The sequence below is a fragment of the Oncorhynchus nerka genome, linkage group LG2 (assembly GCF_034236695.1).
Source record: "Oncorhynchus nerka isolate Pitt River linkage group LG2, Oner_Uvic_2.0, whole genome shotgun sequence".
Classification (NCBI taxonomy): domain Eukaryota; kingdom Metazoa; phylum Chordata; class Actinopteri; order Salmoniformes; family Salmonidae; genus Oncorhynchus; species Oncorhynchus nerka.
The window spans coordinates 14,790,221-14,897,240 of record NC_088397.1 but is presented as its reverse complement, the minus strand read 5'-3'; the positions used below and the strand labels follow the sequence as shown (position 1 = coordinate 14,897,240).

Genomic DNA, 107,020 nt, shown 5'->3' with positions numbered 1-107,020 from the left:
TCTCTCCTCTCTCTCTACTCCCTCTCTCCTCCCTCTCTACTCCCTCTCTCCACTCTCTCTACTCCCTCTCTCCTCTCTCTCTACTCCCTCTCTCCTATCTCTCTACTCCCTCTCTCCTATCTATCTACTCCCTCTCTCCTATCTCTTCTCTCCTATCTCTCTACTCCCTTTCTCCTATCTCTCTACTCTCTCTCTACTCCCTCTCTCCTCCCTCTCTCCTTACTCCCTCTTTCCTCCTTGTCTCCTCTCGCTCTACTCTTTCTCTCCTCTCTCCTTACTCCCTCTCTCAATCCTCCCTCTCTCCTCCCTCTCTCCTATCTTTCTACTCCCTCTTTCCTCTCTCTCTACTCCCTCTCTCCTCTCTCCTTACTCCCTCTTTCCTCCTTGTCTCCTCTCCCTCTACTCTTTCTCTCCTCTCTCCTTACTCCCTCTCTCAATCCTCCCTCCTCCTCCCTCTCTCCTATCTTTCTACTCCCTCTTTCCTCTCTCTACTCCCTCTCTCCTCTCTCTCTACTCCCTCTCTCCTCTCTCTCTACTCCCTCTCTCTCTACTCCCTCTCTCCTCTCTCTCTACTCCCTCTCTCCTCTCTCTCTACTCCCTCTCTCCTCTCTCTCTACTCCCTCTCTCCTCTCTCTCTACTCCCTCTCTCCTCTCTCTCTACTCCCTCTCTCCTCTCTCTCTACTCCCTCTCTCAATCCTCCCTCTCTCCTCCCTCTCTCCTATCTTTCTACTCCCTCTCTCCTCTCTCTCTACTCCCTCTCTCCTCTCTCTACTCCCTCTCTCCTCTCTCTCTACTCCCTCTCTCCTCCCTCTCTACTCCCTCTCTCCTCTCTCTCTACTCCCTCTCTCCTCTCTCTCTACTCCCTCTCTCCTCTCTCTCTACTCCCTCTCTCCTCTCTCTCTACTCCCTCTCTCCTATCTCTCTACTCCCTCTCTCCTATCTCTCTACTCCCTCTCTCCTATCTATCTACTCCCTCTCTCCTATCTCTTCTCTCCTATCTCTCTACTCCCTCTCTCCTATCTCTCTACTCCCTCTCTCCTATCTATCTACTCCCTCTCTCCTATCTCTTCTCTCCTATCTCTCTACTCCCTCTCTCCTATCTCTCTACTCCCTCTCTCCTATCTTTCTACTCTTTCTCTCCTCTCTCCTTACTCCCTCTCTCAATCCTCCCTCTCTCCTCCCTCTCTCCTATCTTTCTACTCCCTCTCTCCTCTCTCTCTACTCCCTCTCTCCTATCTCTCTACTCCCTCTTTCCTCTCTCTCTACTCCCTCTCTCCTATCTCTCTACTCCCTCTTTCCTCTCTCTCTACTCCCTCTCTCCTCCCTCTCTACTCCCTCTCTCCCCCCCTCTCCTATCTTTCTACTCCCTCTCTCTTCTCTCCTTACTCCCTCTCTCCCCTCTCTCTACTCCCTCTCTCCTCTCTCACTCCCTCTCTCACTCCAGAACATCTTCCTGATGTGAGAGAATTTCATCCATTCTGACAGCTGCTACAGGGCAGCGAGGGGAGGAGAAAGAGAGAGAGTGGAGAGAGTGGAGGAGACTGGGAGAGAGAGAGGGGAGAAAGAGAGAGAGCAGGAGACTGGGAGAGGGGCAGGAAGAGAGAGAGAGAGACGAGTACTTTCTGTACAGAAACAAACCAGGGTTGAACATAGATTTAATTATTATGGCAGTCTATTTTTAGAGGACTTCCACTATCCCAAAACAGCACCACAGGCCCTACATGGCCAATAGAATCTGGTCATCTATATTACAAGTGATCCAACATATGACCTCTTGGTTTGTAACTCTGATCTCTGTGTCCCTGAGCAAGTCCCTGCTGTTGCCTTTGGGAAGTGTGTGTGACCTTCGACAGCAAAGACTACATCCTTCTCAAGCATTACGAGGGCGGGCACCATCTTAAAGAGAGAGATGGAAAGAGTGAAGGCAACACATCAGGCATTTTATGAGGAAGCGAGAGTGAAAGAGGGGAGGAGAGAGTGAGAAAGAGGGGAGGAGAGAGTTTACTCCCTAATGAATCAGAATGCATTAGATCTATCCCCTACTTGCTTTCATCTGTAACCGAACCAATTTTTTTTTTTATTTACTTTTCTGCTCTTTTGCACACCAATATCTCTACCTGTACATGACCATCTGATCTTTTATCACCCCAGTGTTAATCTGCAAAATTGTATTATTCGCCTACCTCCTCATGCCTTTTGCACACATTGTATATAGACTGCCCATTTTATTTCTACTGTGTTATTGACTTGTTAATTGCTTACTCCATGTGTAACTCTGTGTTGTCTGTTCACACTGCTATGCTTTATCTTGGCCAGGTCGCAGTTGCAAATGAGAACTTGTTCTCAACTAGCCTACCTGGTTAAATAAAGGTGAAATAAAAATAAATAAAAAATGTCAGCCTCAGGTGTGAAGATTCTCCACAGGTGAGAGAGTGAGATGATGAACAGGAAGCCTAGTGGCCTGCACACTACAGGATGTGTTCGCTATAGTCATAGTGCGTTCCGAGCACAGGAGGCTGGCGAGGGAAGGGCGGCTCATAATAAAGTCTGGAATGGAATTAATGGAAAGGGGATTAGAACAGATAGAGACCATGTGATTGATACCATTCCATTAATTCCGTTGTAGACATTACTATAAGCCTGTCCTCCTCAATTAAGGTGCCACCAGCCACCTGTGTTTCCAAGTACTTGTAAACCAGTCCAATCATTGTTGGACTATATTTTAATCTTTCCCTAATTACATTCTCCGGTGTCATGTATCATATGAGTGTCTGTTCTGGACACATTGCGTAATAAGAGACTTGCATAGAAAAGCAGCCAAAGCCATTCTGAAAATTTAAACTGTTTTGCAAGCACATACATGTAAGCTGGTGTCTGCTCCTCCCAATGTCAATGGAGAAAGTTGCATAATTGTACCAGACACATTAGTCATTGTACACGTTCCGTTGCTCATCATGTCTAAAACACAGCGTTCATTTGTTTCTCCATCTAAGCTTCTATTTTGGGGTATACTCTAGGCTGTGCTCTGTATCCCCACACCTTTGTTTACAGACGCTCTATTCCCCACGTATCCCCGTCCAGCAGTAAGCACTAGCCACTGTGTAACCTTAGCGACTCCGTGTTGGGCACTTTAAGTAATCACTCTAAATCCCTGCGTTGATTAAATTCCTTGTTGGAGCAATTGGAGAGAGAATTTGCTACCTGTTTTTGTATTTTTTGTATTTTTTTTTTTTGAGGGACGATCAGCTTAATATTGCGGAAAGAATGTTGCTTCCAATGTAATTGTCTGCATCATTTCCAATCCCCCATATTTTTGGGGTAAATATTTATATCCATACACACATGCATACATATACACATATATACGTGCACATACCTATATAGACATACATACTTTTTAAAGAATATACCTTTATTATTATTGCCCAAACCCTACCACCGATCCCTCAATTGGAGTAAACTAATAAACATTTCTGCTTTTACTTTCAATTTATACATCTTATACACATTTTACAGACACAGTCTACTTTACAATAGTTCTCTCGTTTGTTTTTAGTCCTTCCTCTATTTCTGATGTCCATTCAGTTTGATTTTTATTTGTAACTGTGCTATTTCACAGAAGTTCCGAACCTATATACATTTTACAGACCCCATATGTTTTACATTGTTTATCTTGTTATTAGTCCCACCCTTCAGCTCCATTCAACCCCTCCCATCTGTCTCTCAACATCATCCATTTTGGATTTCTATTTGCCATATATTTTTCAACTGTGCTGTGATGCTTCACAAAATAATTGAACATTCCTATTCTCATAGATTCTACAGATTGTAAATAAAAAATAAACAGTTTTGCTAAAATAATTATTATATTATTGATTGATTGACTATGGCTTTTCAAATCACCCAGTATTTTTTTGTATGATGAGCCCTGTAATGATGTCCATTGAAATGGTGCATGGTGATAGTCCTAAAGCAGCAGCTGCCCTCTGGAGCATCCTGCGGTCAGAAGGCCTCCCCAGGGCAGACAGGGGAGCACCAGTATATACATCTTGTACATCTTATGTTTTCACATTAATGATTTTGATGAGAGAACTCCTATATCTGATTGTTTTTTACATATAAAATACCCACCATATTTTCATGGGAGTAATCTTACAAATAATCAAGTTAAATAAAATCAAAGTTTGTTTGTCACATGAAAGACTACAACAGGAGTACACCATATATTACAATGTTTACCTACTGTATACACAGTGAAAATAAATCCACCTGTTTTTGATGACCATGAAAGAGTACTAATCTCTCAAAGTAATACATATACATTTTTAAAACTCTGCACACTCCCCCACCTCTCACTGCTTTGTTTTGAAAGCCTCTTGTACAACCAGACAGTGCCTTTCACCTACTGGAGGTATAGTATATATCGTTAACAAAGCTGAAATGCTATTCGCAGCTTGAAAAGGGGAAAAAATGATGTTTTTAAACATCATCAGGCCTAGAGGACAGGACAGGACATCCGCTCCCTCATTAGCCGGCCTTGTCTCTCGCTTGGCTGCATCTCCATCCCGCACAGGCCCACCAGAGAGCTGGATGTCTTGGATAGGCCCCATGAATCATTGAGCAAAAAGCTCTATATCTCATTTGAGTCACATGTCTTTAGACGAATGCCTTGCGTCATTGGTTAATTTGAGTCTGCAGGGATCTCATGACTAATGGTGCTGAATGTGTGGGTTTGTATATCTTACCTACAGACCATAATAGCTGCAGTGTGGATAGCTAGCAGAATCACGGATTCACGCATTCGCACACCATAATAATGTAACAATCCTCGCTATCTGAGCCTATTGGGTGGCCTTGCGGTTCGAGCGCTGGGCCATTAACCAAGAGGTTGCTAGTTCAAATCCCCAAGCCAACAAGATGAACAATCTGTCAATGTGCCCTTGAGCAAGGCAGTGAATTGCTTCACGATCACTGTTGATAATGGCAAACCCAGTCTGTGACCTCTCAGGTAGAGTTGGGATATGCAAATACCACATTTCCTATTCATGTATGCATGTAAAGCGCTCTTGTAAATTGGACAAATATAGGCACTCACCAATTTGTTCTGAAATGGTTGTGATGATGATGTTGGGTACTATTGAATATTATATGAATTCTATACTTTTAAATGAACAATTTAGGTGCTATCAATTAGCTATATTTATCAGAGTTAAAATATTCTTTCCACAAAATAATGTTTCAGTTACGCTAATCTTATCTGTTTCTAACTACAGAAACAATTTCAGAAAAATCTGAGATGGTGGGTGTTGAAATCTTTCTTGTGCTTTTTGAGGTGGAACAACAATTTATTATTATATTACAATTCCCACCATCTGGGTTAACCCTATTAGTGCGATACGTAGGATGTTCGCCTTTCATCCCACTCGATCACTTCCCTGTTCCACTGTTTGCTACAACAATACCACATCCTGGACTTAATGTACTCAATCACATGAATACACTCAATTAACCTAAGACAGTTAGCAAATACCTATTTCGACAAACACCCGTGATTATCCTCACTGATACGACTGTTATACCATCTGCTTGTATCGTCTTCCTTTAATTTCCCGCTTTCGTTGAGTGTGGACAGTGCACAGGATCTTTCATCTTTACCCATTGCAGATGATAAAAAAAAGACGAGAAAAGTGGGATGAAAAGAGAGATAGTGGGTCTCGGGAGTCAGGTGCACCAATTCTGGAAGCTAAAAATTAGCTTTAACCTCACCGCACTTGACATGTGTAGATAGAGAGAGCGATAGATTCATTGCTGTACACACAAAAGAAAATTGTGTCCACAGCCTTGTGGTTACATACGATTTAAAAGTCCAGAATCAGAAACACATACAACACAGATATAATGGTTTTAAATAAATCCATCATACAGTACCAGTCAAAGGTTTACACACACCTACTCATTCAAGAGGTTTTCTTTATTTCTACTACTTTCTACATTATAGAATAATAGTGAAGACATCAAAACTATGAAATAACACATATGGAATCATGCAGAATCATCACAGCTTTGCACACTCTTGGCATTCTCTCAACCAGCTTCATGAGGTAGTCACCTGGAATACATTTCAATTAACAGTTGTGCCTTATTAAAAGTTCATTCGTGGAATTTCTTTCCTTCTTAATCCGTTTGAGCCAATCAGTTTTGTGACAAGGTAGGGGTGGTACAGTATACAGAATATTGCCCTATTTGATAAAAGACCAAGTCCATGTTATGGCAAGATCAGCTCAAATAAGCAAAGAGAAATGACAGTCCATCATTACTTTAAGACATGAAGGTCAGTCAATCCGGAAAATGTCAAGAACTTTTAAAGTTTCTTCAAGTGCAGTCGCAAAAACCATCAAGCGCTATGATGAAACTGGCTCTCATGAGGACCGCCACAGGAAAGGAAGACTCAGAGTTACATCTGCTGCAGAAGATAAGTTCATTAGAGTTACCAGCCTCAGAAATTGCAGCCCAAATAAATGCTTCACAGAGTTCAAGTAACAGAGTAACAGACACATCTCATAAATCAACTGTTCAGAGGAGACTTTCAATCAGGCCTTCATGGTTGAATTGCTGCAAAGAAACGACTACTAAAGGGCACTAATAAGAATATGAGACTTGCTTGGGCCCAGAAACATGAGCAATGGACATTAGACCAGTGGAAATCTGTCCTTTGGTCTAATGAGTACAAATTTGAGATTTTTGGTTCCAACCGCCGCGTCTTTGTGAGATGCAGAGTAGGTGAACAGATGATCTCCACATGTGTGGTTCCCACCGTGAAGCATGGAGGAGGAGGTGTGATGGTGTGGGGGTGCTTTGCTGGTGACACTGTCTGTGATTTATTTAGAATTCAAGGCACACTTAACCAGCTTGAGAGAATGCCAAGAGTGTGCAAAGTTGTCATCAAGGCAAAGGGTGGCTACTTTGAAGAAACTAAAATATTAAATATTTGTTTGTTTGTTTAACACTTTTTTGGTTACTGCATGATTCCATAAGTGTTATATCATAGTTTTGATGTCTTCACTTTTATTCTACAATGTAGAAAAGAGTCTAAATATAGAAAAACCCTGGAATGAGTAGGTGTGTACAAACTTTTGACTACTACAGTACTGTACATATTGTATACGTTTGTGCAAAATGTTTGTCCAAAATGTTTCCAACCAGCCTCTATTAAATTATATAAAGTATGTGACATAATGTAACATAATGTGATAATCTCTTCATGTGGGCATCCTGGGCCGTAGACTGGAGGTCTGGAGAGCAGGGCTGGCACCATCCTTCCTGGCAGGATGCTCACCCTAGCCCGGCAGATGCGGGGAGCTGGGATGTAGCGCACCGGGCTAAGAACGCATACTGGAGACACAGTGCGCTCCACCGCACAACACGGTGCCTGACCAGTAAGACGTCCGCCACGGTAAGCACGGGGAGTTGGCTCAGGTCTCCATCCTGACTCTGCCACACTCCCCATGTGTGTGTGTGTGTGTGTGTGTGTGTGTGTCCCTTCCCAGCAGCACTAAACAACACAGGCTTTAGGTTCTAACAGGCAATCAAAATCCCTCTAAAAAACAGAGAACATGTCAACCCATGATTTCCTACTACAGGGAGATAGTGTGGCCATGTCAACCCACAATCCCTACTACAGGGAGATACAGTGGCCATGTCAACCCATGATCCCTACTACAGGGAGATAATGTGGCCATGTCAACCCATGATCCATACTACAGGGAGATACTGTGGCCATGTCAACCCATGATTTCCTACTACAGGGAGATACTGTGGCCATGTCAACCCACAATCCCTACTACAGGGAGATACAGTGGCCATGTCAACCCATGATTTCCTACTACAGGGAGATACTGTGGCCATGTCAACCCACAATCCCTACTACAGGGAGATACAGTGGCCATGTCAACCCATGATTTCCTACTACAGGGAGATACTGTGGCCATGTCAACCCATGATTTCCTACTACAGGGAGATACTGTGGCCATGTCAACCCACAATCCTTACTACAGGGAGATACTGTGGCCATGTACATTTACATTTACATTTAAGTCATTTAGCAGACGCTCTTATCCAGAGCGACTTACAAATTGGTGCGTTCACCTTAAGACATCCAGTGGAACAGCCACTTTACAATAGTGCATCTAAATCTTTTAAGGGGGGGGGTGAGAAGGATTACTTTATCCTATCCTAGGTATTCCTGAAAGAGGTGGGGTTTCAGGTGTCTCCGGAAGGTGGTGATTGACTCCGCTGTCTTGGCGTCATAAGGGAGTTTGTTCCACCATTGGGGGGCCAGAGCAGCGAACAGTTTTGACTGGGCTGCGCGGGAACTGTACTTCCTCAGTGGTAGGGAGGCGAGCAGGCCAGAAGTGGATGAACGCAGTGCCCTTGTTTGGGTGTAGGGCCTGATCAGAGCCTGGAGGTACTGAGGTGCCGTTCCCCTCACAGCTCCGTAGGCAAGCACCATGGTCTTGTAGCGGATGCGAGCTTCAACTGGAAGCCAGTGGAGAGAGCGGAGGAGCGGGGTGACGTGAGAGAACTTGGGAAGGTTGAACACCAGACGGGCTGCAGCGTTCTGGATGAGTTGTAGGGGTTTAATGGCACAGGCAGGGAGCCCAGCCAACAGCGAGTTGCAGTAATCCAGACGGGAGATGACAAGTGCCTGGATTAGGACCTGCGCTGCTTCCTGTGTGAGGCAGGGTCGTACTCTGCGGATGTTGTAGAGCATGAACCTACAAGAACGGGCCACCGCCTTGATGTTAGTTGAGAACGACAGGGTGTTGTCCAGGATCACGCCAAGGTTCTTAGCGCTCTGGGAGGAGGACACAATGGAGTTGTCAACCGTGATGGCGAGATCATGGAATGGGCAGTCCTTCCCGGGAGGAAGAGCAGCTCCGTCTTGCCGAGGTTCAGCTTGAGGTGGTGATCCGTCATCCACACTGATATGTCTGCCAGACATGCAGAGATGCGATTCGCCACCTGGTCATCAGAAGGGGGAAAGGAGAAGATTAATTGTGTGTCGTCTGCATAGCAATGATAGGAGAGACCATGTGAGGTTATGACAGAGCCAAGTGACTTGGTGTATAGCGAGAATAGGAGAGGGCCTGGAACAGAGCCCTGGGGGACGCCAGTGGTGAGAGCGCGTGGTGAGGAGACAGATTCTCGCCACGCCACCTGGTAGGAGCGACCTGTCAGGTAGGACGCAATCCAAGCGTGGGCCGCGCCGGAGATGCCCAACTCGGAGAGGGTGGAGAGGAGGATCTGATGGTTCACAGTATCGAAGGCAGCCGATAGGTCTAGAAGGATGAGAGCAGAGGAGAGAGAGTTAGCTTTAGCAGTGCGGAGGGCCTCCGTGATACAGAGAAGAGCAGTCTCAGTTGAATGACTAGTCTTGAAACCTGACTGATTTGGATCAAGAAGGTCATTCTGAGAGAGATAGCGGGAGAGCTGGCCAAGGACGGCACGTTCAAGAGTTTTGGAGAGAAAAGAAAGAAGGGATACTGGTCTGTAGTTGTTGACATCGGAGGGATCGAGTGTAGGTTTTTTTCAGAAGGGTGCAACTCTCGCTCTCTTGAAGACAGAAGGGACGTAGCCAGCGGTCAGGGATGAGTTGATGAGCGAGGTGAGGTAAGGGAGAAGGTCTCCGGAAATGGTCTGGAGAAGAGAGAAGGGAATAGGGTCAAGCGGGCAGGTTGTTGGGCGGCCGGCCGTCACAAGACGCAAGATTTCATCTGGAGAGAGAGGGGAGAAAGAGGTCAGAGCACAGGGTAGGGCAGTGTGAGCAGAACCAGCGGTGTCGTTTGACTTAGCAAACGAGGATCGGATGTCGTCGACCTTCTTTTCAAAATGGTTGACGAAGTCATCTGCAGAGAGGGAGGAGGGGGAGGGGGAGGAGGATTCAGGAGGGAGGAGAAGGTGGCAAAGAGCTTCCTAGGGTTAGAGGCAGATGCTTGGAATTTAGAGTGGTAGAAAGTGGCTTTAGCAGCAGAGACAGAAGAGGAAAATGTAGAGAGGAGGGAGTGAAAGGATGCCAGGTCCGCAGGGAGGCGAGTTTTCCTCCATTTCCGCTCGGCTGCCCGGAGCCCTGTTCTGTGAGCTCGCAATGAGTCGTCGAGCCACGGAGCAGGAGGGGAGGACCGAGCCGGCCTGGAGGATAGGGGACATAGAGAATCAAGGGATGCAGAAAGGGAGGAGAGGAGGGTTGAGGAGGCAGAATCAGGAGATAGGTTGGAGAAGGTTTGAGCAGAGGGAAGAGATGATAGGATGGAAGAGGAGAGAGTAGCGGGGAGAGAGAGCGAAGATTGGGACGGCGCGATACCATCCGAGTAGGGGCAGTGTGGGAAGTGTTGGATGAGAGCAAGAGGGAAAAGGATACAAGGTAGTGGTCGGAGACTTGGAGGGGAGTTGCAGTGAGGTTAGTGGAAGAACAGCATCTAGTAAAGATGAGGTCAAGCGTATTGCCTGCCTTGTGAGTAGAGGGGGAAGGTGAGAGGGTGAGGTCAAAAGAGGAGAGGAGTGGAAAGAAGGAGGCAGAGAGGAATGAGTCAAAGGTAGACGTGGGGAGGTTAAAGTCGCCCAGAACTGTGAGAGGTGAGCCGTCCTCAGGAAAGGAGCTTATCAAGGCATCAAGCTCATTGATGAACTCTCCGAGAGAACCTGGAGGGCGATAAATGATAAGGATGTTAAGCTTGAAAGGGCTGGTAACTGTGACAGCATGGAATTCAAAGGTGGCGATAGACAGATGGGTAAGGGGAGAAAGAGAGAATGACCACTTGGGATAGATGAGGATCCCGGTGCCACCACCCCGCTGACCAGAAGCTCTCGGGGTGTGCGAGAACACGTGGGCGGACGAAGAGAGAGCAGTAGGAGTAGCAGTGTTATCTGTGGTGATCCATGTTTCCGTCAGTGCCAAGAAGTCGAGGGACTGGAGGGAGGCATAGGCTGAGATGAACTCTGCCTTGTTGGCCGCAGATCGGCAGTTCCAGAGGCTACCGGAGACCTGGAACTCCACGTGGGTCGTGCGCGCTGGGACCACCAGATTAGAGTGGCCACGCGGTGTGGAGCGTTTGTATGGTCTGTGCAGAGAGGAGAGAACAGGGATAGACAGACACATAGTTGACAGGCTACAGAAGAGGCTACGCTAAATGCAAAGGAGATTGGAATGACAAGTGGACTACACGTCTCGAATGTTCAGAAAGTTAAGCTTACGTAGCAGGAATCTTATTGACTAAAATAATTCAAATGATACAGTACTGCTGAAGTAGGCTAGCTGGCAGTGGCTGCGTTGTTGTTGTTCTATCTCTCTATAGTGCTGTTTCTTGTATTATGGTCTCTTGTTTCTTTAGAGGTTTCACTTTGTTGTCCTTTTTCTTTTCCTTTTTCTTCTGTCCTTATTTTGTCTTCCTTTCTTCTGTTAACTAGATATTTTTTGTTGTTATTATTTGTAAGCTAGCTAGCTTCTTCCAGGAGAGTCCCTAGCAACTGCTTAGCAACAAGTAAACAATTCAGCTAGCAATTCAGCTAGCTAAGATAACTGTACAATTTTATGAAAAATAGTTACTTCTTCAAAAGCCTGTCTTTTTGGTTTGTTCCTTGTTTTGTCTTCTATTAAGTCTTGCAGTTTTCTCTTGATTTTTTCGATGTACTCAATATATACAGGAGCTCATTTTTCAGCAGCTGCTCAATTTAGAACACTCCGGAACACTTAAATGTAAAACTATGATCCATACTACAGGGAGATAATGTGGCCATGTAAAACTATGATCCATACTACAGGGAGATAATGTGGCCATGTAAAACTATGATCCATACTACAGGGAGATAATGTGGCCATGTCAACCCATGATCCCTACTACAGGGAGATAATGTGGCCATGTAAAACTATGATCCATACTACAGGGAGATAATGTGGCCATGTAAAACTATGATCATATTACAGGGAGATAAAAAGCCTGTCTTTTTGGTTTGTTCCATGTCAAAGTCTTGCAGTTTTCTCTTGATCCCTACTACAGGGAGATACTTTTTCCATGTCTTTAGAACACCCATGATTTCCTACTTTCCTACTACAGGGAGATAATGTGGCCATGTCAACCCATGATCCCTACTACAGGGAGATACTTTGGCCATGTCTACCCATGATTTCCTACTACAGGGAGATACTGTGGCCATGTCTACCCATGATTTCCTACTACAGGGAGATACTGTGGCCATGTCTACCCATGATTTCCTACTACAGGGGGATACTGTGGCCATGTCAACCCATGATCCCTACTACAGGGAGATAATGTGGCCATGTCAAACCATGACCCCTACTACAGGGAGATAATGTGGCCATGTCAACCCATGATCCCTACTACAGGGAGATACTGTGGCCATGTCAAGTCACACACTACCTATACTACATATGGCCATAAAACAAACAATTTCCTTAAAGATAGACTCAGCAAAATGACGTTGCCACGAGCAGCACCGCATGCAGGACTTCAATCTCACACAGTCACACACGGTGTCTGCGACTGCGCGGGTTCGCTTCACGCTGCTAGAGTGTGGTAGGTATAAGACCAAAACAGCAGAGAAGTTTAGCCTTGTGCTTCAACGCACAGTTTAGCCTTGTGCTTCAAATTTACTAAAACATGATGGAATGTCATGGTTCATCTTTTCAGGGAGTTGACAGGGAAGTGAAACCTAATGAATAGCTGTCTCCCTGGATGTCTCCGCGTTGTCTGGACATGTGTCCACATGTGTAGGCATGAACATACCGCACAGGACATAGGCTACCACAACTGCAACTTCAGGTGTAAAGCGCTTTTCAAACGTATGATACACACAGTGCACCATACCTGAAATACCATGGTGTCATCACTAACACACTCACACACACTCCCTGCAGAGCAGATGAGACTAATTCAATGTGCTGACACATGATTAACCAGAGAAGCACTGCAGTCCTCTGCCATTAGACACCTACTAATTAATGCAGAGCCACACACTGCTTCACAAAGGATCTGCTGAGATAAACATACACCTCCACGACCACACAGCAGCCTGGCAGATCGATATCACACACACACACACTGTGGTGAAGTCCTTTGTATTGGACTTACATGTTGGCAGGCAGGCGAGGACAAGGAGAACCTTATCCAATCAATTTAGATCATGTCAATCTTTATATAACACCTTTTGTAATTAATCAGAATCTCAATTAATGAGAAAATGTTATTGCCATGCAACAAGTAGTTGCAAGGAATTTGTCTCAGTGTTACTGTCCACACATGATAATCCTAACCCTAAACATCAACATCAACATCTATACAACACAATACAGACAGGTTTTGTATTTTGTACAGATCGGTATTGAGATGGTTGATATTGTAATCCTCACCCTTAGTAAGGGACTCTGTGGTCAGCAAAAGGGTTGGATAGAAGTGTTTTGGGTATGGAAATATTGTTCCCTGACCCTTTTTCCCAGGACCATTGCTGTGGCAATCAGTTTGATTCCCACGGTGCTGTTGAAGCAGAGGTCATCTAGTTATCATAGATGTGAAGTATTCATCCCCCATCAGTCCAACCAGTTGAGCTTCTACTGAATGGGTGCTTCAGAGCCCAGGTCTGGTGATAATGGGGAGTTGCAGGTGGATTTCTTCTTGGTCAGACACCCTGAGGCTGAGTGCTCTCTCTCCCACACAAACACCCTGAGGCTGAGTGCTCTCTCTCCCACACAAACACCCTGAGGCTGAGTGCTCTCTCTCCCACACAAACACCCTGAGGCTGAGTGCTCTCTATCCCACACAAACACCCTGAGGCTGAGTGCTCTCTCTCCCACACAAACACCCTGAGGCTGAGTGCTCTCTATCCCACACAAACACCCTGAGGCTGAGTGCTCTCTCTCCCACACAAACACCCTGAGGCTGAGTGCTCTCTCTCCCACACAAACACCCTGAGGCTGAGTGCTCTCTCTCCCACACAAAGTAGCCCAAATCAATGAGGGAATAGTCCTATATTTCAGCGCTGAGTTTAAAGTTTAAAGCTTGGTAGGTTATATATGCTACAGTATAGATACAGTATCTGTCCCCCTGCAGCAGTAGGAACAGAATCGGCCTACCCTAACCTATCATAACCCCACACCGATGGCTTTATCATAACCACATGTGCTTTAACACATGTCTAGATGTAAGTCAGAGCAATGGGAGGCTCATAAGAAGCCTGTATCCCTGGGGAGAGTCTCCTGACTCTGGCTGATTCTCTCTGGTCATGGGTCAGGCTGCTGGCTGGTAGGGAGCGGCCCCCACCCTGCCACCGTCTGCGGGGGACACAATTAGACCCTTGTCTCTGGTTGAAACAGATAAAGCAGATTACACCAGGCAGTTAAATGTAATTAGGAAAACACTTCTCTCTTGTTTCAGCTCCAGTCCCAGCAAGGCCAGCTAGCAGCACACTCCAGTCCCAGCAAGGCCAGCTAGCAGCACACTCCAGTCCCAGCAAGGCCAGCTAGCAGCACACTCCAGTCCCAGCAAGGCCAGCTAGCAGCACACTCCAGTCCACACAGATGCAGTCAGAGGCTCCCACACTGAGAGAGTGAGGATTCAACTCTGAGAAAGGCCACGATTTGTTTATCAAACTGTTCACAGTGTTGGGATTGTGTAGGGATCTGTGTGTGTGTGTGTGTGTGTGTGTGTGTGTGTGTGTGTGTGTGTGTGTGTGTGTGTGTGTGTGTGTGTGTGTGTGTGTGTGTATTTAAGCAATAAGGCCCGAGAAGGTGTGGTATATGGCCAATATACCACGGCTAAGGGCTGCTCTTATGCACAACGCAACGCAGAGTTCCTGGACACAGCCCTTAGTTAGCCGTGGTATATTGGCCGTATATCACAAACCGCCGAGGTGCCATACTGCTATTATAAACTGGTTACCAACTTAATTAGAACTGTACAAATAAAGTTTTTTTTTATACCCGTGGTATAGTTCTGATATATCATGGCTGTCAGTCAATCAGCATTCAGGGCTCAAACCACCCAGTTTATAATATAGTACATAGGAGATGGGACACACACGAACCATCTATACATACCTAACCTAAATACAGGCTAACGTTGACCTGTCATGCTTGCGAGCCATAAAGTATGCTTACAAAAAATTCAATCCATGTAAAATTATTATTAGTCTAAGTTAACTGCCTTCAGTCATATTTTACTGAGTGAGTGTGTGGGGAGCTGTCATATTGCCAAGACCAAGTGTGTCAATTTGCAATCAGCAGCAGACACATTTACTTGACTCCAATTGCACAGATTTGTAATTATGTGTAGACTAATAACTTGGCCGCAGGTCACTCGTAAAAATAAATGGGAGAAAGCCATAACAATGTGTCAAGGTATTGGAAAACACGAGGGGGCCGGGCAATAATCCGTGAGGCGCGCGCCAACCAACCGCCAACCGGTGCGCTGGCTGCAGAGAGAAGCTTCGAACATAGCGAACAACCAACCGTTGACGCGTACAGACACCGATGGTTTGAGGAGTTTGGCGTATGCGTTACATATTTTGGCATGTCACTGTGACTCGTTATTATTTGAAGAATACACATCTTTAGGACTTCACCTTCAAGGCACAATTACATGAGCGTGTGAAGCGGGTGACTAGACATGGTCTTCTGTCTAACTACCCGAAGATTTCCTCGAAGGTTTCTTTGATAATTCCGTGCGCCATCACTGAGCAAAATCCGCGTGAGAAGCACACAGTCGCTCAGAGTTTGGGACCAGGGAGATTCCGAAGGAGAGAGGGAACATTCATGTTATTTCTCAGGTAAATTCCCACATCCGGGTGTCACTTTTAAATCCATTGTATTGGCTACATTTTTGCAATGGATTAATTAGTTATCTGCATTTGTCTAACGCATACAACAGCCTAACACCAAAAGCAGGCTACTACATACAATAGCCTAACACCAATAGTAGCCTAGTCTACTACATTTCATTGCAGGCAGCTTCTAAATGAACAAAGTTGTATGGTAGAATAGCCTATATGTGATGCAGAATGTTGTTTAAAAATGTGAAATATTTGCAATATGTGAATTTGCATGTGAAAACATTTGGAAAGGCATCACGAGCTGGAGCATAGCTATTTAAATGAAGTTAGTATAACATCTGAAAGCTGCCTAATCAAATTCCATCAATATTCATTATGAGATGCAATGCTCTGGTATGAAGCCCTGATGTGAATTGAATGTTTTTGATAGGCTACAATATGTGATTTATTAAGGCAGAGTTCATGTAAATTAATTTGTAATAGATTTTGTGTGGAAATCAAAAGGTTTCTTCTCTTCAAGAAACAAGATTTGGGTCCATCCAAATTGATAAGCAGCAACACCGCTAACCAGGGATGGAAATGAAGCTAGTCCATCGCCAGTGCTTTTCAGACTGGGCTTTTGGACCCTTGGCTACAGAGAATGTCACCTGGGCTAGTAGAAATGTCATTCTACTAACCTGGCTGGCCAGTACCCAAAATCATTAAATTCCCTTCCTGGCGCCAGTATGTGACAATAAAAACATAATAAACTCAAACCACAGCCTACCCAGCTGTATATACCAGCTCCTCAGCTCAGCCAGACTTTAGCACCACATCATAATGTCAAGGAGTTGTACTTGGGTCATGCTAAAACACTTCCTTAACACGGCAGAAAAGTTGCTTTTGCTATGACTTAAATAGCATTTCTTAAAGAAAGGAATCACCTGAACACAATTTAGAGGTGCAATCTGCAACTTCTCTGTCTCGTTTGGCAATAACATGAATAAAAAACACAGCCTGAAATAAATAACATAAAATAACAAACAAACAAACAAAAATGCATAATATGCAGTTAAGTACCTCTTCTCCCATTTTGGAGGACAGAGAGACCCTTTTCAAATCACCTTTAAAACATAGATATTGCTGCAACTTGATATGAAAGAAGGTTACAACAAAAATGTACAATTTCTCAATAATTAGGAGGGAAATAAATGCGCTTGCTTCTTATTTTTGTAATTTTTTTCAGGGATGACTTCTATCTCTTTGTCAAGCATGTATTCACAGTCCCATGAAGCGTATCAGTAACCAGTTCACAATGGGCCAGGTTGACTGGACTGATCATGCGTACGATCGTCAACATATGTCTTATACAAGCTGGAACTATGGAACTCTGGGTCAAACATTCATCTTGTTGACACATTGACTATTGAAACACACTACACCCTCAACGTCATATAAATACTTATCTCCATATCATATCCTGTTAGTAAAACATGTAGCATATGATAAGGGTGTCTGTTTAATCACAAAGGGTGATTGTGATCAAGAAGCCTTACAGCTGTTAATACATAACTGATTCAGTAAAATAAGGAGAAAAATAAGTTATTCCAAGGTTTATGTATTGAGTGAGTAGAGATCATGTTTGTGTGTGCGTGTGTGTGCGTGTGTGTGTGTGTGTGTGTGTGTGTGTGTGTGTGTGTGTGTGTGTGTGTGTGTGTGTGTGTGTGTGTGTGTGTGTGTGTGTGTGTGTGCATCCTTCCGTCCGTGTGTGTGAATATACATATTCAATTGGACAAAAAATATGTGCATCGGAATGCTAGTGTATGTGTGTCAATCTATCTACCCACTTGATAAGGAGGCCTACTCTGTCAGCATCAGTGACCCCAAGTTTCTCTGTTATGCCGATCGAATGCCTCCGTGCCTCTGTCTGCCTGCCTGTGTTAGTACGCTGCCCGGGGGGGCTGTCACCGTGCTATGGGCTGTGGTTTCTCAGAAACCAGGTGGATAGAGAATGGGTCAATCCGGAGCTCCGTGCTAGTACGTAGACACACACACTTGTGTGCTAAACCTCATTCGCTGTGGATCAGCCATGGCAGTCAGGCGAAGGCCAAAGATAGCTGCATGTAATGTTCCTCTCCAGACTTTCTGGTCTGAGCTAACGGCAGCTCAAGCGAAAGAGTCAGCCATGACAGAGTCATTTTGCCGGATCCAAACAGACCAGAAGTGTGTGAAGAATAACTACTGGTCTACTGCAGGACTGATGAGGCTGATGTCCTGACTCGTTCTCTGTCAGTGAGGACCGAGGAGGAAATGATCATTCAACCAATGTGTGTAAGTAAACAGTGGGAAAATGTGTTGTACATCACGCAATCGTCAATTGTAATATTTGGAACTGGCTTCTGATGATGTGCTGCTGTCTCCTTTAGTTACAATCATTTGGGGGTTTTGATTGTTTTTGCATGAGCAAAATGGGAACGTAAACGTGTGAATATGCATGTTTAAACATACTGTACATATATACACATACACAGTATACACATACACATATATATACAGAGGATACACAGTATACTCGTACACACACACATACACACACACACACACTTTTTCTAGTCAGGTCACATGGTCAAAAAAGGAGTCTACATATGAATACTAAAACTAATGCACAGACACTAACATTACATTGTAGTTACAAGGCCACTAACATACTCCTTGTCATGCATGTGTGTGAGCGTGTAAAGCCTTTGAGGGTGTCTTGGGATTACCGTTGGACCATATGTTTAGGTCAGAGACTTATCTGGACTGTGAAACACTTGTTGACCTTCCAAAGGAGCAACTTTCTGTATCAATCAATCAATCAATCAATCAATAGTGTGATTGATTGAAATTCTATTGACAAATCTCTTCAGAGCCACTGTAAATTGAACTTGCCATTTTCCCTTCAAACATTGTTTGAGTCAGTACCACACCTCATAGGTTTGATGGCTGAAAGAAAATCTGTGTGGCTGAAACGGATTCATTGCTACCCAGGTATTCACATGAAAGTGAATGCCTGATGGCATTGGTTCTTAATTGGACTATGTCTGTATGTGGTCGGCCTACTCCGTTCTGTACCATCTGAAGCATTGAAATAGCCAATTGCTGTCCAGATAGGAGCTTATTTGATTGGATTGATTGGGTGCTGATTGATTGGATGTATGTGCATTCTCCAGCCAACATGTGACATTGATTGATCAATTAAGGCTCAAGGAGGAAACAATGATAACTGATCTTATAAATACCGTACCTGTATACACATTATACTATAGTAACAACATTATAATGACATTTGTATTTGTATTTATTCTGCTTAGTATTTACATGGTAATGGAGTCAAGCGTTTATAGCAGTATAGCAGGGATCATCAACTAGATTGAGCCGCGAGATGATTTCTTTCTTGAGCGGATGGTCGGAGAGCCAGAACATAATTATAGATCAATTGTAGACTGGAAATTGACTGCAAGAATCCCAAACAGATATAATATTTGACTGAAACAATCATTTCAAACCTTGCTTACATTTCTATACAATCATGTCTCTTTATTTTGCATGGGAATACTTGGGAACAGATTTCTAAAAATTAAAATCAATTGGAGCTGATTTGCTGGTGTTTTTAAAGTCTTTTATGTCCAACAATGATAATGTAAAAAATTAAAATTAAAATAATAATAATCTTAATTTTGCTCAGAAAACTAGGGGGCCAAATAAAACCGTGCTAGTTGGGGAACCCTGCAGTATAGTAACAAACATTGTAATGCCATTTATATTTGTAATTATTCTGCTTAGTATTTACATGGTAATGGAGTCAAACCTTTTACTCTTTTAGCCTTGAGTTTTTCAGTATGAATTTCATGAATAAGATTTAACAAGGAACTAAACATGGGCTTTTTGGGGATTTGATCAAGACTGACAGCTGAGCTGATTCCTCTCCTTGGTCTTGTGGAAGAATGGTTGTTGCTTCCCGGATTTCTGACATTTACAAATAAAATGTCAATAACCAGAGGAGGGATAACAATCTTGTATTTCTTTATTGTTGTTGTTTACATATGAGTTATGCTGCTGGGTGGCCATGGAGGTGTGTTTATCTCAGTAGTTCCTTTGTGAAGCAGTGTGTGGCTCTGAATGAATTAGTAGGTGTCTAATTAATGGCAGAAGACTGCAGTGCTTCTCTGGTTAATCACAGCGCACTGTGTTAGTCTTTATCTGCTCTGCAGGGAGTGTGTGCTTTGGTGTGTGTGTGCCCATATGCCTTTTTTTGTTGGGCTTTAGCATTAGTTTGAGTGTGTGCCTAGCTATCAGTGTGTATATGCAACCTGCGGTGCGTGCGTGCGTGTGTGTTTAATGGTTCAGTGCAGCTCTCTGACCCAGACCGGTATGTGTACTGGGCACTGGCTGCTTGCTGGCTGATCCACACGCCTCAGTGAGCTGTGAAATCCCTTCGTACCATATCGATTTGGCTTCCATCTATATTGACAGAGCTCAACAGAGCCACTGTAAACCCCCCCTCCCCCGCTCTTCTGAACCCAGCTATGGAGGGTGTTGCTATGGTAACGGCAGAACGCAAGGCACCCAGATCTCTGATTGGTCAGCCCTGATATCAGTTGGGTACCAGGGGATTTAAGGTCAAGGGTTAAATTGTGCCGGGGCCAACCGAGAAAAAACACATTTGAAAGCAGTTTTAATGGCCATTGTTAAAAGTGGAGTATCACACCTACATCTATGAGCGAACTCAGCAAGCTGCACCAGAGCTTTTAGAGGCAACGTGATTTAGGCTCCGCGATTCACCATGAGCACATACTGTAGGGAAGACTGGGGTTAAGTGTAACACTACATTATAGTGTTTAAAACAGAGTTTTTTGGTGACATTGAAGTCATCAATATATTGCTAACTTTAAGCAAGATATTGTTTAGAGTTTGTGATGCAGATAGGCAACCCTATGGTTCAGTCTATTTCTTTATCAACCCTATGGTTCAGTCTATTTCTTTATCAACCCTATGGTTCAGTCTATTTCTTTATTGACAATATGGTTCAGTATATTTCTTTATCAACCCTATGCTTCAGTCTATTTCTTTATCTACCGTATCGTTCAGTCTATTTCTTTATCAACCCTATGGTTCAGTCTATTTCTTTATCAACCCTATGGTTCAGTCTATTTCTTTATCAACCCTATGGTTCAGTCTATTTCTTTATCTACCGTATCGTTCAGTCTATTTCTTTATCAACCCTATGGTTCAGTCTATTCCTTTATCAACCCTATGGTTCAGTCTATTTCTTTATCAACCCTATGGTTCAGTCTATTCCTTTATCAACCCTATGGTTCAGTCTATTTCTTTATCAACCCTATGGTTCAGTCTATTCCTTTATCAACCCTATGGTTCAGTCTATTTCTTTATCAACCCTATGGTTCAGTCTATTCCTTTATCAACCCTGTGGTTCAGTCTATTTCTTTATCAACCCTATCGTTCAGTCTATTCCTTTATCAACCCTATCCTTCAGTCTATTTCTTTATCAACCCTATGGTTCAGTCTATTTCTTTATCAACCCTATGGTTCAGTCTATTTCTTTATCAACCCTATGGTTCAGTCTATTTCTTTATCAACCCTAATGTTCAGTCTATTTCTTTATCAACCCTATGGTTCAGTCTATTTCTTTATCAACCCTATGGTTCAGTCTATTTCTTTATCAACCCTATGGTTCAGTCTATTTCTTTATCAACCCTATGGTTCAGTCTATTTCTTTATCAACCCTATGGTTCAGTCTATTTCTTTATCAACCCTATGGTTCAGTCTATTTCTTTATCAACCCTATGGTTCAGTCTATTTCTTTATCAACCCTATGGTTCAGTCTATTTCTTTATCAACCCTATGGTTCAGTCTATTTCTTTATCAACCCTATGGTTCAGTCTATTTCTTTATCAACCCTATGGTTCAGTCTATTTCTTTATCAACCCTATTTCTTTATTGGGTTCAGTCTATTTCTTTATCAACCCTATGGTTCAGTCTATTTCTTTATCAACCCTATGGTTCATCAACCCTAATGTCTCTATTTCTTATGGTTCAGTCATTTCTTTATCAACCCTATGGTTCAGTCTATTTCTTTATTGACAATATGGTTCAGTCTATTTCTTTATCAACCCTATGGTTCAGTCTATTTCTTTCAACCCTCAACCAACCTATGGTTCAGTCTATTTCTTTATCAACCCTATGGTTCAGTCTATTTCTTTATCAACAGTCTATTTCTATCAACCCTATGGTTCAGTCTATTTCTTTATCAACCCTATGGTTCAGTCTATTTCTTTATCAACCCTATGGTTCAGTCTATTTCTTTATCAACCCTATGGTTCAGTCTATTTCTTTATCAACCCTATGGTTCAGTCTATTTCTTTATCAACCCTATGGTTCAGTCTATTTCTTTATCAACCCTATGGTTCAGTCTATTTCTTTATCAACCCTATGGTTCAGTCTATTCTTTATCAACCCTATGGTTCAGTCTATTTCTTTATCAACCCTATGGTTCAGTCTATTTCTTTATCAACCCTATGGTTCAGTCTATTTCTTTATCAACCCTATGGTTCAGTCTATTTCTTTATCAACCCTATGGTTCAGTCTATTTCTTTATCAACCCTATGGTTCAGTCTATTTCTTTATCAACCCTATGGTTCAGTCTATTTCTTTATCAACCCTATGGTTCAGTCTATTTCTTTATCAACCCTATGGTTCAGTCTATTTCTTTATCAACCCTATGGTTCAGTCTATTTCTTTATCAACCCTATGGTTCAGTCTATTTCTTTATCAACCCTATGGTTCAGTCTATTTCTTCAACCCTATCAATTTCCAACCCTATGGTTCAGTCTATTTCTTTATCAACCCTATGGTTCAGTCTATTTCTTTATCAACCCTATGGTTCAGTCTATTTCTTTATCAACCCTGTGGTTCAGTCTATTTCTTTATTGACAATATGGTTCAGTCTATTTCTTTATCAACCCTATGGTTCAGTCTATTTCTTTATCAACCCTATGGTTCAGTCTATTTCTTTATCAACCCTATGGTTCAGTCTATTTCTTTATCAACCCTATGGTTCAGTCTATTTCTTTATCAACCCTATGGTTCAGTCTATTTGGTTCTTTATCAACCCTATGGTTCAGTCTATTTCTTTATTGACAATATGGTTCAGTCTATTTCTTTATCAACCCTATGCTTCAGTCTTTATTTCTTTCTATTTCTTTATCAACCCTATGGTTCAGTCTATTTCTTTATCAACCCTATGGTTCAGTCTATTTCTTTATCAACCCTGTTCAGTCTATTTCTTTATCAACCCTATGGTTCAGTCTATTTCTTTATCAATCCTATGGTTCAGTCTATTTCTTTATCAACCCTATGGTTCAGTATCAACCTATGGTTCAGTCTATTTCTTTATCAACCCTATGGTTCAGTCTATTTCTTTATCAACCCTATGGTTCAGTCTATTTCTTTATCAACCCTATGGTTCAGTCTATTTCTTTATCAACCCTATGGTTCAGTCTATTTCTTTATCAACCCTATGGTTCAGTCTATTTCTTTATCAACCCTATGGTTCAGTCTATGGTTCTTTTTCTTTATCAACCCTATGGTTCAGTCTATTTCTTTATCAACCCTATGGTTCAGTCTATTTCTTTATCAACCCTAATGTTCAGTCTATTTCTTTATCAACCCTATGGTTCAGTCTATTTCTTTATCAACCCTATGGTTCAGTCTATTTCTTTATTGACAATATGGTTCAATATATTTCTTTATCAACCCTATGCTTCAGTCTATTTCTTTATCAACCCTATGGTTCAGTCTATTTCTTTATCAACCCTATGGTTCAGTCTATTTCTTTATCAACCCTATGGTTCAGTCTATTTCTTTATCAACCCTATGGTTCAGTCTATTTCTTTATCTACCGTATCGGTTCAGTCTATTTCTTTATCAACCCTATGGTTCAGTTTTCCTTTATCAACCCTATGGTTCAGTCTATTTCTTTATCAACCCTATGGTTCAGTCTATTTCTTTATCAACCCTATGGTTCAGTCTATTCAACCCTATGGTTCAGTCTATTTCTTTATCAACCCTATGGTTCAGTCTATTCCTTTATCAACCCTATGGTTCAGTCTATTTCTTTATCAACCCTATGGTTCAGTCTATTCCTTTATCAACCCTATGGTTCAGTCTATTTCTTTATCAACCCTATGGTTCAGTCTATTTCTTTATCAACCCTATGGTTCAGTCTATTTCTTTATCAACCCTATGGTTCAGTCTATTTCTTTATCAACCATATGGTTCAGTCTATTTCTTTATCAACCCTATGGTTCAGTCTATTTCTTTATCAACCCTATGGTTCAGTCTATTTCTTTATCAACCCTATGGTTCAGTCTATTTCTTTATCAGCCCTATGGTTCAGTCTATTTCTTTATCAACCCTATGGTTCAGTCTATTTCTTTATCAACCCTATGGTTCAGTCTATTTCTTTATCAACCCTATGGTTCAGTCTATTTCTTTATCAACCCTATGTTCAGTCTATTTCTTTATCAACCCTATGGTTCAGTCTATTTCTTTATCAACCCTATGGTTCAGTCTATTTCTTTATCAACCCTATGGTTCAGTCTATTTCTTTATCAACCCTATGGTTCAGTCTATTTCTTTATCAACCCTGTGGTTCAGTCTATTTTTTATGGTTCAGTCTATTTCATCAACCCTATGGTTCAGTCTATTTCTTTATCAACCCTATGGTTCAGTCTATTTCTTTATCAACCCTATGGTTCAGTCTATTTCTTTATCAACCCTATGGTTCAGTCTATTTCTTTATCAACCCTATGGTTCAGTCTATTTCTTTATCAACCCTATGGTTCAGTCTATTTCTTTATCAACCCTATGGTTCAGTCTATTTCTTTATCAACCCTATGGTTCAGTCTATTTCTTTATCAACCCTATGGTTCAGTCTATTTCTTTATCAACCCTATGGTTCAGTCTTTCTTTATCAACCCTATGGTTCAGTCTATTTCTTTATCAACCCTATGGTTCAGTCAATCAACCCTATGGTTCAGTCTATTTCTTTATCAACCCTATGGTTCAGTCTATTTCTTTATCAACCCTATGGTTCAGTCTATTTCTTTATCAACCTATGGTTCAGTCTATTTCTTTATCAACCCTATGGTTCAGTCTATTTCTTTATCAACCCTATGGTTCAGTCTATTTCTTTATCAACCCTATGGTTCAGTCTATTTCTTTATCAACCCTATGGTTCAGTCTATTTCTTTATCAACCCTATGGTTCAGTCTATTTCTTTATCAACCCTATGGTTATTTCTTTATCAACCCTCAGTCTATTTCTTTATCAACCCTATGGTTCAGTCTATTTCTTTATCAACCCTATGGTTCAGTCTATTTCTTTATCAACCCTATGGTTCAGTCAATCAACCCTAATGTTCAGTCTATTTCTTTATCAACCCTATGGTTCAGTCTATTTCTTTATCAACCCTATGGTTCAGTCTATTTCTTTATCAACCCTATGGTTCAGTCTATTTCTTTATCAACCCTATGGTTCAGTCTATTTCTTTATCAACCCTATGGTTCAGTCTATTTCTTTATCAACCCTATGGTTCAGTCTATTTCTTTATCAACCCTATGGTTCAGTCTCTATTTCTTTATCAACCCTATGGTTCAGTCTATTTCTTTATCAACCCTATGGTTCAGTCTATTTCTTTATCAACCCTATGGTTCAGTCTATTTCTTTATCAACCCTATGGTTCAGTCTATTTCTTTATCAACCCTATGGTTCAGTCTATTTCTTTATCAACCCTATGGTTCAGTCTATTTCTTTATCAACCCTATGGTTCAACCAACCCTATGGTTCAGTCTATTTCTTTATCAACCCTATGGTTCAGTCTATTTCTTTATCAACCCTATGGTTCAGTCTATTTCTTTATCAACCCTATGGTTCAGTCTATTTCTTTATCAACCCTATGGTTCAGTCTATTTCTTTATCAACCCTTTATGGTTCAGTCTATTTCTTTATCAACCCTATGGTTCAGTCTATTTCTTTATCAACCCTATGGTTCAGTCTATTTCTTTATCAACCCTATGGTTCAGTCTATTTCTTTATCAACCCTATGGTTCAGTCTATTTCTTTATCAACCCTATGGTTCAGTCTATTTCTTTATCAACCCTATGGTTCAGTCTATTTCTTTATCAACCCTATGGTTCAGTTCAGTCTATTTCTTTATCAACCCTATCCTTCAGGGTTCAGTCTATTTCTTTATCAACCCTATGGTTCAGTCTATTTCTTTATCAACCCTATGGTTCAGTCTATTTCTTTATCAACCCTATGGTTCAGTCTATTTCTTTATCAACCCTATGGTTCAGTCTATTTCTTTTATCAACCCTATGGTTCAGTCTATTTCTTTATCAACCCTATGGTTCAGTCTATTTCTTTATCAACCCTATGGTTCAGTCTATTTCTTTATCAACCCTATGGTTCAGTCTATTTCTTTATCAACCCTATGGTTCAGTCTATTTCTTTATCAACCCTATGGTTCAGTCTATTTCTTTATCAACCCTATGGTTCAGTCTATTTCTTTATCAACCCTATGGTTCAGTCTATTTCTTTATTGACAACCCTATGGTTCAGTCTATTTCTTTATCAACCCTATGGTTCAGTCTATTTCTTTATCAACCCTATGGTTCAGTCTATTTCTTTATCAACCCTATGGTTCAGTCTATTTCTTTATCAACCCTAATGTTCAGTCTATTTCTTTATCAACCCTATGGTTCAGTCTATTTCTTTATCAACCTATTTCAGTCTATTTCTTTATCAACCCTATGGTTCAGTCTATTTCTTTATCAACCCTATGGTTCAGTCTATTTCTTTATCAACCCTATGGTTCAGTCTATTTCTTTATCAACAATATGGTTCAGTCTATTTCTTTATCAACCCTATGCTTCAGTCTATTTCTTTATCAACCGTCTCAGTCTATTTCTTTATCAACCCTATGGTTCAGTCTATTTCTTTATCAACCCTATGGTTCAGTCTATTTCTTTATCAACCCTATGCTTCAATCTATTTCTTTATCAACCCTATGGTTCAGTCTATTTCTTTATCAACCCTATGGTTCAGTCTATTTCTTTATCAATCCTATGGTTCAGTCTATTTCTTTATCAACCCTATGGTTCAGTCTATTTCTTTATCAACACCTCTATTTCTTTATCAATCCTATGGTTCAGTCTATTTCTTTATCAACCCTATGCTTCATTTATTTCTTTATCAACCCTATGGTTCAGTCTATTTCTTTATCAACCCTATGCTTCAGTCTATTTCTTTATCAACCCTATGGTTCAGTCTATTTCTTTATCAACCCTATGCTTCAGTCTATTTCTTTATTGACGGTATGGTTCAGTCTATTTCTTTATCAACCCTATGGTTCAGTCTATTTCTTTATCAACCCTATGGTTCAGTCTATTTCTTTATCAACCCTATGCTTCAGTCTATTTCTTTATTGACGGTATGGTTCAGTCTATTTCTTTATCAACCCTATGGTTCAGTCTATTTCTTTATCAACCCTATGGTTCAGTCTATTTCTTTATCAACCCTAATGTTCAGTCTATTTCTTTATCAACCCTATGGTTCAGTCTATTTCTTTATCAACCCTATGGTTCAGTCTATTTCTTTATCAACCCTATGGTTCAGTCTATTTCTTTATCAACCCTATGGTTCAGTCTATTTCTTTATCAACCCTATGGTTCAGTCTATTTCTTTATCAACCCTATGGTTCAGTCTATTTCTTTATCAACCCTAATGTTCAGTCTATTTCTTTATCAACCCTATGGTTCAGTCTATTTCTTTATCAACCCTATGGTTCAGTCTATTTCTTTATCAACCCTATGGTTCAGTCTATTTCTTTATCAACCCTATGGTTCAGTCTATTTCTTTATCAACCCTATGGTTCAGTCTATTTCTTTATCAACCCTATGGTTCAGTCTATTTCTTTATCAACCCTATGGTTCAGTCTATTTCTTTATCAACCCTATGGTTCAGTCTATTTCTTTATCAACCCTATGGTTCAGTCTATTTCTTTATCAACCCTATGGTTCAGTCTATTTCTTTATCAACCCTATGGTTCAGTCTATTTCTTTATCAACCCTATGGTTCAGTCTATTTCTTTATCAACCCTATGGTTCAGTCTATTTCTTTATCAACCCTATGGTTCAGTCTATTTCTTTATTGACAATATGGTTCAGTCTATTTCTTTATCAACCCTATGCTTCAGTCTATTTCTTTATCAACCGTATCGTTCAGTCTATTTCTTTATCAACCCTATGGTTCAGTCTATTTCTTTATCAACCCTATGGTTCAGTCTATTTCTTTATCAACCCTATGCTTCAGTCTATTTCTTTATCAACCCTATGGTTCAGTCTATTTCTTTATCAACCCTATGGTTCAGTCTATTTCTTTATCAATCCTATGGTTCAGTCTATTTCTTTATCAACCCTATGGTTCAGTCTATTTCTTTATCAACACTATGGTTCAGTCTATTTCTTTATCAATCCTATGGTTCAGTCTATTTCTTTATCAACCCTATGCTTCATTCTATTTCTTTATCAACCCTATGGTTCAGTCTATTTCTTTATCAACCCTATGGTTCAGTCTATTTCTTTATCAACCCTATGGTTCAGTCTATTTCTTTATCAACCCTATCGTCCAGTCTATTTCTTTATCAACCCTATGTTTCAGTCTATTTCTTTATCAACCCTATGGTTCAGTCTATTTCTTTATCAACCCTATCGTCCAGTCTATTTCTTTATCAACCCTATGTTTCAGTCTATTTCTTTATCAACCCTATGGTTCAGTCTATTTCTTTATCAATCCTATGGTTCAGTCTATTTCTTTATCAACCCTATGCTTCAGTCTATTTCTTTATCAACCCTATGGTTCAGTCTATTTCTTTATCAACCCTATGGTTCAGTCTATTTCTTTATCAACCCTATGCTTCAGTCTATTTCTTTATTGACGGTATGGTTCAGTCTATTTCTTTATCAACCCTATGGTTCAGTCTATTTCTTTATCAACCCTATGGTTCAGTCTATTTCTTTATCAACCCTAATGTTCAGTCTATTTCTTTATCAACCCTATGGTTCAGTCTATTTCTTTATCAACCCTATGGTTCAGTCTATTCCTTTATCAACCCTGTGGTTCAGTCTATTTCTTTATCAACCCTATCGTTCAGTCTATTCCTTTATCAACCCTATGGTTCAGTCTATTTCTTTATCAACCCTATCCTTCAGTCTATTTCTTTATCAACCCTATGGTTCAGTCTATTTCTTTATCAACCCTATGGTTCAGTCTATTTCTTTATCAACCCTATGGTTCAGTCTATTTCTTTATCAACCATATGGTTCAGTCTATTTCTTTATCAACCCTATGGTTCAGTCTATTTCTTTATCAACCCTATGGTTCAGTCTATTTCTTTATCAACCCTATGCCTCAGTCTATTTCTTTATCAACCCTATGGTTCAGTCTATTTCTTTATCAACCCTATGGTTCAGTCTATTTCTTTATCAACCCTATGGTTCAGTCTATTTCTTTATCAACCCTATGGTTCAGTCTATTTCTTTATCAACCCTAATGTTCAGTCTATTTCTTTATCAACCCTATGGTTCAGTCTATTTCTTTATCAACCCTATGGTTCAGTCTATTTCTTTATCAACCCTATGGTTCAGTCTATTTCTTTATCAACCCTATGGTTCAGTCTATTTCTTTATTGACAATATGGTTCAGTCTATTTCTTTATCAACCCTATGGTTCAGTCTATTTCTTTATCAACCCTATGGTTCAGTCTATTTCTTTATCAACCCTAATGTTCAGTCTATTTCTTTATCAACCCTATGGTTCAGTCTATTTCTTTATCAACCCTATGCTTCAGTCTATTTCTTTATCAACGCTATGGTTCAGTCTATTTCTTTATCAACCCTATGGTTCAGTCTATTTCTTTATCAACCCTATGGTTCAGTCTATTTCTTTATTGACAATATGGTTCAGTCTATTTCTTTATCAACCCTATGCTTCAGTCTATTTCTTTATCAACCGTATCGTTCAGTCTATTTCTTTATCAACCCTATGGTTCAGTCTATTTCTTTATCAACCCTATGGTTCAGTCTATTTCTTTATCAACCCTATGCTTCAATCTATTTCTTTATCAACCCTATGGTTCAGTCTATTTCTTTATCAACCCTATGGTTCAGTCTATTTCTTTATCAATCCTATGGTTCAGTCTATTTCTTTATCAACCCTATGGTTCAGTCTATTTCTTTATCAACACTATGGTTCAGTCTATTTCTTTATCAATCCTATGGTTCAGTCTATTTCTTTATCAACCCTATGCTTCATTCTATTTCTTTATCAACCCTATGGTTCAGTCTATTTCTTTATCAACCCTATGCTTCAGTCTATTTCTTTATCAACCCTATGGTTCAGTCTATTTCTTTATCAACCCTATGCTTCAGTCTATTTCTTTATTGACGGTATGGTTCAGTCTATTTCTTTATTGACGGTATGGTTCAGTCTATTTCTTTATCAACCCTATGGTTCAGTCTATTTCTTTATCAACCCTATGCTTCAGTCTATTTCTTTATTGACGGTATGGTTCAGTCTATTTCTTTATCAACCCTATGGTTCAGTCTATTTCTTTATCAACCCTATGGTTCAGTCTATTTCTTTATCAACCCTAATGTTCAGTCTATTTCTTTATCAACCCTATGGTTCAGTCTATTTCTTTATCAACCCTATGGTTCAGTCTATTTCTTTATCAACCCTATGGTTCAGTCTATTTCTTTATCAACCCTATGGTTCAGTCTATTTCTTTATCAACCCTATCGTTCAGTCTATTCCTTTATCAACCCTATGGTTGAGTCTATTTCTTTATCAACCCTATGGTTCAGTCTATTTCTTTATCAATCCTATGGTTCAGTCTATTTCTTTATCAACCCTATGGTTCAGTCTATTTCTTTATCAACACTATGGTTCAGTCTATTTCTTTATCAATCCTATGGTTCAGTCTATTTCTTTATCAACCCTATGGTTCAGTCTATTTCTTTATCAACCCTAATGTTCAGTCTATTTCTTTATCAACCCTATGGTTCAGTCTATTTTTTTATCAACCCTATGGTTCAGTCTATTTCTTTATCAACCCTATGGTTCAGTCTATTTCTTTATCAACCCTATGGTTCAGTCTATTTCTTTATCAACCCTATGGTTCAGTCTATTTCTTTATCAATCCTATGGTTCAGTCTATTTCTTTATCAACCCTATGCTTCATTCTATTTCTTTATCAACCCTATGGTTCAGTCTATTTCTTTATCAACCCTATGGTTCAGTCTATTTCTTTATCAACCCTAATGTTCAGTCTATTTCTTTATCAACCCTATGGTTCAGTCTATTTCTTTATCAACCCTATGGTTCAGTCTATTTCTTTATCAACCCTATGGTTCAGTCTATTTCTTTATCAACCCTATGGTTCAGTCTATTTCTTTATCAACCCTATGGTTCAGTCTATTTCTTTATTGACAATATGGTTCAGTCTATTTCTTTATCAACCCTATGCTTCAGTCTATTTCTTTATCAACCGTATCGTTCAGTCTATTTCTTTATCAACCCTATGGTTCAGTCTATTTCTTTATCAACCCTATGGTTCAGTCTATTTCTTTATCAACCCTATGCTTCAGTCTATTTCTTTATCAACCCTATGGTTCAGTCTATTTCTTTATCAACCCTATGGTTCAGTCTATTTCTTTATCAATCCTATGGTTCAGTCTATTTCTTTATCAACCCTATGGTTCAGTCTATTTCTTTATCAACACTATGGTTCAGTCTATTTCTTTATCAACCCTATGCTTCATTCTATTTCTTTATCAACCCTATGGTTCAGTCTATTTCTTTATCAACCCTATGGTTCAGTCTATTTCTTTATCAACCCTAATGTTCAGTCTATTTCTTTATCAACCCTATGGTTCAGTCTATTTCTTTATCAACCCTATGGTTCAGTCTATTTCTTTATCAACCCTATGGTTCAGTCTATTTCTTTATCAACCCTATGGTTCAGTCTATTTCTTTATCAACCCTATGGTTCAGTCTATTTCTTTATTGACAATATGGTTCAGTCTATTTCTTTATCAACCCTATGCTTCAGTCTATTTCTTTATCAACCGTATCGTTCAGTCTATTTCTTTATCAACCCTATGGTTCAGTCTATTTCTTTATCAACCCTATGGTTCAGTCTATTTCTTTATCAACCCTATGCTTCAGTCTATTTCTTTATCAACCCTATGGTTCAGTCTATTTCTTTATCAACCCTATGGTTCAGTCTATTTCTTTATCAATCCTATGGTTCAGTCTATTTCTTTATCAACCCTATGGTTCAGTCTATTTCTTTATCAACACTATGGTTCAGTCTATTTCTTTATCAATCCTATGGTTCAGTCTATTTCTTTATCAACCCTATGCTTCATTCTATTTCTTTATCAACCCTATGGTTCAGTCTATTTCTTTATCAACCCTATGCTTCAGTCTATTTCTTTATCAACCCTATGGTTCAGTCTATTTCTTTATCAACCCTATGCTTCAGTCTATTTCTTTATTGACGGTATGGTTCAGTCTATTTCTTTATCAACCCTATGGTTCAGTCTATTTCTTTATCAACCCTATGGTTCAGTCTATTTCTTTATCAACCCTATGCTTCAGTCTATTTCTTTATTGACGGTATGGTTCAGTCTATTTCTTTATCAACCCTATGGTTCAGTCTATTTCTTTATCAACCCTATGGTTCAGTCTATTTCTTTATCAACCCTAATGTTCAGTCTATTTCTTTATCAACCCTATGGTTCAGTCTATTTCTTTATCAACCCTATGGTTCAGTCTATTTCTTTATCAACCCTATGGTTCAGTCTATTTCTTTATCAACCCTATCGTTCAGTCTATTCCTTTATCAACCCTATGGTTGAGTCTATTTCTTTATCAACCCTATGGTTCAGTCTATTTCTTTATCAATCCTATGGTTCAGTCTATTTCTTTATCAACCCTATGGTTCAGTCTATTTCTTTATCAACACTATGGTTCAGTCTATTTCTTTATCAATCCTATGGTTCAGTCTATTTCTTTATCAACCCTATGGTTCAGTCTATTTCTTTATCAACCCTAATGTTCAGTCTATTTCTTTATCAACCCTATGGTTCAGTCTATTTCTTTATCAACCCTATGGTTCAGTCTATTTCTTTATCAACCCTATGGTTCAGTCTATTTCTTTATCAACCCTATGGTTCAGTCTATTTCTTTATCAACCCTATGGTTCAGTCTATTTCTTTATCAATCCTATGGTTCAGTCTATTTCTTTATCAACCCTATGCTTCATTCTATTTCTTTATCAACCCTATGGTTCAGTCTATTTCTTTATCAACCCTATGGTTCAGTCTATTTCTTTATCAACCCTAATGTTCAGTCTATTTCTTTATCAACCCTATGGTTCAGTCTATTTCTTTATCAACCCTATGCTTCAGTCTATTTCTTTATCAACCCTATCGTTCAGTCTATTCCTTTATCAACCCTATGGTTGAGTCTATTTCTTTATCAACCCTATGGTTCAGTCTATTTCTTTATCAACCCTATGGTTCAGTCTATTTCTTTATCAACCCTATCGTCCAGTCTATTTCTTTATCAACCCTATGTTTCAGTCTATTTCTTTATCAACCCTATGGTTCAGTCTATTTCTTTATCAATACTATGGTTCAGTCTATTTCTTTATCAACCCTATGCTTCAGTCTATTTCTTTATCAACCCTATGCTTCAGTCTATTTCTTTATCAACCCTATGGTTCAGTCTATTTCTTTATCAACCCTATGGTTCAGTCTATTTCTTTATCAACCCTATGGTTCAGTCTATTTCTTTATCAACCCTATCGTCCAGTCTATTTCTTTATCAACCCTATGTTTCAGTCTATTTCTTTATCAACCCTATGGTTCAGTCTATTTCTTTATCAACCCTATGGTTCAGTCTATTTCTTTATCAACCCTATGCTTCAGTCTATTTCTTTATCAACCCTATGGTTCAGTCTATTTCTTTATCAACCCTATGCTTCAGTCTATTTCTTTATCAACCCTATGGTTCAGTCTATTTCTTTATCAACCCTATGGTTCAGTCTATTTCTTTATCAATCCTATGGTTCAGTCTATTTCTTTATCAACCCTATGGTTCAGTCTATTTCTTTATCAACACTATGGTTCAGTCTATTTCTTTATCAATCCTATGGTTCAGTCTATTTCTTTATCAACCCTATGCTTCATTCTATTTCTTTATCAACCCTATGGTTCAGTCTATTTCTTTATCAATCCTATGGTTCAGTCTATTTCTTTATCAATCCTATGGTTCAGTCTATTTCTTTATCAACCCTATGGTTCAGTCTATTTCTTTATCAACCCTATGGTTCAGTCTATTTCTTTATTGACAATATGGTTCAGTCTATTTCTTTATCAACCCTATGCTTCAGTCTATTTCTTTATCAACCGTATCGTTCAGTCTATTTCTTTATCAACCCTATGGTTCAGTCTATTTCTTTATCAACCCTATGGTTCAGTCTATTTCTTTATCAACCCTATGCTTCAGTCTATTTCTTTATCAACCCTATGGTTCAGTCTATTTCTTTATCAACCCTATGGTTCAGTCTATTTCTTTATCAATCCTATGGTTCAGTCTATTTCTTTATCAACCCTATGGTTCAGTCTATTTCTTTATCAACACTATGGTTCAGTCTATTTCTTTATCAATCCTATGGTTCAGTCTATTTCTTTATCAACCCTATGCTTCATTCTATTTCTTTATCAACCCTATGGTTCAGTCTATTTCTTTATCAACCCTATGCTTCAGTCTATTTCTTTATCAACCCTATGGTTCAGTCTATTTCTTTATCAACCCTATGGTTCAGTCTATTTCTTTATCAACCCTATGCTTCAGTCTATTTCTTTATCAACCCTATCGTTCAGTCTATTCCTTTATCAACCCTATGGTTGAGTCTATTTCTTTATCAACCCTATGGTTCAGTCTATTTCTTTATCAACCCTATGGTTCAGTCTATTTCTTTATCAACCCTATCGTCCAGTCTATTTCTTTATCAACCCTATGTTTCAGTCTATTTCTTTATCAACCCTATGGTTCAGTCTATTTCTTTATCAATCCTATGGTTCAGTCTATTTCTTTATCAACCCTATGCTTCAGTCTATTTCTTTATCAACCCTATGGTTCAGTCTATTTCTTTATCAACCCTATGGTTCAGTCTATTTCTTTATCAACCCTATGCTTCAGTCTATTTCTTTATTGACGGTATGGTTCAGTCTATTTCTTTATCAACCCTATGGTTCAGTCTATTTCTTTATCAACCCTATGGTTCAGTCTATTTCTTTATCAACCCTAATGTTCAGTCTATTTCTTTATCAACCCTATGGTTCAGTCTATTTCTTTATCAACCCTATGGTTCAGTCTATTTCTTTATCAACCCTATGGTTCAGTCTATTTCTTTATCAACCCTATGGTTCAGTCTATTTCTTTATCAACCCTATGGTTCAGTCTATTTCTTTATTGACAATATGGTTCAGTCTATTTCTTTATCAACCCTATGGTTCAGTCTATTTCTTTATCAACCCTATGGTTCAGTCTATTTCTTTATCAACCCTAATGTTCAGTCTATTTCTTTATCAACCCTATGGTTCAGTCTATTTCTTTATCAACCCTATGGTTCAGTCTATTTCTTTATCAACCCTATGGTTCAGTCTATTTCTTTATCAACCCTATGGTTCAGTCTATTCCTTTATCAACCCTATGGTTCAGTCTATTTCTTTATTGACAATATGGTTCAGTCTATTTCTTTATCAACCCTATGCTTCAGTCTATTTCTTTATCAACCGTATCGTTCAGTCTATTTCTTTATCAACCCTATGGTTCAGTCTATTTCTTTATCAACCCTATGGTTCAGTCTATTTCTTTATCAACCCTATGCTTCAGTCTATTTCTTTATCAACCCTATGCTTCAGTCTATTTCTTTATCAACCCTATGGTTCAGTCTATTTCTTTATCAATCCTATGGTTCAGTCTATTTCTTTATCAACCCTATGGTTCAGTCTATTTCTTTATCAATCCTATCGTTCAGTCTATTTCTTTATCAACCCTATGGTTCAGTCTATTTCTTTATTGACAATATGGTTCAGTCTATTTCTTTATCAACCCTATGCTTCATTCTATTTCTTTATCAACCCTATGGTTCAGTCTATTTCTTTATCAATCCTATCGTTCAGTCTATTTCTTTATCAACCCTATGGTTCAGTCTATTTCTTTATTGACAATATGGTTCAGTCTATTTCTTTATCAACCCTATGCTTCATTCTATTTCTTTATCAACCCTATGGTTCAGTCTATTTCTTTATCAACCCTATGGTTCAGTCTATTTCTTTATCAACCCTATGGTTCAGTCTATTTCTTTATCAACCCTATGGTTCAGTCTATTTCTTTATCAACCCTATGCTTCAGTCTATTTCTTTATCAACCCTATCGTTCAGTCTATTCCTTTATCAACCCTATGGTTGAGTCTATTTCTTTATCAACCCTATGGTTCAGTCTATTTCTTTATCAACCCTATGGTTCAGTCTATTTCTTTATCAACCCTATCGTCCAGTCTATTTCTTTATCAACCCTATGGTTCAGTCTATTTCTTTATCAACCCTATGGTTCAGTCTATTTCTTTATCAATCCTATGGTTCAGTCTATTTCTTTATCAACCCTATGCTTCAGTCTATTTCTTTATCAACCCTATGGTTCAGTCTATTTCTTTATCAACCCTATGCTTCAGTCTATTTCTTTATTGACGGTATGGTTCAGTCTATTTCTTTATCAACCCTATGGTTCAGTCTATTTCTTTATCAATCCTATGATTCAGTCTATTTCTTTATCAACCCTATGGTTCAGTCTATTTCTTTATCAACCCTAATGTTCAGTCTATTTCTTTATCAACCCTATCGTCCAGTCTATTTCTTTATCAACCCTATGGTTCAGTCTATTTCTTTATCAACCCTATGGTTCAGTCTATTTCTTTATCAATCCTATGGTTCAGTCTATTTCTTTATCAACCCTATGCTTCAGTCTATTTCTTTATCAACCCTATGGTTCAGTCTATTTCTTTATCAACCCTATGCTTCAGTCTATTTCTTTATTGACGGTATGGTTCAGTCTATTTCTTTATCAACCCTATGGTTCAGTCTATTTCTTTATCAATCATATGATTCAGTCTATTTCTTTATCAACCCTATGGTTCAGTCTATTTCTTTATCAACCCTAATGTTCAGTCTATTTCTTTATCAACCCTATCGTTCAGTCTATTTCTTTATCAACCCTATGGTTCAGTCTATTTCTTTATCAATCCTATGGTTCAGTCTATTTCTTTATCAACCCTATGCTTCAGTCTATTTCTTTATCAACCCTATGGTTCAGTCTATTTCTTTATCAACCCTATGGTTCAGTCTATTTCTTTATCAACCCTATGCTTCAGTCTATTTCTTTATTGACGGTATGGTTCAGTCTATTTCTTTATCAACCCTATGGTTCAGTCTATTTCTTTATCAACCCTATGGTTCAGTCTATTTCTTTATCAACCCTAATGTTCAGTCTATTTCTTTATCAACCCTATCGTTCAGTCTATTTCTTTATCAACCCTATGGTTCAGTCTATTTCTTTATCAATCCTATGGTTCAGTCTATTTCTTTATCAACCCTATGCTTCAGTCTATTTCTTTATCAACCCTATGGTTCAGTCTATTTCTTTATCAACCCTATGGTTCAGTCTATTTCTTTATCAACCCTATGCTTCAGTCTATTTCTTTATTGACGGTATGGTTCAGTCTATTTCTTTATCAACCCTATGGTTCAGTCTATTTCTTTATCAACCCTATGGTTCAGTCTATTTCTTTATCAACCCTAATGTTCAGTCTATTTCTTTATCAACCCTATGGTTCAGTCTATTTCTTTATCAACCCTATGGTTCAGTCTATTTCTTTATCAACCCTATGGTTCAGTCTATTTCTTTATCAACCCTATGGTTCAGTCTATTTCTTTATCAACCCTATGGTTCAGTCTATTTCTTTATTGACAATATGGTTCAGTCTATTTCTTTATCAACCCTATGGTTCAGTCTATTTCTTTATCAACCCTATGGTTCAGTCTATTTCTTTATCAACCCTAATGTTCAGTCTATTTCTTTATCAACCCTATGGTTCAGTCTATTTCTTTATCAACCCTATGGTTCAGTCTATTTCTTTATCAACCCTATGGTTCAGTCTATTTCTTTATCAACCCTATGGTTCAGTCTATTTCTTTATCAACCCTATGGTTCAGTCTATTTCTTTATTGACAATATGGTTCAGTCTATTTCTTTATCAACCCTATGCTTCAGTCTATTTCTTTATCAACCGTATCGTTCAGTCTATTTCTTTATCAACCGTATGGTTCAGTCTATTTCTTTATCAACCCTATGGTTCAGTCTATTTCTTTATCAACCCTATGCTTCAGTCTATTTCTTTATCAACCCTATGGTTTAGTCTATTTCTTTATCAATCCTATGGTTCAGTCTATTTCTTTATCAACCCTATGGTTCAGTCTATTTCTTTATCAATCCTATCGTTCAGTCTATTTCTTTATCAACCCTATGGTTCAGTCTATTTCTTTATCAACCCTATGGTTCAGTCTATTTCTTTATCAATCCTATGGTTCAGTCTATTTCTTGATCAACCCTATGCTTCATTCTATTTCTTTATCAACCCTATGGTTCAGTCTATTTCTTTATCAACCCTATGGTTCAGTCTATTTCTTTATCAACCCTATGCTTCAGTCTATTTCTTTATTGACGGTATGGTTCAGTCTATTTCTTTATCAACCCTATGGTTCAGTCTATTTCTTTATCAACCCTATGGTTCAGTCTATTTCTTTATCAACCCTAATGTTCAGTCTATTTCTTTATCAACCCTATGGTTCAGTCTATTTCTTTATCAACCCTATGGTTCAGTCTATTTCTTTATCAACCCTATGGTTCAGTCTATTTCTTTATCAACCCTATGGTTCAGTCTATTTCTTTATCAACCCTATGGTTCAGTCTATTTCTTTATTGACAATATGGTTCAGTCTATTTCTTTATCAACCCTATGGTTCAGTCTATTTCTTTATCAACCCTATGGTTCAGTCTATTTCTTTATCAACCCTAATGTTCAGTCTATTTCTTTATCAACCCTATGGTTCAGTCTATTTCTTTATCAACCCTATGGTTCAGTCTATTTCTTTATCAACCCTATGGTTCAGTCTATTTCTTTATCAACCCTATGGTTCAGTCTATTTCTTTATCAACCCTATGGTTCAGTCTATTTCTTTATTGACAATATGGTTCAGTCTAATTCTTTATCAACCCTATGCTTCAGTCTATTTCTTTATCAACCGTATCGTTCAGTCTATTTCTTTATCAACCGTATGGTTCAGTCTATTTCTTTATCAACCCTATGGTTCAGTCTATTTCTTTATCAACCCTATGCTTCAGTCTATTTCTTTATCAACCCTATGGTTTAGTCTATTTCTTTATCAATCCTATGGTTCAGTCTATTTCTTTATCAACCCTATGGTTCAGTCTATTTCTTTATCAATCCTATCGTTCAGTCTATTTCTTTATCAACCCTATGGTTCAGTCTATTTCTTTATCAACCCTATGGTTCAGTCTATTTCTTTATCAATCCTATGGTTCAGTCTATTTCTTGATCAACCCTATGCTTCATTCTATTTCTTTATCAACCCTATGGTTCAGTCTATTTCTTTATCAACCCTATGGTTCAGTCTATTTCTTTATCAACCCTATGGTTCAGTCTATTTCTTTATCAACCCTATGGTTCAGTCTATTTCTTTATCAACCCTATGCTTCAGTCTATTTCTTTATCAACCCTATCGTTCAGTCTATTCCTTTATCAACCCTATGGTTGAGTCTATTTCTTTATCAACCCTATGGTTCAGTCTATTTCTTTATCAACCCTATGGTTCAGTCTATTTCTTTATCAACCCTATCGTCCAGTCTATTTCTTTATCAACCCTATGGTTCAGTCTATTTCTTTATCAACCCTATGGTTCAGTCTATTTCTTTATCAATCCTATGGTTCAGTCTATTTCTTTATCAACCCTATGCTTCAGTCTATTTCTTTATCAACCCTATGGTTCAGTCTATTTCTTTATCAACCCTATGCTTCAGTCTATTTCTTTATTGACGGTATGGTTCAGTCTATTTCTTTATCAACCCTATGGTTCAGTCTATTTCTTTATCAATCCTATGATTCAGTCTATTTCTTTATCAACCCTATGGTTCAGTCTATTTCTTTATCAACCCTAATGTTCAGTCTATTTCTTTATCAACCCTATCGTTCAGTCTATTTCTTTATCAACCCTATGGTTCAGTCTATTTCTTTATCAACCCTATGGTTCAGTCTATTTCTTTATTGGCAATATGGTTCAGTCTATTTCTTTATCGACCCTATGGTTCAGTCTATTTCTTTATCAACCCTATGGTTCAGTCTATTTCTTTATCAACCCTATCATTCAGTCTATTTCTTTATTGACAATATGCTGCATCAGTTGGGCTACAGGTTATAATGCTTATTGCTAAATAGCACACCTTTCTGATCAAATGGACCAATATGTGACTTGGATGATTTCTGTATGGAGAAATTATATTTTAGATTGGTGTCAGCATAATTTAATAGTCATTCATTTGCCTTAGGTCATTAATATGGCCGAATCCGGAAACTATCATCTAGAAAACAAGACGTTTATTCTGTCAGTGACACAATTTCACCTGGTTAATACTGCTAACCTGGATTTCTTTTAGCTAAATATGCAGGTTTAAAAATATATACTTCTGTGTATTGATTTTAAGAAAGGCATTGATGTTCATGGTTAGGTACACATTGGAGCAACGATACGCACCGCATCGATTATATACAACGCAGGACACGCTGGATAAACTAGTAATATCATCAACCATGTGGAGTTAACTAGTGATTATGATTGATTGTTTTTTATAAGATAAGTTTAATGCTAGCTAGCAACTTACCTTGGCTTACTGCATTCGCGTAACAGGCAGTCTCCTCGTGGAGTGCAATGAGATGCAGGTGGTTAGAGCGTTGGACTGGTTAACTGTAAGGTTGCAAGATTGAATCCCCCGAGCTGACAAGGTAAAAATCTGTCATTCTGCTCCTGAACGAGGCAGTTAACCCACCGGTCCTAGACCGTCATTGAAAATAAGAATTTGTTCTTAACTGACTTGTCTAGTTAAATACAGAATAAATAAAGGTGTAAAAAAATCTGCCAAATCGGTGTCCAAAAATTGTTATGAAAACTTGAAATTGGCCCTAATTAATCGGCCATTCCGATTAATCGGTCGACCTCTAGTTTGAATTCAGTATGGCTGATAAAAATGTTAAAGGGGATCTGGGGTAAACATAAGAAAACCCCCTCCGGGCATCTTTGGTCTGGATTACAACCTGTTGCTGAGACCAGAGCGATGTTGGAGAGTTTGGATTACAACCTGTTGCTGAGACCAGAGCCATGTTGGAGAGTTTGGATTACAACCTGTTGCTGAGACCAGAGCCATGTTGGAGAGTTTGGATTACAACCTGTTGCTGAGACCAGAGCCATGTTGGAGAGTTTGGCTTCATAACTCTATTTCTTTAATTCTTTATTGATTCATTAATCTGTTTGAACACACACAAGGGTAAACATAATGTTAAAATAACAAATAATTGAACAAATTATAAAAATGTTGTTAAATAATAATAATGATAAAAACTTACATAAAAGAATTACCCTTATGAAATAGTCAAAATCCATGGAGAAAAATGATTAACAGAGAAGAATACTAAATGGAAGAATAGAATATTGATGAACTAGAGGCTGCCATAACCGGCCCCATGGGGAGCAGCTAACAGAAAAGTTCTGCTTCATTAGATATGTCGGCATGACTACAGCTAACACATTGTGTGTGTGTGTGTGTGTGTGTGTGTCAGTGCTAGGCTCTGGCGTTGTCATGGGTTCTGATCCCCTCTCCTCCGCCTTCTCAGTGTCTCTGATACATACTGCATGTGTGAACTGAGTACAATATGGACGGTTTATCTGTCAGCCAGGTATTATCATAATGACTACCTATAGAACTCCCTCCTACCCATAGGTCACCTTTACTGAGCCAGTAGTTTGAAAATAGATCCACAAACTACGTTTGAGATTGTACATAGAAGTAGCAATGTACTCGTATCACTTACCTAGAGGCCAGAGAGACAGAATTACAGTGTGCTCCAGGTGGTGCATCAGTACACATAGAGGACCTCACTTCAACCCATATCCACATGTAAGACCGGCCTAGTCGTCATAACAGGTTTAGGATGACTAAAGAGCCCAGAGGGTCAAGTGTCTTGAACTTGATACTAATTTACAATAACAAAAGAACAGCGTGAGATGATAATAATAATATGACAGAGATAATAATGATATGATGATACTGTCTGTATCTGAGGTGATTGGCAGGTGGCCACTGGCCATGCTAGTATTTATAACCATTATTGGCTTTTTATTTATTTATCCAGTAAGTCCCATTGAAGTCAGGCTAGTCTTTTACGAGGGAGACCTGAAATGATTATATCAAAAGCCCAATAGAACATCTACTCCTTCACTCATTTGCCAATGATCAGATTACTAGACATTTTGTTGCTCTTGCCTCACCCAACCCCTAATACAACGGGTCCCACTCTTCTTTCCCAGTATTTGGCCGATGGCCCTGTTCCACTAGGTGGTATGTCTGTTTTCACACATTTATCTTAGATGATTGTGTTCCTCCTCTCCAGCCATCTGAACACATTACATCATCACTTATAAAACACCAAATACGCTGCAGTTCAGAGGTCACCGAGTTCAGAGTTCACCGAGTTCTGAATGGCATGTGCAGGGGGACTTTGAGCTGGTGCCTTATCATGGACAGAGTGTGAGATAAACATGTGAAAAAAGAGAGGGAGAAAGGAGAGAAAGGGAGAGGGACTTTACAAGAGCTTTAGTGTCACGTGCAGCCAGGCTCCAAGGACATTCCCTCAGCTGTCAGCACGTTGTGTAAATCCCTGGCCTTCCAGAAACAGAAACACAGGGAGACAGACAGACAGCAGGGTTATTATAAACAAAATAGAACCACAGTGCTTTGCAAAAGTACGTTTTTTTAAACAGATTTAAGTCAAAACTGTAACTTGGCCACGCAGTAACATTTGCAGTCTTCTTAATAAGCAACTCCAGTGTAGATTTGGCTTTGTGTTGTAGGTTATTGTCTTTCTGAAAGGTGAATTCCTCTCCCAGTGTCTGGTGTAAATCAAACTGAACCAGGATTTGCCCCAAACATAAGGATTTGCATTCAGGCCAAACAGTGTTTTCCTTTGCAGCATGTTTTGTTTGTTTGCAGTATTACTTTAGTGCCTTGTTGCACACAAGATGCCTTACTTGGATTTTCTGTATATTTGTATTATTTTCACTGTCATTTAAGTCATTATCGTGGAGTCACTACAATGTTGTTAATCCATCCTCAGTTTTCTCCCATCACATCCATTGAACTCTGTAACTGTTTTAAAATCACCAATGGCTTCATGGTAACATCCCTGATCAGTTTCATTCCTGTCCTGCATCTCAGTTCAGAAGGACGGCGGTTTAATACATCATCCACAGCGTAATTATTAACTTGACCATGATTAAAGAGATATTCAAAGTCTGATTTGTTATTGGTACCCATATACCAATCACTGCCCTTCTTTATGAGGCTTTCGAAAAGCTCCCTGGTCTTTGTAGTTGAATCTGTGCTTGAAATTCAATACTTGACTGAGGGACCTTACAGATATATGTATGGGGGACAAGATGTATGTATGGGGGACAGAGGAAGGGTTAGCCATAAATCATGTCAACCCCTATTATTTCACACAGAGTCCATGTCATTTATTATGTGATATTTAAGCCAAATTTGACTCCTGGTCTAATTCATGCTTGTCTAAACAAACGGGCTGAATACTTATGCAACAAAGATATTTTAGTAGTAATTTTTTATTTATCTAAAAAAAAATATATATATATATATATATATTCTACTTTGACATTAGAGTATTGTTTGTAGATTGTTGACAAAACAATGACAACTAAATCCATTTTAATCCCACTTTGTAACACAATAAAATGTGAAGAAATCCAAGGGGTCCGAATGCTTTTGCAAGGCAACTGTATCTGTTGCTAAGGAAACTTTCATACACACATTTTTGTGGCATGTATTTATTGTTTTATCTCTGAGCGAGACAGGGAGATCATCAATGTTTATTTTGAGATGTACAGTGCATTCGGAAAGTATTCAGACCCCTTGACTTTTTCCACATTTCGTTACGTTACAGCCTTATTCTAAAATGGATTACATAGTTTTTTCCCACCCATCATCAATCTACACACAATACCCCATAATGACAAAGCAAAACTGGTTATTAGAATTTTTTGCAAATGTATTAAAATGTATATACTGTACTCGATACCATCTACTGTATGCTGCTCTGTACCATCACTCATTCATATATCCTTATGTACATATTCCTTATCCCCTTACACTGTGTATAAGACAGTAGTTTTGGAATTGTTAGTTAGATTACTTGTTGGTTATCACTGCATTGTCGGAACTAGAAGCACAAGCATTTCGCTACACTCGCATTAACATCTGCTAACCATGTGTATGTGACAAATAAAATTTGATTTGATTTGATTTGATTACATAAGTATTCTTACCATTTACTCAGCACTAGTGATGTTCCGATATGACATTTTTGGCTGATACCGATATCAAATATTTTTATTGCAAAAAAAAACCTGATACCGATAACCGATATTTAACATTTTAGGGGCCTTTTACGCATTCTAGTACAGTTACATAGTTAACACACACACATGGACGCAGTGGTCTAAGGCACTGCATCTCAGTGCAAGAGGCGTCACTACAGTCCCTGGTTCGAATCCAAGCTGTATCACATCCGGCCGTGATTGGGAGTCCCATAGGGCAGCGCACAATTGGCCCAGCGTCGTCCAGGTTTGGCCGGGTAGGCCGTCATAAGAATTTGTTCTTAACTGACTTGCCTAGTTAAATAAAGGTTACACACACACACACCACACTGCCCAAAAAGTTATCTTGTTGGCATTTATGTATGTCCCCATTACCAGTAAAACATAATCAAAACCTATTTATTTCACTTACTTACAGCTGTGCTGTTTCGTTGTTCATTTGTTCAGCCATTTCATTCTCAACCAGGATTTCTATGGAACACCGTTTGGGTCTTTGCGTGTCAATAACACTATTTGATGTGTCAAATAACACTATTTGACGTGCCAAATAAGCTTGTTGACCAATCAGGACCTGAATATGACTGCACATCACATAATAATTTAGCGCGTTCATTCATTTCTTACGTAGTTACTACACATTGATTACACTCTCACTCATATTTCATATGTCACAACGATTCATCGATACATATGCTATGAGGCTGGTAAAGTTGTCTCGCGCACCTACAGTGCTGGTCATAAAAAAAGCTAGCTAGCTCATGGATGCAAACAATGTTCTTCCACAAAAAACATAGCAAAATGACATAATCTGTTTCAGTAGCTAACTATATAGCTAGGTGTCATCATCTAAAATAACCCTCATTTATAAGACAGTTCTTATTTGATTAATAGTGGGCGGACCCATCTATGTGAAGCTAGCCACAATAGTGGACTTTACGGTTAGCCTTCAAAATAAAAGTATGTCATTGACAGTGATGCAAATGAATACAAATAGTAGAATTATGCCATAATTGAATAGATCATGCTAAACGAGGTTGGAATGTTGTTATATAAAATCAACAAAAGACAATAAATTGTTAATTTGACAAAAATGTGTTGAAATCACACTGGAAGTATTAGACTTTAGAATTGCATTGGGGGCATACTTATTTCACTGTACAGCCTTACCTATGGATTGTGGATCAATGACATGGAGTATCAGTCTACTCAGTGACACCCAGAGAACATTAGCTCTTATTGCGGGACTTTGAAACAACTGTGAATTGAGCCACATTTATTGTCAACCTAAGTGTATTGAACACTATTCAAGAGGAAAAACAATACTGCGTGAATGTTTTCGAGTCTGATAACTCTGAGGAGGACGTTGGGAAAAAATATCTTGGCTATTGAGTAGACTGATACCCCATTTCATTGATCCCCAATTCTTAGGTAAAGCTGTACAGTGCAATATGAATGTCAATACACACAATAGGCTGACTGGGGAGGTGATTTCACACAGTCACAGTCCTGCGATAAGAACTACAACGCTAATATTTGCGTAAACTCTTCACAGTTGTGTTCTGTGGGTGTCACCGAATAGACTGATACCCCATTTCATTTTCACATTCTGACCTTGTTTAACATTATCTAGTCTAAATATGGCATGGTTCCACCAATTGTAACCTTTTACATCACTTTCAAAGAGGTACTTTTATTTTGCAGGCAAACCGCAAATTCCACTATTGTTTCAATCCTTATTGTGGCTAGCTTCACAACACATAATCCGGTCCGGTCGAGCCAGATGAAGCTAACTGGCTGCTTAGGTAGGGTTAAGGGTTAACAGGGTTAAGTAACTGGCTAGCTATTTATTTTATGAACTGAAGTTCAATTTCAATAGGCGAACAACAAGTGGCTACCTAGCTAATACTTACTCACAAGGATTCCTAAATCATTGCTAAGAATAATGAAAATGACTGCAGTTTCTACTGGTCATGGGTTTCAGGCTGGTTTTATTGGTGCTTGCTAGGTACCCCAGAATTTGCGGTCAAACAAATAATGCTTCATTACCAACGCAGTATTGTAAACACATCGTTCGTGGCCGGTGTTTGCTTGTTTACATACTTGTTGTACAGTTTTGACAGCACTACTGATAGTAGTGATGGCGCTTGGCTTGCACGTGCAAATTCAGAACACACAACATTCTATAATAGAACTGTGTTATTTGACGTGTTTCATTTAAAGCTTATTTAATGTGTCAAGTAGTCTTATTTGACGTGTGTCTTTTTTGACACGCAAAGACCCAAACGGCATTCCATAGTATGTGGTGAAGCTAATAGCAGTGACGCTATTACTGTGTAACTCCAGTATGGCAACATCTGAAAAATAGCGTTCTTGGTAGTGTGTACCGGCGATCGACCATTCGGCGAAAGCCAACATCACCCATGACAGAGAACGGTTGATTGTCAAGGGTAATGAATTCCATAATCTTGCCGGTAATGGATTTCACCTTGAGTTGTCTCGCTGAAATTTTCTTACTCTTTCAAATCTGCTCAACTTGTTGATTGCTCGATCCACACAGCAGACATTGTGGGCTAGGTTAGGAATGCTGTGTTGCGTGTGTATTGCAAAATTTTACGTGGGGTCATTACGTCATGTACCTACGTTATATAGGTATGCAAGTCAGCTTTGACAACGGTTTTGCACATTGGCGTTAAACTAGACATCGGGCCGATACCGATGTTGGCATTTTTAGCTAATATCGGTTGATTCCAATATGTTCACCAATGTGTTCACCGATGTATCGTGCATCCCTACTCAGTACTTTGTTGAAGCACCTTTGGCAGAGATTACAGCCTCGAGTCTTCTTGGGTATGATGCTACAAGCTTGACACACCTGTATTTGGGGAGTTTCTCCCATTCTTCTCTGCTGATCCTCTCAAGCTCTGTCAGCTTGGATGGGGAGCGCTGCTGCACAGCTATTTTCAGGTCTCTCCAGAGATGTTCAATTGGGTTCACCACTCAAGGCTGGCCCACTCAAGGACATTCAGAGACTTGTCCCGAAGCCACTCCTGCATTGTCTTGGCTGTGTGCTTAGGGTCGTTGTCCTGTTGGAAGGTCCTGAGTGCTCTGGAGCAGGTTTTCATCAGGGATCTCTCTGTACGTTTCTCCATTCATAAGTATTTCCCTAAATCCTGACTAGTCTCCCAGTCCCTGCCGCTGAAAAATATCCTCAAAGTTTGATGCTGCCACTCCCATGTTACACCGTAGGGATGGTGCCAGGTTTCCTCCAGACACTTGGCATTCAGGCCACAGAGTTCAATCTTGGTTTCATCAGACCAGAGAACCTTGTTTCCCATGGTCTGAGAGTCCCTTAGGTGCCTTTTGGCAAACTCCTAGCAGGCTGTCATGTGCCTTTTACTGAGAAATGGCTTCTGTCTGGCCACTCTACCTTAAAGGTCTGATTGGTGGAGTGCTTCAGAAATGGTTGTCCTTCTGGAAGGTTCTCCCATCTCCAAAGAGGAACTCTAGAGCTATGTCAAAGTGACCATCGGGTTCTTGATCACCTCCCCGATTGCTCAGTTTGGCCGGGAGGCCAGCTCTAGGAAAAATCTTGGTGGTTCCATACTTCTTTCATTTAAGAATGATGGAGGCCAGTCTGTTCTTTGGGACATTCAATGCTGCAGACATTTTTTAGTACGCTTCCCCAGTTCTGTGCCTCGACACAATCCCGCCTCGTAACTCTATGGACACTTCCTTAGACATAATGGCTTAGTTTTTGCTCTGACATGCACTGTCAACTGTGGGACCTTATATAGACAGGTGTTTGCCTTTCCAAATCATGTCCAATCAATGGAATTTACCACATGTGGACTCAAATCAAGTTGTAGAAACATCTCAATAATTATTAATGGAAACAGGATGCACCTGAGCTCAATTTTGAGTCTCATAGCAAAGGGTCTGAATACTTATGTAAATAAGGTATTTCTGTTTTATATGTTTAATACATTTGCAAACATTTCTAAAAACCTCTTTTCGCTTTGTCATTAGGGGGTATTGTGTGTAGATTTGATGAGGAAAATGTTTTATTTAATCCACTTTAGAATAAGGCTGTAACGTAACAAAATGTTGAAAAAGGGAAGGGGTCTGAATACTTTCCGAATGCACCGTATATTGATGTATATAGTTAATACTTTTCACCAAAAGTCCTTGCAGCAAAATACACATTCAAAACATGGGACATTTGCAGGCTATAATTTTGTAGAGCCAAATCTCACACTGGCCAGCTATGTTAACAGCCTGTCACGAGAGACGAGCCTGTCACGAGACACGAGCCTGTCACAAGAGACGAGCCTGTCACAAGAGACGAGCCTGTCACTAGAGACGAGCCTGTCACGAGAGACGAGCCTGTCACTAGAGACGAGCCTGTCACGAGAGACGAGCCTGTCACGAGAGACGAGCCTGTCACAAGAGACGAGCCTGTCACGAGAGACGAGCCTGTAACGAGAGACGAGCCTGTCACTAGAGACGAGCCTGTCACGAGAGACGAGCCTGTCACGAGAGACGAGCCTGTCACGAGAGACGAGCCTGTAACGAGAGACGAGCCTGTCACGAGAGACGAGCCTGTCACGAGAGACTGTGTCTGTGTTTGTGCGTGCATCTTTATTTTGGATTATAGGTTAAACGAGTGCAAGACGTTGAGCAGCTTTCCGTGTCAGATGCTGTCCCAGTAACCCTCATGCTTAATAGAATTAGCACTAGTGGATTGCACCTGAGGCCATGTATTAAACCCCCCCCCCCCCCCCCCCCCGTACTGTACAAAGTGTCCAATCAAAGCACACGATCTTTACTGCTGATTCACAATGCTTAATCGTCATGATACAGAATATAACTAGCTTACTGACTATGGAATAGCATTGTAATAGCAGTTTAGTAACGTCAGCTGCTCCAGCTCTTGGTACTTGTTCCTGGATTTGATTGGTGATAAATAACTTACTTATTGGGGAGGAAAATCAATGTGCTGGTGCGCTTGAATGTATAATAACTATAAAATCTTTGAGGCTTGTTATAAGGTGCTCTTTGGCTAGTCTATGACGTGATAAATTATTATATTCCAATATAATTCACCGATTCAGAATCTTGGAGAAAAATAAAGGGAATAATGACCACTACTTAGTAAATAAAAAAATGTAGAAAAATGTATTGTGGGACTTAATTTTTTTTCTCATCAAGGCACTCTTGTTTTTCTTCAAGATTGCCTTGATATGAAAATAAGCCCCATGATAATTATTTCTAAATGTTTTGTTTACTTAGTGGTGGACATTATCCCTTTTGTTTTTCTCCAAGATGCTTATTGAATTATTGGATTATATTGGAATTTAATCATTTATCCAGAGCGAAATGCCTAACACAATACATAACACAGGACGCATTCCAGATGGGCCTTTAACCATATCACTCCTCAGCTTAAATTGTCTCCACCCAAGCTACCTAATAGTTTATCGGTGGCGTATATGTCTAAGACGTCATCAATGGGGCAGTCACATGTGTTTGTGAGACAAAGGTCCTGAGTCCCAGTCTAGATGTGAGCTGGTAAGGTAAGAAGATGTCCGTTAAACAAGCCCAGTGACCTCCTTCACATTATGCACAATGACCTCCTTCACATTATAAACAATGACCTCCTTCACATTATGCACAATGACCTCCTTCACATTATGCACAATGACCTCCTTCATATTATGCACAGTGACCTCCTTCACATTATGCACAATGACCTCCTTCACATTATGCACAGTGACCTCCTTCACATTATGCACAATGACCTCCTTCACATTATGCACAATGACCTCCTTCACATTATGCACAGTGATCTCCTTCACATTATGCACAATGACCTCCTTCACATTATGCATAATGACCTCCTTCACATTATGCACAGTGACCTCCTTCACATTATGCACAATGACCTCCTTCACATTATGCACAATGACCTCCTTCACATTATGCACAATGACAGTAGTAGCAAAGCAGCATTACAGGCAAACTCTATAACTCTATCACAGATAGTAAGATGACTACAAAGGTCCCCAGGCATTATGAGAACCATTCTACTCAAAACAATCTTCATAGTAATGACAGGTCTGTGATCTCACTACCCTCAAGGACCATCATTATAATAATGACAGGTCTGTGATTTCTCCAACCTCAAGGACCATCATTATAGTAATGACAGGTCTGTGATCTCACTACCCTCAAGGACCATCATTATAATAATGACAGGTCTGTGATTTCTCCAACCTCAAGGACCATCATTATAGTAATGACAGGTCTGTGATTTTAGGATATTGTCCCTATATCCCATATTGTCCCTATATCCCATATTGTCCCTATATCCCATATTGTCTCTATATCCCATATTGTCTCTATATCCCATATTGTCTCTATATCCCATATTGTCCCATATCCCATATTGTCTCTATATCCCATATTGTCTCTATATCCCATATTGTCCCTATATCCCATATTGTCTCTATATCCCATATTGTCTCTATATCCCATATTGTCTCTATATCCCATATTGTCCCTATATCCCATATTGTCTCTATATCCCATATTGTCCCATATCCCATATTGTCTCTATATCCCATATTGTCCCTATATCCCATATTGTCTCTATATCCCATACTGTCCCATATCCCATATTGTCTCTATATCCCATATTGTCCCTATATCCCATATTGTCTCTATATCCCATATTGTCCCAATATCCCATATTGTCCTATATCCCATATTGTCCCATATCCCATATTGTCTCTATATCCCGTATTGTCTCTATATCCCATATTGTCTCTATATCCCATATTGTCCTATATCCCATATTGTCTCTATATCCCATATTGTCTCTATATCCCATATTGTCCTATATCCCATATTGTCTCTATATCCCATATTGTCTCTATATCCCATATTGTCTCTATATCCCATATTGTCTCTATATCCCATATTGTCTCTATATCCCATATTGTCTCTATATCCCATATTGTCCTATATCCCAAATTGTCTCTATATCCCATATTGTCTCTATATCCCATATTGTCTCTATATCCCATATTGTCTCTATACCACCATTGTTCCTGTTCCCAAGAAAGCTAAGGTAACTGAGCTAAACGACTACCGCCCCGTAGCACTCACTTCCGTCATCATGAAGTGCTTTGAGAGACTAGTCAAGGACCATATCACCTCCACCCTACCTGACACCCTAGACCCACTCCAATTTGCTTACCGCCCAAATAGGTCCACAGACGATGCAATCTCAACCACACTGCACACTGCCCTAACCCACCTGGACAAGAGGAATACCTATGTGAGAATGCTGTTCATCGACTACAGCTCGGCATTCAATACCATAGTACCCTCCAAGCTCGTCATCAAGCTCGAGACCCTGGGTCTCGACCCCGCCCTGTGCAACTGGGTACTGGACTTCCTGACGGGCCGCCCACAGGTGGTGAGGGTAGGCAACAACATCTCCTCCCCGCTGATCCTCAACACGGGGCCCCACAAGGGTGCGTTCTGAGCCCTCTCCTGTACTCCCTGTTCACCCACGACTGCGTGGCCATGCACGCCTCCAACTCAATCATCAAGTTTGCGGACGACACAACAGTGGTAGGCTTGATTACCAACAACGACGAGACGGCCTACAGGGAGGAGGTGAGGGCCCTCGGAGTGTGGTGTCAGGAAAATAACCTCACACTCAACGTCAACAAAACTAAGGAGATGATTGTGGACTTCAGGAAACAGCAGAGGGAACACCCCCTATCCACATCGATGGATCAGTAGTGGAGAGGGTAGCAAGTTTTAAGTTCCTCGGCATACACATCACAGACAAACTGAATTGGTCCACTCACACTGACAGCGTCGTGAAGAAGGCGCAGCAGCGCCTCTTCAACCTCAGGAGGCTGAAGAAATTCGGCTTGTCACCAAAAGCACTCACAAACTTCTACAGATGCACAATCGAGAGCATCCTGGCGGGCTGTATCACCGCCTGGTACGGCAACTGCTCCGCCCTCAACCGTAAGGCTCTCCAGAGGGTAGTGAGGTCTGCACAACGCATCACCGGGGGCAAACTACCTGCCCTCCAGGACACCTACACCACCCGATGTTACAGGAAGGCCATAAAGATCATCAAGGACATCAACCACCCGAACCACTGCCTGTTCACCCCGCTATCATCCAGAAGGCGAGGTCAGTACAGGTGCATCAAAGCTGGGACCGAGAGACTGAAAAACAGCTTCTATCTCAAGGCCATCAGACTGTTAAACAGCAATCACTAACATTGAGTGGCTGCTGCCAACACACTGTCATTGACACTGACCCAACTCCAGCCACTTTAATAATGGGAATTGATGGGAAATGATGTAAATATATCACTAGCCACTTTAAACAATGCTACCTTATATAATGTTACTTACCCTACATTATTCATCTCATATGCATATGTATATACTGTACTCTAGATCATCGACTGCATTCTTATGTCACTAGCCACTTTAACTATGCCACTTTGTTTACTTTGTCTACATACTCATCTCATATGTATATACTGTACTCGATACCATCTACTGTATGCTGCTCTGTACCATCACTCATTCATATATCCTTATGTACATATTCCTTATCCCCTTACACTGTGTATAAGACAGTAGTTTTGGAATTGTTAGTTAGATTACTTGTTGGTTATCACTGCATTGTCGGAACTAGAAGCACAAGCATTTCGCTACACTCGCATTAACATCTGCTAACCATGTGTATGTGACAAATAAAATTTGATTTGATTTGATTTTATATCCCATATTGTCTCTATATCCCATATTGTCCTATATCCCATATTGTCTCTATATCCCATATTGTCTCTATATCCCATATTGTCTCTATATCCCATATTGTCCCTATATCCCATATTGTCCCAATATCCCATATTGTCTCTATATCCCATATTGTCTCTATATCCCATATTGTCCCTATATCCCATATTGTCCCAATATCCCATATTGTCCCTATATCCCATATTGTCTCTATATTCCATATTGTCTCTATATCCCATATTGTCCCTATATCCCATATTGTCCCAATATCCCATATTGTCTCTATATCCCATATTGTCTCCATATCCCATATTGTCTCTATATCCCATATTGTCTCTATATCCCATATTGTCTCCATATCCCATATTGTCTCCATATCCCATATTGTCCCTATATCCCTTATTGTCCCATATCCCATATTGTCCCTATATTCCATATTGTCCCTATATCCCATATTGTCCCATATCCCATATTGTCTCTATATCCCATATTGTCCCTATATCCCATATTGTCTCTATATCCCATATTGTCTCTATATCCCATATTGTCCCATATCCCATATTGTCTCTATATCCCATATTGTCTCTATATCCCATATTGTCCCATATCCCATATTGTCTCTATATCCCATATTGTCCCTATATCATATTTTGTCTCTATATCCCATATTGTCTCTATATCCCATATTGTCTCTATATCCCATATTCCCAGCTTTATTATTATATTCCCTGGATCTGAAAGTCCTCACTAATCTCAGAAAAAATATGTTGGTTTGTTATGTAAGTGAGAGAAAGTAGAACAGGGGATTAGTTGTTTCCAAGTCCATGGAAAATCATCTGTTACATTGATTTAATCTCCAGGTGTAATTGTGTGACCCAGCAATCGCCTTTTGTCCAGATCAGATAAGCCATGTGCCAAAACCTCTAAAAGAGAACATGTTGGCTCCCTGTTGTTGCTGCACAAGAGAGAGTTGTATTTGTAACCATGGAGAGCCTTCTCTTGGTACCAAGGTGACCACTTCTAATTTTTGTTTTGCTGCTGGACATGAAAAAAAAAAAAGATGTTCCATCAAAGTGGAGCAGCTTTACAGTCCAGTAACTCTTCTGGTGAAAGAGAGGCAAATAATACTCTGTGGGCAATATCAACTCCTTCTATCTTATTCAGAGAGGCTGAATGACGTGATGAATAAGGCTAAGTCTGTTTACCAGTGAGTTTTAAAGTGCAGTGGCAATGGCCAATCATTCTCTATGAGGCGTCTTTCATTACTGTCCTCAACTGCCGTTTGTAGAGTTAACTGGGGATGACAAGTTAAGATGGAATTGACTCCAACATACACTGTGTACTAAGCATCCTATGTGATGGCACAGCAAAATGTCAATGTCAGTTGCACATATGTAGTGTATTGGCTTGGACACTACACTGGGCCATGACCCTATGCCTTAGGATCCGTATTTGGGTCACAGTACTGCACCACGAGACTGTCTACCTGGGTTCTAAAAAGAGATTAAAGGTTTCTGAGTAGGAGGCTATTTTGAGGAGGTCTTCAGGCGATGTTGTGAGGGCCATTGAAAGAGTTTTAGTAGGTCAAAATGTCATCAGAGATTTGTCTGAGGACAAAGAGCTCTAATGGAATGTTGGCAGAGTTCCAGTGTTCCCTGAGGTGAGTTCAACAAGTGTTCTACTTGCAGCAAACATGTTTCTTAGTTACAATTTCAGTTGAACATTCCAAAATGTCACGGTTAAACGAACAGATCATTTTTGTAAGGATAACTGTTGCAGTTTAGCAATAATAATCAAACTGCAAATTACTTTTCTGTTCCCACTACATGTAATAGCCACATTAATGGCCACATGATCATTCCTAGTGACAGTTTTAGGGGGACCCTTCTGAATTCTGGATTAGCTTTTCCTCGAGGGCCGTTGCGGACGCTGGTTGCAGTTGGACTGCTAGCGGTAAGGACCGGCGGTAAGTACCACTAGCCAACATCAGTTGGACTGCTAGTGGTAAGGACCACTAGCCAACATCAGTTGGACTGCTAGTGGTAAGGACCACTAGCCAACATCAGTTGGACTGCTAGCGGTAAGGACCACTAGCCAACATCAGTTGGACTGCTAGTGGAAAGGACCACTAGCCAACATCAGTTGGACTGCTAGCGGTAAGGACCACTAGCCAACATCAGTTGGACTGCTAGCGGTAAGGACCACTAGCCAACATCAGTTGGACTGCTAGTGGTAAGGACCACTAGCCAACATCAGTTGGACTGCTAGCGGTAAGGACCACTAGCCAACATCAGTTGGACTGCTAGCGGTAAGGACCACTAGCCAACATCAGTTGGACTGCTAGTGGTAAGGACCGCTAGCCAACATCAGTTGGACTGCTAGTGGTAAGGACCGCTAGCCAACATCAGTTGGACTGCTAGCGGTAAGGACCGGCGGTAAGGACCGCTAGCCAACATCAGTTGGACTGCTAGTGGTAAGGACCGCTAGCCAACATCAGTTGGACTGCTAGCGGTAAGGACCGGCGGTAAGGACCACTAGCCAACATCAGTTGGACTGCTAGTGGTAAGGACCACTAGCCAACATCAGTTGGACTGCTAGTGGTAAGGACCACTAGCCAACATCAGTTGGACTGCTAGCGGTAAGGACCACTAGCCAACATCAGTTGGACTGCTAGCGGTAAGGACCACTAGCCAACATCAGTGGGACTGCTAGTGGTAAGGACCGCTAGCCAACATCAGTTGGACTGCTAGTGGTAAGGACCGCTAGCCAACATCAGTTGGACTGCTAGCGGTAAGGACCGGCGGTAAGGACCGCTAGCCAACATCAGTTGGACTGCTAGCGGTAAGGACCGCTAGCCAACATTAGTTGGACTGCTAGCGGTAAGGACCGGCGGTAAGGACTGCTAGCCAACATCAGTTGGACTGCTAGCGGTAAGGACCGGCGGTAAGGACAGCTAGCCAACATCAGTTAGACTGCTAGCGGTAAGGACCGGTGGTAAGGACCGCTAGCCAACATCAGTTAGACTGCTAGTGGTACGGACCGGCGGTATGGACCGCTAGCCAACATCAGTTAGACTGCTAGCGGTAAGGACCGGTGGTAAGGACCGCTAGCCAACATCAGTTGGACTGCTAGCGGTAAGGACCGGCGGTAAGAACCGCTAGCCAACATCAGTTGGACTGCTAGCGGTAAGGACCGGCGGTAAGGACAGCTAGCCAACATCAGTTGGACTACTAGCGGTAAGGACCGGAGGTAAGGACCGCTAGCCAACATCAGTTGGACTGCTAATGGTAAGGACCGCTAGCCAACATCAGTTGGACTGCTAGTGGTAAGGACCGCTAGCCAACATCAGTTGGACTGCTAGCGGTAAGGACCGGCGGTAAGGACCGCTAGCCAACATCAGTTGGACTGCTAGTGGTAAGGACCGCTAGCCAACATCAGTTGGACTGCTAGCGGTAAGGACCGGCGGTAAGGACAGCTAGCCAACATCAGTTAGACTGCTAGCGGTAAGGACCGGTGGTAAGGACCGCTAGCCAACATCAGTTAGACTGCTAGTGGTACGGACCGGCAGTATGAACCGCTAGCCAACATCAGTTAGACTGCTAGCGGTAAGGACCGGCGGTAAGGACCGCTAGCCAACATCAGTTGGACTGCTAGTGGTAAGGACCGCTAGCCAACATCAGTTGGACTGCTAGCGGTAAGGACCGGCGGTAAGGACCGCTAGCCAACATCAGTTGGACTGCTAGCGGTAAGGACCACTAGCCAACATCAGTTGGACTGCTAGTGGTAAGGACCGCTAGCCAACATCAGTTGGACTGCTAGTGGTAAGGACCGCTAGCCAACATCAGTTGGACTGCTAGCGGTAAGGACCGGCGGTAAGGACCGCTAGCCAACATCAGTTGGACTGCTAGCGGTAAGGACCGGCGGTAAGGACAGCTAGCCAACATCAGTTAGACTGCTAGCGGTAAGGACCGGTGGTAAGGACCGCTAGCCAACATCAGTTAGACTGCTAGTGGTACGGACCGGCAGTATGAACCGCTAGCCAACATCAGTTAGACTGCTAGCGGTAAGGACCGGCGGTAAGGACCGCTAGCCAACATCAGTTGGACTGCTAGTGGTAAGGACCGCTAGCCAACATCAGTTGGACTGCTAGCGGTAAGGACCGGCGGTAAGGACCGCTAGCCAACATCAGTTGGACTGCTAGCGGTAAGGACCACTAGCCAACATCAGTTGGACTGCTAGTGGTAAGGACCGCTAGCCAACATCAGTTGGACTGCTAGTGGTAAGGACCGCTAGCCAACATCAGTTGGACTGCTAGCGGTAAGGACCGGCGGTAAGGACCGCTAGCCAACATCAGTTGGACTGCTAGCGGTAAGGACCGGCGGTAAGGACAGCTAGCCAACATCAGTTAGACTGCTAGCGGTAAGGACCGGTGGTAAGGACCGCTAGCCAACATCAGTTAGACTGCTAGTCGTACGGACCGGCGGTATGGACCGCTAGCCAACATCAGTTAGACTGCTAGCGGTAAGGACCGGTGGTAAGGACCGCTAGCCAACATCAGTTGGACTGCTAGCGGTAAGGACCGGCGGTAAGAACCGCTAGCCAACATCAGTTGGACTGCTAGCGGTAAGGACCGGCGGTAAGGACAGCTAGCCAACATCAGTTGGACTACTAGCGGTAAGGACCGGCGGTAAGGACCGCTAGCCAACATCAGTTGGACTGCTAATGGTAAGGACCGCTAGCCAACATCAGTTGGACTGCTAGTGGTAAGGACCGCTAGCCAACATCAGTTGGACTGCTAGCGGTAAGGACCGGCGGTAAGGACCGCTAGCCAACATCAGTTGGACTGCTAGTGGTAAGGACCGCTAGCCAACATCAGTTGGACTGCTAGCGGTAAGGACCGGTGGTAAGGACCGCTAGCCAACATCAGTTAGACTGCTAGTGGTACGGACCGGCAGTATGAACCGCTAGCCAACATCAGTTAGACTGCTAGCGGTAAGGACCGGCGGTAAGGACCGCTAGCCAACATCAGTTGGACTGCTAGTGGTAAGGACCGCTAGCCAACATCAGTTGGACTGCTAGCGGTAAGGACCGGCGGTAAGGACCGCTAGCCAACATCAGTTGGACTGCTAGTGGTAAGGACCGCTAGCCAACATCAGTTGGACTGCTAGCGGTAAGGACCGGCGGTAAGGACCACTAGCCAACATCAGTTGGACTGCTAGCGGTAAGGACCGGCGGTAAGGACAGCTAGCCAACATCAGTTGGACTGCTAGCGGTAAGGACCGGCGGTAAGGACCGCTAGCCAACATCAGTTAGACTGCTAGTGGTAAGGACCGGCGGTAAGGACCGGCGGTATGGACCGCTAGCCAACATCAGTTGGACTGCTAGCGGTAAGAACCGGCGGTAAGGACCGCTAGCCAACATCAAACTGATTTTGAGGGGATCAAATAAAACTCATTTCATAAGTTGAAGAATGACAAACAAAAGGTGTAATGTGTCTGCACGCAAAAAGATCTCTCATAAATCTTACTTCATTTTCCTTTTCTTTTCGTTATTATTTTCACTTCATCTGGGATAGCGTACACAGACGTTTTGGCTCTGCAGCCTTATTCCGTGTGTAGGTACAATTTTATTTGAGTTGACAACCACATTTGCAGGGAACACAAGTGAGCAACCGATGAGCAGCAGGTGCTTCTAATCAGGGTTGCCACTCATCTTCCAATCAGTGATGTAGCTTTTCTGGCCTACCTGTATACACATTACAGTCAGAAAGAAATACAGAATTATAGGGTATGGGAGTGGGCACGAAGTCAATTGAGGACATCAGGCGTGAACCATTCAGTTGAAGAATGCTCATGTTTCTTGCTGTGGAAATCTCTGGCAGACATGAAAGCAGGCTAGCAGATATGATGATGATGATCGATGGTTGGAGACTGAAACACTTGCAGTAGCCTAAGCAACTATTGGAAAGGTTACCCAATCTCCGAAAAGTTCACCCAGTCTCTCTAGGAAATTGTGGAACTTCCCTACCGCAAAGAATTTGAATAAACAATTATACAAAATAATTAGGTGAGTGCTTTTATTTGTCCTGTTTCACACATGTAAAAGTGTGTATTATACATGTACACTGAGTGTACAAAACATTCAGAACACCATGGCAGACTGACCAGGTGAATCCAGGTGAAATCTATGATCCCTTATTGATGTCACTTTTTAACTCCACTTCAATCAGTGTAGATGAAGGGGAGGATTTTTAAGCCTTAAGACAATTGAGACATGGATTGTGCATGTGCCATTCAGAGGGGAATGGACAAGACAAAAGATATGTGTCTTTTGAACGGGGTATGGTAGTAGGTGCCAGTGTGTCAAGATCTGCTACGCTGTTGGGTTTTTAACACTGAACAGTTTCCCGTTTGTATCAAGAATGGTCCACCACACAACAGTGGGAAGGATTAGAGTCAAAAGCATCCCTGTGGAATGCTTTCAACACCTTGTAGAGTCCATGCTCTGACGAATTGAGGCTGTTCTGAGCGCAAAAGGGGGTGCAACTCAATATTAGGAAGGTGTTCCTAATGTTTTGTATAGCACAGGGTCAAGGAGCTAGTTCTGTTCCTGTGACAGTTGTCTGGGATGCTGTTCTGCCGTCTCAGACATTAAGTCCCTACATAGTTCATCATTTTAACCTACTTAACCATGCAAACCTCATGTGAGCGCCTCCCTCCGGACCACAGTCAAGTGGAGTTACTCATATATACAGTAGCAATACAGTACACTGGTGTCTGGTAGAGCTACGCTTTTTGAATGAAATCCAACTGTTCCAAGGTTCAACTCAACCGACCATTGGCTTTGTGGCCAATGAGTAGACATATTTATAAATCAGTTTTTTTTACAGTGTAACTGTTGTCTTTACTAATTCGTCTGTTGAGTCAGGTGGTCAGTTGATCAGTTGACCAAAAAGACATGGAGAGCCCATAGCACACGGCGGAGGGGAGGGCTAGAACAGGTTCACTTGAAAAGGATTCCCCTTTCAGGGTAGCGGGTTATTGTGCATCCCTGTGGTTGGCTGAACACTAGCTGTAGGTCGCTGTCACTCATAAGGTGTTACAGGGTGACCAGATACTCCTGCTTGGGACAGAATAAGAGAGGGAGAGAAAAAGAGACCATATTTCCCTCAGATTACACAGACCCACAAAGAATTTGAAAACAATTACAATTTTGATAAACTCCCATATATATTGGGTGAAATACCACAGTGTGCCATCACAGCAGCAAGATGAGTGACCTGTTGCCACAAGAAAAGGGCAACTATCAAGGCACAAGGTGAGACCCAAATAAAGACACAGGAGGCGGATGGTTGGAGTCTTACAATGTGTATTAAACCAAAGGGTTAGGCAAGAGAATGGTCGTGGACAGGCAAAAGGTCAAAACCAGATCAGAGTCCAGGAGGTACAGAGTGGCAGACAGGCTCGTGGTCAAGGCAGGCAGAATGGTCAGGCAGGCGGGTACAAAGTCCAGAAACAGGCAAGGGTCAAAACTGAGAGGACTAGAAAAAGGAGAATTGCCAAAAGCAGGAGAAGGGAAAAACACTGGTAGACTTGGAAACATACAAGACGAACTGGCACAGGGAGACAGGAAACACAGGGATAAATACACTGGGGAAAACAAGCCACACCTGGAGGGGGTGGAGACAATCACAGGAACAGGTGAAACAGATCCGGGCGTGACAGCAACCAGTGAAGAACAAACACCATTGTAAATACAACACCATGTTTATGTTTATTTATTTTCCCTTTTGTACTTTAACTAATTGCACATCATTACAACACTGTATATAGACATAATATGACATATGAAATGTCTTTATTATTTTGGAACCTTTGTGAGTGTAATGTTTACCGTTATTTTTTAAATTCTATTTCACTTTTGTTTATTATCTATTATGTAAACATATGTTTCCCATGCCAGTAAAGCCCTTTGAATGAATTGAGAGAATGAGAGACAGCCGATCCTTTCTTATCCTCCAGCTCCCGAGGGCAGCCCAAGCTGTGAGGCTGCAGCTTGGGAAGGAGGGGGAAAAGGAAGGGGAAGCTTGGGAAGGAGGGGGAAAAGGAAGGGGCAGCTTGGGAAGGAGGGGGTGAAGGAAGGGGCAGCTTGGGAAGGAGGGGGATAAGGAAGGGGCAGCTTGGGAAGGAGGGGGAAAAGGAAGGGGCAGCTTGGGAAGGAGGGGGAAAAGGAAGGGGCAGCTTGGGAAGGAGGGGGAAAAGGAAGGGACAGCTTGGGAAGGAGGGGGGAAAAGGAAGGGGCAGCTTGGGAAGGAGGGGGAGAAGGAAGGGGCAGCTTGGGAAGGAGGGGGAAAAGGAAGGGGCAGCTTGGGAAGGAGGGGGAAAAGGAAGGGGCAGCTTGGGAAGGAGGGGGAAAAGGAAGGGGCAGCTTGGGAAGGAGGGGGAAAAGAAAGGGGCAGCTTGGGAAGGAGGGGGAGAAGGAAGGGGCAGCTTGGGAAAGAGGGGGAAAAGGAAGGGGCAGCTTGGGAAGGAGGGGGAGAAGGAAGGGGCAGCTTGGGAAGGAGGGGGAAAAGGAAGGGGCAGCTTGGGAAGGAGGGGGAGAAGGAAGGGGCAGCTTGGGAAGGAGGGGGAAAAGGAAGGGGCAGCTTGGGAAGGAGGGGGAAAAGGAAGGGGCAGCTTGGGAAGGAGGGGGAGAAGGAAGGGGCAGCTTGGGAAGGAGGGGGGGAAAGGAAGGGGCAGCTTGGGAAGGAGGGGGGAAAGGAAGGGGCAGCTTGGGAAGGAGGGGGAAAAGGAAGGGGCAGCTTGGGAAGGAGGGGGAAAAGGAAGGGGCAGCTTGGGAAGGAGGGGGAGAAGGAAGGGGCAGCTTGGGAAGGAGGGGGGAGAAGGAAGGGGCAGCTTGGGAAGGAGGGGGAGAAGGAAGGGGCTGCTTGGTGAAGGATGTGGGCGGGGGCAAAAAGCACCAGCCTCTGAGCGGATCAGGGGTTTGAGCAGTGACGTACACTCTTGAAATGGTTCTTCGGCTGTCCCCTTAGGAAAACCCTTTGAAGAACCCTTTTTGGTTGCAGGTAGAAAGAACCCTTTTGAGGGATAGAGGCCAAGGGCTGGGGATAGAGTCCGGGGGCAGGGGCTGGGGATAGAGGCCGGGGGCAGGGGCTGGGGATAGAGGCCGAGGGCAGGGGCTGGGGATAGAGGCCGGGGGCAGGGGATAGAGGCCGAGGGCAGGGGCTGGGGATAGAGGCCGGGGGCTGGGGATAGAGGCAGGGGCTGGGGATAGAGGCCAGGGGCTGGGGTTAGAGGCCGGGGGCAGGGGCTGGGGATAGAGGCCGGGGGCAGGGGCTGGGGATAGAGGAGGAGAGGCAGGTGACTTGCTTCAGCCACAGATCAAAAAGCCGATTATCCCCAATGTCTGATGACATAGGGACCGGTGGGAGTTGTTTGGAGCAAATCTCTTATCTTTCTTGATGTCCATTTTAAGCTGTTAAGCTTTTTTGGTGCAGTATTTGTCTTTAGAGTATAGTTCTAAAAGGCTTGATATCTAGTGCTCAAATGCTCAAACTTTACTGGGCTTTTTTCGGAACACGTGTCACCATGTTCTGACTGCTGTGTCACCAGATGACCCTCCAAACAGCCTCAAACAGTCCACCACCAACTGAAACAGTAAACTAGGATCACTGAAATCACCTCAGAATCACAAAACCTGTCCTTAAAGTGAAAGTTTAGGAAATCAGAATGAGCACCTTTGAGTAATATTACAAATACATTTACTTTGCTTTTATTTACCGTTTTATCTTTACTTACCGCTGATAACCAGACAGCCAAATTAAATAATTAGCCCCTCAGCGCTAACATTGGACAATGGCCGGTCCTACATGACTAAGTGAGCTCTGTGGTCTTTTCCAAGGGGCTTCTATAACTGAATAAATGTACATTAGTCTTGATTAGTAGAATAAGCTACTACTCTCTAGCTCTATTTAACTCCCAGTCTGCCATCATGAATAGTCTTGAGATGAGAGGCACTGGCTTGGGCTTGTCAGACTTGACCCAGGGAATTATACACAGGCACAGGAACACACACACACAGGTCCATCTGTTCCCAGGGGGATTTGAATCAGGGGATGAACCCAGATGTTGATGACTATATAAATACACAGTAGGCCCCCAGTCAGATGTGTAACTGTATCCTGTGTGTGTGTGTGTGTGCGCGTGCGTGCATGTGTGCATGTGTGTTGGCAGATCGTTGGAGAACAGCTGTGTGATGCTGTGGCTGCTGGTCCTTGTCCTGCCTGGGGTAGCATGCAGTGCCCTGACCCAGAACCTTCTACAGCCAGACAATGACCACAGAGACGGTGAGTCACACATCCCACTACACCCTGACCTCAAAGTCCACTAGATAGACTGTGTCTCTGTGGGTGCCTCTGTGTATCTCTGTGGGTGTCTCTGTGTATCTCTGTGGGTGTCTCTGTGTATCTCCGTGGGTGTCTCTGTGTATCTCTGTGGGTGTCTCTGTATCTCTGTGTGTGTCTCTGTGGGTGCCTCTGTGTATCTCTGTGGGTGTCTGTGTATCTCTGTAGGTGCCTCTGTGTATCTCTGTGGGTGTCTCTGTGTATCTCTGGGTGTCTGTGTATCCTAATGGGTGTCTCTATGTATCTCTTTGGCTGCCTGTGTATCTCTGTGGGTGTCTCTGTGTATCTCTGTGGGTGTCTCTGTGTGTCTCTGTGGGTGTCTGTGTATCTCTATGGGTGTCTCTGTGTATCTCTTTCGGTGCCTGCGTATCTCTGTGGGTGTCTCTGTGTATCTCTGTGGCTGTCTCTGTGTATCTCTGTGGGTGTCTCTGTGTATCTCTGTGTATCTCTGGGTGTCTGTGTATCCTTATGGGTGTCTCTATGTATCTCTTTGGCTGCCTGTGTATCTCTGTGGGTGTCTCTGTGTATCTCTGTGGGTGTCTCTGTGAATCTCTGTGTATCTCTGTGGGTGTCTCTGTGTATCTCTTTGGGTGTCTCTGTGTATATCTGTGTATCTCTGTGGGTGTCTCTGTGTATCTTTGTGGGTGTTTCTGTGTATCTCTGTGGGTGTCTCTGTGTATCTCTGTGGGTGTCTCTGTGTATCTCTGTGGGTGTCTCTGTGTATCTCTGTAGGTGTCTGTGTATCTCTGTGGGTGTCTCTGTGTATCTCTGTAGGTGTCTCTGTGTATCTCTGTGGGTGTCTCTGTGGGTGTCTCTGTGTATCTCTGTAGGTGTCTCTGTGTATCTCTGTGGGTGTCTCTCTGTATCTCTGTAGGTGTCTCTGTGTATCTCTGTGGGTGTCTCTGTGTGTCTCTTTGGCTGTATCTGTGTCTCTGTGTGTCTCTCTGTGCAGTAGTCGCAACATTGCGGTCCAATTGACATTGGATTCTATTTCTGGTGCCACCCATTCCACTTTGTTTGGGCAAAGGAGGTAATTCCTGTCGTTCCATGGGTTCAGTCTGTATGGCACCCATTTGTTGTTTGTTGAGCAGCGTTCAGTTCAAGAGAAAAATGTCTAAATTCTCAGAAGTGGACACAGAGAGCCCAGTGTGCCCCATTGAATCAGCCACTGCCATGCTTAAGACCAAATGTCTTGCTGGTGGCTCTCTCTTTAGAAACGGTCCAGGGACTTCCGATGTTGTTTGTTCTTTTGTAGTGTGGAATACTTTACAACAGTGTTCTTCAGTCCAGGTGGTACCCAGGTTTTAGTTACAGTAAGTGCATCACCACTTGATTAAACTAATCACGGGCTTGCTGATTAGGTAAATCAATAATTAGATAACTAGTTACATTTATAATAAATTGTGTTTATTCTAGGATGTAAAAATGCCTCCACAGTCCACACCCTTGTCGACCAGGACTGAAGAGATTTTCTTATTCAGTCACTTGGGTTTATTACGCAGCATTTTCATCCTTCCTGTGGAAAACATTTAACTGAAACAAAAGTAGGCAGTGCTTCTAATTCTGTTGTCTCGTTCCCCCTCCAGTCTGAGTAACAGATGTGGGGCAGGCAGCAATCCTCTCATTGTGGAACCTGGTCGTCAGCTTGTCATTTGTGTGATACCCTGCTCTTCGCTGCTTGTTCAGTGAATAAAACAGAACATGAGTTGTGAATTATATATCAGGCCTACCTGCCTGCCGGCCCCCACGGACAGAGCAACGCTGCCTCTCCAGAGGGAGGAAGACAGCTGGTCTGGTTAAACCTTGATATCGGTTTATGGAAGCGACTGAATAATCATATACTTAGCTGAGCTGCTGAAGTACCAGTTTGTTCCTGGTTAAGCCATCTGCTTAGCCTGCTAGTTGTTAAAGTAAGGCAGCAGTTGTTGAGCTAAGGTAACGGTGTATTAGACTATTTCCACCATCTTCCCCTTACATGAGTTTATCATCGTCAGATAATGTGTCTGCATGTAAACTCATTCAGGGAGAATAGGGTGGAGAGAAGGACATGAAGTCTATTCTACTACGTCCTACACGGTCTGGTCTGTGTACCCTGCAGCTCTTCAGAACTCACAGTGGGAGACTCATCATGGACAATGTGGCCAGTACAGTACAGTACAATACATTCCCTTTTGACAGAACAGACGCTTGATCAAGGACAGAAGGGAACAAATGAGTGACATTTTCAGTGTGCTCCATTTAGTAAGATGAATATTCAATTTGCCGGTGCTAAAAATGCTAGTGTTGTTGTTGCATTTTGGATAAAACATTATGCAGTCAAGAAACCAATCTTAAGACTTACTTTATATATATGTATGTATGTACAGTGGGGCAAAAAAGTATTTAGTCAGCCACCAATTGTGCAAGTTCTCCCACTTAAAAAGATGAGAGAGGCCTGTAATTTTCATCATAGGTACACTTCAACTATGACAGACAAAATGAGAAAAAAAATCCAGAAAATCACATTGTAGGATTTTTTAATGAATTTATATGCAAATGATGGTGGAAAATAAGTATTTGGTCAAGAACAAAAGTTTATCTCAATACTTTGTTATATACCCTTTGTTGGTAATGACAGAGGTCAAACGTTTTCTGTAAGTCTTCACAAGGTTTTCACACACTGTTGCTGGTATTTTGGCCCATTCCTCCATGCAGATCTCCTCTAGAGCAGTGATGTTTTGGGGCTGTTGCTGGGCAACACAGACTTTCAACTCCTTCCAAAGATTTTCTATGGGGTTGAGATCTGGAGACTGGCTAGGCCACTCCAGGACCTTGAAATGCTTCTTACGAAGCCACTCCTTCATTGCCCGGGCGGTGTGTTTGGGATCATTGTCATGCTGAAAGACCCAGCCACGTTTCATCTTCAATGCCCTTGCTGATGGAAGGAGGTTTTCACTCAAAATCTCACTATACATGGCCCCATTCATTCATTCCTTTACACGGATCAGTCGTCCTGGTCCCTTTGCAGAAGAACAGACCCAAAGCATGATGTTTCCACCCCCATGCTTCACAGTAGGTATGGTGTTCTTTGGATGCAACTTAGCATTCTTTGTCCTCCAAACACGACGAGTTGAGTTTTTACCAAAAAGTTATATTTTGGTTTCATCTGACCATATGACATTCTCCCAATCTTCTTCTGGATCATCCAAATGCTCTCTAGCAAACTTCAGACGGGCCTGCACATGTACTGGCTTAAGCAGGGGGACACGTCTGGCACTGCAGGATTTGAGTCCCTGGCGGCGTAGTGTGTTACTGATGGTAGGCTTTGTTACTTTGGTCCCAGCTCTCTGCAGGTCATTCACTAGGTCCCCACGTGGGGTTCAGGGATTTTTGCTCACCGTTCTTGTGATCATTTTGACCCCACGGGGTGAGATCTTGCATGGAGCCCCAGATCGAGGGAGATTATCAGTGGTCTTGTATGTCTTCCATTTCCTAATAATTGCTCCCACAGTTGATTTCTTCAAACCAAGCTGCTTACCTATTGCAGATTCAGTCTTCCCAGCCTGGTGCAGGTCTACAATTTTTTTTCTGGTGTCCTTTGACAGCTCTTTGGTCTTGGCCATAGTGGAGTTTGGAGTGTGACTGTTTGAGGTTGTGGACAGGTGTCTTTGATACTGATAACAAGTTCAAACAGGTGCCATTAATACAGGTAACGAGTGGAGGACAGAGGATCCTCTTAAAGAAGAAGTTACAGGTCTGTGAGAGCCAGAAATCTTGCTTGTTTGTAGGTGACCAAATACTTATTTTCCACGATAATTTGCAAATACATTCATTAAAAATCCTACAATGTGATTTTCTGGATTTTTTTTCTCACAGCACAGCCCCACTATTACCACAGTCATAGCACTAATACAGTGGAGGTACAGTAAGCTAGTCGTTCATAGTCTAATATGTAGCGGAGGTAAGCTCTCAGCTGGTTGTTCATAGTCTAATACGTAGCGGAGGTAAGCTCTCAGCTAGTCGTTCATAGTCTAATATGTAGCGGAGGTAAGCTCTCAGCTAGTTGTTCATAGTCTAATACGTAGCGGAGGTAAGCTCTCAGCTGGTTGTTCATAGTCTAATACGTAGCGGAGGTAAGCTCTCAGCTGGTTGTTCATAGTCTAATATGTAGCGGAGGTAAGCTCTCCGCTGGTTGTTCATAGTCTAATACGTAGCGGAGGTAATGTCTCAGCTGGTTGTTCATAGTCTAATACGTAGCGGAGGTAAGCTCTCAGCTGGTTGTCCATAGTCTAATACGTAGCGGAGGTAAGCTCTCAGCTGGTTGTTCATAGTCTAATACGTAGCGGAGGTAAGCTCTCAGCTGGTTGTTCATAGTCTAATACGTAGCGGAGGTAAGCTCTCAGCTGGTTGTTCATAGTCTAATACGTAGTGGAGGTAACCTCTCAGCTGGTTGTTCATAGTCTAATACGTAGTGGAGGTAAGCTCTCAGCTGGTTGTTCATAGTCTAATACGTAGCGGAGGTAAGCTCTCAGCTGGTTGTTCATAGTCTAAATGTAGCGGAGGTAAGCTCTCAGCTGGTTGTTCATAGTCTAATATGTAGCGGAGGTAAGCTCTCAGCTGGTTGTTCACAGTCTAATACGTAACGGAGGTAAGCTCTCAGCTGGTTGTTCATAGTCTAATATGTAGCGGAGGTAAGCTCTCAGCTAGTTGTTCATAGTCCAATACGTAGCGGAGGTAAGCTCTCAGCTGGTTGTTCATAGTCTTATATGTAGTGGAGCTCTCAGCTGGTTGTTCATAGTCTTAATATGTAGTGGAGGTAAGCCCTCAGCTGATTGTTTATAGTCTAATATGTAGTGGAGCTCTCAGCTGGTTGTTCATAGTCTAATATGTAGTGGAGCTCTCAGCTGGTTGTTCATAGTCTTAATATGTAGTGGAGGTAAGCCCTCAGCTGGTTGTTCATAGACTAATATGTAGTGGAGCTCTCAGCTGGTTGTTCATAGTCTAATATGTAGTGGAGCTCTCAGCTGGTTGTTCATAGTCTAATATGTAGTGGAGCTCTCAGCTGGTTGTTCATAGTCTAATGTGCAGTGGAGCTCTCAGCTGGTTGTTCATAGTCTAATATGTAGTGGAGCTCTCAGCTGGTTGTTCATAGTCTTAATATGTAGTGGAGGTAAGCCCTCAGCTGGTTGTTCATAGTCTAATATGTAGTGGAGCTCTCAGCTGGTTGTTCATAGTCTAATATGTAGTGGAGCTCTCAGCTGGTTGTTCATAGTCTAATGTGCAGTGGAGCTCTCAGCTGGTTGTTCATAGTCTAATATGTAGTGGAGCTCTCAGCTGGTTGTTCATAGTCTCAATATGTAGTGGAGGTAAGCCCTCAGCTGGTTGTTCATAGTTTAATATGTAGTGGAGCTCTCAGCTAGTTGAGGAGGTAAGCTCTCACAGCCCCGGTAGTGAACTAGCTGAACCATCAAACCACAGAAGGGAGTTGTTGCTGTCTGCTTTAGTGGTACTGACAGCTGAATTGACGTAGGACTGTGTGTAGGATAGGTTGGTGCTGGAGGGAGAACCATGGTATTGAACCAACCCAGACAGGGTATAGTTGAGACTGGAATGGGAAATACATGTCACAGTAAGGTGATTACTGCACTGCCCAGGAGGGAAGGAAGGGAGAAAATCCAGATCATATGAATGGGAGAAAACGTAGAGAGGACGAACATCTTCAGAGGCATTGTCGTCCTTTTTCTAAATCTAGTTTCCTCTACTTCCTTTTTACTGATATCTGCAGCTGGGATTAGCCAGAGGGTAATGGCTATTCACTACAGTAACAGTGTTAGTTGCACACACCCACATGTACACACACACACACATGCACACACACGTCACCTACAGACAGCTAGTCTCGCTCAGACAATGAGACCCCACCCACAAACACTGGCATATAGCTCTACTGTATTTTGACATCCTAGGAGGATGGTGGGAGGAGTTATAGGAGGATGGGCTCATTGTAATAGAGTCAAAGTTCCATGTATTCCATTGCAGCCATTACAATGAAAGGAACTGGAAAGAGGGATACCTAGTCAGTTGTACAACTGAATGCATTTAACTGAAATGTGTCTTCCACATTTAATCCAACCTGACATCCACGTCATCAATGAGACGGTCCTCCTATCGCTCCTCCCACCAGTATATTGACCCTCTGGTTGACACACCAGTATGTATGTTGACTTAGTATATAGACCCTATTTTCATCTTGTTCGTTGTTGTCATGAATAACTCATTATGTGCCTCAAATTCATACTTATGTAAATAAGATATTTCAGTTTTTTATTTTTAATAAATTAGAAAAAACTCTAAAAAGCTGTTTTCAGGTTTGTAGTTATGGGATATTGTGTGTAGATTGTTGAGGATTTTTTATTAATTAATTTTAGAATAAGGCTGTAACGTAACAAAATGTGGAAAAGGGGAAGGGGTCTGAATACTTTCCCAAAGCACTGTATGTGTGCCTCAAACACTGCCAAGCGTCTTTGAATAGGAAACTGCCAATGTCATATCTATCTAAAGTACACAGTGTCTGTACTGTTATATATGCCTGTCACATGTAGTCTATAAGGCCAGTTTCCAGAGTGGTCCTGTTTTCCTAGTAGGATTTTGTGATTCTGAAAAAATCCATTGACAAGGTTCTTTGTTTTTGTTTAATTTGCTGACTGACTGAGATTACTGGTCCATTAAGAAGTACAGTATGTAGTAATACTTCTCAATGGACCAGTAATCTCAGTCAGTCATTAGACAATGGGTAGGTCAAGGCCTGTTCTCTCTAGTGACCTCACCTCATTATAAGTCTCTCAACAGATGTTACCTGGATGCACCTCCACAGCAGGGAGTGTGTGTGTGTGTGTGTGTGTGTGTGTGTGTGTGTGTATTTGCGTGCGTGCGTGTGTGTGTATTTGCGTGCATGTGCGTTCGTGCGTGTGTGTGTGTGTGTGTGTGTGTGTGTGTGTGTGTGTGTGTGTGTGTGTGTGTGTGTGTGTGACACAAGTCAGTCTGTCACTACCCTACTGCCTCAAAAACACTGTATTTCCTGACATGGGAAATACTGTACATAGAACATTAACTGTCAATTGAACAGCCTTATTCAAGACGGTCATGTTTATTAGCCTTATAAAACTTGTCATGGTGTAATAGCCTCATAAAACATATCATGGGTTAATCATTAAAGAAAAATGTACTGTCTATACAATGTTTATCTCATAAGTGTCCACGTCACTGTAAGTTACATAATGTGCTTCTTCAGGGAAATAAATGGATTTAAACAGTAACTGTTTGTTCCAGTCAGCCTGAGTGTCACTGTTGGAGATGTAATCCTTCTCACGAGGTCCTGCTGTTTGATTTGGGGTTCAGTTCAGTTTCCTACCAGCTGCTGCTCTCAACAAGAGTCGTAAGACCAACCTGTATATTAGCTTCAACTTGTTTTTGGTGCAACTAGACCCCCCCTTCAGTGTGTGTGCTATGCTTTACAACTGTTTGTTTTCAAACATATGAGATCTCTGTTTCGAGTTCAATGACATAAGAAGAAAATAACTTCACAAAACACTTGTGTTCAAACTTCCTTAGTTTGTATCACATGGGCTTGTTCCAGCATCGCCATCCAGACAAACTCACCTCACCCTTTGTGAGATTCTATAATGGTTAACGGATTAACAGTTATTAGCGTTCGCCCAAATGTCATAAACCTGGATTAACAGTTTTTTGCGTTAGTCCAAATGTCATGAACCTGGATTTGAGTTTCCCTGACAACCAGGGCACCTGAGAGGCCTGGTGAAATGTTAAGAGGCTGATGTTTTATAATATGGATTATTTTGATAGCTGAATGATTTTGGCATGTATTTCTTCATGTTTATAAATTGTTGATCCGTGTATTCACCGAAGAAGTGCATAGAAAAATATATCAGTCTGTTAGAAAAAAGCAGACAGTGAATGCAGATATCCATAGAGACTGTTAGAGTCATTAACCTCTCGTTTTATCCCCCAGGTGCTGTTGCCGTGACGACCCGGCCCCACATCTACTACTGCCGCTCGCCCAACATGGAGGTCTTCACTTGCTGGTGGCATCCCCTTGACAACAACTCCGAGAGTGACGACAACGTCACCTACAGCCTCACCTACTCCTTAGAGTACGTACTATAACTGTACAGTGCATTCGTATTCAGACCCCTTGATCCACATGTTTTAAGTTACAGCCTTATTCTAAAATGGATTAAATAAAAATATGTCCTCCTCAATCTACACACAATACCCCATAATGACAAAGTTAAAACACAGCTATTTTCAGGTCTCTCCAGAGATGTTAGATCGGGTTCAGGTCCGGGATCTGGCTGGGCCTCTAAAGGACATTCAGAGACTTGACCCCGAAGCCACTCCTGCGTTGTGCTTAGGGTCGGTGTCTTGTTGGAAGGTGAACCTTTGTCCCAGTTTGAGGTCCTGAGTGCTCTGAAGCAGGTTTTCATCAAGGATCTCTCTGTACTTTGCTCTGTTCATCTTTCCCTCAATCCTGACTAGTCTCCCAGCCGCTGCCGCTGAAAAACATCCCTGCCACCATCATGCTTCACCGTAGGAGTGGTGCCAGGTTTCCTCCAGACGTGATGCTTGGCATTCAGGCCAAAGAGTTCAATCTTGGTTTCATCAGACCAGAGAATCTTGTTTCTCATGGTCTGAGAGTCCTTTAGGTGCCTTTTGGCAAACTCCAAGTGGGCTGTCATGTGCTTTTTACTGTGGAAAGACTTCCGTCTGGCCACTCTACCATAAAGGCCTGATTGGTGGAGTGCTGCAGAGATGGTTGTCCTTCTGGACGGTTCTCCCATCTCCACAGAGGAACTCTGGAGCTCTTTCAGAGTAACCATTGGGTTCTTGGTCACCTCCCAGACCAAGGCCCTTCTACCCCGATTGCTCAGCTCTAGGAAAAGTATTTGTGGTTCCATACTTCTTCCATTTCAGAACGATGGAGGCCACTGTGTTCTTGGGGACCTTCAATGCCGCATAAATGTTTTGGTACCCTTCCCCAGATCTGTGCCTCGACACAATCCGATCTCGAAGCTCTACAGACAATTCCTTAGACATCATGGCTTTTGCTCTGACATGCACTGACAACTGTGGGACCTTATATAGACAGGTGTGTTTTTTTTAAATTCTACCTTTATTTAACTAGGCAAGTCAGTTATGAACAAATTCTTATTTTCAATGGCAGCCTAGGAATGGCAGCCCAGTGAACTGCCTGTTCAGGGGCAGAATGACAGATTTGTACCTTGTCAGCTCGGAGGTTTGAACTTGCAACCTTCCGGTTACTAGTCCAACGCTCCAACGCTTAAATAAACCGGATTTGTGATTATGGTGTATTATGTGTAGATTGCTGAATTTTTTATTTTATTTAATCAATTTTAGAATAAGGCTGTAACGTAACAAAATGTGGAAAAAGACAAGGGGTCTGAATACTTTCCGAAGGCACTGTATATACACACACCAGGAACAATATACTGTATATGTACACACCATGTACTGTATACTGTATATATACACAGTACACACCTTGTACTCTCCTTGTTGCAGGATTATTAGAGGATAAAATCCTGCATTCATTAAAAAACACCTTGAAATACTCTAAGATTAATTTTTAATTTCAAGGCTTTTTCCCCCAGTAAATGCAGGTATTTTCATTCTATCACATTGTGTAGGAACAATGTACCCTAAGAGACCGTCTTCATTCAAAGAAATGAGTTGAGTTGAATTGAATTGACCATATCATTCCTTTCTTGTTTGTCACAGAAAGGGGCCGAGGCGTGAGTGTCCAGACTATGTAACGGGCGGCCCCAACAGTTGTCACTTTGACAGCGGCCACACGTCCATCTGGACCATATACTGCATGAACGTGATGGCCAGGACCTCCCACGGAGTGTTCAGCTCCAAGGACCACTGTCTGGACGTGGCTGATATAGGTACAGGGAGAGATAAATCACTGTCTGGGTGTGGCTGATGATATAGGTACAGGGTGATATAGTTCACTGTCTGGGTGTGGATGATATAGGTACAGGGTGATATAGACCACTGTCTGGACGTGGCTGATGATATAGGTACAGGGAGAGATAAATCACTGTCTGGGTGTGGCTGATGATATAGGTACAGGGTGATATAGTTCACTGTCTGGGTGTGGCTGATGATATAGGTACAGGGTGATATAGTTCACTGTCTGGGTGTGGCTGATATAGGTACAGGGTGATATAGACCACTGTCTGGATGTGGCTGATATAGGAACAGGGTGATATAGACCACTGCCTGGATGTGGATGATATAGGAACAGGGTGATATAGACCACTGCCTGGATGTGGATGATATAGGAACAGGGTGATATAGACCACTGCCTGGATGTGGCTGATATAGGTACAGGGTGATATAGACCACTGCCTGGATGTGGCTGATATAGGTACAGGGTGATATAGACCACTGCCTGGATGTGGATGATATAGGTACAGGGTGATATAGACCACTGCCTGGATGTGGATGATATAGGAACAAGGTGATATAGACCACTGTCTGGATGTGGATGATATAGGTACAGGGTGATATAGACCACTGCCTGGATGTGGATGATATAGGAACAGGGTGATATAGACCACTGCCTGGATGTGGATGATATAGGAACAGGGTGATATAGACCACTGCCTGGATGTGGATGATATAGGAACAGGGTGATATAGACCACTGCCTGGATGTGGATGATATAGGTACAGGGTGATATAGACCCCTGTCTGGATATGGCTGATATAGGTACAGGGTGATATAGACCACTGCCTGGATGTGGATGATATAGGAACAGGGTGATATAAACCACTGCCTGGATGTGGATGATATAGGTACAGGGTGATATAGACCACTGCCTGGATGTGGATGATATAGGAACAGGGTGATATAGACCACTGCCTGGATGTGGATGATATAGGTACAGGGTGATATTGACCACTGCCTGGATGTGGATGATATAGGTACAGGGTGATATTGACCACTGCCTGGATGTGGATGATATAGGAACAGGGTGATATAGACCACTGCCTGGATGTGGATGATATAGGTACAGGGTGATATAGACCACTGCCTGGATGTGGATGATATAGGTACAGGGTGATATAGACCACTGCCTGGATGTGGACGATATAGGTACAGGGTGATATAGACCAATGTCTGGATGTGGATGATATAGGTACAGGGTGATATAGACCACTGCCTGGATGTGGATGATATAGGAACAGGGTGATATAGACCACGGTCAAACTGGGTCAAAATTGGGTAGTACATCATCAGTTCCTCTTGTCATGTCAGTCATTACATAACTTAGAGAGCTATTTATAACTTGTCAGAAATGTCCAGCTCAACTAGCCCATGTCAGCTAAAGTGTATTTATATATGTTTTTTAGCCCATAGATATTGTTGTACGTTTTTAGTCACTCAAATATAACATGTATACACATTAGACATGGCAAAATGAAAAGAATTGCAATAAAATTAGCTTTAAAACTGATAAATGTTCTTTTCACCCCATGACAAAATGTGTAGAATTACAGAAACCTGCTAAACTAAGGGTGTGAACAGTTTGTGTCATGAACAGATCTTGTGCCCATAGAAATAGACATGGCGCATGCGTGGGGGGGTGCAGGCTGTTCCCCAATGCTGGAACGGGGGCCCCAAGTGGAAAAGTTTGGGAACCCCTGATATAGACCACCTGGGGGCTCCACACAGTCTGGAACGGCATCCTGCTCCCGAGATCTAAAACCATCTGGCTAGCAATTTCTCTTATCCCCCCCCCCCCCCCCCCCCCCCCCAAAAAAAACTGTAAAATCAGCAACAATTCAGCTAAAATTGAGTTTAATTTAGGAAATCTGTTCCCAAGTATTCACACAAATTTAAATAAAAAGAGAAATATGTGATGTTGTCTCAATGTAATCAAGGTATGAAATTATTATTACTGTTATTTTCAAATACAATCTCTTTTGGGGCATAGTTGTGGTCAATTTGCAGTGTACAAATTATTATCATTATTTTCCAGCCCCCCAACCATTAGCTCCAACAAAAGTCGTCCCACAGCTGTATCTAGTTGCCTTTCTAGTTGCCCTAGATAGTGTGCTACTTTTGACCAGAACCTAAGGGGAATAGGGTGCTATTTCAGTACACTGTAGTATATGGAATAGGGTGCTATTTCAGTACACTATAGTATATGGAATAGGGTGCTATTTCAGCTCAACCTATGACTGTTGTGTTAACCCACTGTTGTGTCTGATATTTGTGATGTCTCTTCCTGTGTGTCTGGCGTCGGCCACGCCTCCTCTCCCTGTTTGTGTGACATCAGCTCCTCCTCATTTCAACTCAGTCCAATGGGAGTTAGTCCCCTCCCAGCAGAGCACATCTGATCCCATCAGAGACATTCTGTCCCCCTTACTTCTCCATCAGTGAGTGCACTCCCAAAGCCGATGGAAAGAGCACCCTGATTTGTGTGTGTGTGTGTTTGTGTACACGTGCATGTGAATGTTCAATACTGTATGCACATTGCAAACAGTCACCACTCATGTCTACATTGTGCTTCTGTATGCACAGAGAATAGTAACGCATGTGAAGGAAAATAGAAGGGTTCCTCTCCAGGCTCTTGGCTTTTTCTCATGGTAACAATAGAGATGTGTCATTCAGAACCTATTCAGCTTCCCCTTCTTACTCTGATACCCCTTCCAACTGGCCTTTCTACATGTTCATTATAAAAGATAACCCCATTCATGTACCATTACCTCAGCATGTTGCTTGTTGTCTCCTCTGTTGTCCCTCCACATCCTGTTTGCTGTTCATTGTGTATTCACCCCTCCCCGTGACTGCCAGTCTAGGCCTTTTCCTTTCACCTTACGTTCTAGCTCTTCTTTGCTCCCTGTGAAGCATACAACCATAACAAGCCCACGCCATGCAGTTTTCTTGGCTTCACTTCTTCCCTCTCTGTCCATGTCCTAACGCTCTCTCCGCTGTCTGTCTGTCTCTCTGTCTGTCTGCAGTGGAGACAGAGGCTCCGGTTAACTTGACCTACACCCTGTTGAATGAGACGGAGGAGGAAGCTGGCCGCACCGCCATGGTGTCCTGGGTTTACCCCAATCCCTCCCACATCCAGTACGGTTGGATCACCCTGGTCTTCGAGCTGCAGTACAGACGCATCGCCGAGCCCAACAACTGGAAGGTAGAGAGAGAGAGAGAGAGAGAGAGAGAGAGAGAGCGAAAGAGAGAGCGAGCGAGAGCGAGAGAGAGCGCGTGAGAGAAAGAGGGAGAGTGGGAAAGAGAGAGGGGGAAATAGAGAGGGGGGGATAGCGGGGAAGAGAGAGGGGGAGGGGGAAAGATAGGTGGAAAGAGAGAGGGGGAGAGAGAGGGAGGGGTGTAGTTGCAGTGTTTATCAACACCATTTGAGAGTGTTAAGCGTGTGACGTGGGAAGCATGTCATGTCCGTGATTGATTCTTTAAGAGGAAGATGTGCTTATTTCACAGTTAAACAGGGAGTTTGTCTGTTACCCACGTTACGACCGATGATCCTGCCTCTTTGTCAGATGAGAGAAGAGAAAGAACAGAAACAAACAGAAACGCAGGTTTAGTTGGTTTAGTCTGGCTGAACGGTGAAGAATCTTTTTTAAACAGTATATATTATATATTAACAGTATATATTATTTCAACAGTATCAGATATAAACTGTCACTTTAACCAGTATCACACTACTCTATCACCTTCTGTCACCTCTATCACGTGTAGCTCAGTTGGTAGAGCATGGTGCTTGCAACGCCAGGGTTGTGGGTTGATTCCCATGGGGGACCAGTATGAAAAATGGATGAAAATGGACGCACTCACTACTGTAAATTGCTCTGGATAAGAGCATCTGCTAAATGCTGTATGTGTACTGTAACTGCTACTGACAGCTCACTATCGCCCCCTGTGTGTCTGCAGGTGAAGGGCTTGCTGAGAGAGCCTTGTCTGGAGCTGCTGGATCTGCCGGTAGGAGAGTACATTGTCAGGGTGAGATGCCGTTCCCGCAACAACGGCCTCTGGAGCAAGTGGAGCACCCCTGTCCTACTCTGCATCCCAGTCAAATCTACCCCCGGTAGGGACTCTTAACTGTCTGATGATTCAGTTACTGTCTGCACCTACCCACAGTCAACTCCTAATCTGAAGCACTGTTATATGACCCATATTACAGTGTTGGCATATGGAATGATCTAGACGTGTGCTGTCTTTGTCCCTTACAGGAAAGCTGCTGGCTCTGCTTTTGGTGACCGGTGTTGGGGTCATGTTGTTGCTAGTCATCGGCTTTGGAATTATCCTACAGGGCAAGAGGTAGGGAAGTACACACACACGTAAACAACTATATAAACATCAAATACATGTTTGATTTCTTTCAAATACTTAAGACACAGCGTTTTATTCTTTACATAAAGGACAGGTTTAGAGATAAATGTGTGCAGGAGTGATCTTGTATTGATATATAAACCCTTCTATATTACAGACACATGCTACATAGGCTGTAATATCATGAAATATAAATGTAGAAAGTGTATTGATGGTTCTCTCTTTTGCTGTAGGATAAAAGCATTCCTTCTGCCTCCAATTCCCAAACCACGCATCAGAGGCATCAATCCCCTGCTTCTGAAGGTAAATATACACACACACACACACACACACACACATATACACACACACACACACACACACACACACACACACACACACACACACACACACACACCAACCTGATGACTTATAACTCATTGTTCACTCAAGCTTCACTGAGTCATTTGTTTTTCTATTTTTTTCTATCCATCAATCCCCTTCCTATCTTCTCTATTCACTCCTTCTCTATCCCGTATCTTCTTTATCCCCTCCCCTTCCTATCTTCTCTATCCACTCATTCTCTATCCCCTATCTTCTCTATCCCCTCCCCTTCCTATCTTCTCCAACCCCTCCCCTTCCTATCTTCTTTATCCCCTCCCCTTCCTGTCTTCTCTATCCACTCATTCTCTATCCCCTATCTTCTCTATCCCCTCCCCTTCCTATATTCTCTAACCCCTCCCCTTCCTATCTTCTCTAACCCCTCCCCTTCCTGTCTTCGCTGTCCCCTCCCCTTCCCATCCCCTCTATCCCCTCCCCTTCCTATTTTCTCTGTCCCCTTCCTATCTTCACTAACCCCTCCCCTTCCTATCTTCTCTATCCCATCCCCTTCCTATCTTCTCTATCCCCTCCCCTTGCTATCTTCTCTATCCCCTCCCCTCCTATCTTCTCTAACCCCATACTCTTCCTATCTTCTCTATCCCCTCCCCTTCCTATCTTCTCTGTCCCCTCCCCTTCCTTTCTTCTCTATCCCCTCCCCTTCCTATCTTCTCTATCCCATCCCCTTCCTATCTTCTCTATCCCCTCCCCTTGCTATCTTCTCTATCCCCTCCCCTCCTATCTTCTCTAACCCCATACTCTTCCTATCTTCTCTATCCCCTCCCCTTCCTATCTTCTCTGTCCCCTCCCCTTCCTTTCTTCTCTATCCCCTCCCCTTCCTATCTTCTCTATCCCCTCCCCTCCCCTTCCTATCTTCTCTAACCCCTACTCTTCCTATCTTCTCTAACCCCTCCCCTTCCTATCTTCTCTATCCCCTCCCCTTCCTATCTTCTCTAACCCCTACTCTTCCTATCTTCTCTATCCCCTCCCCTTCGTATCTTCTCTAACCCCTACTCTTCCTATCTTCTCTATCCCCTCCCCTTCCTATCTCCTCTGTCCCCCTCCCCTTCCTTTCTTCTCTATCCCCTCCCCTTCCTATCTTCTCTAACCCCTCCCCTTCCTATCTTCTCTATCCCCTCCCCTCCCCTTCCTATCTTCTCTAACCCCTACTCTTCCTATCTTCTCTATCCCCTCCCCTTCCTATCTTCTCTAACCCCTACTCTTCCTATCTTCTCTATCCCCTCCCCTTCGTATCTTCTCTAACCCCTCCTCTTCCCATCTTCTCTATCCCCTCACCTCCCTTTCTCCTTTTCTCCTCCCTCCTTCTCATCTTTCTCCTCCTTCCTTCTCTCTCAGAAAGGGGGCTTTGATGAGATCAACCGTCATTTCATCTCCTTCCATGGCTATAAGCCCCCAAGCTACAGCGAGGAGGAGGTCTGGGACCCTGTCACCATGGACAGCAACCAATCTCTCCAGGCTCCCCCGGGGGTCCTAGCAGTCTGGAAGGAGGATTATGATATGGCCATCCACAGCCAACTACTGGTCCAGACAACCTCCAGCCACGCCCCTTATACACCAGTCCCCGCCTCTTACACCCCAGTCCCTGCCCCTTACTGCCAGGCTCCAGTGGAAGCCTTCCCGACCCCGTGGGAATGGCCAACAGCAAACCCCGACCAGCCGGAGCTTCTGGTCTTCCCGGGCACTGACTACAGCATGATGGTGAATCCCACCCCCGTCCCGCCTACGGACCAGCAGGCCCCGCCCCCATCATCCACCCAGGACTTCTACACGTGCGTGAACGTGCTGGGTGACAACGGACAAGTGCATCTGGTGCCCTGCCTGCCCAACCACCTGAAACACAGCCCCTACGTACAGCTGGAGGAGGAGATAGAGGAAGGAGGGCTGGAGAAGAGCAGCCAGTTAGATGACTACCTGGCTAAGAAGATGGAGGCAGTAGCCAACGGGAGTGCTCCGGGAGAGACAGTGGTAGAGACCGAGGTGGAGACAGAGAGTGTGGATCAGAGTGAAGTGGCTGTGCCTTTACTGCCTGGAACCACAGGCACACAGGGCAACAGGGTGTGACCAGTTAGCTCTCTCTCTCTCTCTCTCTCTCACACACACACACACACACACACACAGCAACAGGAATTACTCCAGGCTAAAATGAGGATGTTAACTCATGGATGGACCTTTGAATATACCTACTTAATATACTAACATATAGATGTGTTTTTGTGAGTGCACCGGCCTGGGACATGAGTCCTCTGTGTCTATCCCCCCCCCCCCCTCCCCCTTGCCTGCCAAATGACAGTGACACTGCTGGACAGACACTGCTGCTACCTCTATTCACTGCTGATATGGATGGCAGGGACCATGTTCTGACTACATTCTCTCTGTGGGGAATCAGAGATGCAGCATTTGACTGTGAGGTTTTCTTTCAGAGCAGAGCCGAGGTCGGGATACAATATGGATTCCTTTTGACGCAGAAAATCTGACAAGATGAAAAAAAAAAACTTGCAAAGTGTCTTGAACAATAACAATAGATTCTCTGTAGAACTACAACTGTTGTTGTGTGGACTGAGTCACTGAAAGGTCAATATACTCACCTGTACTTCGGTCCAATCTTGTTAGATAATAATGCCTGCGAACTCTCTTGTTGTTGGATGTAGAATTAATGACCAACCACTCTGTGAAAGACGCTTCGATTTTTAACAGTCAGGTTTTAGGGCTCTGTGAACTCATTTAATTGGATTTAGGTGAAAAGTTTGACGAATGCAAGAATAGCAGTTGTACTTCACTGAGACCAGTCATAGCCATTCTGAGGCCCTGGCAGAAGTTAACCTGCATTTAGAGAACAGTGGAGCACACCAAAGATCTGAACACCCAGACCAAGAGAGCAGTACACTTCTTCAAATATAAATGCATTTTTAGAGAGAAATCATTGTAATTATTAGAATGAATGAATTACAGAGGAAATACGTTAATATATCAAATGCACTATTGACGAGAAATATAACGAGGCAATGTTATAATAATAATAATGATAACAGTAAAGTACACTTAGAAAGTGAACTGTCTGGGTTCAATCCATGAACTAAATCCCAGATTTAACTGTATGCTTCATACTCAGGAACTCAACCAAGCATACAGTAGGAAGTCAACCCAGTAAAGGTGCAATCTACTTTCAGTCCCGTGTGACGGCACAAACATACATACACTCAAAACTTATTTTCCTTTTCTTTCATTTCTGGTCAGAGATGAAACTACAGATTGCACTGTATTCAAAACAAGTGATGGTCATTTCTGGTCAGAGATGAAACTACAGATTGCACTGTATTCAAAACAAGTGATGGTCATTTCTGGTCAGAGATGAAACTACAGATTGCACTGTATTCAAAACAAGTGATGGTCATTTCTGGTCAGAGATGAAACTACAGATTGCACTGTATTCAAAACAAGTGATGGTCATTTCTGGTCAGAGATGAAACTACAGATTGCACTGTATTCAAAACAAGTGATGGTCATTTCTGGTCAGAGATGAAACTACAGATTGCACTGTATTCAAAACAAGTGATGGTCATTTCTGGTCAGAGATGAAATTACAGATTGCACTGTATTCAAAACAAGTGATGGTCATTTTTGGTAACATTGCTACATGTGCTCTGACTATTAACTACATGCTGGATTTGAAAGCACGTATTTACCAGAACATAACACACACTCTCTCTCAGGGGAGAAAAGAGAGGAGGCTAAAGAAAAGAGCACTGTGATCATTTGATTGATTTTTACATAGAGAATGAGGCGACCAGACGAGTAGGGAGAAAACACATCTTCTGAAGTGGACAAACAAGGTTAAAGTGTCTAATGTTATGTACAGGAACAAACAATGGTTAAAGTGTCTAATGTTATGTACAGGAACAAACAATGGTTAAAGCGTCTAATGTTATGTACAGGAACAAGACATTTTCACCACACCCACATACTTGAGTAGATGTGTTTTTCACAGTGATTTCTTCATAAAATCTTCTTTGACAAGCTTTCCTGGTGAATAGGAGGGCATGTATGCTATTTAGAAAATGGAGGCTTTTATAATGACAAAAGTAAGACGCTCCCCGTTGCTAGGAAGATAACCTTGAAGGTGTGTGGATGGCAGTCTAATATTTTCAGAGGATTTTTACACTAAATATATGCATTGTTTTCTGAAAGAAACATGGAGAAACAAATAATATGCATCACCTGTTTAAATAAACCAGTCTCAGAGCATTTGAAATGTCGGGGTACAGTTTAATGACATCGGAAGCAGTTCATTAGCCATTTAACACACTGGATAACGATGATAACACACACAGTACGATATGATGCAACGAGTAGCTTAAATACTGTGTTCCTATTACACTGGCCCTGTGGATGGACCTTGGTTAGTCTGTTACACTGGCCCTGTGGATGGACCTTGGTTAGTCTGTTACAATGGCCCTGTGGATGGACCTTGGTTAGTCTGAAACACTGGCCCTGTGGATGGACCTTGATTAGTCTGAAACACTGGCCCTATGGATGGACCTTGGTTAGTCTGAAACACTGGCCCTGTGGATGGACCTTGGTTAGTCTGAAACACTGGCCCTATGGATGGACCTTGGTTAGTCTGTTACACTGGCCCTGTGGATGGACCTTGGTTAGTCTGTTACACTGGCCCTATGGATGGACCTTGGTTAGTCTGTTACACTGGCCCTGTGGATGGACCTTGGTTAGTCTGTTACACTGGCCCTGTGGATGGACCTTGGTTAGTCTGTTACACTGGCCCTGTGGATGGGCCTTGGTTAGTCTGTTACAATGGCCCTGTGGATGGACCTTGGTTAGTCTGAAACACTGGCCCTGTGGATGGACCTTGGTTAGTCTGAAACACTGGCCCTATGGATGGACCTTGGTTAGTCTGTTACAATGGCCCTGTGGATGGACCTTGGTTAGTCTGAAACACTGGCCCTGTGGATGGACCTTGGTTAGTCTGAAACACTGGCCCTATGGATGGACCTTGGTTAGTCTGTTACAATGGCCCTGTGGATGGACCTTGGTTAGTCTGAAACACTGGCCCTGTGGATGGACCTTGGTTAGTCTGAAACACTGGCCCTATGGATGGACCTTGGTTAGTCTGTTACAATGGCCCTGTGGATGGACCTTGGTTAGTCTGAAACACTGGCCCTGTGGATGGACCTTGGTTAGTCTGTTACACTGGCCCTATGGATGGACCTTGGTTAGTCTGTTACACTGGCCCTATGGATGGACCTTGGTTAGTCTGTTACAATGGCCCTGTGGATGGACCTTGGTTAGTCTGAAACACTGGCCCTATGGATGGACCTTGGTTAGTCTGTTACACTGGCCCTGTGGATGGACCTTGGTTAGTCTGTTACACTGGCCCTGTGGATGGACCTTGGTTAGTCTGTTACAATGGCCCTGTGGATGGACCTTGGTTAGTCTGTTACAATGGCCCTGTGGATGGACCTTGGTTAGTCTGAAACACTGGCCCTATGGATGGACCTTGGTTAGTCTGTTACACTGGCCCTGTGGATGGACCTTGGTTAGTCTGTTACACTGGCCCTGTGGATGGACCTTGGTTAGTCTGTTACAATGGCCCTGTGGATGGACCTTGGTTAGTCTGTTACAATGGCCCTGTGGATGGACCTTGGTTAGTCTGAAACACTGGCCCTATGGATGGACCTTGGTTAGTCTGTTACACTGGCCCTGTGGATGGACCTTGGTTAGTCTGTTACACTGGCCCTGTGGATGGACCTTGGTTAGTCTGTTACAATGGCCCTGTGGATGGACCTTGGTTAGTCTGAAACACTGGCCCTGTGGATGGACCTTGGTTAGTCTGAAACACTGGCCCTATGGATGGACCTTGGTTAGTCTGTTACAATGGCCCTGTGGATGGACCTTGGTTAGTCTGAAACACTGGCCCTGTGGATGGACCTTGGTTAGTCTGAAACACTGGCCCTATGGATGGACCTTGGTTAGTCTGTTACAATGGCCCTGTGGATGGACCTTGGTTAGTCTGAAACACTGGCCCTGTGGATGGACCTTGGTTAGTCTGTTACAATGGCCCTGTGGATGGACCTTGGTTAGTCTGAAACACTGGCCCTATGGATGGACCTTGGTTAGTCTGTTACAATGGCCCTGTGGATGGACCTTGGTTAGTCTGAAACACTGGCCCTGTGGATGGACCTTGGTTAGTCTGTTACACTGGCCCTATGGATGGACCTTGGTTAGTCTGTTACACTGGCCCTATGGATGGACCTTGGTTAGTCTGTTACAATGGCCCTGTGGATGGACCTTGGTTAGTCTGTTACACTGGCCCTGTGGATGGACCTTGGTGAGTCTGTTTTACGTGTTGGTACATTTTTAAGGTTTAAATGACTGATGTTTTTAATGTCTCCCTCTTGGTTTTTCTCGCTCCCCCCCTCTCTATGAAGTCAGGTGGTTTCTCTACCATCAGTAGTCCTGTACAGTGCTTTTCTCTGTGTTGTCATACTGTTCTGTTCACTGTTGTACTCTGCTGTGCCGCTTCAAGTTTGTGCCTTGACTTGACTGTGTGGAACTCTCCTGTCCTTATAAGTGCTCACACTGGTAGACTGAAATTATATATTTTTCTAACGAGATAGACACACACACACACACACGATAACACAGACAACAGCGGTATTTGTGAAGGCCATATAGGACACGTAGAAGCAGTCAGGTCAAATAGTTTCTGTTCTGTACATTGGATACGGTGGGGTGGGTGAGTTATGTTGTTTGTTTTGGAAGCTATGTCCCCTGCTGCAAGATCTTTCCCATACAGTGAATAAAGCCTACTGCTGACCTGTCTCCACTTCAGCCTCGTCCATTCTCCTGAACACTCTGACACACGGACACACCACTACCTCTGATCGACTCTGGCACCAATTCCCTCGTAGCGAGTCTTGCACTTCACTGAAAGCTAAAATAACCATAATCTATCGCAGCTGGGATTCAAATATTTAAAGGGCAGATGCGATTCCACGTCATTATCCAATGAAAATGTCAGTGAAATGCCAACCTGTCGACAGAAAACTGTATGTGTGTCTCTCTCTGTATTTGTGTGTGTGTGTGTGTGTGTGTGTGTACTATACCAGTCAAAAGTTTGGACACACCTACTCATTCAAGGGTTTTTCTTTATTTGACTAATTTCTACATTGTAGAATAATAGACATCAAAACTATGAAATAATACGTATGGAATCATGTAGTAACCAAAAAAAGTGTTAAACAAATCCAAATATATTTGAGATTCTACAAAGTAACCACCCTTTGCCTTGATGACAGCTTTGCACACTCTAGGCATTCTCTCAACCAGCTTCATGAGGTAGTCACCTGGAATGCATTTGGTCTCCGTGAGGTTGTGGCCCATCTGCGGTGGGCCTGGGATCCTTACTTGGGTATCTTCACAGATGGATCAAAGGATCCAGGCAGTGGGAGAGCAGGGGTTGTTTCGGATATACTAGGAGAGGTGGCTGTCTGATGGAGTTTCAGTCTTCTCTGCTGAAATGCTAGCACTAGTGTGGACATTGGGATGGGTGGAAGAAGTGGGGCCTAAAATAGTAATTTTGTGTTCAGACTCTGCTGCCAGCCTAGTTGCACTGAAAGAATGGAAGTTAAAGGCACACCCAGACCTGATAATAGATATGTTGATGGTTCTTCATAGGGTGAGGCAGAAAGGGTGTAAAGTACAGAACCAAAGTTTGGACTCACCTACACACCTCATTCCAGGGTTGTTCTCTATTTGTACTATTTTCTACATTATAGAATAATAGTGAACACATCAAAACTATGAAATAACACATATGGAATCATGTAATAACCAAAAAAAGTGATAAACAAATCAAAATATTTATTTTAGTTTTAGAATCTTCAAAGTAGCCACCCTTTGCCTCGATGACAGCTTTGCACACTCTTGGCATTCTCTCAACCAGCTTCATGAGTTAGTCACCTGGAATGCATTTCAATTAACAGGTGTGCCTTGTTAAATGTCTTTCCTTCTTAAAGCATTTGAGCCAATCAGTTGTGTTGGGACAAGGTAGGGGTGGTATACAGAAGACAGCCCTATTTGGTAAAAGACCAAGTCCAAATTATGGCAAGAACAGCTCAAATAAGCAAAGAAAAATTATAGTCTATCATTACTTTAAGACATGAAGGTCAGTCAATACGGAAAATATCAAGAACTTTTAAAGTTTCTTCAAGTGCAGTTGCAAAATACATCAAGTACTATGATGAGGACTGCCACAGGAATGGAAGACCTGCTGCAGAGGATAAATTCCTTAGAGTTACCAGCCTCAGAAAATGCAGCCCAAATAAATGCTTCACAGAGTTCAAGGAACAGACACATCTCAACGTCAACTGTTCAGAGAAGACTGTGAATCAGGCCTTCATGGTCGAATTTCTGCAAAGAAACCACGACTAAAGGACACCAAAAGGTGAAGAGACTTGCTTTGTGCTAAGAAACACGAGCAATGGACATTAGACTGGTGGAAATTTGACCTTTGGTCTGATGAATCCAAATTTGAGATTTTTGGTTCCAACCGCTGTCTTTGTGAGATGCAGAGTACATGTGTGGTTCTCACCGTAAAGCATAGTGAAGGAGGTGTGATGGTGTGGGGGTGCTTTGCAAGTGACACTGTCTGTGATTTATTTAGAATTCAAGGCACACTTAACCAGCATGGCTACCACAGCATTCTGCAGCGATATGCCATCCCATCTGGTTTGCGCTTACTGAGACTATAATTTGTTTTTCAACAGGACAATAACCCAAACACACCTCCAGGCTGTGTAAAAGCTATTTGACAAAAACGGAGAGTGATGGAGTGCTGGCTCAGATGACCTGGTCTCCACAATCACCCGACCACAACCCAATTGAGATGGTGTGAGATGAGTTGGACCGCAGAGTGATGGAAAAGCAGCCAACAAGGGCTCAGCATATGTGGGAACTCCTTCAAGACTGTTGGAAAAGGGGGTTCCGGTGACACAACCTAGTTTTTCACACTGCACATCGGTTGGGTATCCCCCCCCCCTAAATTCAAGTATTTACTCTGAGCATTGTAATAACTTACGCAAAAAGGAAAGGGGAAAATAGGAAAAGGTCGCGGAGCTACAGCAACAGCCCGTAACAAGACAGCAGAAGATATAATCATCGATAAACCCGAGATGGCTAATGCCAGCGCAAATAAGACAGCAGCAGCAAAAGAACCCTCATTTCGTGAGGTGATAAAGGAGGAATTGCGCGAGGCGCTCACAGGCTTACGAGAGGAACTTCGAGAAGATGTAAGAAAATAACTAAATGAGTTCAGAAACTTGGAGAAAACAAAGAAGAACTTCACAGCATATCTACAAGAATGGGTGTTAGGAATTTTATGAATAATGACTAAACAATATCCCCATTTTAAATAGAACTGTAACTAAGTAAACTTATACTCTGTTTTATTATATCATATTAACAATATGAATTCACAAGTGAGGGATTGTGGAGCCTGAAACAGGGGGTAATTACATTAAATAAATACCATTCCAGCCAGGTTGGAGAAGATTGGAAGTGTTTTTTTTTAAGTAAGCAGAAAGGGTAATTAACATATGGTTCAACCTTGTCAACTTAGCTCTAGAATGTTCAGATAAGGCAGTATGTGTCTTCTTAGGTTTTCCATTAGCTGGAACTGTCTGCTGAATGGTGATGGATGAAAACTTTGGTTTATCTCGAATCAACTTTTGAACTGTTGGGAGAAAGAATACCTATGACGTCATATTTTGTATATAAACTGTTGTTTGTGGTTACATGGCAGTGCGCTCCGAGAATAAATACTATTATCTATTTTTGATAAGACTGGTCTCTGTCTATTTTATACAAATAAAAATCTTACAAATTCTCATAAAATAGACTAAGTGAATTCAATTAATGAAAACATATTGGAATAATGAAATTATACTAACAATGGGGGAGGCAGAACAGCGCATTGGGCAAACAGACACATGGAACTCCACAGTCAAGGAAATACTTGAACAGTCACTGAAAAACCAACACGCACTACAGGCAAAAGTGACAGAACTCGAGGGTTTCTCACGTCGAAACAACATTAGACTTTATAATGTAGTTAGAAGGCGCAGAAAAAGACTCTATGCCCAAATTCGTGGATGGTCGATTCAAAGACATACTTGAAGACGACACTGACGACACTGGGAATTGAGAGAGCACACCGAGCTCTGGCCCCAAACCCTCTCAGTAGCGCCCCACCAAGACCCATAATAGTACGGTTCCTAAAATTCTCAGTCAAAGAGAAAGTCTTACATGCAACCTGGAAAAATCCTGTTAGCTTCCAAGGCCAACGAGTGTTCTTTGATCATGACTAAGCGGGAGAGATACTGAAAAGAAGGAAAGATTACACCCCCATTAAGAAAGCACTTAAAGAGTAGGGGATACGCTTCCAAACACCATTCCCGGCGAAAATGCAGGTATTTCTGGAAAATGGCATGGTGACATACGGGCATGCAGACGAGGCGGCTGAGGACCTGAAGACGAGGGGCATCTCAGTGGAGTATACCGCCAGGAGAAAGGCGACATCACCGGCGGAAAGACTCGAGCAGGCTCTCCTGAGGATCTGAAGTCGAGGGGCATCCCAGTGGAGTATACCGCCAGGAGAAAGGCGACATCACCGGCGGAAAGACTCAGCAGGCTCTCCTGTGGATCTGAAGACGAGGGGCATCCCAGTGGAGTATACCGCCAGGAGAAAGGTGACATCACCGGCGGAAAGACTCAGCAGGCTCTCCTGAGGATCTGAAGACGAGGGGCATCCCAGTGGAGTATACCGCCAGGAGAAAGGCGACATCACCGGCGGAAAGACTCGAGCAGGCTCTCCTGAGGATCTGAAGACGAGGGGCATCCCAGTGGAGTATACCGCCAGGAGAAAGGCGACATCACCGGCGGAAAGACTCGAGCAGGCTCTCCTGAGGATCTGAAGTCGAGGGGCATCCCAGTGGAGTATACCGCCAGGAGAAAGGTGACATCACCGGCGGAAAGACTCGAGCAGGCTCTCCTGTGGATCTGAAGTCGAGTGGCATCCCAGTGGAGTAAACCGCCAGGAGAAAGGCGACATCACCGGCGGAAAGACTCGAGCAGGCTCTCCTGAGGATCTGAAGACGAGGGACATCCCAGTGGAGTATACCGCCAGGAGAAAGGCGACATCACCGGCGGAAAGACTCGAGCAGGCTCTCCTGAGGATCGTTGTCGACAAGCAGGGTCATGGAGAAAGAGGGAAACCACCTCGGAGAGAGGACGTTCACATCCGAGAGAGACTCAGGCATTTCCAACGGGAAGGTGGAAGACACTGAATCGGATTTAACCAAATTAATAGTTACCGCGAGCTGTTAAGATGTTGGGTTGTTACGGTTGACATGGCAATAGGTATAATATGTCCCCTATTTCCCCCCCAATGCTGAACAAGGGTGAGTAGCCAAAAGTGTGTTCTTTATGAACACACTAAGTAGCGTCACGTTAATAACATATATATATATATATTAGCTAAGGATTAATGACACATTGACAACGGGGCGACAGAAGGGCGTATCGAGGGGAGGATTCATGATATGCAAGCATGACCGATTATAGGTTTCACTTGTAATTAACCGATGTGTATAAGCAACGAAATAGGAGCCCTTATTATTTTCAGTTCCACCAGGTCTTGTTTGTGACGTCACGCATTTTCATATCTGAGCGAGGGGCCCATCCTGCAGACAGGCTCATCTCCTCAAACCCCAGAGGCAAGAGACAGTCCTCTGACATGGGAGTCCAAATACCAAAAGTATTTTCCCACTTTGGTTTACTTTATTATCGCTCTTGAATTTTAGTTCATTTTCAGGCTCATGATGAGCAGGCAGATATGGTGCACAGGGTTTTTATTTATATCGATGCATCATGGGGAATTTAAGGTCATAATAAGTCTCAATGTAAACGGACTGGGGAGTGACATCAAGAGCAGTAAGGTCATAAGTCTCAATGTAAACGGCCTGGGGAGTGACATCAAGAGAAGTAAGGTCATCAGTCTCAATGGAAACGGACTGGGGAGTGACGTCAAGAGAACTAAGGTCATCAGTCTCAATGTAAACGGACTGGGGAGTGCCATCAAGAGAAGTAAGGTCATAAGTCTCAATGTAAACGGACTGGGGAGTGACATCAAGAGAACTAAGGTCATAAGTCTCTATGTAAACGGACTGGGGAGTGACATCAAGAGAAGTAAGGTCATCAGTCTCAATGTAAACGGACTGGGGAGTGCCATCAAGAGAAGTAAGGTCATAAGTCTCAATGTAAACGGACTGGGGAGTGACATCAAGAGAACTAAGGTCATAAGTCTCTATGTAAACGGACTGGGGAGTGACATCAAGAGAAGTAAGGTCATAAGTCTCAATGTAAACGGACTGGGGAGTGACGTCAAGAGAAGTAAGGTCATCAGTCTCAATGTAAACGGACTGGGGAGTGCCATCAAGAGAAGTAAGGTCATAAGTCCCAATGTAAACGGACTGGGGAGTGACATCAAGAGAACTAAGGTCATAAGCCTCTATGTAAACGGACTGGGGAGTGACATCAAGAGAAGTAAGGTCATAAGTCTCAATGTAAACGGACTGGGGAGTGACGTCAAGAGAACTAAGGTCATCAGTCTCAATGTAAACGGACTGGGGAGTGACATCAAGAGAAGTAAGGTCATCAGTCTCAATGTAAACGGACTGGGGAGTGCCATCAAGAGAATAAGGTCATCAGTCTCAATGTAAACGGACTGGGGAGTGACATCAAGAGAAGTAAGGTCATCAGTCTCAATGTAAACGGACTGGGGAGTGACATCAAGAGTAGTAAGGTCATAGCAAAGATGAAACGGGAGAGAGGTGACATACTATTCTGGCAGGAAACTCACTTATCCACCTGAACACGAGAAACTCAAGAAAATGGGATATAGGAATACGTTTTTTTCTTCTTACAAAATGGGTAGAAGGGGAGTTGAAATCTTGACACCAAATTCAGTTAATTTTGAGTTTATGTCAGAAATAAAAGACAAGGAGGGTAGATTTATACTTGTATAAATGTAAACTGGATAACAAGGAAGTTACATTATTTAATGTATACGCACCCCCAGGGAGTGACATGGTCTTCTACAGGAAGTTACATTATTTAATGTATACTCAACCCCAGGGAGTGACATGGTCTTCTACAGGAAGTTACATTATTTAATGTATACGCACCCCCAGGGAGTGACATGATCTTCTACAGGAAGTTACATTATTTAATGTATACGCACCCCCAGGGAGGGACATGGTCTTCTACAGGAAGTTACATTATTTAATGTATACGCACCCCCAGGGAGGGACATGGTCTTCTACAGGAAGTTACATTATTTAATGTATACGCACCCCCAGGGAGTGACATGGTCTTCCACAGGAAGTTACATTATTTAATGTATACGCACCCCCAGGGAGTGACATGATCTTCTACAGGAAGTTACATTATTTAATGTATACGCACCCCCAGGGAGTGACATGATCTTCTACAGGAAGTTACATTATTTAATGTATACTCAACCCCAGGGAGGGACATGGTCTTCTAAAGGAAGTTACATTATTTAATGTATACGCACCCCCAGGGAGTGACATGGTCTTCTACAGGAAGTTACATTATTTAATGTATACGCACCCCCAGGGAGTGACATGATCTTCTACAGGAAGTTACATTATTTAATGTATACGCACCCCCAGGGAGTGACATGGTCTTCTACAGGAAGTTACATTATTTAATGTATACGCACCCCCAGGGAGTGACATGGTCTTCTACAGGAAGTTACATGATTTAATGTATACACACCCCCAGGGAGTGACATGGTCTTCTACAGGAAGTTACATGATTTAATGTATACTCACCCCCAGGGAGTGACATGGTCTTCCACAGGAAGTTACATTATTTAATGTATACGCACCCCCAGGGAGTGACATGGTCTTCTACAGGAAGTTACATTATTTAATGTATACGCACCCCCAGGGAGTGACATGGTCTTCCACAGGAAGTTACATTATTTAATGTATACGCACCCCCAGGGCGTGACATGGTCTTCTACAGGAAGTTACATTATTTAATGTATACGCACCCCCAGGGAGTGACATGGTCTTCTACAGGAAGTTACATTATTTAATGTATACTCACCCCTGGGGAGTGACATGGTCTTCTACAGGAAGTTACATTATATAATGTATACGCACCCCCAGGGAGTGACATGATCTTCTACAGGAAGTTACATTATATAATGTATACGCACCCCCAGGGAGTGACATGGTCTTCTACAGGAAGTTACATTATTTAATGTATACTCACCCCTGGGGAGTGACATGGTCTTCTACAGGAAGTTACATTATATAATGTATACGCACCCCCAGGGAGTGACATGATCTTCTACAGGAAGTTACATTATTTAATGTATACGCACCCCCAGGGAGTGACATGGTCTTCTACAGGAAGTTACTTTATTTAATGTATACGCACCCCCATGGAGTGACATGGTCTTCTACAGGAAGTTACATTATATAATGTATACGCACCCCCAGGAAGTGACATGGTCTTCTACAGGAAGTTACATTATTTAATGTATACACACCCCCAGGGAGGGACATGGTCTTCTACAGGAAGTTACATTATTTAATGTATACGCACCCCCAGGGAGTGACATGGTCTTCTACAGGAAGTTACATTATTTAATGTATACTCAACCCCAGGGAGGGACATGGTCTTCTAAAGGAAGTTACATTATTTAATGTATATGCACCCCCAGGGAGTGATATGGTCTTCTACAGGAAGTTACATTATTTAATGTATACTCACCCCCAGGGAGGGACATGGTCTTCTACAGGAAGTTACATCATTTAATGTATACGCACCCCCAGGGAGTGACATGGTCTTCTACAGGAAGTTACATTATTTAATGTATACGCACCCCCAGGGAGTGACATGGTCTTCTACGGGAAGTTACATTATTTAATGTATACGCACCCCCAGGGAGTGACATGGTCTTCCACAGGAAGTTACATTATATAATGTATACGCACCCCCAGGGAGTGACATGATCTTCTACAGGAAGTTACATTATTTAATGTATACTCACCCCCAGGGAGTGACATGGTCTTCTACAGGAAGTTACATTATTTAATGTATACACATCCCCAGGGAGTGGCATGGTCTTTTACAGGAAGTTACATTATTTAATGTATATGCACCCCCAGGGAGTGACATGGTCTTCTACAGGAAGTTACATTATTTAATGTATACGCACCCCCAGGGAGTGACATGGTCTTCCACAGGAAGTTACATTATTTAATGTATACGCACCCCCAGGGAGGGCATGGTCTTCTACAGGAAGTTACATTATATAGTGTATACGCACCCCCAGGGAGTGACATGGTCTTCCACAGGAAGTTACATTATTTAATGTATACGCACCCCCAGGGAGGGACATGGTCTTCTACAGGAAGTTACATTATTTAATGTATACGCACCCCCAGGGAGTGACATGGTCTTCCACAGGAAGTTACATTATTTAATGTATACGCACCCCCAGGGAGTGACATGGTCTTCTACAGGAAGTTACATTATTTAATGTATACGCACCCCCAGGGAGTGACATGGTCTTCTACAGGAAGTTACATTATTTAATGTATACTCAACCCCAGGGAGGGACATGGTCTTCTAAAGGAAGTTACATTATTTAATGTATATGCACCCCCAGGGAGTGACATGGTCTTCTACAGGAAGTTACATTATTTAATGTATACGCACCCCCAGGGAGTGACATGGTCTTCTACAGGAAGTTACATTATTTAATGTATACTCACCCCTGGGGAGTGACATGGTCTTCTACAGGAAGTTACATTATATAATGTATACGCACCCCAGGGAGTGACATGATCTTCTACAGGAAGTTACATTATTTAATGTATACGCACCCCCAGGGAGTGACATGGTCTTCTACAGGAAGTTACTTTATTTAATGTATACGCACCCCCAGGGAGTGACATGATCTTCTACAGGAAGTTACATTATTTAATGTATACGCATCCCCAGGGAGTGACATGGTCTTCTACAGGAAGTTACATTATTTAATGTATACACACCCCCAGGGAGTGACATGGTCTTCTACAGGAAGTTACATTATTTAATGTATACGCACCCCAGGGAGTGACATGGTCTTCTACAGGAAGTTACATTATTTAATGTATACTCACCCCTGGGGAGTGACATGATCTTCTACAGGAAGTTACATTATTTAATGTATACGCACCCCAGGGAGTGACATGGTCTTCTACAGGAAGTTACTTTATTTAATGTATACGCACCCCAGGGAGTGACATGGTCTTCTACAGGAAGTTACTTTATTTAATGTATACGCACCCCAGGGAGTGACATGGTCTTCTACAGGAAGTTACATTATATAATGTATACGCACCCCCAGGGAGTGACATGATCTTCTACAGGAAGTTACATTATTTAATGTATACACATCCCCAGGGAGTGACATGGTCTTCTACAGGAAGTTACATTATTTAATGTATACACACCCCCAGGAAGTGACATGGTCTTCTACAGGAAGTTACATTATTTAATGTATACTCAACCCCAGGGAGGGACATGGTCTTCTAAAGGAAGTTACATTATTTAATGTATATGCACCCCCAGGGAGTGATATGGTCTTCTACAGGAAGTTACATTATTTAATGTATACGCACCCCCAGGGAGTGACATGGTCTTCCACAGGAAGTTACATTATTTAATGTATACGCACCCCCAGGGAGTGACATGGTCTTCTACAGGAAGTTACATTATTTAATGTATACGCACCCCCAGGGAGTGACATGGTCTTCTACAGGAAGTTACATTATTTAATGTATACTCAACCCCAGGGAGGGACATGGTCTTCTAAAGGAAGTTACATTATTTAATGTATATGCACCCCCAGGGAGTGACATGGTCTTCTACAGGAAGTTACATTATTTAATGTATACGCACCCCCAGGGAGTGACATGGTCTTCTACAGGAAGTTACATTATTTAATGTATACTCACCCCTGGGGAGTGACATGGTCTTCTACAGGAAGTTACATTATATAATGTATACGCACCCCCAGGGAGTGACATGATCTTCTACAGGAAGTTACATTATTTAATGTATACGCACCCCCAGGGAGTGACATGGTCTTCTACAGGAAGTTACTTTATTTAATGTATACGCACCCCCAGGGAGTGACATGATCTTCTACAGGAAGTTACATTATTTAATGTATACGCATCCCCAGGGAGTGACATGGTCTTCTACAGGAAGTTACATTATTTAATGTATACACACCCCCAGGGAGTGACATGGTCTTCTACAGGAAGTTACATTATTTAATGTATACGCACCCCCAGGGAGTGACATGGTCTTCTACAGGAAGTTACATTATTTAATGTATACTCACCCCTGGGGAGTGACATGATCTTCTACAGGAAGTTACATTATTTAATGTATACGCACCCCCAGGGAGTGACATGGTCTTCTACAGGAAGTTACTTTATTTAATGTATACGCACCCCCAGGGAGTGACATGGTCTTCTACAGGAAGTTACATTATATAATGTATACGCACCCCCAGGGAGTGACATGATCTTCTACAGGAAGTTACATTATTTAATGTATACACATCCCCAGGGAGTGACATGGTCTTCTACAGGAAGTTACATTATTTAATGTATACACACCCCCAGGAAGTGACATGGTCTTCTACAGGAAGTTACATTATTTAATGTATACTCAACCCCAGGGAGGGACATGGTCTTCTAAAGGAAGTTACATTATTTAATGTATATGCACCCCCAGGGAGTGATATGGTCTTCTACAGGAAGTTACATTATTTAATGTATACGCACCCCCAGGAAGTGACATGGTCTTCTACAGGAAGTTACATTATTTAATGTATACACACCCCCAGGGAGGGACATGGTCTTCTACAGGAAGTTACATTATTTAATGTATACGCACCCCCAGGGAGTGACATGGTCTTCTACAGGAAGTTACATTATTTAATGTATACTCAACCCCAGGGAGGGACATGGTCTTCTAAAGGAAGTTACATTATTTAATGTATATGCACCCCCAGGGAGTGATATGGTCTTCTACAGGAAGTTACATTATTTAATGTATACGCACCCCCAGGAAGTGACATGGTCTTCTACAGGAAGTTACATTATTTAATGTATACACACCCCCAGGGAGGGACATGGTCTTTTACAGGAAGTTACATTATTTAATGTATATGCACCCCCAGGGAGTGACATGGTCTTCTACAGGAAGTTACATTATTTAATGTATACGCACCCCCAGGGAGTGACATGGTCTTCCACAGGAAGTTACATTATTTAATGTATACGCACCCCCAGGGAGGGCATGGTCTTCTACAGGAAGTTACATTATATAGTGTATACGCACCCCCAGGGAGTGACATGGTCTTCCACAGGAAGTTACATTATTTAATGTATACGCACCCCCAGGGAGGGACATGGTCTTCTACAGGAAGTTACATTATTTAATGTATACGCACCCCCAGGGAGTGACATGGTCTTCCACAGGAAGTTACATTATTTAATGTATACGCACCCCCAGGGAGTGACATGGTCTTCTACAGGAAGTTACATTATTTAATGTATACGCACCCCAGGGAGTGACATGGTCTTCTACAGGAAGTTACATTATTTAATGTATACTCAACCCCAGGGAGGGACATGGTCTTCTAAAGGAAGTTACATTATTTAATGTATATGCACCCCAGGGAGTGACATGGTCTTCTACAGGAAGTTACATTATTTAATGTATACGCACCCCCAGGGAGTGACATGGTCTTCTACAGGAAGTTACATTATTTAATGTATACTCACCCCTGGGGAGTGACATGGTCTTCTACAGGAAGTTACATTATATAATGTATACGCACCCCCAGGGAGTGACATGATCTTCTACAGGAAGTTACATTATTTAATGTATACGCACCCCCAGGGAGTGACATGGTCTTCTACAGGAAGTTACTTTATTTAATGTATACGCACCCCCAGGGAGTGACATGATCTTCTACAGGAAGTTACATTATTTAATGTATACGCATCCCCAGGGAGTGACATGGTCTTCTACAGGAAGTTACATTATTTAATGTATACACACCCCCAGGGAGTGACATGGTCTTCTACAGGAAGTTACATTATTTAATGTATACGCACCCCCAGGGAGTGACATGGTCTTCTACAGGAAGTTACATTATTTAATGTATACTCACCCCTGGGGAGTGACATGATCTTCTACAGGAAGTTACATTATTTAATGTATACGCACCCCCAGGGAGTGACATGGTCTTCTACAGGAAGTTACTTTATTTAATGTATACGCACCCCCAGGGAGTGACATGGTCTTCTACAGGAAGTTACATTATATAATGTATACGCACCCCCAGGGAGTGACATGATCTTCTACAGGAAGTTACATTATTTAATGTATACACATCCCCAGGGAGTGACATGGTCTTCTACAGGAAGTTACATTATTTAATGTATACACACCCCCAGGAAGTGACATGGTCTTCTACAGGAAGTTACATTATTTAATGTATACTCAACCCCAGGGAGGGACATGGTCTTCTAAAGGAAGTTACATTATTTAATGTATATGCACCCCCAGGGAGTGATATGGTCTTCTACAGGAAGTTACATTATTTAATGTATACGCACCCCCAGGGAGTGACATGGTCTTCCACAGGAAGTTACATTATTTAATGTATACGCACCCCCAGGGAGTGACATGGTCTTCTACAGGAAGTTACATTATTTAATGTATACGCACCCCCAGGGAGTGACATGGTCTTCTACAGGAAGTTACATTATTTAATGTATACTCAACCCCAGGGAGGGACATGGTCTTCTAAAGGAAGTTACATTATTTAATGTATACGCACCCCCAGGGAGTGACATGGTCTTCTACAGGAAGTTACATTATTTAATGTATACTCACCCCTGGGGAGTGACATGGTCTTCTACAGGAAGTTACATTATAAAATGTATACGCACCCCCAGGGAGTGACATGATCTTCTACAGGAAGTTACATTATTTAATGTATACGCACCCCCAGGGAGTGACATGGTCTTCTACAGGAAGTTACTTTATTTAATGTATACGCACCCCCAGGGAGTGACATGATCTTCTACAGGAAGTTACATTATTTAATGTATACGCATCCCCAGGGAGTGACATGGTCTTCTACAGGAAGTTACATTATTTAATGTATACACACCCCCAGGGAGTGACATGGTCTTCTACAGGAAGTTACATTATTTAATGTATACGCACCCCCAGGGAGTGACATGGTCTTCTACAGGAAGTTACATTATTTAATGTATACTCACCCCTGGGGAGTGACATGATCTTCTACAGGAAGTTACATTATTTAATGTATACGCACCCCCAGGGAGTGACATGGTCTTCTACAGGAAGTTACTTTATTTAATGTATACGCACCCCCAGGGAGTGACATGGTCTTCTACAGGAAGTTACATTATATAATGTATACGCACCCCCAGGGAGTGACATGATCTTCTACAGGAAGTTACATTATTTAATGTATACACATCCCCAGGGAGTGACATGGTCTTCTACAGGAAGTTACATTATTTAATGTATACACACCCCCAGGAAGTGACATGGTCTTCTACAGGAAGTTACATTATTTAATGTATACTCAACCCCAGGGAGGGACATGGTCTTCTAAAGGAAGTTACATTATTTAATGTATATGCACCCCCAGGGAGTGATATGGTCTTCTACAGGAAGTTACATTATTTAATGTATACGCACCCCCAGGAAGTGACATGGTCTTCTACAGGAAGTTACATTATTTAATGTATACACACCCCCAGGGAGGGACATGGTCTTCTACAGGAAGTTACATTATTTAATGTATACGCACCCCCAGGGAGTGACATGGTCTTCTACAGGAAGTTACATTATTTAATGTATACTCAACCCCAGGGAGGGACATGGTCTTCTAAAGGAAGTTACATTATTTAATGTATATGCACCCCCAGGGAGTGATATGGTCTTCTACAGGAAGTTACATTATTTAATGTATACGCACCCCCAGGAAGTGACATGGTCTTCTACAGGAAGTTACATTATTTAATGTATACACACCCCCAGGGAGGGACATGGTCTTCTACAGGAAGTTACATTATTTAATGTATACGCACCCCCAGGGAGGGACATGGTCTTCTACAGGAAGTTACATTATTTAATGTATACTCACCCCCAGGGAGTGACATGGTCTTCTACAGGAAGTTACATTATTTAATGTATACTCACCCCCAGGGAGTGACATGGTCTTCTACAGGAAGTTACATTATTTAATGTATACACATCCCCAGGGAGTGGCATGGTCTTCTACAGGAAGTTACATTATTTAATGTATACACACCCCCAGGGAGGGACATGGTCTTCTACAGGAAGTTACATTATTTAATGTATACGCACCCCCAGGGAGTGACATGGTCTTCTACAGGAAGTTACATTATTTAATGTATACGCACCCCCAGGGAGTGACATGGTCTTCCACAGGAAGTTACATTATTTAATGTATACGCACCCCCAGGGAGGGACATGGTCTTCTACAGGAAGTTACATTATTTAATGTATACGCACCCCCAGGGAGTGACATGGTCTTCCACAGGAAGTTACATTATTTAATGTATACGCACCCCCAGGAAGTGACATGGTCTTCTACAGGAAGTTACATTATTTAATGTATACACACCCCCAGGGAGGGACATGGTCTTCTACAGGAAGTTACATTATTTAATGTATACGCACCCCCAGGGAGGGACATGGTCTTCTACAGGAAGTTACATCATTCAATGTATACGCACCCCCAGGGAGTGACATGGTCTTCTACAGGAAGTTACATTATTTAATGTAAACGCACCCCCAGGGAGGGACATGGTCTTCTACAGGAAGTTACATTATATAATGTATACGCACCCCCAGGGAGTGACATGGTCTTCTACAGGAAGTTACATTATTTAATGTATACGCACCCCCAGGAAGTGACATGGTCTTCTACAGGAAGTTACATTATTTAATGTATACACACCCCCAGGGAGGGACATGGTCTTCTACAGGAAGTTACATTATTTAATGTATATGCACCCCCAGGGAGTGACATGGTCTTCTACAGGAAGTTACATTATATAATGTATACGCACCCCCAGGGAGTGACATGGTCTTCTACAGGAAGTTACATTATTTAATGTATACTCACCCCCAGGGAGTGACATGGTCTTCTACAGGAAGTTACATTATTTAATGTATACTCACCCCCAGGGAGTGACATGTTCTTCTACAGGAAGTTACATTATTTAATGTATACACACCCCCAGGGAGTGACATGGTCTTCTACAGGAAGTTACATTATTTAATGTATACGCACCCCCAGGAAGTGACATGGTCTTCTACAGGAAGTTACATTATTTAATGTATACGCACCCCCAGGGAGGGACATGGTCTTCTACAGGAAGTTACATTATTTAATGTATACGCACCCCCAGGGAGGGACATGGTCTTCTACAGGAAGTTACATTATTTAATGTATACACACCCCCAGGAAGTGACATGGTCTTCTACAGGAAGTTACATTATTTAATGTATACTCAACCCCAGGGAGGGACATGGTCTTCTAAAGGAAGTTACATTATTTAATGTATATGCACCCCCAGGGAGTGATATGGTCTTCTACAGGAAGTTACATTATTTAATGTATACGCACCCCCAGGAAGTGACATGGTCTTCTACAGGAAGTTACATTATTTAATGTATACACACCCCCAGGGAGGGACATGGTCTTCTACAGGAAGTTACATTATTTAATGTATACGCACCCCCAGGGAGTGACATGGTCTTCTACAGGAAGTTACATTATTTAATGTATACTCAACCCCAGGGAGGGACATGGTCTTCTAAAGGAAGTTACATTATTTAATGTATATGCACCCCCAGGGAGTGATATGGTCTTCTACAGGAAGTTACATTATTTAATGTATACGCACCCCCAGGAAGTGACATGGTCTTCTACAGGAAGTTACATTATTTAATGTATACACACCCCCAGGGAGGGACATGGTCTTCTACAGGAAGTTACATTATTTAATGTATACGCACCCCCAGGGAGGGACATGGTCTTCTACAGGAAGTTACATTATTTAATGTATACTCACCCCCAGGGAGTGACATGGTCTTCTACAGGAAGTTACATTATTTAATGTATACACATCCCCAGGGAGTGGCATGGTCTTCTACAGGAAGTTACATTATTTAATGTATACACACCCCCAGGGAGGGACATGGTCTTCTACAGGAAGTTACATTATTTAATGTATACGCACCCCCAGGGAGTGACATGGTCTTCTACAGGAAGTTACATTATTTAATGTATACGCACCCCCAGGGAGTGACATGGTCTTCCACAGGAAGTTACATTATTTAATGTATACGCACCCCCAGGGAGGGCATGGTCTTCTACAGGAAGTTACATTATATAATGTATACGCACCCCCAGGGAGTGACATGGTCTTCCACAGGAAGTTACATTATTTAATGTATACGCACCCCCAGGGAGGGACATGGTCTTCTACAGGAAGTTACATTATTTAATGTATACACACCCCCAGGAAGTGACATGGTCTTCTACAGGAAGTTACATTATTTAATGTATACTCAACCCCAGGGAGGGACATGGTCTTCTAAAGGAAGTTACATTATTTAATGTATATGCACCCCCAGGGAGTGATATGGTCTTCTACAGGAAGTTACATTATTTAATGTATACGCACCCCCAGGAAGTGACATGGTCTTCTACAGGAAGTTACATTATTTAATGTATACACACCCCCAGGGAGGGACATGGTCTTCTACAGGAAGTTACATTATTTAATGTATACGCACCCCCAGGGAGGGACATGGTCTTCTACAGGAAGTTACATCATTTAATGTATACGCACCCCCAGGGAGTGACATGGTCTTCTACAGGAAGTTACATTATTTAATGTAAACGCACCCCCAGGGAGGGACATGGTCTTCTACAGGAAGTTACATTATATAATGTATACGCACCCCCAGGGAGTGACATGGTCTTCTACAGGAAGTTACATTATTTAATGTATACGCACCCCCAGGAAGTGACATGGTCTTCTACAGGAAGTTACATTATTTAATGTATACACACCCCCAGGGAGGGACATGGTCTTCTACAGGAAGTTACATTATTTAATGTATATGCACCCCCAGGGAGGGACATGGTCTTCTACAGGAAGTTACATTATATAATGTATACGCACCCCCAGGGAGTGACATGGTCTTCTACAGGAAGTTACATTATTTAATGTATATGCACCCCCAGGGAGTGACATGGTCTTCTACTGGAAGTTACATTATTTAATGTATACTCACCCCTGGGGAGTGACATGGTCTTCTACAGGAAGTTACATTATATAATGTATACGCACCCCCAGGGAGTGACATGATCTTCTACAGGAAGTTACATTATTTAATGTATACGCACCCCCAGGGAGTGACATGGTCTTCTACAGGAAGTTACATTATTTAATGTATACGCACCCCCAGGGAGTGACATGGTCTTCTACAGGAAGTTACATTATATAATGTATACGCACCCCCAGGGAGTGACATGGTCTTCTACAGGAAGTTACATTATTTAATGTATACTCAACCCCAGGGAGGGACATGGTCTTCTACAGGAAGTTACATAATGTATACGCACCCCCAGGGAGTGACATGGTCTTCTACAGGAAGTTACATTATTTAATGTAAACGCACCCCCAGGGAGGGACATGGTCTTCTACAGGAAGTTACATTATATAATGTATACGCACCCCCAGGGAGTGACATGGTCTTCTACAGGAAGTTACATTATTTAATGTATATGCACCCCCAGGGAGTGACATGGTCTTCTACAGGAAGTTACATTATATAATGTATACGCACCCCCAGGGAGTGACATGGTCTTCTACAGGAAGTTACATTATTTAATGTATATGCATCCCCAGGGAGTGATATGGTCTTCTACAGGAAGTTACATTATTTAATGTATACGCACCCCCAGGGAGTGACATGGTCTTCTACAGGAAGGTGTTTGATTTAATTGCCACAGAAACCTCTGGCACTCTTATCTGTGGAGGGGATTTTAACACAATTTTAAACTCAAAATTGGACAGCACAAATCAAAATAGGAAAATGAGTCTAGTTGCTAAAAAGATCAATAGGATACTGCAGGATCTAGGACTGCTCGATGTATGGCGTGACACCCACAAGACCGATAAGGAATATACTTTTTACTCAGCCCGCCACACTGAATAATCCAGGTTAGACTATTTTTTCATGTACAGTGCAGATAGACACATGCTTAAGGATTGTAGGATCTGGCAGAGCGACTTATCAGATCATAATAGAGTTTACTTTACTCTACACCTTGATAGCAAACCAAGAAATACTCTATGGAGACTTAATACAAGCATGCTGAATGATCCAGCATTCAAGGAATCAATAAAGACAGAATTGAACATCTATCTGGAGAATAATGATAATGGGGAAGTATCTCCTGCTACATTGTGGGATGCAGCTGAGGCGGTAATTAGAGGAAAGATCATAGCCACATCATCTCTCAAGAAAATGATTAAAGCACAGAAACTGCTGAAATGACAGGAAACCCTGTTCTAAGAAACTTAGAACGATCTCATAGTCAATACAAAGACCCTCTTATATTACGAGAGATTCAAAAGGTAAAACAGGAAATTGACCAGATTTATAGAGAAGAAGTAGAGAAAAAGCTCAGGTTCCTGAAACAACGATATTATGAAGCAGGCTCAAAAGCAACCAAATTACTAGCATGGGGACTCAGGAAACAACAAGCACAGAATACCATTTTCAAAATAAAAGACCCCAAAACAAAGAAAATCACATGCAAATTAGATGAAATACAGAATGCATTTGAATCATATAACACAAATCTGTACAAGCAACCAGAGAGGGCAGATGCACAGACAATAAAGCATTTTTTGAACTCACTTGATCTCCACTCAATTGGGACAGAGCAACATGATGGACTACCTTGAGAAATATCCACCGAAGAAATTAATAAACAATATCTCAACTAAAAGTAAACAAGTCTCCAGGCCCTGATGGCTTCCCTTCAGAATGGTTCAAGACCTTCAGAGAACAACTAACACCTCTACTTAACCTCTTGGAACACTAGGGGCAGTATTTCATTTTTGGATGAAAAAACGTTCCCGTTTTAAACAAGATATTTTGTCACGAAAAGATGCTCGACTATGCATATAATTGACAGCTTTGGAAAGAAAACACTCTGACGTTTCCAAAACTGCAAAGATATTATCTGTGAGTGCCACAGAACTGATGCTACAGGCGAAACCAAGATGAAACTTCAAGCAGGAAATGAGCAAAATTTTTGAGGCGCTGTTTTCCATTGTCTCCTTATATGGCTGTGAATGCGCCCTGAACGAGCCTACACGTTCTGCCGTTTCCCCAAGGTGTCTGCAGCATTGTGACGTGTTTGTAGGCATATCATTGGAAGATTGGCCATAAGAGACTACATTTACCAGGTGTCCGCCCGGTGTCCTTTGTCGAAATTGGTGCGTAAACTCCAGCTGCAAGCATTCATCCATGTGATTCAAAGGAGAGAGGAGACTTCCACGAACGATATATCATCGAAGAGATATGTGAAGAACACCTTGAGGATTGATTCTAAACAACGTTTATCATGTTTCAGTCGATATTATGGAGTTAATTTGGAAAAAAGTTTGGCGTTTTGATGACTGAATTTTCGTTTTTTTTTGGTAGCCAAACGTGACGAACAAAACGGAGCGATTTCTCCTAGACAAAGAATCTTTCAGGAAAAACTGAACATTTGCTATCTAACTGAGAGTCTCCTCATTGAAAACATCCGAAGTTCTTCAAAGGTAAATTATTTTATTTGAATGCTACGCTAAATGCTAAATGCTACGCTAAATGCTACGCTAACTATCAATAATCTTACACAAATGCTTGTTTTGCTATGGTTGAAAAGCATATTTTGAAAATCTGAGATGACAGTGTTGTTAGCAAAAGGCTAAGCTTGAGAGCTAATATATTTATTTCATTTCATTTGCGATTTTCATGAATAGTTAACGTTGTGTTATGCTAATGAGCTTGCGGGATAATTACACTCCTGGATACAGGTTTTTTTCGTAGCTAAACGTGATGAACAAAACGGAGCGATTTGTCCTAAACAAATAATATTTTTGGAAAAACTGAACATTTGCTAACTGAGAGTCTCCTCATTGAAAACATCTGAAGTTCTTCAAAGGTAAATGATTTTATTTGAATGCTTTTCTTGTTTTTGTGAAAATGTTGCATGCTGAATGCTACGCTAAATGCTACGCTAGCTATCAATAATCTTACACAAATGCTTGTTTTGCTATGGTAATGAGCTTGAGGCTGTATTCACGATCCCGGATCCGGGATGGCTTCCCTTCAGAATGGTTCAAGACCTTCAGAGAACAACTAATACCTCTACTTAAGGCCCTGATGGCTTCCCTTCAGAATGGTTCAAGACCTTCAGAAAACAAATAACACCTCTACTTAAGACCTGTTTTAACTGGACTCTGCGGGAGGGGGGTCTCCCACTGTCATGGAGAGAGGCCATCATATCTGTAATCCCAAAAGAGGGTAAAGATAAGAAGGAATGCAGTTCATATAAACCTATCGCAATTCTTAACACGGATTATAAACTATATGCATCAATAGTAGCCAAAAGAATGGAGAACATAATCCCAGAATTTAATGATGGAGATCAAACTGGTTTCATACAAAATAGGCAGACACAGGACAATATAAGGAGAACACTACATGTCATGGACCACATTACTCAGAATAAGACAAGTGCAATATTAATCAGTCTAGATGCAGAAAAAGCATTTGATTCAGTGGGTACCTATTACCTATTCCAAGTTATGGAAAGATTTGGTTTCAACAAAGAAGTGACACAGTGCATCAAAACACTATATTCGCGTCCGACCGCTAGAAG

At 42.1% G+C, this 107,020-nt stretch overlaps 2 protein-coding genes across 2 annotated transcripts; both read left to right on the top strand.

Moving 5' to 3' along the window:
- The first annotated feature begins 15,501 nt into the window (after positions 1–15,501).
- LOC115126956 (prolactin receptor-like) lies at positions 15,502–81,317 on the top strand. The gene is made up of 9 exons (XM_065023666.1): positions 15,502–15,835; positions 63,881–63,993; positions 72,059–72,200; positions 73,846–74,015; positions 77,103–77,281; positions 78,034–78,187; positions 78,333–78,420; positions 78,666–78,735; positions 80,146–81,317. The coding sequence occupies exons 1-9, from the start codon at positions 15,822–15,824 to the stop codon at positions 80,869–80,871; spliced, it is 1,656 nt and encodes a 551-aa protein (XP_064879738.1). The 5' UTR covers positions 15,502–15,821; the 3' UTR covers positions 80,872–81,317.
- Positions 81,318–83,115: 1,798 nt separating this feature from the next.
- On the top strand, positions 83,116–85,648 carry LOC135573774 (uncharacterized). The gene is made up of 2 exons (XM_065023664.1): positions 83,116–84,858; positions 84,895–85,648. The coding sequence occupies exons 1-2, from the start codon at positions 83,123–83,125 to the stop codon at positions 85,181–85,183; spliced, it is 2,025 nt and encodes a 674-aa protein (XP_064879736.1). The 5' UTR covers positions 83,116–83,122; the 3' UTR covers positions 85,184–85,648.
- The last annotated feature ends 21,372 nt before the right edge of the window (positions 85,649–107,020 follow it).

What these genes read in the sequence shown, in the direction of transcription:
- LOC115126956 (XM_065023666.1), top strand. An exon ending in CCCAGTCAAATCTACCCCCG is followed by an intron (nt 78,188 to 78,332) that starts GTAGGGACTCTT and finishes TGTCCCTTACAG; the next exon opens with GAAAGCTGCTGGCTCTGCTT. An exon ending in ATTATCCTACAGGGCAAGAG is followed by an intron (nt 78,421 to 78,665) that starts GTAGGGAAGTAC and finishes CTTTTGCTGTAG; the next exon opens with GATAAAAGCATTCCTTCTGC.
- LOC135573774 (XM_065023664.1), top strand. Translation starts at nt 83,123, where the DNA reads ATGATAACACACACAGTACGATATGATGCAACGAGTAGCTTAAATACT. An exon ending in CACTGGCCCTGTGGATGGAC is followed by an intron (nt 84,859 to 84,894) that starts CTTGGTTAGTCT and finishes CTGTGGATGGAC; the next exon opens with CTTGGTTAGTCTGAAACACT.